This window comes from Dicentrarchus labrax, unplaced genomic scaffold (genome assembly GCF_905237075.1).
Source record: "Dicentrarchus labrax unplaced genomic scaffold, dlabrax2021, whole genome shotgun sequence".
Taxonomy (NCBI): Eukaryota; Metazoa; Chordata; class Actinopteri; family Moronidae; genus Dicentrarchus; species Dicentrarchus labrax.
In genome coordinates, this window is record NW_026136715.1 from 24822086 (window position 1) to 24954710 (window position 132625).

Below are 132625 nucleotides of genomic sequence, written 5' to 3' on the forward strand. Positions count from 1 at the left end.
TCACCAGAGTGTGTACGATACCATGAATGTCTGTACAAAGTTTTGTTCCAATCCATCCAGCAGATGCTTGTATATTTCACTTAGGTTAAAGGTGCAATGTGTGACATTTCACTGAAAATAGGAATTGTTGTAGTTTTGTTACCTTAGAATGAGTCGTTAATCTACAGAGGGAGCAGGTCCTCTTGTCATGCCATGTTGAACTGCCATGTTTCTACAGTAGCCCAGAATGTACAAACCAAACACTGGATGTAAATAGGACCTTTTGTGTTTTTCACAGCCCAAACAAAGTACAGTTGAAGCTGGGAATTTAATGAAAAATTGATGAAAAAAAAAAGATGATGAAACTTCAGGAAAAGTCAGAGGATCACCAAATGCAAAATTGGCATAATCCAAGATCAATATTTTTGGGGTTATTTTAAAGTGGTGGGCCAACCGATCAACAGAATGTATGGCAGTCGATAGATCCATACTGTTAGCATGGCTAACAGAGAGGCTTTACAAGGTAACAAAGTTTTCTTTTTGCTGACAGTCTGACAATCTGATTCCACTGATGTTGCAACCTACTTGGTACATGTGTTCTCTTTTGTTCTTATAACAATTACACTGCTTTTTTCTATTTAAAACACACACACAAACATTCATTCACACACATACACACACTGGGTCTGAACTTGGCTCAGAGTTGTAAGCAGTTGCATAACAGTTATCATCTGATCCCTCGTGTCAAATCAGCTCATGGGCCGTTGTAGTTTGCTGCAGGGTAACTTGCCTCTGACCTTCAGATTTGTGTACAGTGTATCTGTTTCTCCTGCTCCCGCAAACATATTGACGCACAGTGTGAAAAGTACACACAGCTGGTAGTCAGTCACTCAGCAACTTTACAAAACCCACCTGTTTTATTTTATTTCTATATTCCCTCAATATGGATTTTTTAAATAAATGTTCACAAATGATAACGAAAGAAATACATTTTATATATCCAAAAGTATGTATATTCATATTTATTTGAGTTATCCCTAACATAGATTTTCAAGCAAGCCATCAATAGACAAAAAAGAGGCATGTTAAAGGCATTTTTCACTTCTTGCTCAACTTATCTTTGTTGCCAGAAACAGTGTTCAGGTTCCTAACATCTGTAGTTCCTGCAAGGAGGACATGTGGTAAGTTTGCCACATTCAAATATTTAGAACAATGTAACTTAAAAGGAATAGTTCATTCTTAATACTATTTATCTAGATCCGTGTTTTTCAAACCACCTTTGAAATATTTTTTCATCCAAGTACCAACTGACCAGAGCACAACATTGATAGAAAAAAAAGCCACAATTAACAATTACATTGAATACTGTTGATCTGGCTTACATATATATTGTTATTGAATTATTTTAGGAATTATGCATGTCTGATATTTTTTTCAACTTTTGTTTTAATGTCATGTAGCCCCTGCATTACTTCAGGTACGCCTATTGCAAATCCCAATAACACCAGTAACACAGCAACACACACCAAACGATAAGTCATAATTCCATTGCCCCAGTGCATGTGGGTAAGCCTTCAGATGATGATGAGGTTCTCTGACACACTTGTGTAGGGCGGCTCAGCTGAACCAGCTGAAGTTTTACTTTAGCTGGACCTGTTCTCAACAGCAGCTAAGTCGGCACTAATGACAATAACAGCCAATGTTTGCAGTTGTTTCTCCAGCTCAGGGAACGTGTCAAGAGAATAACTTCTAACAAATATAATTCATTAAAACTGACACATAGATGAGCTGGCGAGCCTCCACTGTCAGCCAATTGTCTGCTGAAGTTTGCCAGGGCTCTGTTAAGAAATCACAACACTTATAACAGTTGATTCAGTTCTTGCCTGATCAAAAACATAGTTTTTTTTCAATATTCGTGCTAAGTCACCTTGTACATCCATGGTTACAGCACAAACAAGAACTCCTTGTGGATAGTTCGGCATGCAATTGACATAAGCCTGTAATTGGAGGGAGTGAAAACCAAGCAAAAGCAGCCTAGAGTTCAAATAGTTAATCAGAGCTTGTTTGCTGCAAATGCCTAAAGGGGTAGTTGAAAGTGGCTGAGACTCAACCACAAGCTCTCGTTCACCTCTCTAATGTATCTCCAGTGACTGCTTCCTTTCTAATCTCAATCTCATTTGTGGGAATGTGGCCGTTTCTGCTATTGTATAAATGAATGATGAATTGAACATGTCTAATGTGAATACTCTGGAGAATTTGCCTGTCACTTATTAAAATCTAAATAAATCATGGAAACATTACAGTTACAGGAAAGCAGATCAAATTACTTGATAGCCAGTAGAAGCAAAAAAATTGTCATCTTACTAAAACTGTGTTTTTTGGGTCTTACATTTTAACATATTGCTTTATTAGTACACTAGGTCAATATGCATACTGTATGTTAAATTAGGAACATGGTACCAGACTGTGATTTGATTCTGCCGTTGCATGTTCATACATGCTCAGTGTGGCATTGTTAAGCGATCAATGTTTGATTAGTCATTCCTGATTTTTATTTGAACAAATGCAACCCTCTCTTTAGTGCTCCTTCAGAAGCTCAAGGCAAGAAACATGTCCTAGTCTCCTACTCCTCTGCTGGGTTTGGATGGCTGTGTAAAAAGTAGGGCTTTTTATTGCCAAGAAGTTGATGATACGATACAGGGGTTACGATTCAATGTATTGTGATATATTGGGATACTGTGATTAAGGTGATGTTGCGACTACAAAGAAATATTATAGAAAACTTTCATAGTGTAAAGAACACACCACCATCAGAGTAAAAAAAGAACAATGAGATCTACATTTGTATTTATGCATGTATGTATTTGTTTACATCCAACATCATCGCCCTCAGTTTACGTTTTCAACATCGCTATTTAGCATTTGGAGGCAGAGTCAGGCAGAGACCAGGTAACCCGCGAAAACCGGCCAAAAACTATATTTATATCAATTCAAGGGTACAGGCATGGGTAAAAATGAATTAAATGCTGTAAATGGTATTTTCTTACACCCAAAGTAAAAAGTTGACAGTGACAACAAGGCCTTCTACCCAAAGCGGAAAAGTTTTCAACTCTCAGCGCCAGCTAGAGGTAGTTAGTTTTACATTGTTACAGTGACCGACCAGAGAACATTTGATGCTAAACTAACAAGGAAGGTAACGTCACCAAGCAGTTGCTGCTGCAATGCTGACATGCAGAGAGGACTGATCTGCAAAACTTACATGAACCTGTTAAGCAGCTTTCAATTCTTGGAGGTCTGTCCACAGTTGGAAAGCCTCACTGATGTTAACAAACTTTATCGACCATTTTTCTGAGATAACATTGTGGCGTTCAGCATGTTAGCATGTGCCAGATTTACCGTCCCTCTCACTTGGATTAGAATGGCTGAGCTCACCTTTACGTACGTCTTGGTATTTGGTTTCCAGTAATATAAGCAGTAAGCTCAGAAAACCTTAGGCCCGCGGACATCAACAGAAGGACTCTCCAAGCTAAACCTGAGATGAGCAGCCAATAGAGTGTAGTTCAGATCCAGATGTGTTGAATTAAATCCCCCTGTTGCATCCCAGAATGCCTCTGAGACTGCTCTGGCTCATAAATCAATGTGATCTGTATCCAGAACAGACACTGCACGGACAGACGCAACCTGCTTTTGTTAGCTGCTACCTCTTTCTTAGCCACTACCTCTCTGCTTTTTTTACACAATGACTCAGCAAACACACTCGGAACCAGAAAACATCCAAAGCCATTAAATGTTGTGAAGAAGGGGGAGAAAGTGGTTGGGAGAAAAAAAAGTCGGACGAAGAGCAGAGAATGGGGGTATAATTTCCATGCAAATTTGCCATGTGGTACAAATCTTACTCTGACATTTCTCATGTTTCCCAGCTGTATGTTCCTTATCCAGCTTTACGGGAAACACTGTTTTTGTCTCTCCCCCATGAGATACATGTGGAGAAAAAGGATTTGAATGAGTCACTTACCCTCACTTTTCTATATGGGAGTCCAAAAATAAATAAACATCTCTATTTTTACCTGACTCGTGTTCTAAAATGTTCTTTTCTGACTTGAGTTAGTCAACGTTGATAATATATTAAAATCCAAGAGCAGACAATATCTTTAGTTTAAAGTGGGAACCTATTGTGACGTCACCCGTTGGTTTGTCGAGTTTGGCATTATAGTCGTCACCATGGCGGTTTATCGGAGCCAGCAGAGGTGATGTACTGTGAGTTGAGCTGCTCTCATTGGCTGCGCAATTTTAACTCGTCCATTGCAGAAAACAATGATCACGTACAATCTCATATTACAGCTGAACAGTTGACAAAAATATGTTTCTGAAATGATTTTAAGTGACAAATAGACAACGCAGTAACATAATCTAGCTCCATATTCGATCAGCACTGCCTAGTTTGACAGTTTGATCTGAGTTTGGTGGGTTGAGCTGGACGGACTCACTGAGAATGACCTGTCAATCACAAGGTAGCCACCACCAAAAGCTTTATCATCTATTTTACTCTAAATTGGACCATAATTTACCAAATGAACATCGTGCTGTACTTGAAACTAGCGATTGAGACCATAAACTCATTAGGAAATTGTTTACAGAGCTAACAAATCAAGTGGGAGTGTAGGGTAATGTCTCCATAAGGCTTCACTTCACAGGCCCGGAAGTTCTGACAATTATATATACTGTCAATGGTTTAAGCCTCAAACCTTTTGCGTCATTACTGACAGCTGTAGAGTTGCATAACAGTAATGTTTGCATCTATAAAATACAACACATTGCATTGTGGGATTGTTAGCTAATGTTTCTGCTGTCATATCAGTGCTGTAAAAGTGCATTCCTAACATGGTAATTAAAATATTTTGTGTTTCATTGTTTCAAAGGAGGTTTTGGAGACTCACTTTACAGTTACTTTATAATTACCACTGATATAAAAGTCAAAATAAATCCGCCTTCTTGTACATTATATCCAACTGCAAATGTAGCCTCATATTTTCTCACAGTGGTGCTGTGGCTTAGTTGTATAACTGTCTGTCTGGTAAACAAAAGATCACGGGTTTGAATCCTTGTGGTTTCTGTTGATCTGTTAATTAGTTTACTGTCTCAATTGTGAAATCTTGACATTAATCTTTGTAGCAGTTAGTGTAGGTCACTGTGTGTGCTGCAAGAGATCTGACAGTATTATTCAGTTCCAGTGGGAGTTATTCATGGTTATGTTTTTATTAGTGTAGAATTGTAAGAAAAAAAGTTGTGTTTTTGTTACCTTAGAATGAGCCGTTTTATCTACAGAGTCTTCCATATTGAACAGCCATGTTTCTATAGTAGTCACAAGGGAGTTGTAATCTGCAACCACACTGATAGACGTCACCAGGACAGGCAACAGAGATGACTGGTCCCCTGAAAAGGTCCACTGACAAGGCTGTCCCCAGATCTGCTTTACTCATATCAACACATGCGTATTGTGGGCCTCTATGGGCCCTCCTAGTGGCTGGGGTACAGAAAGCTTTCCCCTTTCCCCCCTTATGGGCGGCCCTGGATGGCACTAAATCCTATAAAGTGGAGCCATATTTCACTGGGTGCCCCTTTATGACAGGTACAATATATTCCATATAATACAGGGAGTTTATGTAACATTTGAAAGAAGACATGGAACATTCATTCTCTTACAAATGAAAAGTTTAACTCATAAGCTACAAGACTCTCCCTTACTCAATTCAATATACTTAGGGTTTTTGCTGCTACAGCTTTACTTGGTCTGGTATGTGCGGTAGCTTATGGTGGCTAATGTTAGCAAACTTCAGCTATTACGGTGAAACTCACATTATTGAATCCGTTTGCTGACTTTATGACTACTCTTTACTTGTGTTATTGTTATGTTACATTTTAGCATTTACCATTATCCCTGAATTACTTGAGGCAATGGTGGCCACTGTTCAGCTAAAGTTAGTCTTGTTTTAATAAATGTATTTTGGACGGTTTGGTAGGGCTGCACAATTAATCAAAATGTTAGTTATTTATTTTTTTGGCCTTTATTTGATAGAAAGACAGCTGGAGATAGACAGGAAAGGGGGATGGACAGAGAGGGGATGACATGCAGCAAAGGGCTGCAGGTCAGATTCAACCCCGGGCCACTGCGTATATGGGTCGCCAGCTCTACCAACTGAGCTAAAATGTTATTGAAATTAATATAATCAAATGTAATATCCAAATCACATAAGCTGCAGTGTTTTGAAAAAGGTAAACTGTGTGACAAACAGCATTATAATGAAATACTGTAGTGCAGCAAAATGCCCTGGCCTACAAATCCTGCTCTCCAGATGTAAGAAAAACATGATCAGTACAGACCCCAACAAATGTCACATCATCATGAAAAGAGTAGACTTTTAGAGGCTGTATCCAGGACATATTATCCATACAAATTCCTCGAGACCCTAAGCTTTTCATGCTAGGTCTATACAAAGTGAATCATAATACTGGAAGGTCACAACACATTTTTTTAGAGTTTGTTTGTGGCCAAGAGTTATTGCTCCATCGTGGAAAAAGGTCAGCAGGCCAAATGTGGTTGAATGGATTTCTGAATGATCTACAACTCTACCCTTACAATACATATGCTATCAGTGGTAAGCAAACACTATTTGACAACATTTGGTGTCCCTTCATATCTTATTTAGAGAAGATAGATAGATATGATGGAAGCACATTAGGATATATAAGTAGCCCAGTGCAGTGGCCAAATCCTACAAAGCTTTTTGTTTTCAGCATATGTATATTAATATTAGACATGCTTAGGATTCAGTGGCATCTTGCTGACTGTGAAGAGTGAAGGGGAAAACTACCGTGGCGAAACCCGCAAAAAACATGATGGGCTACTGTAGAAACATAGCGGTTCAACATGGTGGATGGGAAGGCGTTCAATTATTACTGTGAATAATAAATTCCATTTCTGCCAGTACATCATTCTAAATGTTACACACCTTGGACCTTCACAATGCTGAAGACTGTGCATGATTGTGTGATAAAAGCTGACCATTAACAGAAAAACAGAAAACATATCTTTGGTTTTGGGATTTTTATTGTAAATGTGTTTTACGTAAGAACAAAAGCAAAAATATAAGATTTTAAGCAACTCTTTCTTTGTAACGTGTTTACAGAGCACATAACATACTCATCACGTTTCATAATACATTTATGCTATATTGCAATTTGCACCTGACAAAGTGGGTGTGCAAGTCAAGAAAATGCATGGGGGGAAATGTATTATAAATTCCGATCCATGGATGTAGTATGAAACTTTTGATGAGCCTCTGAATAATGTGTTGTGTAAAAACCTGACAAAAAAAGTAAGTCACCACATTTTTCACTACATATTTGAATTATCATGTTATGTACACATTTTTAGAAAAATCTTTCACAATCACAGAAATCACTAGAAGAATATTAAAGTTCTCCTCTCAGATGCATATACAGTATTTACATACATTCGTGGGCTCGCATATGACACCCATTCAGAAAAGCATTTCTTCTGATTGTATGGAAGGAATGCCTGACGCAGATTACACACTTCCTCTGTACAGCATATCGTTCAGGCGCTGTGTGCCGAACACTCAAAAGGTTAGTCGATCGTTGCAGGTTTCAGCAAATCAAACACTTCCAAAAAAACAACTCAGTTCCAGTTCAAACTTTAACATTCTGTAATTCAAACTATTTCAATAGCTGATCCTCGACTTTATGGCACAGGTAACCATCTCTGGACTCTGTGCAGTTTGCATTTTGTGTCCCTCCCATGACTCATTTGGTTTAACTCAGATGCAGAATGACACACACTAAAGCAATGTATACAGATACATGTAATATGACAAAATAGCAAAACAGTCACTGTTCCCTTACAGTACAAGACAAAGGCATCTCACTTTATGGCAAGAGATTTGATATGTTCAAGACCAGGGACAGATAGTAGTGTTCCATAAATGCTCTTTGATTTTCTATTAGCCTTAAATGGAGCATAAAGATTCCCTAGAAGTTTTGTATGTGCTGTGATGGAACACATTTCCAGTCTCAACAAATGGGCACCAAGTGTATTTTGATTTTGAATTTGATATGCAAATCATTTCATTTTTATTTTAATGAAATACATTTTTGGAAGCAAGACGACAAACAAACTTGATTTGGGAAGAGAAGAGGCTTCAAGAGGAGCTAACAGAGCCATAGTTTACTTGATGACTCTTTAAGATATAGGAACAAAATATTCCTTATATTAAAGCGAGTCTATGTAACTTTTGAAAGAGGCTATAGCACATCCATCCCTTAACAAATGAAAAGTTGAATTCCTAAGCAATAAAATACTAAATGCAATACACTCGGTCTGGGGCGAATTCTTTATTTGATTTTGCAACGGCGCACAATTCCAGTCTCAATAAATTGTACCAAAAAATCACTGAAATTTGATATGTATTTTTTTTTCATTTCATTTGATATGTAGAACTTAATTTGTATTCAACTGAATCAGTGGAAAGAAAAGGGGGAAAAAAACTTGATCTGGCAGGAGAGGAGGCAAGAGATTTGATATGTTCAAGACCAGCCTTTCCTTGCAACTCTTAGTGATGTGAATTTACCATCTTGTATTATACTACTTATTTTTTCACAGCAGTGACATGAAGTAAATAAAGTGGCATAAATAAATTAAAGATGTGGCATCACATAAGATCAGGATGCCAAAAAAAAAAATGCTGTGTTATATCAAGAGCTGAAGAACAGACATGCTTCTCTAAATACTTGCTTTCATCCTTGACTTGAAGTATTTTGTGGGTAATCCTTGCATCTAGCTATACCCTCAGTTGGTTTTGATCCAAAAAGGCCATATGGCAAATATTGTATATGACAAATATTCTGATAAACTGTCTATCGTACAGATGAGACAAAAGGGTGTTAGAGAACAGTGAAACAAGTAAGACCAACTACACAAAATACTCCAAATACTTTGAATTGGGAGACGACCAGAAATTATTGTGTGCCAGTGCAAATTACATAGTGACATGATCTTTGTTTGAGGGCAGTAATTCAACATGAACTTGAGCTTTGTTATTGTGTTTTTTCAAAGACACTTATTCAGAGCTAAAGGAATGTTTGCCGATAATTAAACCAAGGCCCCGACAGTTCCCAAGTAGGCTCTTGCTGTTCAAAATTCTATTAAATTTAAGCCATTAAGCAGTGTGTTTTTGTTAATATTACTTTTAACATTTGGCTCTATGAAGGTAAAAAAACTGGGGTTTTTAAATAATAGCAGACCCCTTAGTGATGCAGCTTTTACTGATGTAAGGCTTTTGACTCCAGCAATAATAATAACATACACCTCAAAGTGTAAAAATACTCTGAATAGCAAATATTTCTTCAAATTAGATTAGCTAAAAGATGTGAGTGAGACAAAAAAAAAAGTAATATACAAGAAGCTTATTCCACCTGTGAGGGTGTTGTGTCAAGTAACAGTTTTCTGTTTTAGTTTAGTTTTTACAGTCTTTTCCTCGCCACCCAATAAATTATCACAGTACCATGAACGTACGTCACGCGTACATATTTGAACATAAACACACACACAAGCTCAAAAGTCCTGCACAGACTCCTTTAGAAGGTGTTTGGACTTTCGCCCCCCTCCTATGTCTTCCATCACACACAAATACACGCACACAGCCCCCTCCCCTCTGCTTTTTAACGTCAGTCCATCAGAGTGGGGTCAGAGGGGTCAGTTTGCAGAGCGTCCTGTCCTGCTGCTTCGTGGAAAGCGGTGGACTTTGAGGTGTTTCGACAGGTGATCGCTGCGGGCAAACTTCTTCTCGCAGACGATGCACTGGTATGGTTTTACTCCAGAGTGGGAGCGGCGGTGTCGGGACAGCTCGTCAGACCGGGAGAACCTGCCAGGAAAGAAACCCAGGACGTCATTCATCAAACTGATCAAATACTTAGGACATTAAGCATCTCTTTATTAACGCTTCCCCACTCATTACTTCAAATGTTTCTGTTTTATCCTTAATCATAAATGTCAGTTGACAGTCAGTAATGTCAACCTCACAAAGTCTCCCTATTCTTTTCCTTTTGTGTATAAACCAACCAATCAGTTTCTTTACAGCACTTCCTATACAAAAATAATGGCTGCAGTCATGCTTCAAGCTGCCAAATAACAGAAAAGCCATGTCAAGCTGTTTTATATGAGGGTAATCTGAGAGGTGTGACACTATACATGTGTATTGCCCTGCGTCTTCTCTGTGAAGTTAAAGAGCCGTTCCATATTTAGCTCAACACATGAGCACCGCAAATCCAAGCTCAGTCTATTCCTGACCTGCTCTGCCCTGGGTATACTGCCTCCGGCCAGCTTGGATATCACGCTAGTGAAGGGTTAAGTGGATGATAGAGTGGCACCTGTTGTATTTGTGTGTGTGTGTGTGTGTGTGTGTGTGTGTGTGTGTGTGAGTGCGTTTATCTGTGTGTGTATCTGTATATATTAGTAAAGCTGTTAAAATCAGATTAATCTGTAACACAGATTGATTTCCAGTAGCAGCAGAGGCAGGCTGAACGCATGAAGGCGATAATTCAGAGATGTATAAATGTCACTCACAGTTATTTCAAACCATTTCCACTTTAGACATTACACTACTGGCCTATTCATCATTTTAATGGCCCAGTAATAAAAAGAAGATAACTGTCAGAGCTTATAAAGCTAAGCTGCGGCATCTGAAAAGCTAAGAAACTCAAAACAAGCAATTCAGACTTGATGACTCATTTAGTTGATTATTCAGTATTGAGATCTTTTTAATCTGCATCTCTGCAGTGAATTTTGGTCTATAGCAGTCAGATAGCAGTGACTGTTACACATTTAAGCCATATCTGAACTCTTACATTATAGTTGGTGACCCTGCATCTATTTGCCTTATCCCAGCAGCATAGAATACTCAAATTAGTACAGATAATCAGTCATCAGTCTACAGCCATAGTCCTTTGAGCTAAATGCTAATATCAGCATGTTATCATGCTCACAATGACAATGCTAACATGCTGATGCTAAGCAGGTATCATATTTACCATGTTCACCATCTTAGTTTAGTGCATAAGCATGCTAACATACTACATACAGGATGAGGCTGTATTTGGATAAACTAAAGCAGTGGTTCCCAACCTTTTTTCCTTGAAGCCCCCCTTGCCTGTGTCCAAGACAAGTCAGGTACCCCCAACCTCAACCCCTACCCGCATACACGCACTAAATAGGTAATAAATAGCTTAATGAATTTAAATGTTGACCAAGATATGTGTCAATTTGGATTATACAGAGTTTTGATTATCCAATTGGGTGTGTTATTGGGATTTTATAAATTAAATTTTTGTAAATAATTATTTTGGTAACCTCACAACCTCAGCAGACAAAGTTGTGCGCACCCCCCAGGTTGGGAACCACTGAACTAAAGCACTGGAATAATTACAATCTGATGAAAGCGCTAGGTAAAAAAAGTTAAGGTATCTCCAAAGTTATTACAATTCATCCTGATGGGGAAATGAATATTTCATGGCAAGCACTAATGCAATTCTTTTTTTCCTGACAACAGCAATGTCTGTTGCAGAATAATGTCAAGTCTGTTCTTCATTTTACAGCAGGTGACAAAAGCCTTGAGGTAAATATGACTCCACACATCAGTCTCTTTATGCTCTGTACTTAATATGACTGTACATTTGTTCCTTATGGTGATCTGTGCGTGCACATCCACACATTACACCCTAAAGCTAAACTACCTCAGCTTCAAGCTGGGGCATGATACAAACCATGTACAGCTATTCTTCTTACTCAAACTAGGCCTGAGCCCAAATAACATACTGCACCAGGGAGGATCTTTCAACAGAACATGCATTAGGACTTGCAAATACTGATTGTTCTTCAAATCCACTTTTTTGGGGAGGAAGATTGATCATGTGCCAGTTCTCTTTCACAGCCTCACCATCTGTCTCTCTCAAACTCATGCCCTCTCTTGCTGTAGCTCTACCTCTATTTCTCTACTCCTCTCCTTCCTACCCTCGGCTCCATACGTCCCAGTGATGGTGGGCGAGGTGAATGGGTTTATAGGGTGGAGGGCACTTATGTGGATCACTTGATGACTGTGGTTTTTGCCCCTTAAGTCCTCAGGGCGGCTTTGGCGTGGCTGCAGCACTACACATAGTATACATATTAGTGTAGGCGCTGTGGGAAACACATATGCAGGCTTTGTTCTAGCTTGTCCTTAAACTCTGCTCTGCAGCCAACAGAGCATAGTGGAAACAGCTGAGAAAGGTGGGGCTGTTAGGTTGGTTACACACCTGGAAAATTACAATAACAGAGATATTGGCGAGCACATGTACTGTACAGAGTTTTATCTGTCATCTTTATTTTCCTCGTCTTCTTCTTGCTTAGTTTATCCTGCCAGCTCAAAGACTTAGTGTCTCTCGTCACTGTGTTTATGAGTGGCTCAGTTTCAGCTCTGAGTAAGTTGAAAGGGAAATCACATTAATGCATGGCAGCACTAATCAGTGACAGAAGTTTGCCTCCTACATTAAAAAGCTATATACAAGAAACCATAAAACTACTTTTGACTGATTTATAAAAAATGATTAAGCAGTACACTGAATCCTTTCTAGCTCCATGGAGGCTGCTTTCTACAAGACCCCAACCTTACGCACCTCCCTGCAGAAAACGTACATTAGTTTCCTAAGGTAAGGAAAGCACTCTCTCCTTGGCCGTCAATTGAGCTTAGATGCTGAATCAATCTGTGCTAGCTCCGTCACCACCCAAAAACATTGTTCTGTTGTGACGGTGAATGCATTAGCTGACAAGGACAACAAGCCACTGCCCTGATGACAGACACCGAGCACACACACGTCACACTGTTATCACAGCAAACTGTTTGGGTTTGAGCCATCCAACGCTGAGAGTCTCCATGCAGGTCTGAGCTGAAAATACTCGCTCGTGTGTGCGTGTTGCCTGCATGTGTACCTTTAAGTGTTTACATGTGACTTTGTCTGTGCAGATCTTTGCATGAGTATAACGATAAACTACAGCCAGAGAGAGAGCGAGGGATACAAATCCAGAAAGCTTTAAACAAGAAAACAGTTTGGCAAAGGATGAAATATAGCTTTCACTGGGTTATATGTAGGAGTCGAGCCAATGAAATACCACTCCTCTCTACTTCAGAGGAGCCAACACATGGCTCTATTCTAAGGTTATGGAGGGCAAGAGGGGGCCTGACTCCCCAGCTCACCTCCATTTCCTGGCCCAGAGGGAGAGGAGCAGGGAAAGGGCAACTTTATAATACAGTATACTGCTGCTGTCATGACTGCAGCAGTGTAGTTCTGGGAGGACTGGGGGTATTATGTTTTTAGTTTAGCTAAAGAAATGCATGGTACTCAATGCCTGCAGCACAGAAAACATACTATATGTATTCATGTGTCAGCTGAAACAACAAAGTGATGCTGCATTAAAAAGCACTACACCATTCACACCGACTGCAGCATGTTTGAAAAATGCTGCTCTGGTGTTGGATATGCTCACTCCTTTCCACATTACAAGATTTCTGTGTATAAAAGTATAAAAGTTATTATATTTTGTATAAAATGTTTTCTTACATGTACTTCTAGCTGCAATTTGGGACTGCTAATTAAGTAGATTTTTATGCCAAATTAAAGGAATAGTTTTACATTTTGGATCTACGTTTTTGTCGAATTTTTCCTACCAGGACTTCTAAGTTTTTATTAATTAACAAGCCATATCTTTTCGTTTGTTTATTCCATGCACAGATTCATACACATGTTTATAAAGAAGTTGTGGTTTAACATGGAGTTATGTGCTGCAGTAACTTCCTGGAGTCTCTGCTGTCTGCCTGGCAACCTCACTGTGGAGCAAGAAAGCCAATAAATACATTTTCCAAAATGTCTAACTATACCGTAAATCATCATCATCAGCTTGGTGCCAGTACACAGGCTTCCACAGTAAATGAGAGAACAATGTTTGCCTCAAGCCAGCTTTTAAAATGCATAATCATGCAACTTGTTTTGTCCAGATTAACTTCATATTACATAATATGCTTAGAAATACTTGGAGGTATGCCCAGACATAATCCATATTGCAAAAAGTGTCAGATATGGAGAATTCTAAGGTGCATTTAAAGCCTCCTCCCAGAGTGTGGTGTTGCAGGGAGACTGATAAAGTGTGGACCAGAACTGTCTGCTAAGCTGGGCCAAACTTATCTTATTGGCTCTTTCTCATACACACAGGCACATGTGTAGTACATTTTCTTACCTAAACCTCATACAAAGTCTAACCTCACCCTTAAAGGACCAGTGTGTAGGATTTACTGGTGTCTAGCGGTTACGTTGCAGATTACAACCAATTACCACTCGCCTTCCAAGTGTGCAGGATAAACTAAGACGGCTGTGAAACTTATGTAAAATCAGTGTGAAACATGGCGGTTCAACATGGTGGACTCTGTAGAAGAGGACCCACTCCCTCTGTAGATAAAAACAGCTCATTCTAAGGTAACGAAAACACAACAGTTCTTATTTTTAGGCAATTATACACTAATGAAAACATACCTATGTCTGCCAATAGATCCTCCTAAATGTTACACACTGCGTCTTTAAACGCAAATCATTACCATAGTTTAACTTTAACCATAATGCTTGCCCTAACTTAACCCTGCCTCTGTCCATGTGTGTACACACATGCACACACAACCCACACAAGACTCTATATGCACCCTTGAGCAATAACTGTATGTACAGAGGTGGAATCCATTGGTCCACAGGTCCAAAGCTGGCATTTGTACTTGTACTGGATAGAGTTTACAGTATTTTTTTATTTTTTTTTACTTTGATGAAAGAAATGACTAAAGAACACAAAATCTAATTACGCCAGCTTGCAACCAATGAGAACATGAAACATAGAAATTCATTCTGGGCACCATCAGAACTTGTCTGAAGAGAACACTTTGAACTTGATTCTAGAATAATCCAGTGTTTCTCTACTGCATTAATGTGTGTGTGTGTGTGTGTGTGTGTGTGTGCGTGTGTGAAGTGGTTGCAGACAGTGAGCAAACAAGTGGAATAACTAGCAGGGGGCAAAGTCTGCATGCAGACAACTTCAAAAGGTGCTCTATCTAATCTACAATTTTACCATGGTACAAAAATACACTGATAGTGGGAAAACACTGTAGAACATAACAAATTATAACCTTCTTGAATGTTGTTTCCTTGAGGATGAGCCATTTCCCCTTCCATCCATAAACTATGTAAACTGAGCCTTTTGAAACCTCTCACCGTATATTTAACACATATTTATGTCCCCATAAAAACTTTCTCTATCCTGTAAAACAATATCTTGGTGACTCTCTGGACAATGTAAATGACTTCCAACATGTTGTAGTCCTCAGAAAGAAGTTAAACAGACAATAAAACAGTTTCATCCTACTGATGAAGTAAGATCAGTGTCACAGTTTCTTCTTATCTGTAATAACCCCACAATAAAAAGCACCTTCATCACTACTTTGAACTGCACTTTACATGACAAACAACTGTGCAGCACTCTGTATACCTCTGTCTTCACAGGTTCATTTTATTACATTTAAAAGTTTTAAAATTATCAACAGCTATCTTCAAGTGTCTGTGTATGAGACCACAGCGGAAGTTGATAACCCTGGTAAATGTAATCTCTTTACTGTAGATAAACATATAGAACGCTTCAAAAGCAACATTTAGCTGCAACATCAATCCATTCATTCATCTCCATTCACTCAGCCTAACCTTTGATCAGATCTAGGTTGCAATGTGTGTAAATCTGGAGGCAGCAAGAATGTATAAATATAACTCCAATTTATCTTCAAATGTCCAGTCAATATCTGCTTTCTCTTTTGGCTTATTAATTATTCTAATCATTTGATCTTATACAATAACACTTGTTCTGCTCACCTCCATCCACAGCCGGGCCATGTGCAAGCGAAGGGCTTCTCCCCCGTGTGCCTCCTCAGATGGGCTTTTAGGTGGCTGCTCTTGGTGTACATCTTATTGCAGCCAGGAAAAGAGCACTTGTGCATTTTAATAAGGTCTGCTACTGCACTCTTCTGATACCTCTGACCTCCAGCAAGGACCCCTGCAGCTGAACCTCCACCTAACCCACCTTCCCCGAGCCCAATGGGTTTTGCCGCAATGGGCACTGGTGCGATCCGGACAAATTTGGATGAAGCAATGCTTCCGGTTTTATTGGTGCCAGTAATGTTTGCTGGGGAAAGCAGCTGAGGCACCAAGGCAAAGGTCTGCCCCTGGATGTTGACCAGGAGTTGGGCGATTTTTATATCCGATGGGGCCTGGGTTGGCTGGGATTCGGTTTGCTGGGGTTGGGTTTGCTGGGTGACAGCTTCTGATATGGCACTAGGGTTGGGTTCTTGTTTGATCTGTATGGGCTGGATTTGTAAGATGACAGGCACACTGGAGGCAGCACTGGTACCTTCTGACGAGGCTGGTGGTGAACCACAGTCCTCCTGTTTGATCCCATCAACTCCACTACTGGTAGATCTAGAACCAGTTGTACAACTAAAATCCACTGCTGATGGTGAGCTGTCCATGTCAGATGCACATGGTGTATGTTTGGTCTCTGTGTAGGAGGAGGGTGGAGAATTAGCCACAGGCACAGTCTGATCTCTGTTCTGTGACACTGATACGAGTTCTGCTGCTAATGTCCTTGAACCTTCCGCCTCTGCATCCTCTGACGTTGTTGACATTGCCTCATCGCTCCCCTCCTCTTCTTTCTCCATTGCCACCACCATGTTCTCCTCCAGGAACTCCTCAATCTCCTCCAGTGTGGGCTGAAAGAGGATTGCTGCAGGATCCTGCATTTCATCCAGAAAGACAGGGAACTCGTAACAGTCCTCTTTGGCCTGCTGCTGAAGGAGACTAAGCCGGTGCTCCCTCTTGGACTCCCAGGCCAGGCCCATGGGTACAACAGGGGCAGATGAAGAGGAAGAAGAGGGTGGGGAGGATAGAGATAGAGTCGAAGATAAAGGAGAAGAATGTGAGCTGCTGCTAGCATTAGAGCTTAATGAGGTGGTGAGGGAGGCCTGTGAGAGGAGGAGGTCCAGCAGACTGTCTTGACTCTCTCCTCCTGAGGAGCTACAGCTCCCACTGCTCCTGCTGCTCCTGCTTTCGTAGCTGGAGTCGAGAACGTGCCGCAACGTTGGCGACGAGGACTCCGGGCTGGAGCAAAGGGAGGAACGAGGGCTGGAGGAGTCACTGAGGTCATCCTCAGAGAGGAGAGGGGAGGAGGACAGTGTCACCCCTTGATAGGGGTGGTGGTGGTGATCATAGAAGCAAGCATCAGTTACCATGATGCCCGGCGACACACCACCATTGGCGTGGCGACAGGGGCCGTTGTAGTCAGACCCCGGGGAGCCGGTATAGTACAGGAAGGTCTCTTCACCAAGCGGCAAGTGATCCACCATTCCTGTGCGGATGAATGGCAGCTGGACTCTGAAGATCAAGCTGTTCTGCTGGAGATCGGCTGAATGTTAATGAAGAACTTCTTTCTTCTTCCTGCAAAAGACAAATGACTGTGTTTATCACATATGACAATGGAAGAAATGAGTCTTTGAATTGTGCTGCATACCAGACAAACCTACATTGCTTTTCATCTAGTGGCACCAACTCTGACTACGCCAGGTTTTAATTAAATTTGAATTAAATCTAACTTTATAATTAACACATTTGTGCAAAACAAAAACAGCATGACAACACAGTTACACTCTCTGCGGTCAGTCTAACATGAGGTTAATGTTTTACAAGAGAATGCCTCAAGTTTACACTGTTTAAAAATAAGTCAACCAGCAGACAGACTACAAATTATGATTATGACTCAGTCACTACCTGCAGCTTGGTCAAGAGGTCTGCAGCTGATGGCACTTCAAAAGGAAAGTCAACCGTGTGAAGGAAGTGGAATTTGAAGTAAGAGAGAGAGAGAGAGAGAGAGAGAGAGTGTGTGTGTGTGTTGTGTGTGTGTGTGTGTGTGTGTGTGTGTGTGTGTGTGTGTGTGTGTGTAGACACTGCAGCTGCTGGTTCAGACTTCACGCTGACCGTGTGGAATAATTTCTCACGTCTAACATTAAAGCCACATGGTTTTCTGTCATTCGATGATGTGTTTCTTTTTATTTCCCACTAGTGGTCCTTATTACAGCTGAGTCTGACAAAATGATTGCAATGCTACTGAACTTGTGGAGACATAGTGATATACACTCATATATAAAACATATAAAAACTTCCTGCAGACTATCAAGGAGCACAGAAAGGTAATGGCAGGGTTGTATTTCATCAGTCTAAAACCAGCAGATTTCAATGGGATGATGAGTGAAGGATTTAGTGTCTATTTTTATCCACCAAACAGCCCACAAACAATGCACCACGTCTACATTTACATGGATTAAAAAACGCTAGGCATTATCAAATGGCCTCAAAATGCAATGAGTGGCTTATAGTGATTAAACATGACGATAAAACCTCCTTTAAAGCCTTAAAAGCACATGTGTACAGCATGAGGCTGAAAACAAAATGATTGTGCGCCCTCTTCTGTAAAGCTGAAAAGCAGCCGTTTCCAAAGTGAGCCCCTAACAGAGGTTTCTGCTGATTTCCAGAAAATGACTTTTAATACTGAGTTAGACTATCACTGCATTGACTTTAAGTTAGGCTATCACAACCACGGGACGTTAAAGGCGATGGTTCTTAAGATGTCTCACTGCTGTTGTTTCCATACAGTTGGTTATGTAATTAGTGATCTAACGCCAGAATTCGACTCAGATATGGTAGCTCATGCGATAACATCATATGACATCGAGGGGCTGCTGCTGTGCCGAGGCGATACCTCATGGAAAAAAGTTTGGGAAGAGAGTTTGGGAACATCTTGGCTCGGCCAAGTGTTAAGTCATTTGCCCTACAGTAACCCTGCCGCTGTGAAACATCAAAAAGACTTTGACAGCACGATGCCCTCCTGGTCTTCACCACGCTGCATGCAGAATCAGTTAACTCGGGGTTTATGGCACGTTCAACACCGCAGGCTGTGACAGCAAGTCATATCACAGGAAATATTAGTTTGATATGATATAGATATTAACTCGTCCCCAGTAAGGATATTAAACATATTTCTTACTTTGAGTGCAGCCTAAGTGTCGCTCTGAGCTCGCAGTACAGAGACCAAATGTTTCTCCATTCACTCAGTAGAGCCACGCTCCACACTGCACTCCACAAGGAGACACAGAAAACACACAGGCACAAATAAACAAACACTTTTCGATCTATTCAATCACACCAGCGTGCCTGCTCCTCATGCACTCACCTGTTTACGCGAGGAATCCAAAACTCCGCTGCTCTGCGCCGAGCGCTCTTTTCTTAAAAGTAGCTGTCAGTGAAAAAAAAAAAAAAAAAAAAAAAACTAAAAAAAAAAAAAAAAAAAAAAAAAAAAAAAAACGTAATAGTGCGTAATGGCAATGTTACTCCACGACACGGTCTTTGCATAGCTCTACGCCTCCACCACTCTCTCTCTCTCTCTCTCCCTCACACACACGCGCGCGCACACACACACATACACATACACACACACACACACACACACTCTTCAGAGGGCTGGTAGCTCGCTTAACAGTCACATGATCGGAGCTGGGTATGCTATAGCAGTCAAATTAGGGGGTCGGCTCTTGAAGGCTCGCCTGCTCGGCGCGCCGCAATTGGCTCCCGGTAGAGAGGGAGGCCGGCCTCAGGGTCTGGCGTCAGTGGAGAGAAGGAGAGTGAGTGAGTGAGTGAGTGAGGCCAGATCATAAAATCACTTTCATACTCCTACTATAACTAAAGAGGACTTAGATAGGTCATGTAGGGTTTTTTTTTTTTTTACATTGTATTCTTTACTCTTTATTTACATTTTGCTTCTTGCATAACATCCCCATCAGAGCTTTCAGTGAGTGTGTTATATGGGTGACTCACTGTAATGCCCCTGTGATATAATGTTTCTATAATTTATTAATAGGGATATCGGGGTTTACACTGGTTCTTTCATGTATCATCCAATCGTGTAATGTTGGTCTGTGGGAATAAATCATTTTTCATATGATAGAGACTAACTGTATTTGAGACTTTTGGTAATTTGTATGAACTTGTATACACTATGGTTTTCAAGATGCTAAGATACAAAAACCTGGAGAAAAAAACCAGGGGCATAAATAACAGCATTTTACTTAACAAGAGTCCTGTCTGCTGCCTAGACAGCAGTTACAGATGACCGTGGCTGAATAGATGGCTGAGTGAGTGACTGAGGTAGCCATTGAGTAGGTACGTGAGTGTGTTTACATGCTTCCTAATAACATCAGTAATAGAAGTTTTGCTTTCACTCCAGCTGAGCAGACCTTGTATAAACACCTCCGCTGGGCTGCAGTCACTTCACTGGCTCCAACCTAATTTGATTTGCCTGCCTAGGTTAGATTACCTTTCAGTGTGTTTGGATAAATGATCCACTTTCAGCCTGCTTGTAAACACTAGGAGTGTTTCACTGTGTACTTGTATACAGTTGAGAGTCAGTGGTTATTATGCTAAAAGGATACACAATGACACACTGAGGAGGTCTGTTTGGCATATAGCACTCACATTAAATACTACTGCTGCTACTGATACTGCTGTTGTTACTGATAGTGTTACTACTGCTACTCCTACCAGTACTACTGCTATTGCTGCTACTACTACTACTAATGATATTGTTATTGTTACTGATAGTGCTATTACGGCTACTCCTCCTCCTCCTCCTCCTCCTCCTCCTCCTACTACTACTATCACAACCCTGACATTAGGCAAAAATTACTACTTATACTGGTACTACTACAAATACTACTATTACAGCTACTACGATGCAGTTACTACTAGTAATGAACTACCAGTACGACTACTACTGCTTCTGCTACTAAGGCTACTAATATTACTACTAATAATGCTACAACAACTATTAGGCTACAAAAATGTATTGGTCCTACTACAAGTCTTACTATCAGGATGCTACTGCAACTGCAGTTCCTTCTACAGGTGCTAATGTTACCACTAATACTTTTACTGCTACTGTACTACTACAAGTACTATACGATACAATATAACTTAAGCTACAGAGACTGTATGTGTGAACTACTACTTCTCTGAATAGGCTTTTTTCACAGAAGACATTTTGTCCTTAGGAAAAGCTGCTTCGTTTTCAGCATTCTGGTATCCATCATGTTAACTCATGGTCAGCCACTTCTGTCCTGGAAGGCATTTCTAAGGCGGGTTTCTGCAGGGACTTTCCCGAGTAACTTTTGGAGGAACTTAATGTTTCCACAACAGGGACCAGGGTCTAAATTAGGTTACGGTGACCTAGTCCAGTTTCCATTGTTGTATAGTTGTGTACAAAAGTGACATGTTAAAACAGCCACTGGTCTTTCATATGTCAGCGGTTTTAAGTAACTAATCTTTGCAGGTCTTTAAACCACAATGGAAATGTAGACAGGCTGAAGGAACCTTTTAGCTCCTTCTTCTTCTGCGTACTTTGGGTGTTGCACACGGACGTAAACCTGAAAAGGGTTGCAAGTAGTTGTGTAACAAATGAAAAGAGAGAGCTTGAGAAAGAAGTTAAAACCCAGCTTTCGTTTTTACCTCCGCAAAAGGAAAGTGTCAGAAATTGTTAGACAAAGCCACTCCTAATCTGATATCGGGGGAGTGGGTTTGCTTGATTCCTACCACTGCAGCTACACGCAGCAAATAACTAATGTGATTTTGTCAGTGATAACTTTCCCCGCAAACGTAATGGACCGTGGCTCATTTACCAAAGTCTAAGCCTCTCTCAGTTGATGCTGACCTGAAGTCAGACAGGGGTCCTGTAAGGTTGTTGGTGACTAAAGAGAAGCAGGGTAGCTGCTGTTCAAACACTTCTGTTTCCCCACACAGATTAAATCTTTGCTCATATCAATAGACAGCTTGTTGAATATATTAGGAAGTCCTGGTATCTTGTTAGGCTAAGCTCTACAGGGGTTGTCTCCTTGGCCAAATTTGAGTTCCCAAGATATATATTTTAAGTCTAATTTGATGTTACATTTGAGGAAACACAGGGCTCAAAGTGATTACTCACTAACAGAGTCTTATGAAGCCCACAGAGGTTCTTTTCTCTGCCCCGCAAACTAATTGGTTTCGGCTGCTCTATTCAAACTCACAAACACCTACACATATGCATATTATGTAAGCCCCAGATGGACCTAATGAATCAAATTGATTTATTTCCTCTGGTAATGCCTGCAATGTGCCAAAAGTGAAATGAAGAAAATGTGTGCCTTCTGGGATGCACTTTTCAAGGTTGTAACAATTACAGACGATACACTTAACAAAGCTGGCCCTCTCACCAAGAAGGGAGGTATGGGTACTTTCCGGACAGAATACGTTTGGTTATCAACAACACAGAAGCCAGTATAGAATAATAACATACACATTTTGTGAAATGTTTGTGATTTTGGTGATAATGACATGGTTGAGTCTTTGCTGTGATCTCAGTTTTGAGATTGTAGATTGCACACAGTTTTGTTTACCTCTTCGTCACAGTTTGTAACCTTGGGTAGTTCAAGCTGTAACTGGCTTCAGCCTCACCACCTGACCTAGACTCCTGCAGCTTTAAACCCTGCCATGTAAACAGGAAGCTGAAGCAGTTCACTGGGTGATTAGAGCAAGCCTGTGGCTGAATTTACACTGCCGTGACACTAAACAATGACTAAATAAATCTGATTCATTTTTCACATATTGATGGTTGTGAAATGATCAGATCCGTGCCATAGCAGTCAGCAGAGAAAACACTGATCCAACTGTGACCTGTTATGTTTTGTTTTTTTACCTCTGAGATGTTCAAAATGGGTTTCCAAGAAATGTGTTTTTTCGGAAGATTACATTTATTACTGGACACTTCACCCTTTGCCTAAAGTTCTATTTTCAGACACTCTCCTGAGATTCTCACAGTACCAACAGCAAAGTGAAATATTTGTTAAAAAAAACCCTCAAAAAAACAGCTTGTTGTTCGGAACAAAGATTCCCTCCGAGAATTATGCAACAAGTTTTTAATAAAGCCTCAGCCCCCAACCAATCACGACCACTGCCACCGACACAAACACACATGCTCGTACAAACACCCCTCCTGTGTCTAATGCACTTCCTAGACAGCTTAGTTGGCTTTTAGTTACACTGGCAAGTCTCATCCTATTTGATGGATTAAGTGTCTTTGCCTTTTGCCTACATACTGACTCACACAGGGTATAGAATAATTCATACAGAACCACAGTGCAGCAATAACCTTCTTACTTTTGCATTTTGGCAACTGGTCTTGAATTGTGTATGATAAAGCGGGTACGTGGGTTTAAACTTTGTAGAACATCAATCTGCTCACTGTAAACTATAGCTTGACTACCAGGCTGATTTTAGCACAGCTATATCATTATACTACTATTATACAAACTGGCAATAAGTATCAAGAAATTGCGGTGCAGAAATGCCAAAGATATCCCTCCATACATCTCTTGCTGCATTTTTTCCTGAGTTGCAGTAGCATCCGGCTAAGCATGGTAACCCAGACATCCTTCTCCACAACCATGTCCTCCAGCTCCCCCAGGGGGATCCTGGGTTATTCCCAGAGTGTTTTGCCCTGTGGTCTCCGTCTGTACCTGCACAGGGTGGCATCCAGGAGTAATGCCAATTAGATGCCCGAACCACAAAGGGTTCCTGCTTTCAGACAGGCAGACGTACAGCTAGCGAGCATTGATCTTGCAGGTTAAAATGACAGCTGTCACTGGCAGATTCGATCAGTTCCTTCCAGCTATGAACCCTGTGAGTTGTTTTAAAATGATTTCTCCAGCGGATCAAATGAGACAGTTCAAATAAGAATATGAAAATGATTTTTTTCTGCTGAGACAAAGAAAACACTTTTGTAAAAGTACACTGATGAAAATGAAAAGAAACTCATTTGGAAACTGTTTACTGAGCCTAAGTCATTAAGAGTCCTTTCTCCATAAGACTCAATACTACCGGCTTCTTGGTGCAGCCTGTGGAGCTCCCCCTGCTGGCCATTACATAGAATGCAGGTTTTAGACATGTCTTTGGCTTCACTTCACAGACCTGGAAGCTCTATCCGCTATATATACTGCCAATGCTGAAATACACAGATCAAATGATGATGTAATACACTGAAAGTAGCAAAAATGCATGTTATTATGAGTGAGTGCTACAGTAATATGTGGTGCAATGGATGTAGAGTGAAGCAACACAGGCCACTTTGGTCAGAAGTGAGTCCAGGTATGTTTCAAGGTTAAAGAGTGAGAAAGAAACCGAGAGAGACAGGTTAATGAACCATGGCTTCAGACACAATGACGCACATGATATGTAACAGAGTCCACAGTTTCACACCACATTCACTTACTGTAGATGTAACTGCTCTGTTACTCTAAAAGACAGAAGAGAGACTGACCCGAATGACCCACAGTCCATACATTCTGCACAGTTTGTTTGCTCTTCTTTCTGTTTCATTTGTTGAACCCATAAAAACACGACCAGGCCAGAGTTCATCACCCGCCTTTCAAGGTTATGAACCACTTCTGTCGTCAACACACTTCAGTAGTCAAGCTTTATTGGAGAATACCTGCCAGAACTACGCTTATATACACTTGTTTGTGGGAGGCAACTTTCTAAAAGGTCTCTAGTACTGTCATTTTTTATACTTCTTAAATTATCTCATCATCTGCAGCCAAATTCTCCACATTTTAAGTGGATATTTGACAACATGAGGCCATTAGTGTAATCCGGTTGGTCACTGTTCAACCTGATATCTGAAATCAGATATTCAATTTAAAGGAACTCATCTCTCTCTCTCTCTGTGTGAGTGGGTGTTTGATAAGTATGTGATGCTAAGTAAGAAAGCAGTTTACTCAGACCCAAACACCACGGATGGCACCAAAATATGCACAAATCCCCAAAATGCCTGCTGTGGGATTAACGTTCCTGCTTTGTTGTGTCTGCAAATGCTTTCTACTGGCTGGGGGCCACATGGATCAGGTGCACAAAAGATGGTCTTGTTTGCCTTTCATTTGACTACATTTCTCAGTCCAAGGTTAATATGAAAGGTTACAGTTATTTTAGGCAACTTGAGAAGTAAAATGTTCCATTCAATAAAAAAGTCTACATTTAAATGTATTTATTTATTTCTTTTTAAATTTTTTTAGATCAACATTGGATCAAATAGCTATGTGTTTATTGAAGGTGTTGCTCATAGTGATAGACTCACATTATGCCCTGACAAACAACAACAAATTGATGTGTTAATTAGTAAGTAACTTTAAGGAGGTGCCGGTAGGCGGATTTTATTACCCCTGATGAGAGAGCCATGCTCGCCAAACTAACTGGCTGCTGGCTGTGGCTTCAAATTTAGCAGACGGATATGGGAGTGGTATCAACAATTTAAATTTCAAGTAAGCAGTCACTTGTTTTACAGCTCTAAAAACCCACTGTAGGGAACGTGCCGAGCACATAGCAGGTAGATAAAGTTAGCAACTAGCTGTTGAACAAAGAGGAGCATTTAGCAGCTAAAGAGTCAGATATTTCCCTGAGGAGTTGGTAAAGACCAAAATAGAGGTAAACGGAGAGTGAGCGTCAGCTGGTCAGAAACACAACTCCAAATGAATGCTAATGCTGCTCCGTAACTGCTGCCAATGTTGTGTTTACAACTTGTTTTTGCTGCCTTTAAGTGGCCACAAAATCAGTTAATGCAGGCTTTAGTTTACCTGTCATCACTGGCATACTTAAAAGTCCAAGCTTCTCACAGAACTGTTACAATTCCACTGGAGTTAATTTGGTGACACCTGTATTACTGGTGGTAATTGCAGATGTGTTTTAATAACAGAGGTCCCAGAGTTTCATTCAATATGACATGCATTGACCCCCGGGTAGGGCTGGGTATCAGTACTTTTAAGGTATCGACCGACGTGAGATTGGCCCACTACTGCAGCTACATAGTCTGTAGAAGTTGCACGTACAGAGATTCCACCAAAACATTAAAAAGTATGGCTATACTATAACCGTGTGGTGTTTGGTGAAGATAAATTTCAGATAAATAAAACTTCAGAGTGCACAGCTGAACTGTGTTTGAGCTTCTCTGACATCAGGTATCGAATGAAGCTATTGGTAGCATTATCACTTTAAGGGTACCTGTATTGGAACTTGTATTGTAATTTTTTAAACAATCCCTTCCAGTGGGGGCAGTGTTACCAGCCCTCCCTGAGAAACCATGGGCTGAAAGAATTGATTTTGTCACTTTGTCTTAAAATGTAAAGGACCAGGGTGTAGGATTTATTATCTTACAGGCATCTAGCAGTAAAGTTGCTGATTGCAACCAACTGAATATCACTTGCTTTCCAAGCGTGTAGGAGTCACTTTGAGCAACACAAATAGGACCTGTTCCCTCTTTAGATAAAAACAGCTCATTCTAAGGTAACGAAAACAAAACAATTCTTATTTTCAGGTGATTATATGCCAATGAAAACATTCCTACGAATATTATATTTTATTTCTGCCAATAGACCCTCCTAAATGTTAGACACTCGACCTTTAAGGATTGGACCTTTAAAGCCATGACATTTTGCTGCTGGGATCTACCTTGCTGTAAAAATTAATAATAAATTCAGTCATCACTACCATTGTTTTCCAAAACTCCTCAGGTCCCACATCCTGCTGTTTTTCCAGGACAGAGGCTGCAGTGTTTAGCATTGCTGTCATGGCTACTGCCATGCTCCACAGAGAATATTATGCCTCCCAGTCCTGGATCTGTAGTCCTAATCCAAACCGTTTACAGACACAGAGAACAAAGCTTCGCCTTTATTCAAACTCCAAAACACGGGTATTATATATCCAGTTCCTCCTCTGTCTGTTCTGATCTAAAAAATCTAATTCTGGAGTATGTATATGATGGTAGCCAGCTCGTTATTTAATGACTTTAAGTTATGCCTCTCTTCCCGTTGCTGGAATCCATGAATAGGCAGAGGGATTATGTGATGAGAAAGGGAAGTATTGTCAAATACTGTTTGGACTAGACTGCCTGCTCACATTAAGATAATCAGTTGTGAGTGGATGTAAGGGAACTGACTGAAATGAGTACAGTACAGTATTTAAGATGACATGTCATCCAAGTATGCTGTTAACATAATTGTAGCTGCACTGGTGGCAGAACATACCCGCTAGTGATGCGCGGGCCGACCTGTAACCTGCAGGTCTTGCGGGTTACCCGCGGGTCGGGTTGGGTCGGGTCAAGAAATGATAACTTTATTGGCGGGGCGGGTGTTCAATCGTGATGCACTTTCTAAATAACTTAAAAGGTGAGGTTGGTCGTTTTGCCTGTTGTGATGTGTGGGTCAAGAAATGTTAACTTTATTGGTGAGGCGGGTCATTAAGGATTAAATATTTCCAATACAGCCTACTTCTTAACAACACTGTTGGGTAAATCCACCTGCGACCTGACGTCACTAAAGCGCCTATATATATTTATTTTTATTAAGATTTGAATTTGTTGTTGCCAGTTTCCAGTGCCACTTGAAAGGCTGTTTTCAAGCACATTTGTGAGCCCAAATAAAAGCCTTATTTAATGGCATATTTAACGTGTATTTAATAGCTGCGGGGCGGGGCGGGTTGTGAAAATAGATGTGGTTGTGCGGGGCAGGATGGAGCGGGTCAAATAATTAAATAAATGTGGGACCTGCGGGTTGGAAAAAACCCTGACCCGCGCATCACTAATACCCGCCATTTAGTGGAGGATTGTTTCCAAACTAAATGGAATGGTAAATGGACTGTACTTGTAGCGCCTTTTTAGTCTTCTGACCACTCAAAGTGGTTTACACTACATGCAACATTCACTCATTCATACAGTGATGGCAAAGTAATACCACAAACCATTATCCAGTGCATCCTTTACAATGTAAAACATTGTTTGCCATTAAAATGTAAAACAATAAAAGAATACTTCCACATTTCAGGATATGCACAGATAAGTAGATTGATAACACTCTCATACCTCAACACTGGAGTCAGCAGCCAATTAGCTTAGCTTCGCATAAAGATTGGAAGCAGCAACGGTCTCTGTCCAAAGGTGACGGTAAAGCTCACTAATTAACAGTTTAAACTGTGCTAAAAGCGTAGAAACAACAAGCTGACGTTTTGCTAGAGGATGTGCTGGACTATTTCTTGGTGCAGGGACTTTTTATTTTCTCAGTTTTTGTATTAATGAAACTAAATTACTAAGTTATTTACGAAAATTCAGAGGTGCTGAGAGGTGGATCTTTTTAATACAGAGACCACCAGTATATACGTATACTAGCTGTTTTCCCCTGCTTCCAGTGTCTATGCTAAGCCAGGCAAATTGGCACATTTAACATGTAGGCATGAGAGTGGTATCAATCTCAACGTCTATCGGTAAGATAGGTGTATTTAAGATAAGATAGACTGATGCAGAGGGAAACTGTTGTGCAGCAGCTGCAGTACACCTACAAAGTGGGAAAAAGTGTGAATACAAAGAGCACAAGTGGGACCAAGTCACTGTTTTGCAAGACAAGTCTAAAGTCTTTACACTTAAGTCCCAAGTCAAGTTCCAAGTCCTAAACTTTGAGTTTCAAGTCAAAAATAGGTCCTAAAATGTCCACCCCATAGTTTTTAAACTCAAATGAAATGAAAAGGCTCAAGTCCAAGTGAAGTCACGAGTCATTGGTTTTAAAGTCCATGTCGAGTTTCAAGTTGTTTTGATTTGGTGAAGCTGTCCAAAATCATCAAATCTGAGACCTGACTTGGGTCCAAGTCATGTGACTTGAGTCCACACCTCTGATAAAGAGTACAAATATAAAATAACAATAAACAGATTTCCAAAATATGAACAATGCCAAAAATAACAAACAAGGTTAACCTTAAGGATCATTTCTCTGTTAGCTTTTTGGTGAGTTGTATATAGATGTCTATGAGAAATATAGCCATCTACCATATGTATGATAGCAAATCAAAAGTACAGGTAAGTGTATAAAGTTGATTAAATAATAACATTTTAAACTATTCCTTTGAAAAGGTTTTACTCAGTCCCTCAGGAGAGACATTACACGGGTACACACAGCGTATGATTGTGCCGACTTTGGCCCGGATTCTCTTTGGTTTATAACTCCGTCCACAGCACCTCTCAGCTGTGACAGCATAACAACAACAAAAAGCTGTTTTATAAAGCAGCTCAGTGGTGAGGTAAGTGGAAAAACAGAAAGGCTACATTGTTGTTATTGGTAATACTACTGGTGCTTTTATTGAGTCTTTTAAAATTCGACACGATTACGTCTCCTTGATTATTTACTCAACATTAATTTGCCGCGTGCAGAGTGGAATCTGTCACGTTAAATCAAGCACATCTACTCTATACTCTCGTAACTGATCATATAGCCTCGCTGAGCTACTCTAAAACTTGGTTCCAGTTCTTGTTTGAGGAAACCACTTTGGAGGATGCACAAAACCCGCAATGAGACCACTAGTTACAGCAATTTTCTTGAAAAGTGTTACACACAATCTTACAGTAGCCTTTCCAACTCTAGTAGTCCTCGAGCAGTTCGCTGCAAACTTCAAGTGTGCCTCCTTTTTTCTTCCTTGTTTTTTTTTTTCAAGCTTGAAGGGCTCATTTATATTTGCCCAAAGTTTCCCTGAGCTAAGCCTCTCTGACCTATTACCCAAAGTCCCACAAAACCAGGTTTGTTCAAGTCCCTTTAAAAAACACACGTTTTTGCCAGATGTTGTTCCTTGTTTCTTTCCACATACTCGTAAAAAATTATGTTTAGAAAGAGAGAGAGAAAAAAAGAACGTTGTAATGACATCAGGATCTGCTTGTTGTTGTCCAGAGCTGCAGGAGAGTGATGTGCTTGTGGGTATATGAAAATGAAATACACATGAAAGACAGATCCATCTTTCTGCTGTCTCATTCCACCATGTTTAAAGTTTCTACAGTGCGGCCCTTCACTTTCTGAGCTGCTCCTCAGTCTCTCTGAATGAAGCCTCCTCCTGTCTCTCCCTGGCTCCTGCCTGCTTCAAAACACCGCCTTTAGTAGCATGTTTACATCCTACTCCTCTGCCTCTTTAAGTCGTTATGTTTAATAAGCCATCACAGCGTGTCCGGCTCCGGCTGTTCCTTTTTCCAATGGCAGTGATCTGTTCAGTCACTTTTTTCCCCTTTGCAAGTGTCTACATAACCGTGTATTTAAATAATAATAAACAGTCTCTTAGATAACTCCCTGTGCATAGACGTCTGCATGTTTTTTAACTACACCCACATATAAATTATATATAATATTACTAACCATTTTTCAAAGTAACCAAACATTACAACTTCTTCCTTCCTTTTTACATAATTCAGTATGACTTGAAAATCAACTTTCAATGTCAATTTCAGTTGGTAATTCATCACTGTCAATATTGTCAATTGGATTATGGTTATTAAATTATGCCATTATCACAGTAATGTGAGTAGGCACTGTTTGGAAAACTGTCCTTGTTGGTGCATTTAAGGACAGGCAGGCCTCATTGTTACCAAAAGAAAACTGTTCATAATGAAGTCTGTGGAAGTATTGTTCTCTAAAGCAGGCAAGTGTTTTTTCTAGCGAGAAACCTCTGATGAACCCACTGTACACTACCTGCCCAGCAACAAAGCATTTAGCAGCTAAAGATGCAGATATATTGTCTGATGGAGACCAAAACGGAGCAAAAGTGTGAGAGAATATTGGACTTAAATTCATCAGGTGGCTAAAAACATGACTCTGGATGAATGGTAATAATTATTTGTGTTTGCTGGATGTTTAAATACAGTAAGTAACTCTATGCCGACATGTTCACTAAAGGTGATATATAAATCTTGTGTTTTGTTTCCACATTTTCTACTTGCCAAAATGATTTACAAAATGGTTATAATGCAGGTTTAAGAACAGGATCTGCATATAAAGACAAACAGCTTGTAATTGTTCGTAATATGAGGCTGGTACACTTTACAGCTTCAAACTGCAGTGATATAAAATTGTTACTGTTCATGCTAAACACTAACCATGTGCATCACTTATTGTTTTGTCTTTTTCAGTGCCAGTAGTTGCTTTAGTTGCTATCTACTTGGCCAAGATTAGCCAAAAAGGTCTTGTAGCAGAACATTTATTACTTGGGGAGGGAGGACCCAGGTCAGCATGTGCTCAGGGCAAAAGCAGATTTTAGCACAGAGACAAGTTAGTAAATTACTTAACAATTTGGGAAGATCTCTTTCCTGTTTCAACACATCAGTGCCCCTGTGCAACATAAAGACATGTTTTCTTTCCCAGTCTAGTGTGGAAGAACTTTATTGGTCTGCACAGAGCCCTGACCTCAACCCCATCCAACACCTCTGGGATGAACTGAGATGCAAATACAGGGCCTACCGCCCTACATCAGTTAGGCACCTCGGCCTCCCCTGAACAGTGGAGGATGCTATCACATCAAATGGTTTTGGAATTAAATGTTGTATACTCTTTGCTATGTGTATATTTGGTTTACTCACCCGTGGCGTCAGCAAATGAATAATGCTGGTAAATCAGCTGCTCTTGACATGAATAACCCCAAATGAGAACATAGGAACCCATCCAGGAACTTGAGAATGTTTACAGCTAATGATATAGCAGATTATATATCTATCTCATTTGAACTCTTACTGTTTTTTTACAAGGAACTTTCATTTTGTGTTGATCATGGCGTCTCCTGTGGACAAAAGCAATAGTGTTTCTACCCCCTTGTTTCAATGATTTCAAGGGGAATCTGATCGAATATGACCCGGTGGTAGGCATCAAGAATAATTATATGGAAATAGCTAATCTTCTTGCTGATCATGATCAAAGGCATCACGTAGTACGTTTAGTATACAAAAAGTAATATGAAGGTGTTGGAAGTTTCAACTCCATTACTGCTGATATTGCTCCTGCTGGTACAGACAGATAAAGTCCCCATGTTCTCAGGAAAACATAATATATGGAAGCTATTCATGTTATTACATACAGTATATATTTGTATCACAACTCTCTGTCAGGTACTGTATTTATTTTCAACACAAGATGGAGGCAGATACAGGTGTGATGAATCCACGAGTGCTGTAAATCAGTTATGAAGCAAACATTATGTATAGCTCTGTGTATTAAAGTGCTTTAATCTGTTTACTGAATCAACCATTTAAAGCCAGAGCTCATTTTTCGTGGGCGGAGGCTCAACGCTCTGATGATACCAGTAACAGAATCAACTTACCACTTTAAATCGTCAGTCTGCGGACAAACAACAACATACAATAATCAGATTGTGTCGCTTTATGTTTGGTATCACTGTGATGCAGTTGGACAACTTCAGGAGATATGAGTAAACACAAACGGTAGTCAAAGCTCATATCAAAACACAACAACATATTTGTCAAAACAGTTAAGGGTTTCTAGTTCAAACTTCTACATTCTTCTTATTTGGACATTCATAAAAACGTCAACGTACAATATAGATTTATTATTAGAGACACAAATGTAAAAGGCTTTTGTAGTTCTACTGTAAGCAAACAAGTGGGAAACGTATTTCATCATGTACTGTACAATGAAACCTTCTCCATCTTAATTGTTGGAATATGCACATTAATACGGCCATAAGACAGATATAAGAGACAGACAAAAATGCTGTTGTTGTACAAAAGTCACACTACAGGCTTTAAGTGCCCTCAGAATACCTTTTTATACCACTGGTGTCTTGTAGAAGCCTTACGTGTCTATTTTCAAGACCCTGGAAACAGGCCACATCACTGCAAAATATCAAAAATACATGTGTCTCTCGATGGGGGAATTTCACTTTAAAGGAGTACACCAGGTTTCTGCAAGACACTGCACACAGCGAGTTAGTTCTGAAATCTACAAATGAAAATGTACAGTGGCACAAGAATAATGCATATTACTGTGAGATATATGTCCATCTCTTGTTTTTTTTTTCAACCAGTTGCAGCGACAATGATCACGTGAACACTTATTTATTCCTCAACATGCACAAACTGGACAATGGACCTTTTTCACAGCAAACATTATGGCATGCAACAGGATACTGTTGCTGCTGCTATTGTAAATGTTGGCTCACTGGAAAGGCTCTGCTGCACTACATGGAACGGAACCTTAATTACTGTTATTGGTGTGTTCACCATGCAACTTCATGACAAAACAGCTGCTGTGAAAAAGGTCTATTAGATTAATAATTGCACAAGTTTAGAAAAAAAATGAATACACTTGCACAACACATTAACAGCATAAACACCCCTCTAAGCCACCATCATCACACTGACATGAACAAAACGTCTTCCAAAAGTCACATTTTCACATAAGAACTCAGATGCGTGAGTTCTCTATGATCAACGTGTTATTTGAACTTTTGGGGCGCCTGAATTCACCTTGCTTACAGTCAGCTATGGTAGTAAGGGCAGTTGCATCAGGTCATGCGTCTGTACTGTGTGACATATAGGAATGTACAGTAGTCATGCATAATAAAGATACCCTGCTATATAAACAATGAACACTAGGTGGCAGATTTTGCCCACTTTGTACACAGCTCCAGTCTACCTGGGAATAAAATGTCAAGTCATGGCAGGGGAGAGGGAGGGACATGCATAGGGCAAACATTACACTGGGGAATATTGCTTTTCGGAGAATGTGCATTTAACCTATATTCAGATTTCTTTGCCAAAAATATTCATACAAAGCCTGGTTAGACCGACTCTAACTAAAGGCTGTCTTTCTCTCTGTTGCCTTCTCCATCCAGCCTCTCATCTCTTCTCCTCTTCCCCATCCCTTCTGGCATCAAACAAACAAATCTCTGGATCCTCTCCTCCTCCCTCTGTCATTGTCCATCTCATCTCTTTGCTGCACTCTCTCATGGCTTTGATTTTCTTTCTTTCCAACCCCCCCGAAGCCATACTGTCTCTTACACCTTCATCTCTGTCCTTTTTACTCCCTTCTTCCCTCCTCCCCTGTCTCTTCTTCCCTTCCTTCCTTCCTTCTCCTCCTCCTCTCTACAGGGTAGCCGGAGAGACTGGCATTTCTCTAACAGCAGGAGGGGAATCTGCACCCAGCTTCAGCCCACGCTGGGCAAAGAGAGGGTGGGTGTGTCAGGGCAGAGAGAGGTGTGTGTGTGTCTGTGTCTGTGCGAACATCTGTGATTGGTTATAATGAACATGTGACCGGAACCCCACCACTAGACCTTCCAACACTTGTATGCTACCCTCAGTATGACGTCCACCTCAGAAACTCAAAGAGTGTCCCTGAATACTTCCGTCATCGCTAATGTTGGTTGGATTACCCCTGGGAGTCTGACCCCCCCCTCCAGACAGAATTGAGACAACTACAAAATTTCTAAACAGCTTTATGGTTATGTATTCACAATTTCCATCCTTGGAAAGTGTAAATCACACTAAATACATGCATCACGTTTGTGTTTAGATCTGACTGAGTTATGACTCAGAAGAAAGAGTGCACTTTTTGACACAAACTGCGGTAATCAGGCGCTAAGGGTTTTAAAGTACCTTAATTGCCTCCATGAGCTGTGTTTCACAGGTGCTCCTGCAGTTTCAACTGCTAACTGTGTCGAGAAGTGGGCCAAATCAAACTGCCAAAGCACAATAACTATCTTTCGTTGCTTTTAGAACATCAGCATGCACCTGTGCCTTTCACCTCGGGCAGTCTTTGCCATCAACTCCCCTGTATCCTCTGGGGAAGCGTGCCTCACAGCAAACCCCTGGAGTGAACTAATTGTTTGGCAGCAGCCTGACAATAATGACGATAGTAAAGTATAAATCACAAACACCTGTCCTTATGGTGACCAATTACTCCAGTGAATTACAGTCAAAACTTGGTCCAAAATTCCCCCCAAAGCACCTGACTGGCACATGCTGGCGTATATTGCTCATCAAGTGCTCTGCTTTCATTCGGCTCACTTTGATTTAATTTAGTGTCTTACACTTCCTGGGACTCCTGCCAGATGTGACTACCGTCAACACTTGCTGAGGACAAGGACAAATGTCAAAACTTTATGTGCAAAAAACATGCCTGGTGAGAGGAATTCAAAACCCCAGAGCTGTGAAATGATAGTCAGGAGGGGAGGAGTGGGCCGGTCATGGTTCTGTCTCACTGATCTTCCATACAGTAAATGAAAAGTAACACTATATAACAGGGTGAGTTAGAGAGGAAAAAGATGAGGTACAGCAGCAGGTGAGTCAGGGATGAGCGCCCACTGCGTCGGTGTGATGTGCCTGTTTAGCTTCAGCGGTGATAAGAGAGGAAGAGGGCAAGTCATGGGTCGATCCATCCGCTCCTTCAAAGTGACAAATAACTGTACGGGAAGTGAGCGTAGATAAGCGCATGGGGGGGGGGGGAGAGAGAGAGAGAGAGAGAGAGAGAGAGAGAGAGAGAGAGAGAGAGAGAGAGAGAGAGGGTGGAGAGGCAAAGTCGAGCAGCTGTGTCAGGGTCAGATATGCCGGTGTAGCTCCGGCAGTGGCGAGGAGGAGAGGGCTGGTCGCGGTTCAACTCCTCCACTCTTCATAAAAGACAGCAGCTGGTCGGGGATCTCGGCGAGGACATCCTTAGCCAGCCGGGCCATGCTCAGGACCTGGTTGCCAGATCTGTCGATGTAGTCTCTGAATGGAACAAACTGGAAGCGGGGGGGGTATTTAATATACATTATAGCTATGAGACTGATAACATCTCTAAAGGCATTGTAAAGGACAAATCTAGACTTCTCTTAACGTTAATGCTCACCAAGCCCTCTTCAGAAATACATAACACTGCTGGCTTCATCTGTCTGTTAAAGACACTTCTGTTATGTAAATTTTTGAGACATGAGCCACAATGCTTGTGTAATATATGGCACCTGGTGTGCAAGGGAGGGGAGCGGAAAGTAATGATAACTCTCCTCTGGCTGCATCAGTAAATGGATTTTTAAACTTATCCCACTGTCAGAGCTTTAATTAATGACCATCATGAGGTGCATGGTCATTAATACGGATGGGCGCTCGCCCCCACTTCTCAAAGTGAGTCCCCGCATACATTTTAGCATCAATTTCTTCTTTTATTTATGCTGCCATAGAGTGACGATACATTGTGTGGTAACTCTTGTGTAATTCCTATTTGCTCACAGGCTGTATGCAAAACGTTACTCTGTATTAAACTAGATGGTATTCTTTAATGGCGCATAAGATGTCATAAATTGTCATAAATTGTAGGGCTGTAAGTATCTATTAATTGTTTGGGTCTTTGTTTTTTGTTTTTGTTTCTTTAGAAAAATGCCCATCCAAATTAACAACTTGAGAATGATTTAGCATTGCACTCTATTCAACGTATTATTCTTCCCTGTCAAAACCTGGCACCCACATTACCCACAATGCAACCCGACCAGAGATTCACGTGTGTTATGACAGTAGCAGCTAATGTAGCTTACTGCTATCTAACTCCACGCCCCCAGACTGTTTTAATTTTTAAACTTGTAGCCCTCAGCCCCAACCCACGCTGACTCAAGTAACATCACTCAGGGCAATTTATCACACAGCTCCCCTGCGAAGTCACAGAAGTCTTTAAACAACTTTTCTCACACATGCAGTAGTACTCCACAACAGTTTTATATGCTTTGTGCAAAAGAGATGATTAATGAAGTGATACATTTATTGCAGTGCTCTTCAGAAGGCGGAATAAGGACTGCATTTAATGTGTGTTTGATCTTGTGCTGCCTTAACCCTTTTTAAATAATCTGATTACAACATTCAATTTAGATTTGTCATTGGAAGTTTTGTGAGAATCTCGCCATGTCTGACCTGCAATTGCAGTCAAGACACATTTACTGGTAATAACATTTACTATATGTATTTTGGCCCACGTGTAATTAAAGTGTATATTGATAAAAACCAGCCAAAACTTTCTACCAGGGACTAGGCAGGTGGCCAAGCGAAGATAATATTTGAAGTTAAATGTCCACCAGTTTACAGTGCACAAGTGGAGGTCTAATGGGTGCAATATGACGTTAATTAAAAATAATCAACGTTGTTGCACTGAAGGCATTCATCATATTGAATCATTAACAACAAGAATGCATGGAAATGTAAAGAGTAAACATCCTGATTGAATTACTGTCATAATAAGGTTAAAGGCAATCAAAGGATTACCGAGAGCATGCAAATGTGATTACCGCTGTTAGTGAAACAAAGTGCAGGGTTGGGACTGTGAAAACATGATATCAATATCAGTAAGTTAATAAATGATCCAGTTATTAACCCTGTGTGGGGTCATGCGTCTTACAATGATGTTTTGCAAAACAGGTGATTTCTCTGTGTTCACTGTAGCAAGACAAAGCAATTAACTCAAAGCATGTAGGAACATATAATTATATTACTTCAGCCCATTAACATGTTGTTAATATTGTAACCTGTTTACCAATAAATAGCTACTGCCACTTTGTTAGAATTAAATTTTTTAAATCTTATAAACTCGCATGCCTTCTCTCAACATCTAGACACTATACATATATCATTGTAAGCGCTCATTTATCATTGCTGGAACCTATGCTCGACCAGCTGACTGGCCAGTCTTCTCCACACTGCAGAAAAATTCTATAGTACATTGTTATCACAGGCAATTGTATATGCTTCCTATTTGTGTTCTCATATCTCTAAAAGGCTTTTTCAACTCTTTTCTTTTTTACCGTTCACTGTTGCCAGATGGGGTTACTGCTCGCTCTTTATAAAACTTGCTGCTAAACAACTCAAAGGAAAAGCTGCTCTCTCTCTCGACCTATTTTGTAGTTCATCTCCAGGTACGCAGTCAGAGTTAATAAACAATTATTTTTTCAAGACAAAGTACTTTGTTAAACCTAAACACTGTCACCCACAGACGGAGCGGAAAAATCAAACCTCCTAACCCTTGCTGACCTGCTGGACGGTCAGTCATTACAAACTCATGCTGCACAGCAAAACTTACCAACCAACAGAACCTAAACTCTTAAATTCAACTGGAAATCCCAAAATTTAAAGATACCAGTTATGAAAAGCTGAAGTTTAGGGAAACATGTATAAAATGATTTACAAAAAGACGAACAAAATATCTGAAAGTATTGTATTTCATGTATTTTGAATAACACTATACAGTATACTACAAGCTTATATGAGGAGATGGAGCACAATGATACAGAATGTATATGATACTGTCAGACAGTGTTATATACCAGAATATGTCTAACCATAGAGCTACTTAAGGGGAAAATAAAAGGGGAACTGGATGTTTAGGGGTTAACAAACAAGCCGTCCAACTGACACGCACTGCAACACTTCCAGTAAACGGACTCCAGTCTGTTTCACTTCATAAGAGCGGTGGCAGTGCACAGTTGTGGATAAAAGGTGGGTGTCCTCAGTACTAGTCTAGTACTCTTAATGTTTCCGTTCATCAGACAGTGAATTTCAACAACTAATGCCAGTTATGTTTCATATTGCAATTTGGTGGAATAAAGGCTAAATAGTCTAAATGGCCTAAACCTAATCAAACATATTGGTTTATTTTTAAAAGACGTGAAAAATGATCAATTTCGTTCCTACGTTGGTGGACAAACTTCTGCAGGATCTACTCCTACAATCCTCAGTGTATAAAGCTCACTTTAACACATTAACACAATGTGGTAACATGTATGACACTACATGCACTATACTTCTACAATAACTTCACATTTGTAATGATTTTCCATTAAATTATTACTGAATGTCCTTTTTTAATATAAAATACTTTTTGAAACAGAACTTTTACATTGAATAAATAACCCAAACATATTCCTGTGTGAGACTGCCTATCTTAAGCAACTTAAATTAAGCAGGTTCATATCTGAAAAAAACTTGACCCTTTGACCTTGCTGATTTTATATTGTAAAATCAGAATCAGAGAACAAGACAATGAGCCTGTTCAGTGGCTCACTATAGATGGGTAATGTATATTGTATGAGGCAGTTCCCCTTGTGTGTTTGAGTCTGTGTTATAAATGTAAGCTGCCCTCCTCCGGGGATAACTCCCCCATGCTGCTGCTGTTGACAGAAACATGCTCAAATCTAACCTGCAAAGTTAAATAGAATTATGATGAATACCTGTACAATGTCTCGCTCAGCAAAGCGTCCTCTGGAGGACACTCTCACCTCATCTCCATCCAGCTCCTCCATGGCTAAAAGGATAGAAAGCGACAGAGAGAGTATGACTCAATACTGGAACCACCGAGGGAGAATACAAAGAAGGTACAGGATGTTCTTCTGTATTTCCATAACGATTGCTGATGTGGAACAAAGGATGGGGAGTAAGAACAGGTATTCAGTGGAGAATGGTTAGAATGGTAGGAAAAAATGTCATTGCTTAATCAAAAATTATGCACAATTACACCACAGGTCAGAAAATCTAAATAAATCCACTCATGGGGAAATCTTACAGGAACACTTTCAGCTAGCCATGTCAACCATGGCCAAATTGTTCTATGATGGAGATCCAGAGTCATTCTGAGAGGTCTTCTAAAACAGAACCTGCACAAGAGTGTGTATCCTGCATCTGGAGTCGGCTCTGCAGCTGGGATGTGTGGCGCTGCTACGGAAAGGTGGCAGAACACAACGTGAGGTCAAATCAGCAGACAGAGTCACAAGGAAATATTAGAGGACAAACACCAGAACTGACGGGATAACACTAAAAGTGCCATGCTACAATCTTAAACACATGTTCAAAAATGGGGTGCCAAGACTCAAGATGGAGCAAATAACAAAAAGAGGCAATTAGCCCTGGCAATAAAGTGTACACACAGACAATCTGGGCTGCTATGGAACCAGTATGACCTTGTGACCCCCCCCGACATGCCTGACTGCCCTCGCTACCAATCCCACCGTTGGATTGCTTAAACAAGTAGAAAATGATAAGCCTTCCAACACAATGGTGATGGATATGTCGTCACACCCTGCTGAGCAGTAACAGACTGCACACACACACACACACACACACACACACACACAGAGTCCCCACTGCAAATTCATTGATCTGTGGGCTGTAAGATGCCTGCATGCTTAACTCCATTGACTTTCTGCAGCACCTCTCCCAGGAAGGGGAAAAGTGTACTGGTGTATAAAAAACAATTATGATACAGCTGCTATAGTGTTTCCTGTTTGCTCACAAGAGTCCCATCAAGTCAGGGAAAAGTCAAGGCCAAAGTCAAAAGCACCCTTTTGTATAAAACATCACATATTTGTGTCTTAGCACTGTCAAGGTTGTTGAATTTAATTACAGTGGTTTACATTTCAAATATATTCAGTGCACGTTGCTTCCCATGGCTGCTGTGTGTGGTCTCCTATCACATTCTGCTCAGCTATATGCCCAACCTTTTTGTAGGGATACATGTGATGTGTTTTGCTGAGAAACATCAAATGCAACGTAGGGAACACTGGGATTTCACAATTTCAGAACTTTCAAAGGTGAAGTGTTGATGGAGCGCACTGGATCGAAACCTTGCCACGTTCTTTCTCCAACTGAGGAAATAGAATACTCAGTTTGTATAAACCAGTTGAAATTCTTATACATTGTTCAAGTGCTTGAAGATCCAAGGGAGAGCAAGGGAGTCAATAAAAACAAATATAATGGTTAGTGGTGTAGAGATTTAGTGATAAGAGTCGGAAATCATTTTTTAACATTATAGATGCAACTACATCGATCGTAAATGCCCCATGAGCCGGTCCAATTCTAAAGTTATGAATCAGTTGACTGAAGCTTTGCTGCTAACAGCATCTCCACTCATGAAAGGTTAAAGGTCAACGCTAGAGTCTTGTGACAAGAGCGACGAGAGTAAGGTTAGCACAGCATGGCTAGTGTGGTCAGTACATAAACAAACATGTCTGACAACGCTGACGTGATTTACAGTGCAACATAAAATTGAATATCTAAAGTTTGGAAGCTACTTGGACTCTTTAAGAAGAAAGGAACGTTTGACAGAAGTCTAGCCATTTGTAAGATCTTCGAATGCACAAATCTCTCGCATACACCATGACTGCGGCCTAAATGCAACCACAGACGGCGGAGAGGAGCTTCAATGATCCCGCTTCACATCATGCTTTCTTTGTCTCCAAGACGTGTGTCCATGTGGGTGTATGCTGAACATACAGTTAGATCAAAAGATACAGACACTCTTTCTTTTCGGAGCTCACCCAGACATGCGTACCCACACACATACACACCTTTTACTACATGTAGTTAGGATATGTTGTGTGTTTTGTCTACCAGCCGCAGCACTCTCACTCAATACTGCACCAATTTCAAAACTTGCTATCCCCATTAGTCACTTAGACAATATGGTCTGGGTTGACAAATACCAAAGTTTCCATTAAATGCAGGTTTAAAATAGTTCAATGGAAAGATAATACTGATATTGTCATTGTCCCTGACTGCAGCTGCATGCTTCTGGCAAGAATCATGTAATCATTTTCTTCCCTCATACCCGCATACAGATGATCTGATTATGAAGATGTATAGTCATTTAAGTTGCCATCAAAAAATAGTGTGTTTGTTTACTCCTGGTGTGTTATTCTCATTAGGATGACTAATGATGACAGAGGAGAGGAAAGTTGCACTCAATGACAAAAAGTCCCTTTATATACAGAAGATAAAAACGTTTTTGGTAAATGGACATTTAAAATGAGAAATCCAAAAATGATTGAAAAAAACAAGCTGTACTTTCAGGTCATATTTTCCTTTTCTGTTTTCATTTTCAAAACAAAAAAGGTGTCATTCCCAATTTTTGTTTTCTCATTTCAAATGAAAATCCGTTGGCTGCAAAGTACACTGACCATCCAGCCTTCATCAGTGTCACAGTCATGCAGCAGAGATAGCTCTTAAATAACAAACAGCTGATCCACTTCAAGGTGATTGGCACTGCACCTGCTAAGGCAATCAGCCACATTAACAATCAGTGAGCATCCAGCATTGGAACAAGGAAGAAGGTGGAAACTAGGTCATCACAAAAGCTGTGAGCACTAACTCAGATGTCTGCACATATCAGATGTTAATACATTCTTATCATAAATGTAGTCAACAAGAAAGGCTCAAATTTAATGGATTCTTTTCGTGATTATCACACTGAAAAAGAATAGAAAATCCTGTTATTGTTAACATGCAATACAAATAGTAAAATACAACATCAGGGATATTTAATAGAGGCAGACTTAACTTTTGAAACAGTTTCCACATATACACTTTTTGAAGGTTTTTAAATGTACCCCCTATGTATTGTATATATGTATTGTATTTTCAGGTGAGCCCGGGAACCGCAGATTTTAACTTACCGCACAAAACCTCTCTGTTACATGTAAGTTGACATAATATGTTGTAGAATCTTTCTGTCATTCACTCGTGTGGTTATGTATCAACATTTATATGCACTGTCGTTAGCAGCAGCACAACATGTAAAAAGCAAAGAAGACTGTAAAGTTTTCCTAAGTATTCAAGTTTTGTACCCTTGGTAAGTGAGGCAAGGTACTTTATGTCATTTGTTTTACTCCAAAAAAAACCTTCAAAGTACTTGTAATAACTAATACTTGACCTCAATTTCAGTATTCTACACTGCCTGTCATTAGAGAAATCACTCAGAACCGACCTAATTGGTCAGGCACATCTCAAACATTCTTTCTTCATTCATTAGAAATTCAAAGGCTTAAAATGTGTCCATGTAGTGTTATATAAGGTTACTGTGTCATATTCTCTAGTGTCAGAAAAAAGTGTGAAAAAAAGTGTTTTATTATTTTAAGTAATTTATTGTGTAGTGTATACATGTGTACATGCAAATGATGCACTGTAACATTTAGAGTATTTGTTTACAGCTGTGTGTTTGGTGAAAGGCTTAATAAGCTGCAATTTTGTTGTTCGTTTTTACTTTTCACGACCCTGCTGTCTGACCTATGGTGTACCTGTGACCTCTCCTCAGTGATGTTTACTCATGTTGGCATAAAAAATTACAAACCTATTGTTAAAATGAAACACTCACCATCAAATTCAGCTGGTCCAACACCCACGATAATTATGGAAAGGGGGAGTGATGCTGCCTGTACAAGAAAGACAATGAACAATCAGCTCAGTTGATTTATTAGATCTTAAGGATGCATTAAAACAGAAAAGCATTGGGAGAGCGACAGGGATTTTAAGAGAGTTAAATTATTTCGGCGTAGTGAGCAGTGATTGGCATTTATATTTTATTTTCATCTGAAAGGTGAGAGTATTAACTTGACCCAATATTCTACAGGTACAGACAATGGAGTCTGTGAGACATCAACATTATGTTAAAAAAGCTTAAGATCAAAAGTTGTGCGTCCCAAGAAAACTGAGCAAAGAAGACCGGTATCATTTGGAGGATTTTTAATAATTTTTGGGGGCTTTTATTGCCTTTAATCAATGAAGATAAATAGGAGGGAGAAAATGACCTCAATTTCAGTATTCTACACTGCCTGTCATTAGAGAAATCACTCAGAACCGACCTAATTGGATCAGACACATCTCAAACATTCATTTGACAGGTTATTCAAACACCTATTGACCTCTGCACAAAAGAGACATCAGTCTCAATGAGAACCAAAATGCCTTTTCTTCTCCACTGCTTGAACCTATAAGACAAAATCTGTATTATATTTTGGCATTTCGACTTTTTCCCGAGGTTCTGTTTATCACAGAATGCTGAATGATGGGACACACCAAGCTGTTTCTTTATCCAGACTTTGGGGAGCTTTTGCCCCCCACGCAAACAGACAAGATGATGGAGTAACAGAGGGAAAAGCACTGCTATCCATCAGTCTCTGTGTGTGTTTGTGTAAACATGCGTGCGTGTGTGTGTTTGTTTACTCACATTGACCACAGCCTCTTTGGTCTGGACCATGTCAGATATCACTCCATCTGTGATCATCAGCAGGACAAAGTACTGAGAGCCATCTGTAATCTCTGCTGCACAGCTGGGGAACATGCGCGCACGCACACACACACACACACACACACACACACACACACACACACACACACACACACACACACACACACACACACACACACACACAGATATACCCTGGTCAGAGCTAACATTCTGCTAGTGCACCTGAGTAATAGACTACTAAGGAAAAGACAAAGCACACCTGCCTGGTCTCATGCATTATTCTGTAGTCTACGGTGGCTCAGGACTTCTATACAAGGTTGAATCAAGCTCTGTGAGTGTAACACACAGTAACTTATTTGTCTGACCCTTTGACCTTCACTTGCATGGCCTTTTCTTTTTTCCTTTCCGCTTTCTAGATGCTGAAATGTAAAAAAGAAATACTGCTTCACTTAAAGCTGCAGTAGGTCATTTTCATTTTTAAAAAGATTAGCTGAAACATTCACTATATTCTGACGGTAGTACACAAAACAGATAATATGTAGTGCGTCATTTGTGAGAAGTCACCGGCCCTGAACAAAAATAACCAATCAGAGCCAAGGAAGATAATTGATTGTTGAGTCTCATTCCTAGGTCGTCAAATATCGACGCTTTGGCACCCTGGGAAAGAGACTCAACAATCAGCTATGTTCAAGCCTCCAACTCAAAGCATCTTTCTTTATTTTTCAGCTCTGATTGGTTGTTTTTGCTCAGGCCCGGATTCTTGCAAATGCCATTAGAAGCGCTAGAACGAGCCAGAGGAACCTAATTTTTTCACAGATTATCTGTCTCATGTTCTACTGTCAGGATGTAGTGAAAGTTTCAGCAAATATGTCCAAAAGTTATTTTTATAAAAATTACCTACTGCAGCTTTAAATGCTGTCTTCATTGGTGTAAATTGACCAAACCCTTTGGCTGTATCTATGTTTAATGTATTTCTCATAAGTCTTTTTACTTAACTTCAAAAGTAATATTACTTTACTTATTACTCCCTGCCAACAGTAATTACACTGAATAAAATTATAAACGCAACACTTTTGTTTTTGCCCCCATTCATCATGAGCTGAACTCAAAGATCTAAGACTTTGCTCGTCGTCCTCATCGGGGTCTCGACCTGACTGCAGTTCGTCATTCGATGGGGTCTGGCACTTTGGAGAGGTGTTCTCTTCACGGATGAATCCCAGTTTTCACTGTACAGGGCAGATGGCAGACAGCGTGTATGGCGTCGTGTGGGTCGGTTTGCTGATGTCAATGTTGTGGATCGAGTGGCCCATGGTGGCGGTGGGGTTATTTTATTGATGGCATTTTGAATGCACAGAGATACCGTGACGAGATCCTGAGGCCCATTGTTGTGCCATTCATCCACGACCATCACCTCATGTTGCAGCATGATAATGCACAGCCCATGTTGCAAGGATCTGGACACAATTCCTGGAAGCTGAAAACATCCCAGTTCTTGCATGGCCAGCATATTCACCGGACATGTCACCCATTGAGCATGTTTGGGATGCTCTGAATCGGCGTATAAGACAGCGTGTTCCAGGTCCTGCCAATATCCAGCAACTTCACACAACCATTGAAGAGGAGTGGACTAACATTCCACAGGCGACAATCAACAACCTGATCAACTCTATGCGAAGGAGATGTGTTGCACTACCTGAGGCAAATGGTGGTCACACCAGATACTGACTGGTTTCCCGCCCCCCCAATACAGTGAAACTGCTCATTTTCGAGTGGCCTTTTATTGTGGCCATTCTGTGTGATCAGCATCTTGATATGCCACACCTGTAAGGTGGATGGATTATCTTGGCAAAGGAGAAGTGCTCACTAACACAGATTTTGTCAGATTTGTGAACAATATTTGAGAGAAATAGGCCTTTTGTGTACATAGAGAAAGTCTTAGATCTGTGAGTTCAGCTCATGATGAATGGGGGAAAAAACTAAAGTGCTGCGTTTATAATTTTGTTCAGTGTAGTTACACTTCTATTTATATTACTTTTCTGCTACACTCCACAAAATTCAGACTTACAATGATTAAAATCAGTTTTGTGTTTTAAAATCAAAGTAATGGAATATTTCCAGGTATTACTAGTGATACGTCTTTGCCCAACACTGCTGTTGACAATACCAAAAGCCACAGATCAAACACTCTTTAGCTACCTCACCTTACCCATTAGTGACAAATAGGGACTATCTCTTAGCATTAGCATTTACTTCCATTAACTTATAAATGTCATTTGTGGCCACTAATCAGCAAATGTTACATAGTCTTACAGGAAACAGTTAGCCTACACTTAACAGATATTTAATGGATTTGATTCTCTTCCACATACCATGGATAGCTCTTTGTTCTATGATGCTGTATCCAAACCAGACCACTGAGTTGTTTACTACCTAAAGCTACAACATTGAGCAACAGACCGTTCAAAAATAACAAGCATCAAAAACAAAGCATGAAGAAAATCATGAGACCTTGCTTTTTGTTTTTCCTTTCCAACAGGGGGTTTGATGAGAAAACCAAATTAATATATCCACATTGCAAAATATCAGCTCTGGCTTGATATGAAGCCAGATGAGTTTGGAGGAGTGTTTGTGTCCTTCACCTGCTGCTTGTGTATTTATTGCAAGGAGACAGAATCTAAAACCAGTGACTTAGCTGTTCCACCTGGCTGAACACGACATTGATCTGTGAGACTATGTTTCTGTGTGTGTGTGTGTGTGTGTGTGTGTGTGTGTGTGTATACGGTAAATGTGTATGTGCATGTGTATGGGATTTTAGCCTCATGTTTGTGTGTGCCTGTGTGTATGTGTGCCCTTCTGTGTGTTTTTTCAGTGGGTGATCTCTATGCCACCTCTATGTCTCTTGCCGCTTGACACAGTGGTGGGATAAAAAAACTGAGACCTGATAAGTCAGTGCAGTGACACGTAGGTTAAAATGTACAACACTATTCTGGTCTAGCCACCAGGTAAATCCATGTTTTATACAACCAACATGGATTTACCTGTGGCAGAAAAATCCCTGTTTTTTTATTGCCCTTTTATTAAACTTTAAACCGTCATATATTGTAGGGCTTAGCTTTAAGGTGCAAAGATAGACAGAGATCAATCAGCTCATTCAGCTCAAGCCAGTGGCTCCTATGGACTAACTGAGGAGGATGAGAAGTAGTAGTGGCTGGTTATAATTTCCGATTTGTTTACTCTAATCCTCTCCTTTTGACCATAACTCAGAAGGTATCCCTTGTTTCAAAAGCAAAAAGGAATCCTGAAATTTATGGATGAGTTCAATTACAGCAGCAGACAGAACACAAAGTGTCAGTGCTAATAATTATGAATTCAAAGTCCTAAAGCTTACACACGCTGTACCACAAGGCTCTGTATTAGTAGCTGTTGTTTTCCACTCTTATAAACAATAAAGGAGATAATCATCAGCCAGTGCCAAATAATTTCAATGCAGACGATACAGTTATCGATACAGCTGTCTAAGCTGTCTAAGTCGCTGACCTCCAGACTGCCTTTCACAAACTACAGTCATTTATAACTTATAAAGTACAAAAAAACTAATTTATAACTATCTCTAGAAATCATGCTCATACAAAAGGCAATTAATATTACTCTTTAAACAGTGGCTGCAAATTCACTAGAAATATTCTCTTCCTACAGATATCTTCAAATATGGTTAAATGACCAATTAACTTTCCATACACACATTGATAACACTGTAGAAACGTATGCCCTCATTACTGATTAGAGAGAGAGTTACTTGCTCCTTTGCAGCTAAAGAAACTCTTGTTTAGTCCACATTTATCTATGGTGGATTATGGTGACACCCCATATACTGTATGTATGGATCAGGCTTACTCCTGCTTGGGCTTGATTCATCATATTAGATCATGAACTCAGCACTGTAATTTATATGTATGTGTTAATTTAACGGACCTCAGTGAAAAAACAGAGGAAGATTTCATATGTGCCTTTTAAAACCTACCTTTGCTGAATGTTTTCTCTTTTGTCAAACTGCCATCAGACCCGATCCTCAAGATGGATTATCATCCCCAGAGTCTGCTCTGAATTTAGCAAAACTTTATTTTTGTACGAGGCACCCAGGGCCAGGAATAATTTACAAGGCAAACCTAATTTGGAAACACTGCCTTCATATCAGGCATTAAAGGCCATATTCAAAACACTTTTTATGAAGAATGTGACTGTTTGCAGTCATCTTTCTTCTATGCCTCTCAGATCCTATGCTATTGTAATATATGTGAAACTACTACTGAGACAATGTATCTCATTATCTATGAGTTCCAGGTTCATTTTGGTTCATTTTTTCTGACTTTCTATGCATGGGTTTTTGCCTTTGTTTAGCACTTTCAAAACTGTCCTCACCCTGTATGCATGGTGTCCTTTTTGTCATGAAAAACTAAACTATAAATCTGAAAAATATCCTTTTGTCAATTTAACAACGTATAAAGTTGCCAGGATCCTAAAATACATTTTTTTTAAAGTCATAAGCGCATATAAATATGTACAAATCTGTAGTGATAATTACAGAAAATATCATTATATAATAGGGTATAAAAAATAAGATTGTTTCATTATTTACACACATAAATGGAGAAGTAAAATTAGGCAAAACCTATTTAACTACAATGCAAGTGATTTTAGCAGTTTTGTGCATTCTCTATAATCTATAAAGTCTATGTGTGCAATTTACATTTACAGTCACTTTAAACACTTAGTCAAAGTTAAAAATATGGTCTACAGACATTAGAGACAATTCTGTGTGAAAGCCCCACATCAGCACTTTCAACTGGTTTTCTCAACTTGTCTCTACATTATATATAAATAATGTCACATTTCGATAAAGAAAACATGATCAGAGGATTCACTGAGATAAAATAAAAATCTGAAATTTCCTTTCAAAACCAAGTGGCTGGAGAATTTATAAACCATACAAGGAAAATGTCAGCAGCAAGCAGTCACTGATCACCAGATGTGGTTTGACTGACAGTTTCCATTGGGACTGTTTCTACAACACAAGTGTCTGGATTCTGAATTTTAAATGAAAGTAAACAGACAAAACAAATCCAAAAATCAACAACTTTTCTCTAAAATAACTTTTTTAGTGTTCCCGCACAAATCTTCATTATTGCTGAGACACTTTGAGGCATAAAATAAAATGATTATCAGCTTGACGGGATGCTGCAACCTTCGTAATCCTGCACATGTTGACTTGCTCCCCGCTGTCAATGTTTCTCATAAATAAAACAAAATCTCTAATCTGGTGAAAAAGCCTCTTGTGAGTCATGTCACTAATAAGCTTTGATCAAGCCTGTAAATACAAAACTAATAATAACAAATCCCTGGGGTTTGGTTTAAAGAAAACACAATGGTATAACTGTACCCTAACTCTAACACACACACACACACACACACACACACACACACACACACACACACACACACTTTCAAACTTACTTTGCCACTTTGTTAATGACAGGTGCAAAGTTGGTGGGTCCATATAACTGCACCGTCCTCAGGCTCTGGAAATAAGCCTCCAGAACGCCCTCTATGCCCACACAGTTTGGATTCTCGTTGTCACCACTCTGCAACAGACAGAATACAGACCACTAATGAAGCACACAGTGTACACAAACATCCAGAGTAGCCTACAAACGCTATATTTAACAGAGCAGTGCAATAAACGAGGAACATCAATCCATCTAGAGTACAACTGTTGTCATATTTTACATGGTTCTTTCAAAGATAATCAGACATATTTTAAATACGCTGCAAATACCTGCAGTTATATGTATACTATCTGCATTTAATTTGCCATTGTCTGATACACTGTGCACAAGGAAGTAGTGTCAACAGCGTGAAAGAGAATATAAACAGAAAGCTCAAGAGATTACTCCCAAATAAATGTCTCTCTCCTCACACCTACAGCAGGATCAGTACCTAATGACACTGTCTGGTTATATGTCTATAGAGGGCAATACTGGTCACTTTCTCACACAACTGGAAAGTTCAGGTAAGTACAGTAAGTTAATAAGTTCATGGAAGCTCAAAGTTGTCGGTGTAAAAATCAGTGTGAACTCTGGGGGGCACTGACAGGGATTTAAGATCAATCTATAATATTACAGTAATAAAGTATTTTAAAGTTTTTAAGAGATACTCCAGTGATTAAGTATTGCACTTCCATAAAGAACAGGGACTCACAAGAGTGGCATTAAAAAAAGAATAGTCAAAATCAAAGCAGCAGACAGTAGAGGCTCCAGTAGAGGCCTGGAGAATTACTCTTTTAAATTCTGCCTTCAGTTTGTAATGAAGGTTTTCTGTTAAAGGTCCAGTGTGTAACATTTAGGTTATCTATTGTCAGAAATGGAATATAATATTCATAGGTATGTTTTCATTAGTGTACAATTGCCTGACAATAGGATTTGTTGTATTTTCGTTACCTTAGTGAGCAAATAATGAGCTGTTTTTATCTACAGAGGGAGCTAAGAAGGTCCAACTGTAGTACTTCAGATCTCCCTCCTCAGGCCTCTCTAATGCAGGGGTTATCGCCGCCCTGCTGGTCAGAGAATGTATTGTGTTGTTGTGATGTATATAAAATAAATGATGACTGGCAACTTAAGGTCAAATGATTGCTTTAAATGAGGCCTCTACAGTAGATCTAATATGAGTGAAGATTCAGCAACTGGATTGCTTATTTCTCATTTCAATTTGTTTCAGGATTTGTTGGACTGATAAGGTAAAATAAGTAAAAGTTTAGGTAGCCTACTTTATATAACAGAACCCTACTACTCATACTCTGAATTGACTGAATTGAAACAAAATGGTAGAATATTTTAAGAACACACCACTAGACATCTTTCCTTTAATTCGTCACATTACCCCTATCTTTTCAATAATTCTTTTAATTAAGCTTTCAGCATTGTACATTCACCCAAATAGATTCTAATTTTGGTAACAGAAGGAGAGAGTCGGCTTCACTTCAGCTTAGCATCCAGCCGTTTCTGACTGGTTGCCCTGATCCCTCAGGAGGATGCAAGGAGGAAGTGGAGGGGATGCTGGGAGATCCCCGCTGGCAAGCAGATGAGCCAACTTCTCAACTTGTGTGACCAGCTGCTGTCTCAGCGACAACTGCTGGTCCAAACCACACCCTGCTACGGGTGAACTGTGTGTACGTGTGTCTTGTATGTGTGAATTCATATGTTTGTGTGTGTGTTCACATGTGTGTGTCTTACCAGTGGAAAGGCGTGGGAGATTTTGCCGTCAGGGGGCAGCTTAGCACCAAAACCGTAGGCAGGAAAGAGCTTGTCACTGTCATAGTCCTGGATAATCTCACCTACTGCTTTCAGGGCCATGGCATATGCATTCATTTGGTAGGGACTCATATAGTGGAGGGAGGTGGGCTGGGAGGGGTTACCTTGGAGGAAGACACACAGGAATTAGAATAAAATAAATGATGATATATCTCTCTCCTACGTTGTGTGTGGTTTTCACCAGCAAATTACAATGTGTCCACACAGGAGATGATTCATGCTAACAAAACACCGTATATACATTTCATCTCCTTCTTTCAAACAGGTTTACTAAAAAGAGTGTCTAGCATTTGCATTTTTATGTGCAATAGAGACAGACTATGGCTGTGATGAACTACATTCAAAATCGTAGCTTTAAGAGTCAAATTTTACACTTGCAGGAAAGGAAACAAAATATGAAATATTTTTCATGTCATGTAAACAGGATTATTATGGGGATTTATCAGTTTATGCAATCATGTGAATGCCTTATGCAATTGCTATATTTTAAGCATTAGAATTATTGCACACATGTAAACAGTCAAATCGAACTTCTCCCCTTGGGAAAAGCAGGTCTGGACTCTCCATTATGAAACGAGTGCCCAGCTCTAACGGGAATAAAGGGAGGGGAATGATTTGATTAGCCACGATAAATGCCTGCTTCTAACACAGCTACTGATAATATATTCTTCCTAATCCCATCTATCTTCCAACTGCGCCACAGGTGTACGGCGCGCCTCTGGCCATGAAAATACCAAACACATTCACCACGCCCTGTGCACCTTGCACGGTCGACTGCACTTTCCACCGTGTGGAAATAAGACCCTAAATGTAACAATCTATTCAAGACAGCAGTGTGCCCACCATCACAAGCGCAAGTGTGACTGCTATGAAAAATGAATAAAGGTCATGGTACATTACAGAGGGGAAAAAGGACAAGTATCCTTCACACTGCAGTGTTATATTTTAAAAGTAGTTTTTTAAAGCTGATTTCAGTTTGTAGTATTTTGCATCAGTAAGAGATCTGCATAAAAATATAATCTAATTAAAACTATTACTTAACCATTCCTATGCGTAGGATTTCTAAGTACCAGAATTATGACAGATGTTAAAATACAGTAGCGTAGGCTGACCATATTCAGCAAGGGACAGCTCAAGCAGCAGGATTTTTGACTGTTGTTGAATCCTGAATAGAACCGGTTCAAGAACCAAATCTAATTTGGTGGAAAAGAAGTACTCCTGGATCCCACTTCTCTTCTTAATTGCTCCTGTTTGGAGCCACTGTCAGAGAAGAATTTTGTTAAATACAACTGATTTGAACATCAAAAACAGCTCAACAAGTGTAATACTTGAATGATTTCAAGCTGATTTCAGCTGTTTTCAGCTTCTAGTATTTTGCATCAGTAACAGAACTGCATACAAACTAATCTAATTAAAACTAATTATTACTTAACTTTTTTAAGATATTCAGCTGACTGCATAACGTACTGTCATCTGCATACAGTAACTGCTAGTTTGAGTCAAAATTCGTTAGGTCTTTGGAAAAATACAAAACATGAGTTGCACCTGTCAGTTACCTTGTGGTACACCATGCCGTAGTCGTCTCACACTGGAACTGACGGTATGAAAAACACTTTGATGTCTAGTTGACAAATAGCAATGGATTGGTTGCACAGCAGACATTTTGACTTGTCTAAGCTGGAAAAACAAAGGTGGACTTATTAACAGTAATGACGGCGCAGTTCCATTAAGTGTCTTATAACAGTGATTGTGAACAATCACCCACAATAGCAGGACTTTCCCTAAGTGGTATGCAGCTACCATTAATACACCTGTGAGTTGTCTACTGTGCAACCAGTCTATTGAGCAAGGTTAGGAGAGTGGGCTTGCTACACTGGGCTGTACAACTGAACTGACCAAATAGTGGTTGTCAGGTATGTTTTCTTTTCTTTTATTATGTGTTCATGGTTGTTGAATACAGTATTTGTGTATAAATATGAGAGGGATGATGTAAAAAAAACAGTTAATACGCGATTAATCCCCTCCTGTCATTCATGGACAATCCACTGCATCCTCTGCACAGCACCATCTACAGGCAGAGGAGCAGCTTCAGCGACAGGCTGCTGTCACTGTCCTGCTCCACTGAAAGACTGAGGAGATCGTTCCTCCCCCACGTCATGAGGCTCTTCAACTCCACCCAGGGGAGGAAAACCGAAAAACTCTAAACTCCAATATGTCTGCCCTGTATCCAAACTATACCACCCGACGCAGTGCACCCTGCATTTTGTGACCACCTACGTATGCACTTTAGGCCTTTCAAGCACTGTATTTGACCATGCACCTTAGGACACTCACCCAATGCTTGTTATTTTGCTATTTATTTTATTTGATCTAAATTTAGCTACTAGCTACTTTATTTAGTGCTTGGGAGATAAACACTACAAAATAAAATAAAAAATTATTTGGTAAAAAAGAAATAGTTAAACATTTTTGAGAAAAATGCTTATTTGCTGTCTTTCCAAGAGTTAGATGAATAGATTGATACCGCTCTCATGTCTCACAAATATGAAGCTGAGCCGCGGAAAGGGAAAGACTAAAGCAGAGGGAAACAGCTAATCTGGTGCTGCCTAAAGCTCAAAAACACACCTAATACAAACACCTCTAAAACTTCCACGTCTTTGAAAGTCCACAACCAGAAATGTAAAAACAACAACTGAGACACTGACTTTTAATAATGAGTAATAATTCTTACTGTTGGTTATGGAAGACAACTGACCCATGACTTGCAGTTCATATGGGCATTCTGCAAGCTGCGATAGTCTTGTTTTATGTTTGATGTAAATTTGAAATAGTTGATACAATGGCAGGGAGCCAATGAAGTGTTGTGTACACATGCACACCAACGTAAATTAAAATACATCCAAGACAAAGGCATGCATCCAAAATACACCAGAAGGTGACTTACCATTGGATGCTGTGAAGTCTATAGCCACTGTGAAGTTCAGTTGTGTTCTGTTGTAAAGAAAATGGGAATCAAAGGGGAAAAGAGGAAAACAACAAAGAGCATCACACACACCAACACAATGAACTGCAATATAATGAGTTTACTGGTTCATTGGCTAATTGGTATGGCGGGACAATATTCCCTCCACCATCTTGAAGGTTTATTTAGGTAAAACAAATGGAACCAGTAATTAAAAGTGAATGAACTGAATAAATTAGTCATTTGCAAATGAGATTTACCAAAGTAAACTTCTCCGAAAACAAGATGAATTCAATGTGATGCTCACAAAAAAAGCTTTTGGGAAATTCAATGTACTATCTTCAGATAACTACACACAGACAGACACACACACACACACACACACACACACACACACACACACACACACACACACACACAACCAAAGACACACACAACTAAAATGGTGGCTATTGACACTCACTGTGAGAGCAGGCTAATTATTATTCCACTCACCCTCCTCGGATGAAATCCACAAAGGTATACTCGGACTCCACTTTGAAGGACAGCAGAGTTACCTGGTGAACACACACACACACACACACACATACCGACACACATACAGAGTGAAAAACAGAGCAGAAGGAGGAACGGGCCCAGGTAGATGGGAAGGAAAAAGACAAACAGGTGGCCAGACAGCAAAGGAGTTGGTGAGAGAGAAGCAGATGTAAGAGGTGATGATACCAATATAAATATATTAGATAACATAAAATACCAAAACAGAGAAAATGACATGGTGGCTGTACTCACAGTTCCAGAATTGATGTATTTCTTCTTCTTCCCTTTCTTCTTGGGATTTAAAACCTGCCGGGGGGGGTAAGTTAGTGTATGAGTGGGTACTTGTAAAACCACTTCATACCCTGGAATGATGTTTAATAATGAACATGAATAATTCAACAGATTCTTGATAATACTGGCAGCCCATGAATTGAAACTGATATTTTGTTTAACTGCGTGTATATAGAGTAGGGAAGATAAAAAGGGACTCTGAGAGGTGAAGAAATTAAACCATTCATCCATCCATCGTCATTACGGATCCGACAGGTACATTTTCTCATTCTCTTGTAGAAGAGATGATTATTAGAGACTTCTTTATGTCTTTATTTATTATGTTGCAGTAGTATTATTAACTGGTTTGCATAGAACACAGTTTCTCAAATATTTTACACCATGTACCACCTCAGAAAATATTTTCAAATACCAGAATTATGACAAATATTAAAATACAGTAGTGTAGGCCAACCATATTCAGCGACGGATATTTACGCAGGAGGCAGACATTTCAATTAAAAGACTATTTATTATTGACTGTTGTTGAATCCTGAACAGAACCGGCTCAAGAACCAGATCTTATCTGGTGGAAAAGGGGTACTACTGGCTTACATTTTAGTTCATAACTAATCAAGGACATATGCAAGAGCAGCATGCATGAACATGACTACAAAGCCAGCTGATATTGAAACAAAATACTACTAGAAATGCAAAACTTAGTTTAATCAATCTCATAGTTTTTTTTAATTTATTTTTTAAATATTTCAGAGATTCCTCTGCGTACCACTAAAGGCAGCTTGCGTACAGCCAGTGATAGACGTACCATAGTTTGAGAACCAGTGGCTTTGAAAAAAGTATTCCTTTGTTGAGTGGGTGAGAATCAAGCGTATATTACATTGCAAATGGTACATTACATTTACCACTTACACCTGACCTTGGTTTTTTAACATTCTCTAAACTCCATGATGCAACGGTGGGCTCAGTTTTATTCTATGCTGCTGTAGTATGGGGTTTTAAGGATAGCCCTCACATAGACGCTATCCAGAGTTGAGATGCTTTCTAGGGGTACACAAATATACTGCTAAGACAGCTATTGAAGGAGACATGGGATATTTAGGAACAATTCGCAGTGTAATATAAATATCATTCAACAAAAACTGTATCCATAAGGAATAGTGGAAAGAGGAAATTTGGCATAAACCAAACCATTTTAAAATCAAGGAAGAGTCATATATAATATTTAATTTAGGGAGAGGGCAGAGGTTCCTGTGTGCTCAGGTAAGAACTGGTACCTTACCACTGGCAACAGAATTAGGCACATATAAGGTGTCTTGGTGTTATTAAGGATGAATTTCATTTTCATTTTCACTGCCCTGTGTACAATGACTTGAGGAACAATCTGTTTGAAAAAATCCAATTGAAGAACCCTGATTTGTTTTGGTTGTCTGAAGGTGAAATGGCTCTTTATAGAAAAGGCATGGCAATTAAGACACAGAGCACTGTATCCAACATTAATAGAGATTTTGGTCTGTAAGTCTTGTGAAATGTTTTGTTTACTGATTGATGTTCTTGTATTCTTTTCATATTATATTGTACAGTGTCTTTGAGTGTTCAGAAAAGCGCTTTTTAAATAAAATGTATTATTATTTTTATTATTATTTTGTAATTTGTGGAACGGTGCATTATGATTTGTCATGTGGCCATCTTGGCAAATGTTACATTAGTGTTTTGTAAGCCCATGGGCTGGGCACCGTAGAATGGTGTAGGACACTAAGGATTAAAAAAAAGAACACATTTTAGGATTTTATGTCTTCTTCTGCTGAGACAGCACCCCCCTGTGTGAGTATTTGTTTCCAATTGACAGTCCATCTGTGATTATAGAACTCTCTTTATGACTCGTCATTATGTTAACTGAAAAAATTAAAGTTAACCCCCTCCTCTCTGTAATGCAGCACAAACACAACACAAACGTGTGGGAGCTACCTGAATACTAAGTAAATCAGTGCTAACGTCGGCAAGCAAAGCTAACTAGCCTAGCGCTCAGTGTGGAATGCAAATTCAATAGAATGATGTGTCCTTCAGGGTCTGCTGCTCCCCCTACTGAAAAAAAATTGTGGGTGACAGGCACCTGAAGAGGTGGAGTGTATGACAGATGTGTCCAAAAAACAGTTTTATTCTCTTTCTTAAAATGGCATCAAAATAGTAACAAAAACATAAAAAACTGAACAATGCAGGAACAGCCATCCGTGTGTTTATTTATCAATCCGTTTGTGAAACCATCCATTACTTTAGAGGTTGCATTATATTGATGTCAGGGGAAAGGAATAACATCACCAAATGTTTTCAGCCTTTTCACTTTGAGGGCATCATTTTTTATTACCTGTATGTTATTATTTCACTTTCAACAAGCTTGTACAAGCTCTTGCAAAGGTTGTACAAATTCATCAGCCGTTGGAGAGCCAGCCAGCTGAAGTTCAAATATCAAAATCACCTAAATTGGAGTTGCAAGGTCTTCATGAGACAAAAGCTGTGAGAAACAACAAACCGCCCCCGTGTCATGTCTCACCTCATAGACATTGAACTGGTTCTGCCCCCGAGACAGCTCTCTGTAGCTGGTGGTGAACTCGCCAATGAAGTCATGGCTGCAGACAAACAACACCCACACAGAGAGGCAAGCATGAACACCAAATTGTAGAATATGAGATAAGTGGTCAAGTCTTTGTCTGTGTTAAAATCTTTCTCCATCTTTGTTTCTGTCAATCGCCCAGTTTCTGAACGATGTCTCTCCGTGCTGCATAATTAGTTGCTTTGTCACACACCTTCAAATATTCACTCACAGAATGTACACAAGATGTTTAATTTTCTTCTGACATTTGAGAGACTACAGTCTATAGTGAGTGGTTTTCCACGGATGATTTTACCTTCCATCTCGATCCCAGTCATAGACATCTACCTTCACAGTCCTGAAACAGACAGAGAATATTTTATTTCTGAGATCTGCTCTTTGCCGGATCGTCTCCTGTCAATAAGATGAAAGCCCGAAGTTCTATTTAATTAAACAAAAAAAATTCACTCCATCACACAGGGAAGAGAGCAATTACACATTTACTGATTCAATAGTGTCGGGGAGAAGAGGATTATTGTCACAGCAGGTACAGGTCGTTCTGTGAGCTAAAGGCCCATCTATGCTCACACTAGTTTCAAGCCAGTGAGCTTCATTAACTATTCATCAAGAAGAGAAAATTTAATAAAAGATTTTAAATATGCATGAAATACCACAAATATACAATTCCAGCCACAGGTGAAGAAGCAGATATACTGTATATGTAAATTTTACTTGAATGAAACTTAATTTGTTTAAAAGGTCACAGGTCTTTAAAAGTCCTTAGCATAGCTAGTGTGGGATTTGCATTAGTGCTTTACAGTGAAGACTGTAGGTGAAGGTGATGTGGGAAAGACTAGGTTCCAGGTTCTGGTCTTAATGCCCCATGGCTCCAATAGTACAGTTACAAAGATAATCAAAGTACTATTTGGCACAAAGTCACATAAATTGTTGGAGAAAGTCGTAAGTTGCCAATTTACGTAACGTTTGCTGATGAGCCATGGCCAAAAGCATACCCTGCTTTATCATCTATTTTACTCTAAATGGGACCATCATTTTACTAAATGAACATCATGCTGTATGGAAGAAGACTTGAAGATTGAGATCATAAACTGATTTGAGGAAACTGTTTACTGAGCTCATAAATCAAGTGAGAAGTCAGTTCATTTCTCCGTAAGGCTGCGTGGTATCGGTTTTTATTGCAGCGAATGGAGCTGCCCCCTGCTGGCCAGGTTTAAGACACTCCCGCGTTGGCTTCACTTTACAGACCCGGAATCTCTGTCCATTATATATACTGTCAATGGATTGTGGATTGACAGCAAGAACTCCAGTTCTTTTCTCCAGTCAATCAAGTGATTGACAAACATCTCCAACTTGCAGTCAATTGACGTCACACCACACAAATGTTTATTCATTAAAACCTGCTGGTGATGGGGATAAAAAGGTTCCTCATGTTCTGTCTGATCTTTTTTCTTTTTTTTTTATAAATTATATATGTGAATGAAATGCCATGGGGCTGAATGCCACAACTAGACAAGTTGAGTACTGAGTGGAATGGATTTTATGACAGTCCCTACCCTTTAAGAAATGCAACTCTTTGGGGTATAATTATTACTTTTAGTAATCTTATGAGGAAACAAGCAAAAAATATGTTTTTCTAAAGGTTTAATATTTAGATTAAGTCAGAAAAACATATAAAACATATACCACAATGATAAGTAGAGGATGACAGGTCCTATTTTTGCAGAAGTGGCACTGCATGCACTTCTGTATGCATACTGTGTGCGGTGTGTACCTGGCAGCAAGTGGCTATCACAGCCGCCCAGCACATCCCAATCTGACTTTGAATGTATAACAGAGTGCTGTGTGAAAGCTGAGTCAGTCTCAATAACACCAGTGCTGGTCCCTGGTACACCATGACCGACTGCTGGCATTATTCTGACCGCCCCAGCAACAGGTGATGTCATTCACATAAGACTCTGCCTGTGCCTTAAGTTTCCCTACTTCATTTAATCATAGAAAGGTATGTGTGCAATCCAGGGTAGAGGAATTCATGTAGCTCATGAAATACTGCTGGCCTGTTGAGATTTATGGTGTTTGTTTCATGCAAGTTACTTCAGTGTCTAAACAGTAATTAAATACCTTACAATGACATTTTTTTCACTCTCCATTTGGATGTATAATGGAGTTGTGCAAACATTTTTCTGACCTGTCATAGTCGCCATTGCAGAGAGCTCTAACAGGGATGGTGAAGGGCTGCCATACCGGATTCAGTGTGTTCTTGATCACCTCTGTCTTATGGCAGATGGTGAACCTGCCAGCGAAACATGAGGCCATTAAAGGGAAAGCACATTTATACTGCTCACATTGTACCTGTGGAGATAGCCCCACATCTATTATCCACAGATAGCACTGCAATGCTACAAAAAGATTTACAGGTTTTTCATATCTGCTTAAGTATATCTGGGGGACATGACAGAATTGCAGATTGAGTTTTATTGCTACAAACATCTCTCTGAGGCACAGCAGTTGAATGAGGTAATTATCTTAAAGGTTGAGATGAACCTCAGAGGGTGGTGTCATGTGATTCAGAATCAATTCATACGAAAAAGCAGATGATTATTTGCATGGACATATGTAGTCTTCACTGTCAAAATGCTCATGAAACACTTTCATTTCTTTGTCCAGTACAAGCGCAGCTGCTGGAGCTGAAATACCAATGACTGTGTTCAGCAGTACCTAAATGGAACATTTTGCCCACTTGGGGATAAGTGGCTGCAATCCCTGTACCTAAACATACTCCTGTGAGTTACATTTCATCATAAAATCATGCACAAGCCGTTCTTCAGGCATTTGGACATGAAGGTTGAAGTAGTATATGAAGTATGAATTACATTGCTGGACTGCCAAACCGCTTTGAAGGTGAGGAAACAACACAATTTTTATTTTTTATTTGAACCCTATCTTTAAAAGAGTCAATACAAAAGCTAAGTGACTGTAAATGAATAGCGGAAAGAGAACAATAAGAAATTATAAGTCAGGATCACATTTAGCCATATTGCATGAATCTTGTTTTCTTACAACTTGAGGTTTGTGTACAATGGAAGGAGGCCTGCATGAAAGTAAATCTGGTGTAAAGTGCCTTTGAAAAAGTATTGAAACACTCTCTTGGCCATTTTGCATACACGGTCCCTGACTTCAGTGTCAGATAATGAGGTAAAATAACACCTGCGGAACATGGAATCTGTTCATATTTGAATAATTTATTCAAATTCCTTTACATCCCTTTCTAGCAGTCCATGAAAGTTCAACATATTGCTCTCGTCACCTGAGCATAACAATGGGTGGCAAAAGGTTACAGACAGAGGTGAACAGAGTCCACCCTGAATGCGCCAACTCACGTTCCGTCCTCATTACTCCGATAGAAAACCAAGAAGGGGTCCGACTTGCCAAAAAAGTCTTTCTTGTCCAGCTTGTTGGCACATAACTGCATGGTAGCAATATCCTGAGAGGGAAGACAAGACAGTTTCTTAGTTGGATGTCAATATAATCATTCTGACGCAATTTCATTTCTAGGTCAGTAACATGTTGTCTCTGAGAACTCATTTCATTTTTGTGTGACCCAGGCGTGACAATCTTGCAACAGAGCAGTCCCTCAGTGTAAAAACTCATGCATAATGGCAATGCAAATCAGAATCCCCAACACAAGCAGACTGAACGGCTTAATAACCGATGCAAACACAGATTACAGTGATTGCAATCCAGTGTTTCATTTAAATTACAAACATTATAAGTGGGAGAAAACTGATTTTATTATGGGCTGTCTGTAATATAGTCAGAGAGGCAGAGGGATTGGCTTCATACATATGAATGAATGGATACAGCAGTTAATGAGAGACAATGTTATTCCTGCTACAAGAGTGGATGGATGAATGGATGGATGGATGAATGGATGGAATGATGGATGGATAGCTATAGATAGATAGACAGATAGATAGATAGATAGATAGATAGATAGATAGATAGATAGACTTTAATGAGGCCTTTTAGTCATTGCCTCCAGTAGGAAGGCATCATGGGATACCTAAGCTTGTTACTTACAAATAGGCGTCGTCAGCCTACACACACACACACACACACACACACACACACATGCAACACGCTTATCAAAATTTTCCAAAGAGCATTTGGTACTTGTCAAGAGCAGAACCTCCCAGAGTAACGATGGTAAACACAACCAAGATAGGCCTGTTCACATAATGGTCTCTGGAGCCAACACACACACACACACACACACACACACACACATGGAAATTCTGTGTATCTGACTGCCTGGTTGGTATTAATAAATTATTATGGCAGGGGGATGGCAGATTTGGAAGAGAACAATCACTTAGTTCATAGCAGGAAACCATCTTGAGAGCTGATTTTAAAGACATTTAGAGAACTGTATGGATGTCTGGGGAAACACACCATCAAGTGTTTATTAGCGCTGAACACTGGAAGAATGAACTTGAGAGTAGGCGCTCTAGTGAAGTCCTTTACAGATTTAAACTTGTGGACATTTGTTAGATGATCTGTTATTTTTTGAAAGATTGTCCCATCATTAAATGTTTTCTTTGCATGGCTGTGTGGGAGTGATTGTGTGCGCGGGTTGAGAGGATTGCAAGTTATTACAACAACAGCATCAGGGCAAATAAAAAATGCAGACAATATGAAAATATTCCAGCAAAACACAGGTTGTGTGCGTGTGTGTGTGTGTGTGTGTGTGTGTGTGTGTGTGTGTACTGACCCTGCAGTTACTGAGCTCCTCTGCAGTAAAGATAATGGCTCCACACTTCTTCCCCGGAATCCCACTGAGAGCGAAAGGAGAGTGAGACGGAGAGAACGATTGAGAAGGAGGGTAATTGTAGCACAACATTAATAATAGAATTGCCAAGCAGATGTCATTCATAGCAATGAGCTGTTATTGTGATAGGTGACAGCCCAGCATGTAGATTGTCCAATTTGCAAAAAAAGCTTATATTTGCTGTCCTGTACTTACTTTCTAATATCATTTCTGAAATGGGCGCCTTTTTGACACCGTGATGTCTGTTTTATTCGAATCATTCATTACCTTTCCTTTTTAACATTCACATTTGACTCAAAAAAACAAAATCCACCCAGTCCAAATCAGGCACCTAAATCCTGTGGATCCTGTGTCACACCATTAATACCACATATGGGCTGTTATCTACAATCAATCAATCAGTGAGACTTTATCTGTATAGCACTTTTCATACAAGCAAAATGTAACACATAGTGCTTCACACATTGAACAAAAAATTAGAAATCCTGCATTGTTTTAAATTCATACGAGCTTACTGCTAACTGTAGGTTTTGCTTCTTCCCTCGTCTTTCCTGGCACATTCCTAGGTTTCTTGGCGCAATACTGCTAACTACTGTCAATCAGCAGAATAGATCTTTTTTACAGTGACATTTTGACATGTGACATCAGAAACAGACAACACAAAATAATGGCTGAATGCCATTTAGCTGCTTCAGTTTCAAGGTCCTGGTATCATGCATGTGTGCAATCTCATTTTTTTTAAAAATCTACAAAAAACCTGTAAAAAAAAAAGTGAATTAATGCCACTGTAATGCCATGGTACTTGTTTTTACTAAGCACTTAGTACTGTAGATACCAAGGATGCAATTCTCCTGGACCTGTCGGCGCAGCATATATGCCTACAAATACTGTAGTCGGCCATTAAATGTGACAGAAAGAAGAACATGTTGAGGACGGCGACAAGTGCAGCTTTCCATGCACAGTGCTCTGTCTTCAACTGTGGACTGTGTTGCTGTGCTTGTGTGTGTGTGTGTGTGTGTGTGTGTGTGTGTGTGTGTGTGTGTGTGTGTGTGTGTGTGTGCGCAGGAGCTCAGACCCACCCGCAAAGGTGTTCCACAGCGGGTGGGTCAGAGGCGAGACAGAGAGTGGCAGAGGGCACTCTCACAACGCCACTTTAAGTGCAACAGAAAAATAGCAAATACGAGTAATATATTAATGTAATCCACACAAAAGATGTACAGACAAGGAAAATAAACACTCAGCAGAATCCAGTTCATTCAGGTGACTTGGTGGCCATTGCTGCACTGAAGCAACAATCACTGCAGGACACTTGGAGAAAGAGAGAAATTCCCTCTAGACAGCGACAAGACCGACAAGATCAAAACAGATTAGAGAGAGTTTGTTAGGGTATTTTATAGCCTACTTTGTTTAATAGTTACTTAATATAAAATATATATATATCAAATCAGGAAAATGAATGTATTGGATCAGGACTCAGTATCAGCAGATAATAAATGGGGATGGGGCAAAAAAACACTTGACTGGGACATTTTTACCGTGGTATCGAGAATCGTGGAATTTCCCTGGTATTGGTATCTACTACTACATTTCTGGTATCGTGACATCCTCAATTAGGAGTTTAGTGCATCAAGATACAAAGTTGGTGATGCCTATTCTCCATTACAGAAGAAGGGGTCTTAACGTGAGGACAAAATAAAAAGAGCTCCACTCAAGCCTCAAACGAACAAAAATCATGTGGAAACTACGATGGAAATATGACGTGTGTGTTTGCTTCATGTATTCATTTGAGGTATGTTTAAGTCACATGCCTAATGTGCATCATGATTAATAAATAAACCTGCGTTGCACTTTGCTGCATTTTGTTTTCATTGATGCAGCAACTTCTTCACCTTAGCCAAGTGTAAACTTGCGATGAATCAACTTTTTATTTTTATTTATTTATTTTTTACAATTTCTTGTGTTTACGCAGGTTTTTAAAGTGCAAATAGAAAATGCACATAAAAACAGGTGGATAGAAACACACTTACTGTCACGGCTTACTGGGACACACACACAAAAGAACAAGGCTATTGTTATTGTATAACACCTGTGAACCAGTTCCGTGTGGCTATTGTACCGGTCTCTGTGATGAACAGAGGGTCCTGGGGGGAAGCTCCGCTGGCTAACCAGGAGTTGGTGTATTCTAGTATTGGTTGAAAAGGACTTAAATAAGAGTCTAGGCGGAAGAAGTAGATTGGTTGAGGTAGACTGGACTGGTTGGTCTTGCTGCGTTTAAGATGGTAAATAAGGGTGTGGTTGGAATAAAAGGTAATGTCGGACATGGAAGCATGGCGAGAAGGATCATATTTGAGAGTAGAAGCTGTGAATTCGGAGCAGCGCAGAAAACCAAAGAAAGGCAGTAGGAACATGGATTCCAGGACCTTATCAATGTACAGGGATGAATAGCCTTCACGGAGGGTTCTGATGCAGCGGGTGAGTAGGTCTGAAGTTAAGGGCAAGCATTTTGGTGAAGGATGTGCTTCTGTCTTGCGGAGACCTTTGATTAACATGCTGATATGAGAATGAGAAGTGGCTTGGAATGGTGCTCCGGAGGATAGTTTTATGAAAAAGTTAATGCTGCTTATGTAGGCTTGAATGGTGGAAGATTTAGTGTTAGTGTTAGTGTGTTATTATGGCCGGGGATGTGAGAGGCTCGGATAATGAATTGTTGTTGGGCCGAAACTAAGGTGAGCTTCCTTATGAACTGCATTATGTCTAGGCAGTGTGAACGTCCCTTGTTGATGATGTCTACGACGGCGCTGTTGTTGGAGTGGATAGTGATGATTTTCTTGGACCATTTGTAGCCCCAAAGAATAGCTGCGATGATGACTGGGTACATTTCGTAGATAGCGGAGGAAGAGGAGAGAGATGAAAATTCGGACGGCCATTTGGCTGAAAACCACCTGCCACTGAAGTAGCCGCCGAAGCCGACAGAAGGAGCTGCGTCTGTGAATAGCTGGATGTCTTCTAGCAAAGTGATGTGTGCGTTGTAAAAGAATGAGATGCCATTCCATGATGAGAGGAACTGGTGCCATAATTTTAGCTCCATTTTACATGCTTTGTCCAGTGTGACATTGTCGTGGAGAGATGGGATGGAGGAGGCTATGGAAAGCAGGTGTGACAAGAAGGATCGGCCTTGGGGGATGATGCGGATGGCGTAGTTAAGGTGGCCGAGCAGCGAGAGAGAGGAGGAAGTTTGAAATGAGTAAGGAAATTCTGTGTACTTTTTCGGTGGGCAAGGATGCTTGGAGTGAAACGGAATCAAGAGTAATGCCAGGAAATTCCAGGGATGGGCTCGGGCCCTCCGTTTTCTCCGTGGAGAGAGGGACTCCAAGCTCATTGAAAGTGGAGATCAGGGTATGTAGACTGTGTGATGGGGGAGACGAGGATGGCGTGACTGTGAGGAAGTCATCTAGAAGATGGATGATGTATGGGAGTTTGTGCTTGTTTAGCAAGATCCAGCAGAGTGCTTCAGATAATGAGTCGAATATTTTCAGGCTGCTTCTGCACCCAAAGGTCAGGCGCATGGCAAAGTAGTATGCGCCCTTCCACTGAATGCCGAAGAGATGCCAGTAGTCTGGGTGGATGGGAAGGACTTTGAATGCACTGGTGATGTCTGCTTTGGCAAACCAGGCTCCTTGGCCAGCTATACTGATGAGGGAGATGGCGTGGTCGATTGTTGCGTAATGCATTGAAAGATCTGAGCTAGGGATTAGGCTATTGATGCTTGGGACTGGGGCACCATGGGGGGATGAGACAAGAGGCAATCAGAGTAGGAATGGGAGGGGCGAAGGTAGCCAAAGAAGGTTGGACAGGGAAGTTAGGAATGAGGGAAGGAGAAAGGATGCTGGGACAGAGACAGAAGGAATGTATGGGTTTTGGCTGATGGTGTTGCCGTGTGCCGTTGTTGTGGGCACGCTCTGTGCGGCTGAGGCAATCGGAGTTGGAATGGGAGGGGCAGGTAGCCAAAGAAGATTGGACAGGGAAATTAGGAATGATAGAAGAGGAAAGGATGCTGGAATGGAGGGATGCATGTGCTGGGGTTGTTTGAGAAGTGTGGGGTAAGGGAGAAGATGTATGAGAAGTGGGAAAGGCAGGTGCTGGGTTTAATACGACCTGGCGAGGCTGGGCTGTGGGGTGCTGGGGGCGTGACACTGGGAACTCGGAAGTGTCCATGGAGTTCTGCGAGGTGGGATGCTGCTCTGCTGAGAGTCCATGAAGAGTTGGAAAAGTTTCGCCTTATTGTCTGTGCGATGTTTCTCTGGGTAAGGGCGCGCTTCAGGCAAACGACCATCCACTCAGATATGTTTGGAGCCGAGGGACGATCGGCGAGATGGCGAGGTGGGGCCAGGTCGCAGAGGCTTTGCCCAGAGCGGCTGGAGGAAGGAGTGTTGGTCGGACGCCAGACACGAGATCTTCCCCTGGAGCGGTGGGGGGCCGAAGGCCCGATGTGTTGCAGCCATCTGTGGACGGAGGCTGGGAGCGCCTGACAGCGTGGATGTTTGAGCAGGGGTGGGATGGCTGACGAGTAGGGATGGTAGGTGAAGGAGATGTGGATCTGGGATTTCATCGAATATTTCGCTGTCTGACAGATTTAGGATGAGTTCGTTATCCATAAATTCACGTTTTTGAATTGTTTCTGAGGCAAGTCATATAGAAAATGGGACAAGGAGGGAGTGAACGGATGAGGTGTGCTTAAGTATGTTTTTAGCAGAAATGAGGTGAGTTTGGGGCGTGGTCTTTGTTCCTGAACCTAGATATAAAACTCCATGTAAACACAGGTGTTACCAATGATACTAATTAAGGTTCTGTTCCATTCAGGTCAAACTGCTCCCTGCTAAAAGGCTCTGCTACACTAAATGGCAACGTCTGTGTTTACCCTACTGTTCTGAGTCAAAATAGCTGCTGTGAAAAAGAGGAATGAGAGCGGAAATGTGTTTGTGTCGAGTGCATGCTCTTGTGTGCACTTTGGTAAATGGACCTGTACTTGTTTAGCGCCTTTCTAGTCTTCCGACCACTCAAAGCGCTTTTACACTACGTGAGACATTCACCCTTTCACACACATTCACTCAGTGATGGCAAAGTCTATCGAACAGAAACTAACGCATTCATTCACATTCACACACCGATGCATGGCATCGGGAGCAATTTGGGGTTCAGTATCTTGCTCAAGGATACTTCGACATGTTGCACCAGGAGCCAGGGATCGAACCCACAACCTTCCGATTAAGGAACGACCCGCTCTGCCTCTGAGCCACAGCCGCCATGTACAAACAGACAAAACCAGACAAATCTGAATTCAGCTTTTAAAATTATTAGAATTTATTTATATGTTTTTTTAGAATGGATTGTTCCAAATCAGAGGAATAATGTGCACATCTGTAGGCATCCCCCCATGACGTCTTTTCTTTTCTACTTTGTATTTAAGGTTGAAGCTTGTATTGGTAATTTTTTTTATTCTCTCTCATTTAAACATTAAATTTGAAGTCTTGAGAGTTGAATGCAGTAAAGAACAATTCACTGAACCAACAACAAAACAGGGATAAATTGAACAAAAAGAGTGTAAAGAGTGGATCTCTATAGAGTAGACTCAGAACAGATTGGGAGTGAGAGAAAAAAATGAGGGGCAAATCTGTGACAGTCAGGGGACAAAAGGGCCAGGCTAGGCTGCTGCTTCATTATACTTTCCAGAATCACAAGATGGGTTTAAAGGACATGGAGGGAAGAGGAGTAGGATGGGGAGGAGGAGGAGGAGGAGGAGGAGGGGTGAGAGAGAAGAAGAAGAAATAACATATGAGGATGAAATAAGAGGGTTGAAAGAAAGATGAGAGAAGGGGAGGAAAGACAGCCTTTGACAGAAGTGATGTTGGAATGTGGCCAACACATTTTAATTAAACTTTTTATATGTCACAGTAATATCCATATATTGGATGGGTTTTCACAAGATAAAAATTATCCTGAAATTAACCTTCAACAGTCTTCTTATATTTGAAACCATATATCATATGCAGGGCTGGACTGGACATAAAAATTGGCCTGGGACTTTAGACCAACCTAAACATACCTTGAGATCCTACAGCAGACAAAGAAACAATGTCAGAGAATTAAGTAGAAAACTGATTTCTTAAAGGTTATATATGCGGAATTCACTGGATTGGACTGCACTGGAGCACAGCATTTCCCACCAACACAATGGAACAAATACAAAATGTGAAAATATTTGTGAAACTGACTGCAAATGGCCACGACAGGTAAGCTAATGTTAATCTTTCCAAATTCCCCCGTTAAAGTATGTCCACTTCAGTTGTTATAGTAAGTGTCTGAAAACATTCAGGAAAGGGTCCCTACAGAGACAGACATTTTGCTGAACCAGAAACAGATGTAATATTGCACACCACCAAAGTCACGTATCAATGTAACATCATAACTTCATTCAAAGTTAAAGGACACAAAATAAAACTCACCAAAACTGTCTTTGTTAGTCTTTCCACTGTTCCAACAATCACAAACTCTGACTTGGTCAAAATATAACCCTAATTCATAGATGTAGATGAGGAAAAACAGCAGTCGCAGTCGCTCACGGAGCAGACAGGCTACGTGAACAAACCACAGAGAGGCTGCGATAGCAACACAGTGTAATGCCATTCGCTGCTCAGGACACCATTATTCCACTGTATCTTTACATAGCAAATAGTTGTTCCTGCTATATTAATGTTTTCATTTTCATATATGTAACCTTTAAATGAACTAATTAATAGACCAATAAATACATTTATAGATCATTTTTTCATATTTATTCAAGCAAATTGCGTGTCCTTCGAAATTCGTTTGAAGTTGATTTTTTGAAAAAGTGACAGCCGTAATTACTACACTTTCAAGGCACTGCATTGTCTTACACCTGGTTTAACAACTGAACGTTTTATCTCATCCCAGCTCACTAAATGACGACTGTGAGATGTGGTTGAAGGCTAAGGAAAGCTAGTAGGGGGACCTTTGAGCTTAAATTAATTTTAAGTAGTTCAAGTCAAACGTACTTGATCTTAGCAAACATAGCTTTAGGCATTTGAACAAACAACCAATGCTGTTGTTTTCCTCAAGAGGACAGTCACTAGGATAGGATTCTGGATTATTTAAAAAAAATTGCAAGTAGTCCAGCTCTCATTAAAAGATAATGTCTTAATTTCTTTCAGTAAAGAACTTTCATGTCACCAGCCCACAGTTTGTCATTGAACTCTTTTGCTTTCAAAATAAAATCTCTCTCTCCTCTTTCAAAAAAGAATTGGTTTTGTTCTGTGGGTACAACGTCTGTCAGCCTAAATCTCAAACAGAGAAAAACTAGAACCTGTGCTGTAGAAAAGTATATTGAGAGATATCCATTGTTTCCACTGTTGACAGCTCCAGTGACAGCTAAGTCCATTTGTATGGCACGGCCACAATGTGTTTGGGCCTTGATATCCACACATCCTTTTCAAATCCTCTTCCTTCTTAAACACACATACACAAGCACACATCATAAATAAATGCATATGCTCACATTTCTATAAAGTAGAATATGCCATCCTACTGATGATTTGTAATTCAGTTCAGCAAGATGTGAATAATTTCATCAGTAAGAAGGCAAGAACAAATGAAAGCTTTTGCAATTTTCATTAGAAGTAATTATTCTTTTTTATAGCTTATATAGTTTTTATAGCTTTTTGAGTAATTTCCTCACATTCTCATCAGCTGCCTGTGTCACAGCAGTGTCCAAATCAACTTTTTGGAAACAGGGGGCCCGAGGCAAAGCCAGGAGGCAGAGCTGCTGTTCATTGACCCTGAATATTTCAGCTGTGTCCCAGTTCAGTGTCACGATAAAGCAGACTGCACAATAACAGCCCCATCAAAGGACCACGGACACATACTTATTTAGCTTTGATGCTAAAGAAGGAGAAGAAGGAGCAAGGCAACTGGCAGAGGGTTCGATGAAGATGAAAAAGAAGTGACCGTGTATGGAAAATTGATTTAAGGACAAAGAGGGAAGAAAGAATGATGAAAATGAAGTAACATCCAATGACAGTGTCTGTTAGCATAAATCCACAGCCCTCCATGACGTAGTTTTAAAGCCAATGGATTCCCTCGCTTCTACTGCCTGCCAGCTGTAGCAGGCAGCTACAGCGAGAGAATTATTTATGAATTTATCTACAGTGTGTCCAACTGCACACCCGCCAGCTAGCTCACTGGATACAAGAACGGCCTGGACTCTGGAGTATCTGTCCAAGCCTTGACTGCTCACTGACTACAGAATAATAATGACATGCTGTTCCTCTGCTAGATCTTACAAGTATTTAGGCAGGTCTGCTTCTCATCATGAGATGCATTTGAGGCAACTGAGACTTGTTAGAGCTCTGCTTTCAATATGTGTTTATAACGCTGTGAGCTTGAATTATATTGTGCAAAAAACAACACCAAGTTTATGAGTATTGATTTGGATTTTTTTTTGCAAATACCTCCACAAAATACCATCAAAGTAAAGCAGCTGTGAGATATTTCATAAGCCACAAAAGCTCAAGGGAAACACAACAGGCTAAGCTGCCATCTGCTATTAATGAAGTGACAAGTACAGTCTCTTGACAGAACTCTGGTTAACCTTGGGGTCATAGCTGTCATTTGAAAAGTTCACAGAGTGCCATGCATGGGTGTATTGGCCTCTTTTTTTTTCCTGGGAATCTACCCAATGGTTTCTTTGGCTCAGGCAAGACTCTCCGTCTCAGGGAATATCGAAGGTTCAGTGTGCAAATGTTTCATTCTAACCAAACAATGCAGAATGTGTGCTGTCGTAAGAGAGAGCACTAAAAATCTCCTGACCAAGTTTAAAGAAAAAGCTTCTCCCTTTATGCAGTAAGTCCACTGAAAAACATTGGCTTTATTATGCAGCCCATCTCATTATAATTGCACTTTTAAGTTGAAAGATGTAAGAATTGTTAAATTCATACTCCAAACTAACAGGGGGCAGCATCTCTCTCTCTCTCTCTCTCTCACACACACACACACAGACACACACACACACACACTATTGAATAGGCATCCACGTGTCCTAAATCAGAAATATTGACCATTAGTTTTTTATTTTAATTTGCTGATAGCTGTTCCTTACCGTAAAGTAAAAAATAATTAAATGAATAATGTGTTATGTCATATCTTGTTAGGTTATATCTTTATACATCTCCACCATAGGTTATATGGTGCCAGTTGGGATTCAGGAGTCCAGGCAGGAATAAGATAAAAGTTTTTGTTGGGTAATTTTAAAAAAATGAAGATTATGACTCTCCTACTCTTCCCTTCCACTCTATTTTCCCAGTATTTTTTATTTATATTTTCATGATCACCTTGTTATTATATGACATGAACTGTCTTGCATCAGTCTTTAATATGTGATTACTGGTATGTTGTTCCTGTTATGTTCTGTTGCGTTGTATGCATTGGCGCCGACTTTACTACTGTTACCATTGGTGGGGTAAAAGATGGAAGTAAAGTTTGATGACCTCATGCTGTGAGGAGACTTTTAAATGGTTCCCTCCTCCTGCTCCTCCGCTAATGTAGCCAATAGAACAGTCAGCTCTCTCCTGGCTGCAGCCAAATGTCCGTAAAGGAGGAATGTGAGAAAGAAAATCCAATTTGCACAGACTGTGTGTGTATTAGTGATGTGTGGGCGGGTTCGGGTCAACTTAATAGAAAATATTACAGGTTCGGGTGGGTGTGTCAAGTGACAAAGCTGTGTCCTGAATAGGATATTAATAATTTAAAGAAACATTGTGTGCAATAGTCCACCTTCTACCTTCTCTTTTCCTTTCTCTCAAACATACACATATGCAGAACAATTCATCTGCTTTTTTAAGCCTATATCTTCCTACTAAGAGAGCAGGCTGGCTCTAGCTCTTCCCAGCAGCATGATCAGCTCCTTGCAGGGCGCTCAGTGCTGACAATTGGGGTAATATAATGCATAAAGTTGGCGGTTGGGTCGTGTTTGAGTCAATGATTAATGCATACTGGGTGTGAAGATTTGTTACTAAAAAAAATTTATTAAAAAGTTGACTGGTAAAGTTTTGAGTTTTTCAAATGCCAATTAAATGTATTAGGCTTTGACAATTTCACCAGACTGCTTTTTTGCATCAGGATTTGGGGGTATCTTTAAAATGCCTAAAACCTAAGGCCTAGCGCCAGTGGTCGTATGTTTGACGAATCTTGACTCAGTCACTGAAGCGCACTGATAGATAGAATAGTCTATCCTAAACTTCTACTGCTGCCCCTATTATAATGACCAGTATTAGTATCTCTAAAAGTGCTCTTACCAGTATCACTACTGGATTCATTTTCATTTACAATATTTTCAAAATGACTGGCCCAGACTATTTGTAAATATTGATGTATGGGTTCTTGCTGCTACTGCCAGCAATAATGAAGCTACAACAAACTATCAATTGGAAGGTTGGCTCAGTGTGGCACTCGTATTTCTCCTTTAATCAGTTTACTCCACATTCTCCCTGTGTTTATCCCCTAACCACTAAACTAATTTCTTATACATTTTATTCAGTCTGTGTAATTCCCTCTATCTCTCTAATTACTCCCAAAGCAGTTAACCTCTCTGTTTGTTCCCCTTTCGTTTCAAGGGCACTCTTAACCCAATCATGAACTCCTTGTCAGAACGTATAAACACTATAACCTCATCATCATATTGTTTGTCTTTTAATGTACTGCAATGCTCGCCTTCCAGCACACCACCAAGAGAGAGACAAGAGTCCAAAACCTTAAAGGTTCCCTATGGAGCTTTCTTGTAAACAAATGAATGTTTTCATCCAGTGTTATTCACTAATAAACCTTCCAATACAAGCTTCCTCATAAAAGATTTGCAAAAATGATAAGTTAACAATGAAGCTGGGGATTCACTAAATTATCTGGTATCATAAACAGGTGTGGAGCTAGAGAAATATTCATGGGGTTTAGAAATATATAATGATTTAAAGGTCCAGTGTGTAACATTTAGGAGGATCTACTGACACAAATGGAATACGATATTCATAGGTATGTTTTCATTAGTGTATAATCACCTGAGACCAAGAATCCTTTTGGTACCTTAGAATGAGCTGTTTTTATCTACAGACACAGCGGTTCGCCCTCCATGGAGTCCACCATGTCGAACCAACATGTTCCTACAGTAACAGACAAACCATACACTGGCTGTACATAGGGGCGTTAGTGTTTTTTGCGACCAGCATAGTTTCTCCTTCACAATATGTAACTACACCGCTAGGTACCACTTAATCCTACACACTGGTCCTTTAATCGCAAACAATCATTATATATTTTGCTGGAAAAAAGCCCCCAAATCACAATATTTAAACTCAAAAACAACTAAATGTAAAGGTGGCATTTGAAATCGATACCTTTTTCAAAAAACATGGATTTTTCATTGAATTCAGGCCGATCACTCAGTCTAAAATGTGGCCATAACAGACCATTAAATGAATTTCTATTTTTAACACGTTATTTTTTTAATTAATCTAAATCAATGTGTTAAATTTGACAGCATTTGACACCAAATTGGGGTTGCAGCTGGGTGGCCAAGCATGTTGGCCCCATGCCACCCCTCTAGATCCACCCTGATAATAAATAAACATGTCATCTGGATAAACTACTCAGACTACAACTCAGGGCTACAACCTAAAATATTCAGTGGTCAGGAGAATCAATGGGAAAGGGGGAGGTTGGGGTTATTGTGCATACTATTTTGTTCAGACATGCACTTGAAAAAATGGCTTTAAGTTGCATATGTTATATTATACTATATTAGGCTTAAATTTAATTTAAATGGTAATGAAAGAACAAATACAGTACTGTACCTCTCTGCCCTCAGTTACAGCCCAAGTATTATCCTACAACTACCACTACTTCTGATATTACCTAATATCCAAACCAGCACATGTGGCCAGACGTGAGCCACCCAGTGTGTATCTAAATAAACTTCACACCAGTCACCACACATGGAGTTGAAGCAATCATGTTACATGCCAAGGGATGACCAAACATGTGACCTGGAACAAGCTGTGACAGAGAAGCCATGGGAGTGGGGGCTACATCACCGGTACACAGAAAGCATGTTACTGTCTGCCTGTCACACTGGATATCTGCTGAGAAAAGCATCATCACTTCATCCATAGAAGACATGGTTTTTACATCCTGAGAGAGGCTTTTTCTTAGTCCTTTGATCTCCACACAGGACTGAGGGACACTTAGGGACTGTGATGGACTGTGTGGTGTCCCTGGCTCTCGCTCTCCTTTTCTGTATGTAAAGCTGGCATAAACAGACACACACAAACATACAGCTGTCCAGCAGCTGCTACAGCACTTTTCACACAAGCCTCCAAATGCATGAAAACCCCAAATGCAGGCTAACAGGTTGGCTGATTTTGCTCCTATTCTAACAGCTCAAAAAAAAAAAAAAGAAGCAGAAAGAAATGTACACAGTAAATAGAGAAATGTGTGCATATCATATTTAACATGTAGTATTTGCCACATGTGTGCCATGCATTGCACAATGTACAGGAGTCTCTCATAGCTAGCGTAACGTTCTTGTTGAGTGAAAAGGAGTAGAAAGCATCTCCTGACATTCATCTGTCAAGCTGCCAAGAATCACCGCTGTCACAGATGATGATGACCTCATGAAGACAGCCTGAAAAATGCTAACTGCCAGAGAGAATTATTCTTCCCGCTTCCAGGGGTGACATGAGATTGAGAGTATGAGAGTGATAGACAAGCTGCATAAATTTGGAATTCCTGTTCAGCTGAAATATTGTATGTATTATTTTACAAAGGAAAAGGATGAGGATGATTCGTTGGACTTCTTAATGTCTGGGAATCTTGCCCAACAGGACTAGTTTAAGGAGGATTGTACAATGTATCTGGCACTACCACGTTCTATCCTTCGTGAGTGTCCATGAGTCTATGTCTTGAGGATCTCACACGTGGCTCTTTTGCTTGTTACACTATCTTTATGCAACAGGACTAAGAGCAGCTTGCATTTCTGCAGCATGACACTCATTTGTGAACGTATATAAAAACTGAAATACTATAATTCTATTCCCTTTTCTATTATATTTAAGTTGCTGACCTGCTGGTCATTATTTAACGATCAATTTTCGTTGCTACACAGAAGACACTCCACATGCCCATTAAAGCCTGCTACCACCAATGTGTCCTGTATTATGCCCTGCCTGGCTGGATGTCCAAAAATGTCAGTTGAATGCAGTTGAATGACTCCAAATCAGAAATAATGTATCCCTTCTGGACCCAGCACTGGCAGCAACAACGATCTCTCCTCTAGCCTAAGTGCCTTATGTAATGATGTTAAAAAAGAGGCCAGTAACCTAGGTGTTATTTTCTGACTCTTTTGATGCTCAAGTGACTAAAGTGGTGCAGTCCTGTTTTGCCCAACTGAGACATTTAACCAAGATCAGGTCATTCCGTCCCTCTGCAGATTAAAAAAAGACCAACCAAGCTTTTATCTCCACCAGACTTGACTATTGCAACACACTTCTAGTTCAGTTCAATTTCAATTCAGTTCAATTCTAGTCAGCAGGCGTAACATCCAAAAAATGCAACTTTTAACATACATGTTCTAAAGGAAGCAACCACATCAAACCAATCCTTACTGATTGCTGATTCACTGAAAGTGAAGCACTTTGTAACTAAATAACGTGCTAAATAAAGTTATTAGGCTATAATTACTATTATTATTATTATTATTATTATTATTATTATTATTATTATTATCATTATACTCAGCATCCATTACCACATCTAAAAGCTTTAAACATTTATTTACACAAAATATATGCCAAAGAACAGATGCTCTGCTTCTGAAACATTTCAATTGTTACTGTTATTTTTAGTCTGCCAGCAGATGTTACAGTAATGATGATCATTTTTGGCCACAATTACTGATAACTTTTAGCGTAGAATACTGCTTCCACCATTATATTTCATTTGATGATTAAAATGCAGAAAGAAAAAAACATCCAGTAAATACCGTAATTTTATAATAGAAAATGACTTAACCACAACCATATGTACTTGAGCAAAAAATTACAATAACAATTCATTATTAACATAATTGTGAATAAAATGTATCACATCCTCAGCATGTTTCTGTATTCTTTTGCAAAAGCTGTCATCACTCACTCCAAACAATCTTATCCAAAAACTGTATCTTCCTGCTCCAAATCCTTTGTTGTTTCAACAAGTGGTGTTGCTAACAGATTAGAGGTGTTGTCTGTGTCTGTAACAGAAACACATTGTCACATTATTTGCCAAGATACTCAAAGCTGGCAAGCATGAAACTAGCTCTAAGCTAATTTCCACTTGCTCAAACAGAGCCAATTGCAAATATATCTTTGGTTTACAAGATAAAGTAACAACTCATTCTTGCCAGTTGGAAGACAAACAGTTGTAAATCTCCATGCTGATTTATCTGCTGTGCAGTGGAGGCGGACTTTTCAGCAGGAAATTAGAACTGATGAAACAAAGAATAGTTTCCTTTTGTATATGTTTCCTTTACACATTTACACACACAGCAAGAATCACTGGTTCAGGGTAGTATTTGCTGAGACTGACACAAAAAGATGCTGGGGAAGTTCAGCAATTTGACAAGGATTACTATACTTTTTTTAAAGACATTTTTAGTGAGGGCAAAATGAAATGTCACACATTTGATTTCCAGTCTGATAAGATAAGATAAGAAGAGCAGCAGCAGCCGCAGAAGTGTTTTGTCATTTGCCTGTCATAGCGGAGCAGGCCAGATGAGACCTGAACCGCCACACCAGATGGCAGGTGACTGATCTGTAGGACACAGACCACAGGGGACAGAGTCACTGATGTGTGTGTGAGGGAGAGAGATAGATAAATAATAAAGAGAGAGAGGTTGAGCGGGTTTTTTTGTTATATTCTAATTTTAGTTTGAAAAGTAAACTTTACGCTAAGTCAAATTTTAGTCTTTTACTGGGTATCTGGAAATGCTAATGGCAACTGACGACAACTAAATCCTCTAAATCAAACATACAGTAAATGTTAAGTGACTGTGGCATTCATGACCTTTAAAGGTCAGTAGGCTTGCTAACTAGTTTTAATAATAGCAAGCTGTCAGCAAGCTTGAAATCCAGCTCAGCTGACTAAATAACCTTGATCCCACATACTCAATAAGCGGACTCTGGTTCGGGTCCAGACTAAAATACAATTTAATCTGGACCCAGAGTAAAAATTCAACACAATTACCCTGTCACAGATGATCAAGGGGTCAAGGGAATTTGCTACTTCACATGTATTTGGTAGATTTAGAAAGTTTCTGCTACCCTGTTCCCTGAGGTATTGTGTAGGAACTGCTGCAAGTGTGGAGTGCAGAGGTTGCTGTCGAGAAAAATCTGCTCACTGAACTCGCAGAAGAGTTTTCACATTCTCTGCATTCATTCAAGCACATTCACTGTGGGTCTAACAGAGGGAGTACCTTGTCACCACTCGAGTATGTGACATTCACAGACTCCACCGAGATACGAAGGTGAAGCCAAGGTCTGTGTTTGGTATCACTGGTGATTTATTTCTGTTATTTGGGTATGATGCTGTAATTTGGGATTCATTTGACCATGACCTCTGATGTTTGTGGTTGAAGGCTCGAAATGCAACTGTACGTACAAAGTCTTGTCCGTCTAAAGGTTCGTGTTTATAGTTGTTCCAAAGAGCCAAACTCAAATGCGGGGCAAGCTGTCCAGAGGGCTGAGATATAACAGTTCCAGTGAGGCTAACAATTAGATAATCTCTTCTCATAGACAGATGGGGATTTTGGCCACCTATAAGGATGCCTCCTGACTTAAAGAAGGGTATTCAAGGCCAGTTGACTGAAAAGACCTCAGGGTATCTTTGAAATGGCCAGGGAACACTTAGGGATGAGATGAAGGAAGTTGACATTTTGGGCTGCACCACCCTAACCAGGACTCAAAATTTGGATTGATCCAATACTCCTTGCTTTGTCCATCAAGGTTTAGTCCATTAGCATTGTTTCAAGGGTTTATTATAGGAGAAGACCAGGAAGAAGGTCTTTGCTTCTGGACAGAGTGGTAAACACCCTTCAGATGTACTGTTGCTTTGACATACTGTCAGTAAAGTAACTTGATTAATGCAACAATCATATAACAAGACTAAGAATCTACAGCCGTACTAGTGTCTCTGTGAAGAGGTACTTATGCACAGCAGTGCTTGAAAATGTGGATCTGATGATGATTCAAGAGGAAAGGTTAAGGGATCAGCAAAGTTTTTACAATTTATCCCGAGGAGAACATGACCGTGTATACCAAATTCCACGACAATCCATCCAATAGCTGTCAAGACATTTCACTCGAAACCACAAATATCAACTTCATGGTGGCGCTACAGGAAGGAGGATGATTAAGGGTTTTAGGATTCATCATCTGGGGACTCTGAATGTCTGTACCAAATATTGGGCCGATCCATCTTGTAGCTTTTGAGATATTTCACAAGTGAAAATTTTGAGCTGCAGGTGGCACTAGAGGAAAAGTTAGGGTTCCTTAGGGTTTTTCCTCTCTTCACTATGAATATATGTTCCATATTTCAACATTTCCATCCAAAGCCAACCCAGAAAATTCAGTTCTGTCACTGATTTGCAACATTGCCCACACTAGTCTTATACCAGAGATATTAAAGGGATATGGCAACATTTCTGACAGCTGACATAGTATACATCATCAAATCGCCCAACCCTAGACACAGTAGCGCTATAATATATTGAAATGGACATCTCCCCCCAATATAGTCATTTTGGTAACCTCAGGAAAATCTGGACCTTGGTCATGTCTAAATACAGCAGGAGTCACTTTCTAACAATGTGTTTCTACCTGTCTGTCTTTATTATGGTGTGTTGCCATAGCATAAAACAACATCTGCAGATGCCTCCTGCACCACCGGCAGCTCAGTAACATAACACTGTCTGCAATCTGCCACTATTCGCTACCTCTCACGGAGCACAAAATGTTATTTTGTGTGGCTGACAATTTTTATATTTTTTGCCAAAAGTTTTGGGGCACTATATGTGTAATTTTTTTCTTTGTCTACATGACATCAGCCACAGAGCAGAAGGCATCCCACCAACTAGCCCCAATTACACACGTTTTCCTCTCCAACACACTACACCGACAGACTGACCAATGCTTTGCAGCAAAATCCAGACAGGTATAATTTCATGACACGGGTTGTTTTGTCGTCATACACCCAGCAACATAACCATCCCTGCAGACAGCTTGTTTAGTCCACTATCCAACTCATCAATCTGCATCTGGGCACCTGGCAGCGTGTGGGATTGTTAATAGAGCAGCCTCGTTTTTTCAGATTGCATTTACAAATGGATGATTTGTCTGGTTTTTGCTTGCTTGTCAACTGCAAGTGGTGATGATGTGGTTGAGTTATAAAGTTTTACCACACGCTCAGTACTGCTCTGCATCCTATGTAGATTAATTCATAGATTATATATGTGTGTATGTGTGTGTCACAGGTTATGTTTTTTCAAGAAACATAAATTCCAGTTAAAAATACCTATGTGGTCGTGGTGTATGGGTGTCCATGTAATATATCCCGCCAAGCTCCCCATTTATATTTTCAAAAGGGTGCATTTTGGATCATTGTTATACATTTACCGCCTCGGCTAATAGCCCCCCTCGGTTACCATAGAAACACACAGGTAAGTGGAAAGGAGTGCTTAGTTCGCCATGCAGCATGAAGCCCGTTTCTAAAACTGTTGACCTATAAAAACATACACCCACCAACATGTGGAGGCTACTGGAACCATATATGTTTTGGACTCTTTGTGTGTGTTTGATGACAGCAAATGCAGGAAAAAAATCAATAACCCAAGTTTTTTTATATAAAGGGTCTGTGTTGTCTTTGTCCAAGCTTTTATTTGTGTGCTTTCTTACAGCTTGCAAAACAAGTGCAGAGATTCTTCTAAATGACACAGCACATATAGAGAGGACTCTGCAGTTTGGAAAGTAAACAGATCTGTCTCTTTCTGCCTTTCTCACTAAACTTGTCCTTTCCTGCATCTATCTTCCCTTGTCTATCGCACCAACTCCCCTACCCCAACTTCATCATCCTCTCCTCTCTTCGATCTTTTGCACCTTTACAATCTCCTTCACCATATTTTCTTTCTTTCTTTTTACTGAATTACTTTCCCTTTCCTCGTCTCCATCCTGTCTGTCACCCCTCACGTACCTCCCTTTCACTTTCTATCTCTCCTTTACCTTCCTTTCTCCCGTCATCCTCCTTTGTTTCTCCCCCCGGGCTTTGCTGTGTCTGATCTATCAGAAGCTCCAGACAGCTGTCTATTCCCTGCAGGCAGCCATCAGAGACACTGACCATATGGGAGGAATAGTGATTGTGCTCCGTTGGTCTCTTATTGTTTCCTTTGCCTTTGTCTTTTTAGCCTTTTCCCGAATACTTCTTATATAGACATCCCCCTTCAATTCCTTTCATTTTGCTTTTCGCTAAACCTCTCAGGCCATCAAGAGCCTAACTGCTCAGCTTGAGGTGAGGGGAGGGGGGGCGGAGGGGAACTAGGTATTTTTGTGACAAAGCCACGGACACAAGGTGTACAGAGGGATCATTAGGGAATTATGTGACAGTTACGTATCTCTGCTGTGTTGTTTCGCTTGTTTGGGCTGTTTTTTAAATTCAAAACATTTGTCTTTTAAGGGAATTGAGGCCACCAGGTATTTTTGTCTGAGGTATTTTAGGAGGTTTTTATGCATGGCGGAGAACAATTAAGATAAAAAGGGAAAAAAACATTTTGTCTGGATTATGGGAAATAAAATGTCAGCTTCAGTTTGATATTTGTCATTGTACATTTCAGCACTGTACAGCATTGGTACAGAATGTGCCACAGTGAATTAACTTTCCTTTTTGTTAGAGTATTCAGCTATAACTTTAACTCTTACATACTGTCCGGGTCAAAATTGACCCGTTTTGACATTTGACAGCAGTAAAAATACCCTACATGTCATTCTTTTAACCTGAAATTTTCCTAAAGTGTAAATGTAAAATACATGTTCTAGGGAATCTTGAAACTGTGAAACTGTATATTCTATGTCTGTGTGTATTTTTATGGGACAGTGGTGACAGAGTTCGGGGGGACCTTGACACTGTCACAATAACTGTTCGCCCAGGTTCCCGAGGGCCATGGGGGAACCTCGAAACAGTGAAATAGTAAAACAGCATAGGAGTGGTCAGACTTGCACCTGTATCTGCAGCTGCATCTGCACCTGTACCTGAACCTGCAATGTAACAATATAATCTAAAAATAGACAAAATTAGAATCAAATCAATGTGTTTGTGTGTGTGTGTGTGTGTGTGTGTGTGTGTGTGTGTGTGTGTGTGTGTGTGTGTGTATGCACAAAGGGACAAAAGAGAAGGAGATGCAACCTCTGCTCTCCAAAAAAGGACTGCAAAACAGGCAACCTGCAAGTCCCACTCATACAGTTTCCTACTACTTCATTGAATTCACTGACTAGTTTGCAACAAACATGTTTTATGTGTTGTGTTTTGAATACCGATGTTAAATTAATTATTATATTATATAATTAATTGTTGTTAATATAATGATATTGCAGTAAGGACAGTGTCCAATGGTTGCAATAGTTATGTGGTTTTGGTATTATAACAGTTCCAGAATGTTCTTGCCATTTTCACTATTAATAAAATATTTAAATCATTATGGCTGTTATGTTTTCATGTCTTAGGTAAAACAGGACATGATATAGTGTATTTTTTTCTCAAAAACAAGTAGGCTAGTCTAGGACCTTAAAAAATACACTCTCATGCTATCTAAAATCATAAATTAAGGATTAATAATGAATGTATTAATGTAAGATAGGCTATTTACATATTCTGAATAGATATGTAGTTCAAAATATGGTATAGACACTTTTTATGAGGACTTTCTTGGACAAGGTCAAATTTGACCCGGACCATACTGTGAAGGCATTGGATATGAACAGTTTGTAAGGGTAAAGGTGCACTTACACATATTTTCATATTATTAAAAGATCTAATGACTACATATAATGTTAAAGGGGTCACCCCACTACAGTTGCCATCAGCTCTACAGAGCGTATTGCTGTATTTCAACTCACTGTTTTGGTTTTACGGCCCAAAACTTTGGGTTTGATTCACTCTCGCTGCTCCTCAGTTTCTGTTTCCAGCCACAGTAGGCATCTGTTTGTATAACCCCACTGTACGCTACCTGCTTAGCACCAAATGGCACCTAGTTAGTGACTAGCTGGTAGAGCATTTAACAGCTAATAAGGCATATTTTTAACACAGGAGCTGGTGTGTATCGTTTGCTTTGAGAGACCTTTTCTCCAAGAAAATGTCAACTTCTAGCTTTCCAAATCCCCCTTTAATATCTGACGGCAAATACTTGGAGGTAATAAAAAATTCTGTTTTAAAAAGGCAACATAAAGAATACTGCGTAGTTTGTGAAGCTGACATTTAGCTTAATGGCTCCTTAATTGGTCACGCAATAGGCATAGCAAAGTCACAACACTTTGTTCTCTCCTTGAGGTGTCTCTAAATAATGAAAACAAAAATATAAATCTGCCAATTATTTATGCAACCACAAACCATGACAGCAGTAGACTTCTTTAGTGTAGTACAAGACTGACAGGGTGAAACAGTTGATTTTAGAATTGCATATTTGTTGATTTAAAAGAATACATTCGAGAAATAAAAAGAACAAATATGATTTTAAAAAGTTTCCTGAAGTAGCGCATCCTGCCACACATTTTACAATTCTGACTGGCACAGTTGCTTGTTTAAATAACAGCATGCTTTTTTCAGTCATATCTCCATTTGATGGATAGATTAGGCTGTTATCTGCACAATCTCCCTCGTCAGGGTCTTTAAGCTCCACTGTCCCCCATTAATCACAGAATAAGTCATAACAATCCTTAAGACAGAGGTCTTATTGTATGTAACCTTTCACTTATTAGTCTACTTGCCAGCCAATAGAGCCCCATTGTGAACCTGGAAATGTTGAGTACCCCAAAGTTTTATGTTAGAAATGTTAAGTATAAATCCCCTTGTGTCATAAAACACCCATAGTGTCTAAATCTTCTGGATGTTCAAAGAACCCAATGATACTAGTGGGCTGGGGTAGTACGGGAAAGGAATCCACTGGTAGTAGTAGTGAAAGTGGATATCCTAAGGAAAGCGAGGGGCCAGGACAAAGTAGAGGCAGACTGACGCATCACATGGACAGATCTCTGGCAAAGTCTGAAAGTCTGTCTCTGGGGGCCCATCTTAGACACATACCCAAGTTTGATTGCCACATTATGGGACAATAAAATATATTTTTTTTTATTTAGTAGGCTGAATTTCGTGTCCCTGTTGGTCAGGATAATTCACAGACCTTGTTGATCATGTGCAAAAAAAAAAAAAAAAGTCCCTACTTGAGGGACATAATGTCTTAAGAGAGACTAGGCCTACATTTTACAACAGGTTCTTCAAACATTTGACTGTAGAAATACTAAATACAACTATATTTGCAGGAATTATTTTTGTATTATGTTGTTGGATGAGTGGGAAACCGGAGCATTCCCTGAGGAAACCACCACGCTTGTCTTAGATTGCAAAATTGTCTTTTAGTCAGTAGGTGCCTCTGTTGGAGAATTATGTTTTGTGGAGCTAGGCACAGAAGGATGTCACTAAATGTTGATGTTGATGATGTTGAAGTTTCTTGTCACATCACTTGATGTGACATTCTTTTTTATGTCTTTTTTTTTTTATTATGTTTTTGGATTGGTGGGAAACCGGAGCATCCCCGGAGGAAACCACCACGCACGTCCAGACTGAAAATTGTCTTTTGTCTTTTAGTCAGTAGGTGCCTCTGTGAATATGATGTTTAGTGGAGCTAGGCACAGAGAGACTGACCACTAAATGTTGATGATGTTGAAGTGTATTGTCACATCAATTGATGCAACCTTGATGTGACAATAAACTTGATTTGAATGCTCCTACTTCTTCCAACTCTGAGGTTTCCTCAACCCCAGAAAGTGACGGGTTCTTTTCCAGATGGAGGGCGTCTTTGGTTTCTCTGGTTGCTTCTCCTCAGTGCCTTCAGCCTGTTCTGTGGGTTCAGAGGTAGGTGCATTAGGGATGGACTCCTGTTTCTTGCACGGCTTCTCCTCAGAGACTTCAGCTTCTTCCATGGCTTCGATGGCAGGTGCGTTAGGGATGGAGAGCTGCAGGTTGAGTGAGATTTGAGCATTGAGCTGAGTTTTCAGCTCCTCCAGCTCTCTCTCATAATACATCTCCGTCTTGATGGTATTTTGTCTCAGGATACTGATCTCATCCTCCCACTCATCCCTCAAGTCATCGATAATACACCAGCCCTCTGACGCCATGTCTGCATGAGACTTCATGTGCTGGTCAAGCTCACGTTGAAGGGTTTCAATCTGCTGTCTGGCAGTGACGATATCAGTTTCATACCGGAGGCTGATGTCACGGTATGAAGCACTGATCCTCTGCAGTTCTTCTTCAAGGATCTTGTTATTGTCCTGCTCGGCCTGCATCTCAGCTCCAAACTTCCCTTTCAGGTCCTCATAATTATTTTGAAGGAGGGTCTTCTGCTCGATCTCTTGGTCAAGCTGGTGCTGAAGGGTCTCAGCTTGCTGTGTGACTTTGGTCAACTCAGACTGATACCTGAGGATGATGCCATGGTGTGAGACACTGATTCTCTGCATTTCTTCTTCGAGATTCTTGTTCTTGACCTGGTGCTCCTGCAGCTCAGCCGCGGACTTAACTTGCAAGTCCTTATACTGTTGCTGAAGGAGAGTCTTTTGTTTGATCTCCTGTGCAAGCTCTTGCGGAAGGGTTTCAGCCTGCTGTTTGACAGTGGTGACTTCAGACTTCATACTGGATGCTGAGCTCCCGATATGAAACAGTGGTCTTCTCCAGTTCTTCTCTGAGAAAGCTGTTTTGATCCTTCTCCACTTGAAGCTCAGCTTTAAACTTCTGCTCAATGATTATGTGTGCCACTTGTAGCTCTTCATAGTCTTTTTGAAGATCTTTCTTTTTTTCTTTTGGTGTTGCCTCAAACCATAGTGGCAACCTGTGTGGTGCTGAGAGTATCTGCATCACTGTACTTCTGCAGCCTCTCTAGATCTCTCCTGGTTTCTTTTCCCCTGTTGATGTTCATTTCTTTCAGGGTTTTCTGTTGTTGCAGCTGAGCTCTTGTGTCTTCCAGTTCTTGACCATATTGTTGTCTTCTGGCCCTCTCTTCAAACAACTGGGCTTCAAGCTGGTAAACTTTTTGACAAAGTGCGTCGTCTTGCCAAGCCCTGCCTCTGGCCTGCTGTCCAGAGGTCCTCTGGAAACCTCTTTGATCTCTCTGCATGTTCTTTGGCTAGTAGAAATAGTTGCAAAGAAATGCTGTTGTCTACAGTTGCAGTTCTTCTCTGATGAACAGATATCGTCTGTATCAGTGGTCTGCCTACTGGAAATTGTGACAATTTGAAATGATCTGCCTAAGAAGAGCGATCTCTTATATATAGACTTTTGATTTGATTCTTAAAGTTCCATTTATTCCTCTATTTTTTTTTCTATGTTTACATTCAAATACACATTGCTTTTGTTTTTGAAACACGTATTACCTAGCTTGAGGGGATTTGATGATGCTCGATACTCAAACTTTTTGTGTGAAAAGGAAATCATATAATCATCCCTTTCTTGTTGCTGCTGTTTAAATTCTCCATGATGCAAATTCAAAAGACGCACTGCAGAATTATTTCCTGGCTGTATATCTATATACGTATATATGTATGTATGTAATTATATAGATAACTATTGGTTTATTTTATTTATTTTCTGTTATGACATATAACAGAAAAAAAAAAAAATAATTTCTCTCCTCAAGGTGAATTCTATTAAAGGACACACTGAAAAGATGATTAATCACATGGAACTTTTGGCAGGTTTGTGATGAGTGTGAGTGATTGTCCCTGTCTTTAAAGTCCATTTAATTAAAAAAGGGATACATAAATCTGTAAATCTTTTCCATGCCAACACTTGTGTCTGTGTCTGACAGAGTTTGTGGGGTTAAATGCAGATTTACTTAATGCTTTTAAATGTACTGAGTTGTGCAGAAATAAAAGCCTGAATGTTTCTTGTTTTTCATTGTGATGGCAGGCTTAATGGATATTTTTATATTTGTTCTGTTTTATCTACAGGCACTGGCATCCCATTTCCTTTACATTCCAACAATGCCAAAATGTAAAGTACTTTATTGCTCTCCCTCTCTCTCTCCAACCCTGTTGGTTTTTCTCTTCGTCCCTCACTCCTCCAGCACTGTGCCATTTGGGCTGACAGAGGACCATAACCAGCTGATTGTTTGGTCTGCCTGTGCATGATAAGCTTTCTAAAACATGTCAATAGTGCTGCTGGCAGGGGACAGCTGGAGGGGCCTTAAACTGGCCCCTAGCCGACTGGACTCATCGTCCAAGTCCCGCAGAAGTCAGTGGCAGTGATTCATATACTGTAGGTCACTACCATTCCAGACAAAAAACTCCACAAACCCAGGCGAACTTGCTAGTGACAGATTGGAGTTTTAGTTATATAGCAGAGCTGGCACTGTTGGTTGAGCTAAATCTCCATGAGTAACGCCAAAGAAGCTTTTAGGAGTGAAAATGATATAACTTGGACGGAAACTACAAACTCTGAAAATATTAATAGATTTTCAAATCCATATTAATTCTTAATTTAATAAGTCTTAATTCGAGTTAAAGTTAACTCCTGAATTTGCAGTTTTTAGTTTGTATTTCAACTGTAACAGGGTCCACAAGGTCCACTTACTAGTTTTTTTACAGAGCTTTCAACTGCTTCTCACAGCGTTCCTCAGTGGATGTAGTTTGGTTAGTTGTCATGGATATAGCACAGTTGTCAATTGAAATATACAATTATGGTGCGTGAACAGAGATTGAAAAGTGAGCATACTCCCTCTGCTGAGAAAGACTGTGAGATGGGGTTTGAAAGCTCTAGAAAAACTAGTAAGTAGACCTTGAGTTAAGGGATTCATATTTTTACCAATACTAGTGGTATGGCTTTAGGGGTGACAACGTCATTAGCTGTTGGTCCTCAGTGGGGTCACCACTTTGGTCCAACCTGAAATATATAAATATAACTTTTGGATGGCTTGCCATGCAGTTTTTTTAACACATCATCAGGGTCTCCATGCAGATTATGAATCCTCCTGACCTTCAGCGGCCCCCGTGATTTGACCTCTAACACCACCAGCAAGTCAAATGTTTCACTAAACCTGTAAAATAGGGACAGATTTATGAATTTAAAGGAAAAACTTGAATGAAGCAGTGGCGAAATAAATGCAGATGCTTTCATACTGGTCAAGAGGGGCCACTGAATGGTTTGATGAGAATGAAAATAACGTTAATCTACAACACTTACGAGAGAATGGAGAAGCTTCCAGAAACCAGGAGGTTTGTGATGGTTTTTGATGGCTCCAAAATGTGTACAGGTATTCCTGGTTCCCAGATGATGTACCCAAATGACATTGATGACCCCCTGTGTTTTCCTTTCGGGCCACCATGAGGTTGACACTGGTGGTTTTGACTAAAATGTCTGATCAACTTGTGAATGAATTGTCATAAAATTTGATACACTCATTGTCATTGTCCCACACAAGATGGATTTGTTGGTTTATTTCTCTCTTTGGTTTATGATGGTTTATGACTAAATAACTGCAAAAGTGTCATTAATCGCAGCAGAACTTCAAGTTTAGTGCTGATTAGCAAATGTTAGCATGCTAACATGCTAAACTATATAAAAAATAGAAAAACTGAAGTTGCTTAAAGGGACACTTCACCCATTTGCTTTAAGCTTTGTATCATTAGAACCCCAGTCATATTTTTGAATGGTCGTTTTTTTTTTCACTCACGCTACAGACCTATTACAGATCAGTGGGTGGGACTTCACTTGCAGAAACTAAAAAATATAACCGCCATCTTGTTTGGAAGCTAAGCGGAGGTGCTGTCGAGCCAGACGTTACGACTATGTTAATCAATCTAATATGGAAGAAATTTCGTAAGTATGATGGTTGAATCAGATGTTCGTGGCTACCTTTATGAGCCGCAATATAGCGAGCAGCAGCTGAGGCTGAACAGGAGGCGGCTGAGGCTTCTGCAGCCGAGGCAGAGGACCTGCCTGTCGCAGACGAGGGGCCCGGACTGGCTCGAGCTGGGGCGGACTGCTGGTGCCTGTGCTCGCTGTGCGCCTACGGACACACGGACGCCTGACTGTAAAGTGAGTGTGGCACGCTCAACACAAAGACCATGCATCTCTAACTGTGTGCTCAATGTCTTGTAGACAATATCGCCTTTCTGGAATGGGTCCTGCAAGGCGAGAGATTGGGTCGAGGCCATCGTGTCGTTTTACCCGCTTTTGTGGTGCAGGCTATCCGACAGAAATATCCAGCTCCAGATGGCCAGTACTGCGGGCACCGAGGAGTTGAGGACGCTCAGGAGGAACTATAACTGTCATTGTTAACATATTTCTTTTTGTTGTTGTTGATTTATTTCTGTAAATAAATGGTTTACATTCACGTTGTTGTAGTCCTTGATAGTGTTAGTGGGAGCGGCTTGCGGAGCTGTGCATTGTGGGAGTTGTTGTCTTCCATACAAATGCGCCCTAAAGTCACTTTCTGTCTTTTCTCGGTCAAATAGGCACCAAATTCAAAATGTATGTTACATTTCGACTACATATATAACCCACTTTCAATAAATATTAATGTTTCCACGGGTGAAATGCTCCTTTAACATCAGCATGTTGGCATTCTCATTATAAGCGTGTTAGCATGCTTATGTTAACATTTAGCTTGCTAGCTGAACTCTCCTAGCTTTGCTTTGTAAAGTTTTTGTTTGTGACCAGGATATTCAGGATTCAGAACTTTTCTCTGGGTATAAGGTAGCATGGCTAGTAAGCTGGTGGGTCAAGCTAAAATGCTAAGAAATCATTTTAACAGCTTTTACTGCAGTTTTAAGAGGGTAGAGCTGTAACACTTTTGACTGAGGGTGTTTTCACCCCTGCCTTGTTTAGTTCGGTTGAATCGAACCCTGGAGCGTTTACCCCCTTGGTGCAGTTTGTTTGGGAAGGTGTGAACACATCAATCGCACTCAGGTGCGGACCAAAACAACCGGACCGAGACCTTATTGAAGAGGTGGTGGTCTCCGGTTCCAAACTAACTCTGGTTCTCTGGTTTGTGGTGAGAACATGATCCAACCTCGAACTGACCCAACTACAGGAAGCATTGCGCCTGTTTTTGACTAAACCACCTCCCGTAGCCAGCTCTGCTGGCCATGCTGTGTTGAAGACCACAGGCGTAACGTTACCTGATGGATCTTCGGAAATATTTTTGGCTGATGAGCATGTCACAGTTCAGGAGGATTAATGCGCGCCTCCGCCTGAACTGTCTTGATATGCGTCGTTGGCGACTCCAGTGCATCATGATATTATTTTCCAGCTTCAGCCTCGCCTCATTTTCAAACTGTACCGTTTGCCTACAGTGATAAGTGCAAGCTATGTAATACACAATGACCAGGGCCAAGAGCAACCCGCGTAGTTGTCCCTCCATTGTAAAATTTAAAAGTGGCGCTCTGGAGTCTGCTCTTCTTTGTTTACTTCCGGGAGTTTTCCCGCATGGAAATTCTGACCAATTAGAGAGCAGTTTCCTTGCGCATCACACATTTTGGTCTGCTTGTAAATGCTGCTTTGTGAACACAAACCAAACTCGAGGCCATATGCAACAGTGTAACAAGTTGGTCCCTGATTCGGACCAGAGCAAACGAACTATAGGTGTGAAAACGCCCTAAGGAATGGGGACTCAATACAAAATTAATTGGTACCCATGTGTGATTGAATGATTAAATGTTTTTAGTCAAGCAAGAATGCAAAATATTTGCTGGTGCCAGCTTCCAAAATGTGTGTACTTTCTGCTTTCCTCTGTTCTATATCATTGTAAACTGCATATTTTTGGTTTTTGACTGTTCGATAAAACAAAACACTGAATCAATACCTTGAATTCTAGGAAACGCTCGTTTTTTTTCTTAATTTTCAGAAATTTCTTAGGTTTCAGGCAAAACTATCAAGCAAAAAAATGAAAGAAAAATAAATCTAGCCAGTCTGTCTTAGATACTTTGTAGCTCACTTGTTTGATTACCGTGAGAGATTCAGCTTTAGCTCTCTTTGTGTCACAGGTGGTGGTGACCACCTGGTGGCGCATATCTCAACACCACCTGGAACACTTCAGAGGAAGGTAGAGCTGCAGCTGAAACTGTCAAGGTAAACAGACAAGCACACTAGCCAGTCAGTGAGGAGCAACTCACAAACAAAGCCTCACAAAATGTCATCTACTCATCTACTCTACTCATGTCTCTCTCGCTAAAAAATATTACTTAGCCAATTAGATTATTTTCGCCTCAGTGTTCAGAGAATTTAATTTTCAGTGTCTTGCTCATGCACTCTTCAATTTAAAATATGAGCAAATAGATAACTGTTTGTCATTAAGGTCATAAAGTCGTAACACATATACAAAATAAATGTTCACCTTATTTTTATAATTGAAATTCCTCTCCACGTGCTAACGGAGCCACAAACTTCAAATCAAATCATGTTTTTTCTCACTCATGCAGTAAAATGTGCTGTTGTGCCGCAGTTATGCTTGTATAGCTGATATTATAAAGCTTCTGATGCATATGCTGCTCTACAATGTAAAGACCTGTTTCCCTACATGCTGTATGATGAGCTCCCCAGTCTTTATGCAGAGATGGGGGGATACCCTGTCTTTGCAATACAATGGGTTCAAATCTGGCCCGTGACTTCTCTGACCTCATATCTCTCTCTGTCTCCCGGCATTCCTTTCACACCACAGAATACAGTGTTATCTAACACTGCAGAGATGCAAGGAAAGTAGGGTTTCGTGTTTGCATTGAATGCTCTTTTACGATGGGAATAAAACCCCATTGATTTCTACCAACCACATATAACCAAGCATAATTTATGAGGGGATTCTGTATCTGTCTGTCAATATCCAGAGTTATACTGACTTCCTTTGCAACAAAATACTCTTGCGGGCTTCAGTGGCTTTTATGCAACATATAAAAAAAACCCTCAATAGTACTTCAACAACAGCAGCTCAGTGTGCAATAATCCAACAGGTTTATGTGTCCTCTCACACTCTAAGCTAACAATATAATAGACTAGGCTATTTAAACTTGCTGAGTCTGTACAGATTGCATTAGAGAAATGGCTCATATAGTGTTGTTTTCCTGTTTCACTCCAGCCATCAATTAATATGGAACAAGCATGTTTTGTTATGCAAAAAAATTTTGTGCATAATTGCTATCATGAACACCTGAGCAAAAAAAGCAATTTCTCATTGATACAATAGACAGGACTCACGAGAGGGTCTTCTCCAGCCGCCCGCCTGTGGAGCCGATGATTTCTCCAAGGGTACAAAAGGTCTGGCCCAGAAAGTCCTTTGGGGGAAAAACGATAGAAAAGAAAGAATTAATTGCATGACAGGGCCAAGAGACGGGTCCAGACTCTAAACAACAGAAAAGTACCGTAAATATGACCTGCAGAGAACTTCAAGGATAGTCACAATTTTTACAGTGTCATAAAACAATACTCACATGCCCATATGTACATTGAAACTGTTTAGGCTCTGTTATCTGTCCTCTTCTTCATAATGGCCCTTATCCTTCCTAATGTTTTTCTAATGTAAGTGATGAGTGACAGCCCACCATCCTTCCATACAAAACTCCATTCTGATGTTTATCTGAAGCTAATATGATGTTTCAGCAGTCTGTGTTAGAAAAATAATAAGGATCAGTCTTTTTAGTACCAAATTACCTCTTTTCAGGTCCCTGGACAGAGTCAGAATTATGGCAGAGGGACAGTAACACAAAGAGGGAAAATTGTACAAATAATAACATAACGTATGAAGATCCCGTCTGAAACAACATATTAGCTTTAGCTTAACTTTTAAAGAATGTCCTTCCGTTGATTAAGTAACAGTTCTCAGCTCAAGTCTCAGCTCTCCAGCCAGTTTATGTGATTCCAGTGCTGTTTATTTATAAGAAACTGCATGGGATTAGCATAAAGTGGGCATGTCTGTAAAGGAGGGACTCATGGGTACCCATAGAACCCATTTTCACATATCTTGAGGTCAGAGGTCAAAGGACCCCTTTGGAGGTTTTGCATCGCCAAGATTTTGCCTAACTTTGGGGCGTTATTTAGCCCTCTTCCCGACAAGCTACCATGACGTGGTAGGTACCAATGGGTGCCAAAAGTCTTGTTGTCCCCACTATTCCAGTGCCAGTGAAGTTTGCTATAATTTTGTTATTACTGTATTTTCTTGTGTGCTGCATACCATGTGATCTCAGTTGTGAGTGGCAAAATGAACGAGTGAATGAATAGAAGTAGAAGTCCCTGCTTGTTGCAGCCATGGTGCAATATTCATTTTGCACACCTCTAGGACACTGCAGTGTGCTCAGTGGTGACAGATTCCAATTTATTTGGAGGGCTCTTAAACTTTTTGAACATATGAGTTTATGAGTTAGCATCAAGGGAGCCAGCTCATTAAAATATATGAATACTAAACTAATTACTCTACACATTTCTGGACAATAAACACTTAATAGGCTCAATAGGAATTCTGAAAGACTATAAAATCATCAGGGATAGTAATAGAGATACTGAAGTTATTAAAGTCCCATTAAAGTGTAATTTCATGTTATTGAAGTGTCATTTTAAATGAAATTGAACTAAATTTAGGGTTTAATTCCACCTTTTATATGAGCATGGACCCAGCTAGGTCAAGCCCAGGAAGTCCTAGTGGAGTGCTTGTTGACCGATTGATTATTCTTAAAAGGACCACACTGTGCATAAGGCAAATGTCCTCATTGTAGAGAAGAGTGTTCCCCTTCAATCAGCATTTTCACTGAAGAACAGATTTTGAAGTTTACAACCAGCCCACAAACTACAGGGAGAAACATATGGCAACATTAAAAAGCAGAGAGATGACACAACACAATAAAACTGCACAGCAACAAGGGCAGAGCGCTATGTGTTGATGTTTGTCATGTGTGGGCGGGAGCAGGTGTAGGTGTGAGTCCCACAAACTGAATGTGTGTAGCTCCTGTAAATGTCCTGACATCCACAATCTGCTGTAGTACACTGTCTCAAACAACAACAGCTGCTATCACTTTGAAGTTGAGTTCTGAAAGTTGCTTTACCTGAGCGAATGATAAAATGCAGACAGAAAAAATGATGGACAACACTACGGGGGAAGCTTTCCTGATGGGAGCTGCTGGTGTCTCTCCTTGATGAGAGGAGATGAAAGAGTGGGAGAAAAATACAATAAAAATAAAGTGAATGAAATGCAAAAAAAAGAGAAAAGAAATCACATAGGTCTCCTCTGGGGACACTGAAATATATTGGAAAATAAAAGGTGAAATGAATATTATAGCAAGGCTCATGTGGATTATACAGTCTGCATATACAGCACTCACCTTCTGCTCTCCCACATGAGTTGGTTTGTTAAGAAGAAAAGAAGAGTTTTGTCACAAGCTGGATTTACAGTACCCTTAATACTAGAGTAGACTAAATAATAGACTTTATTCTTGCTGAATCATCATTATTCCTCACTCATTCACTGTAAATTAGCTTTAACAGTATGAGTAATGCTGAATACAATGTGATACATTTGAGGGCTGATGGAAGTTGTCAGCGCTGAGTCAAAACTGTCATTTGAGTTCGACATACTGTACTTACGTGTTTGGAAATGTTACAGCTTCTGGAGTCCACATTGTACCTGTGAGAAACAAATGGGTGATAAGACTGGAAGAAGTTGTGTTTGAAGAGATTCAGTGCCACTACATGTTCCACTGGTATTAGTCTTGAAGAAATTGAGCTGTTTACTTCCAAAAGCGCTGACCTGCTTCATTTTTTTATTTGCTATTAATCATTGGAGTTGGGCAGTAATATATTAGGCTACTGAGTAACACATTAAAATACTAAAGTTTTTCCAGTAACAGGTAATGTAAGAGTAACAGTTTGAATATTCTGTAGTTATACTGCCTTTACTAATCCCAGTAATGTTCTATTACTTCAGAGCACTACTGGGATCCGGGTGTCCGAGGGCTGCATTACGGAAGAACTGGAAGCAGCGTTGGATGCATGGCCATGTTCATTCCTATGGAAGCCGCTCATTGCCACATGAGGTCAAAAGAGTTTGACAAAGTACCCAGATTTTCTGAGGAGACCACCTCCTGTAGCCGTCCACGAACTTGAATACGGATAAAATGATTTAATCATGTTATAAGTTCAGTCTAGACCGGCTCCATCTGAAAAGTGTCCTGAGATAACTTCTGTTATGAATTGGCGCTATACAAATAAAATTGAATTGAATTGAATTAATCGTGTGGCTATTTCCAAATGATTGTGGACTGAATGGATCAAATTCTGATCTTACACTTAAAGACATCTGCCTCTTTTACAAGCTTATGGGAAAAAGTATTTTGGGGTCAGTGTTCATCAAGTGACGTCATCATTGCTGTCATTGCACGGTTTGGCCACTGTGTCATAGGCTTCAAAGCCCGGCGCTCATCCTGGGAGCTAGGTGTGTCCAGGATGTATTAGCTTGACTTTGGGGCGGGGGAAGGCAACTAACCCTTGTCAAACAAGAAGAGATCCTCTTTCTGGTTATTCAAAATGAATCTGGTTTACGTGTTCTTGCTTTGCTAGCTAGCCACTGGCAAGGCTATATTCAGCTCAGGACTTCTGGAGTGCTCTGTGGCATCAGGGCTAAGCTAGCTGTTGAGGGTCAGTAAAATAGCCTACCTAAGTTACAAAACATTTATTATTTCTACATATACAGAAGAGACATGTGGGTTTGGAGTTTGTTGAAAAGTAAAGCTCAAGTGACAAGTAGGCTAATTAGCCTACTTTTGCCGTTGAATAAAATAAGGGAAATATGATTCTTTGTTTATTATGGGCACGGAGAGAAACCACCAGCACTTAACTCCCCATAAAACAACTAGTTTTTACATTACCGTTTGTGTACTTTGTAATGTGTAATTAAATAAACTAGATATAACTCCTCATTACTGGACTAGCTTTAGAGGTGCTGCTACACATATTTTTAAACTTTGGCAAGAAACACGCTAGCTAGTTCCCCCTGCCTCCTCTGTATGCTAAGCTAAGCTAAGCTTACTCCATGCTCTAACTTCATTATCAACACAGAGAAGACAAAGTGTTATCCATCCTCTCATCTTTCCCTGAAAGAAAGTATATGAGAACATTTTCTTAAATGTCTTTTAAAGATTTTGAATGGATAATAAACAACTAGTAAATAATACGTAATGTGTGTCAAGTAATTTGCCCAGCACTGTAAATCATTAGCACCTTTTCCATTTAATTAAGTTTCTTTTGGACGAACTGACCAAGAGCCAAGAATAAAAAGGGGTAAAGTGCTGTTCTAAGGCCTACAACCTCTCACTTTTGTAGTATCTGCATTGTTTCACAAAAAGCTGATTATTTGGGTACCGAACATAAAAAATGACATAGCAGGAGGGATGCTCTGAGGTTGGAAATACGCACCAGCATCATCACAAATAATGCACCTGTTCCATTTTCATGTTCACACTGTATACGAGCTGCTGCTCTATACCCAACTGAGCAGTGAAAGCAGATGTCTGATGCCTTGATTAAAGCTACAGAGGCAAGTAAGTGATCCTTCCCTGCTATTGATCATGGATAACAGGTAGGTGAACTGAACAGAATAACCAAGTGGGTAAACACACACTAATTTAATCAGCATGGCTAAAAAGAAGTGGCCTTTTTTTTAAGTCTCCTTCTTCGATTGGACATCATAGCATCTAATTTTAGCTGTGATTGGCCTGTTCATTTATCCGAATCGAGCAAAATTATCTTTTTTGTCAAACTGAGGACCTGCACAGAGAGAAATTATTCTAATGCAATCAAAGGCATTGCTACCTTCTGGTTACTCTGAATCCACATTGAGGTATTTACACAGCAGAATGTATCCAAGTTTAAATGAATTCAGATTTATTCAGGAAAAAGAAAATGACTACTTACACATCAAACCTTAGATTTTGTTTCTCTTCAAAGAAGAAATCCAGGACAAACTTCCTGACGAAATCTGGATTCCGAGTGTTATCGATTACCTCTGTCCTGCCAAACTACAAAAATAGAAAAAAAGTGATTATTGGCATTTATTACATGTTATTATAATAATAATGAAGAAGAAATACACCAGAGAAAGAATAAAATTCATGAGATTCAGCAGCAACCCATATTACCATTGTAACATTCCACACAGGATTGGAATCCATAAATACAAATCTCCTTTGCAAAAATATGACAACACTCTATCACACTGAGCTCGTCTGTGCTGTGTGCTAAATCTGGTGTCCCAAGAGAAATCAGACTGCTACATTAAATCTACATTAGAGTCAGCTCTCCACCCTGCGAGCCCACAGAGTCTCGGTCCCAGCCTCCCTCCTGGGCCAGGCCGTTTTCTCCATCTCCCTGACAATCACACCAGTAATCCCCCTGGTGGACTGCCAGCCTCGCCTCCGCGGCCTGGCCCGACAGCACCGTGTAATGAGCTATTGATCTTGGCACTGCCTCGCTGTTGCCTCAATACCTCTACTCATGTCTTTAGTGTCCAGTGCACATAATCCGTGCTATCAACTGCGTCCCTAGCCTATCCATTACCAAAGCCTCGAAGGGGAGTGTATTGGACCTCAGAACGTACCTGCCGCATCGACCCAAAAGGGAAAATCCCATGATATTTTACTTGTAGTGTTTCTATTCTTAGGGCTGGAGGCCTTTGGTTTATAATCTCACTCAGGTGTGATTGGTTAATAGGTGTTGGGGCGTTGTGGGTGAATGTAAGGGAATTGCTTTGTTACTGGGGGAGATGTGAGAGTAAGCAGAGCAGTTGGCAAGACAACTATTGGTGGTGCACAAAAGAAGGATTTGTGCTCAAAGGTCCAGTGTGTAACATTTAGGAGGCTCAACTGACAGAATTGTAATATAATATTCATAGGTATGTTTTCATTAGTGTATAATCACCTAAATATAGGACTCATTGTGGTTTTGTTACCTGAGAATGAGCAGTTTATATCTACATACACTGTGCGTCGCCTTCCATGGAGTCCACCATATTGAACCGCCATGTTTCTACAGTAGCCCAGAAGGGACAAACCAAACATTGGCTGTACATAGGGGTGTATGTGTTTTGTCCACATTATGTGACCACCGTAGTTTCTCCTTCGTGCTTGGAAGGGGAGGGTGAAGCGACAGAGTTATCTGCAACTACATCACTAGATCCGACACACTGGACCTTTAGACATGTGTGAACATATGCACAGCTGTTGTCTTAAAAGAAAATATTTATGAACCAGTTGATTGTAGAGATTTTGCCAAGGAAATCTGCAGGTCTGAAACTTACTACTGGGTGTGTCCTATGGCTTACTTAACGGGTATTACAGTAAAAGTACAGCAGCCCTACAATATTTATTGTGTATGGGATAGTTAGTATTTTTTGTGTCAAAAGTCAACAGAGATTGTGCACATTTCAAAACGTGGGTCAGCTGTGTTTATCCTAGAGCTGCAGAATGGAGTGAACTGGCCCTGAACTTTGTTTGTTCTACAGCATGACCTTGGTAGAGCTCATGTGGACTCAGCACCTGGAAAGAACCCAGATACAGATGTATTCAAGCTCATAATAATTCAAAAGGCTAATGGGTGATAAGAGCCAATTATTTATTGGTATTAGTTATCCCTACTCTGACTATAATTCTAAAGCCTGTGAAAACTAAATTAAATGTAATTAAAATCCTAAATATTTTTTAGCAAAGTGACTGTTAAACAGTCCAATTTAAATAGGGAAAAAAACATTCCTAAGTTATTACATTTCACACTCAAAACTCAGCTAATCGTTTTCATCAGAACTGTGTGTGAGCCTGCATTATGTTCTGGGGATTGTAAATTGTTTAATTCAAAGAGTTTTATTGCAGAGGGGAAAGCCTTGTGACAACAAATGCGCTTTAAGGAAAACATAATGCCAACCAAATTACATTTTTATATTAACATAACGAGGAAATGTTATTAATTAAGTAGAGGGCAAAAAAATATGTATACTTATCAGTATCAGTAAAATGTTCACTGACAACGTATTGTTTCACACCAAAACAGCCAATCTTGCAATACACTATCCACACATAGTGACAATTGCATTATTTATCTTTTTTATAGTTATGTTTAGGCACTGGCAACAAAAACTCAAAGAAAGTTAGTTGTTGCCTTTTTTTTTGCCTTGCAGTTTATTCAAAAGATGTATTTGGTGGAGTAGTTTATACTCCAACAAAGCAGGTTAAATAAAAATTGATGGTGCGACAGTTTGGGCTCTCCAGCACTCTGTTCTCTCAATGTGAGTTTCAAAGTTCACCAAAGTTGAATTATGCAAGCCAATGCACTAATCACGCTGAATACATTACAATGCATTGATTTCACCACAAAATTCAGCTCATGTTGGTGTGACCAGGACTTAAATTTTTCCAGTTTTCCAGTGTGTGGTCACACATGATTGTTTGTAGTCCTCCATGGGCAGCAACTGATTTGTGGGAGCATGTAAGTGGAGGATCATATCCATAGGCTGGGAAAATGGAAGCACTTGAACAGAAAACAGTTTAATGTACTGCACAGCCTGGTGCCACAGGAGCTGTAAACAAGCATAAAAAATGGACAAAATAATAATAACCTTACTCAAATCACACACAAAAAAAACCAACAATGGAAGGCAGAATATGGAGTAGTTGGAGACATGTTAGACATGGACAATATAGTGATAGGATAAAATATATGCTGCTTGCACAGATTGTTTTGTGCTTGCTAATAAAGAATGCTAAGGCACTATGTGACAGAATGTTCTGTTTTTCAAATTATATATCAAGTATTGACATAATGCAAAACATGATGTCAAAAGAAAACAAAGGATCTGTCAGGTTTCCATTAAAGCACAATTATCTGCTCGGTGTCAATATGTGTACGGCCGACAGCGAGGTGTTTACTCTGCTGATTGCGGTGCAATTCATGCCGTGTTTTTGATTAAGCCCTGTCACGTGGAAGAAAAAGGTGTGAGGAGTCTTGAGGTGAGGGGATCAGCAGTGGCAAAGCCCTCACTGACACATCGGTGTTGACTTTGAATTTCCAAATGAAATACACCACCTAAAAACAGAATGCTATAGGCAAATTATATGAAAATTTCTGAGAAATGATGTGTGCCAGGAAATAAAAATCAAAAGGGGAGGAATTCAAAAAAGCAGCAATGAATGGAAGGTCACATGACCCCGACTTAAAAAAGAGTGACAGAGGGCGAGACAGCAAGAGGTCAAAGAGAGCAGACGGTGCATATCTGATGAAACCTTAAAGGAATTTCCCTTCTTTTTCTCCCAGCCCTGAGCCATGAAGTGAATTGATTTTTTATCTTACATCAGATACCTGACATAATCAGATCAATTGTATTAATGTATTCTTTAAGCTGTAATATTAATTCATCAGTTTGGGTCAGGTATATGAAGTCCATTTCAGACTGTGGTTACGCTTGTGTGGGCAAGTGAAGAGGTTGACACTTTCAATTTCCTACAACAGTGTTCTCAGGGGTTTGCAGTGAGCTGCCTCTGGACTTCATCTTAATAACCCCCTCTCTTAGCCCCGACTGAAAGGTTTGAAGTTAATACACATTATGGCATTCCTATACAAGCAAACACATCTGGCAGACAGGCAGACACAAATATTGGATGTTGATATTGGAGAACAAAAGTTTGCTTAACGTACCTCCCTCCATTCTTTGGTTCCCACACCCTGCAAGTACAACACGACCACTGGAATGGAAAGAGGAGGACAAGAAGCCGAAGGGGAAGCAGGAGGAAGGAAAAAATAAGCAATTTTAGTGATTAGCCTGATGTTTCTTACATGTTGGCACCTGCAGCACCTGACGATATCAAAACACTCAGCTAAGAAAATCAATGTGACCCACTTTCATTTTCATTAGATCGGGTGAAGCTAAAAGCAAAGTCAATAATCCCTTAATAAAAACTATTACAACACCGTTAAACTAAAAAATACGGGGCAATTAATGGATTTTAGGTATTTAATCTTTAATGAATACATAACCATAAATAATAATGCAAAATAGGAGTACAGTTACACTTAAGGATAATGAAAACATATGATAACATAATGAATTTTTTCTTGGGTTCATTCACACTTTTCCACTAGTTCTATGGAACAGTGTAGGAGTAATCAATCTCTGGTTTATGCCTTGCAGATATGCTGTCACCACCTTCAGCCAGGCCTCTCCCCCTATTAATATCTGTAATTACAAAAAGAACTGCGTATGTGTATGAGGCATTACTTTAAGGACCAAATGAAACATAAACATCCTCCAAAGGAAAAAAGAAGAAAAAGAATGAGTTGTTTCCCCAAAACAACACATGTTTACACTCAAATGAAAAAGCCCGATAGCAGCCATAGTAACAGTGCAGCAGTTATGATGTATTTTTGTAGTCCAACCTGGCAAGTTAGCATCGCACTCACAAAAAGCCAGTGGGATTTGGCAGAAAATAAGCTCTGTGGCGAACAAAGGTTTATGATGATTATGATTTTTGAACATGTTTTGTTCAGCCAAAAAATCTTCACAAGTAAACACTACTTTTATGATTTTTGAAGGGTAAATGTGATCGCCAGAAGTAACATGCTAACGTTGGGCTATAAAAGAACGTCACCACCACTAAACTTCCAACTTGTAATTAAAATCTACAAGTTAGAAAGTTTGAGTTGGAATAGTTTGCAAGAGTGCTAGAGTAAATATAACATGGCTGTAAAGGCAGTGACTAGATAAGGCTCCAAGTTCAGACATTTAATTATGTCTTATTTAGCCACTTATTAGTCTTTTTTTAGACAAGTAAAAGCTTTAAAATTCACATCTGTGGTATTTACTGCCATATTTTATGTTGTAGATCAAAACGAGAAAATCTCTTAAGCTTGTGTTAACCACAGACCTTATTTCAGGCATTTAACCATAAAACTATTCAAAAAATCATTGACTTCAAGGCGAGGCAACCGGAGGTGCAAAGATGCTAACTCTGTTTATGGTTTTAGGACTCATTCCTGACGCTCTCTATTATGACTTCTGTCATTATTCTCAACAATGGTTGGATGTCTTGTCATGAAATTCATCATAGTCCCCGGAGCATAAATCCTATTGACTCTGGTGATCCCCTGAGGTTTTCTCCAGCACCACAAGGAGGTTGACAGTTTTGGTTCAGAGTGAAATATCTCAACAACTGTTAGATTGTCATTAAATGTGTTACAACCAGTCATGGTGTTCAGAAGATTAATCCCAATGTTGGTCATCCACTGACTTTTCATCTAGTGTCTCAAACTCAATTATATAAATTAATGACATACCTAACAACCTCAACTTTGTGTTTAATGTTAACTTGGTTGCATGTTAACATGCTAACACACTAAACTGTAATATTACATTAAATGATGAATAAATACAAAAATAATTGATAGATAAATCAAACCTATGAAATGTTCACATAAAAACTAAAAGAATGATTGGTTAATAAAACTTAGGACTGTGGGTAAGACGGGTATATCTTTGAAGACTAGAAGCATATACCTGAACAATTTGTAGTGCAAACAAAGCCTTTGCCATTATTTGGACATCTTTTTTTATTTGGTTTTAAATTAACATTACAGCCCTATAAAGTTGTTAGTCTCTAAGTATTGTTAAAATAAGTGAGTGAATATAAGCCTAAGTTAAAGTATGGGTCCCCTGCCAATATTTGTGCTGTACTGTTTACAAAACCCTACTGTTCAGCAAACATTACATTTGTCTTCTGAGGAGAAATCTGGCTTCGAGTACAGCTGCATAAATATGCAGTAAGGCAGAAGAAGCCCAATTATAACCCACACATTCATCATGCTGTCACGTTAGGATCAAACATATATATGTTCATGCATATGCAAACAAACAACATTCACTAAAGGCTCTTATGGGATGTGTTAATAATTGACCAAGTGTTGCTGTTTGTGTCTAGACGGGCACCATCAGCCACTGTGTGCCTCTGTGAAGTTTGGACATTAGCTCTAATGAACTTGAAACTGTCTGCACGATTAAAACCACATTTTCCCTCCTAATGAGCAATTAACAGAGGGGAGATAACAGAGAAAGGGCAGCGGGCAGTGAACCTTGTGGGCGCTGCGTCTTTAGAGGAAAACAATCTTTGTCAGACTGTTAACAATACTGGAAGAATACAGTGCTGCCTGAAAGGGTTTTGTAAATCTGAGAATTACAAGTTAATCAGTTTGTGAATAGCATGCAGCCTTCAATTTAATTACAGAAAAGACGACGTAAAAGACTCCAGGGATTAAATCTGTTTGCATCAAAGACCTTCCCTTAATGCCCTAATGATGTTCAAGAGACAGAGAGTATGTCTCTTTATCGAAGTCACAAGACCTTTGTGTTTCCCCAAGGTTGCAGAGTAACAGCGCCACAGCCTGACAGTGGGCTCAGACAAATCCACGTCGTCGAGGCTACATCAGTGCCGGCCACGTCCGAAGAAGCTGGCTGATTGCCTGCTTTATGGAAAGTGACTGAGAGAGGAAAGAGCCCATCTGGCCAGCCACAGAGCAGTCAGATCACTAGGCAATTCATTGTCACTGCTCCTGCACCCTGCTCCAACTACAACTCCTGACAGCAGTCTGGATGCTGGACGGGTACGCAGGTGTCTCTGAACATAAATGAATCAGAACTGAGCACAAATCAGATAAGTTTTCACTCTGAAATAAAGTACAGGAGAATCATGGATCTCCAGCAAATGGGAACAGACATTTTTTAAAAAGGACACCCCTGGATGTAATGTCTGTATACCATTGTATGCTTAAGCACAAAAATAGGCACACACATACACGTTTGAGTGTGTGAGGATGAAACACCGATTTAACATATACACACAGAATTACAATGCCCAGATTCATGGCTGTATATAACTTCAACTTTAACAAACGATATAGAGACAAACACTTTATTGGAGACAAAGTTTATAAGAACTACTTCCCTTTGCTGGCTCCCTCAGCTCTTTTTCCCTCTGCCTCTGTCACCTCTTTAAAGGGCGCATTGTCACTGTAATGTACAACATTATATAATTTGCAAAGCCGCCAACTTGCTCCCAGGTAAATGTCAAATGACATACTGTAGCTAACCCACACTAGAAAGACCATGGAAAGATGTAGAAAATAATTATTGCACCTAAAGCTAGCGTTACCAAGGATTTCCAAGATAAATATTACTATGAGGCTATGGCGTTTTTACTTGTTACCTAAGACAACAAGGCAATAATGATACTTTTACAAAAGAACTGGCCTAACTTGGGCACTGAAGAAGAAATTTGTGAGGTGTATTAATCTACTCTGGACACTTTGGCCTGTATGTCAAACAAACACTGACATACCTGCTCCATTAATGTAGCTTTGGGATGCCCAGTCACCCAATGTTAACTTACTAACTGTCATGATCCACTCCTGGCTTTCCATCCTACCGCCAGTTCTGCCGGTATTTTTCCTGATCACCTGCCTTCCACTCTCACCTCATCAGTGCAACCACCTTTACCTGTGTTCCCTCACCTGATTTAAACCCACTCTTTCCACTCAGTCTCTGCCAGATTGTCTTTAGCAGCATGCAAAGCTCTCTCGTGTTGTTTTCCGGATTGCTTCCTTGGTTTCGACACTACTTGTCCCTGACCTGTCCTCGTCGTCCCTGCCCAGGTAACCTGAACAGCCTTCTGTCCCTGACCCCTCTGCCTGCTCGCCCCTTGTCTGTCTCCAGTTTGCTCCCCAGAGGTCTACGCTAGAAAGTCGGACTGTTTTGGCTAGCTCAGGTTGTGGACTATTCCTGTGTACCTGCTGTGGATTTTACGACCCTGTTTGGTCAATAAACTGTTAAACTTTTCCAACGCTGGTCTCAGTCTGTGCTCTTCTTGGGTCCAACCTCACGCCCATTACAGTACAATCTGGCCAGAAATGGACCTAGCTCAGATTGACGACCGGATATCTCGGATGGAGGACATGTTAAATCAGCTGGTTGCTGCCTCTGCAGCTGCCTCAGCAGAGAATCAGCAGGGCCTGGCACAAGTGCGGCATGAAATGGCGAGCATCCACGCCCGCACCCAGTCTCTGGAGCTCTCACCTGCTTCGCTGGGGGCCAGATCTTCATCACCGGCTTCGGCAAGCGCTGCTGCTCCAAGAGTTGTTGGATCTGGTCCAGGGGAGCCGCTCAGTCACAGACTCTGTCATTGACTTCCGCACCATGGCCCCCATGTGTGACTGGAACCCGGCTGCTCTCTGTGATGTCTTTACGCGGGGGCTGGCTGGGCACATTAAAGATGAACTCGTAGCTTATGAACTGCCGTCTACAGTGGACGGTCTAATTGAGCTTGCCACCCGTCTCGACCTGCGCATCCAGGCTCGCAGGAGGGAGAGACGCTCAGAGTTCCAGTCACGTTCTGCCCGGCCACACAGTTCCCCTCACTCCAGTAACTCCTGCCTCCTCCTCGTTAGCCTCAACAGCTCCTGTAAGTGTGGAAGATCCTGAGCCTATGCAGCTGGGTCGCACCCGCCTCTCACTTGAAGAGAGGGAGAGAAGGCAGAGACTGAACCTTTGTATGTACTGCAGCCAGCCAGGACACTTTGTCAGCCGGTGCCTGGTAAAAGCCAGAGCTCACCACTGAACGGAGGCATACTGGTGAGCTCCATCGTTGGTCCTGCCTCCCCTAAAAGACCCAGCCACACTGGTGAGTTCCTGCTGCCTTCTGGCTCCCACTCCATCGCTGTCCGTGTCGATTCAGGGGCCGACGAGAGTATTATGGACCAGGCCCTTGCTCTCCGGCTTGGACTCCGCCCAGAGATTGTCATTGCCCATCTCAGCCAGCGCCCTGGATGGACATGTGCTGGGGAGGGTTACATCACAAACCAACCCTGTGCGCATGCTCCTGCCGGGGGGCCACAGTGAGACCATCCAGTTCCTGCTCCTGTCTACACCAAGCCAGCCTGTAGTCCTGGGGTACCCCTGGCTTCACAGGCACAACCCCAACAGTGATTGGACTACCTGTTCCGTCCAGGAGTGGGGAGAGACCTGCCAGCGGACCTGCCTCAGGACACCATCCTTGTCACCTGCTCCTCCCGGCTCACCTGCCACCCTGGCATTCAGCGCACCTGAGACTTCCTGCAGCAGCGCTTCTGGTGGTCATCACTGGAGGAGGATGTCCGAGGCTATGTCAACGCCTGTCCTGTGTGCAACCAGAACAAGACCTCTCGTCATCCACCAGCCGGCTTCCTGCACCCATTGTCTGTTCCTCATCGCCCATGGTCACACATCTCCCTCGACTTTGTAACTGGCCTACCTACATCCAAAGACCACACTGCCATCCTCACAGTTGTCGACCGTTTTAGCAAGATGGTCCACTTCATTCCCCTTTCCAAGCTTCCCTCTGCCAAAGAGACAGCTGAACTGGTTCTCCAGAACATCTTTCGTCTCCATGGACTGCCCACCGACATTGTCTCTGAATGGGGGCCCCAGTTCACATCCATGTTTTGGAAGGAGTTTTGCAGTCTAGTTGGGGCCTCTGTCAGTCTGTCTTCTGGCTTTCACCCCCAGTCCAAGGGGCAGACTGAGAGAATGAACCAGGACCTGGAAACCACTCTTTGCTGCTTGATCAACCACAACCCTGCTTCCCGGTCTGAACAACTGGTCTGGGTAGAATATGCCCACAACACCCTCACCTGCTCTTCTACTGGACTTTCATCCTTTCAGTGCGCCTATGGGTATCTGCCTCCACTATTTGCCAACCAAGAGAGGAAGGCTGCCTGCCCATCGGCACAAGCCTTCGTTCACCGTTGTCGGCGCACCTGGGACCAGGCACGTACTGCTCTCCTCAAGTCTGCTGACCGCTACGCTGCCGCTGCCAACAAGCACCGCACGCCTGCTCCCGCCTACCAGGTTGGCCAGAGGGTCTGACTCTCCACCCGTGACCTGCCCCTAAAGGTGGAGAACCGCAAGCTGGCTCCCGGGTTTGTTGGGCCCTTTCCCATCGCTCGCATCATCAACCCAGAGGCGGTACGTCTTCGGCTTCCCCGGTCCATGAAGATTCACCCGACGTTCCATGTCTCCAGGATCAAGCCAGTCCGAGAGAGTCCTCTGGTTCCTCCCATGCCGCCTCCTCCGCCTCCTCAGCTCCGCCTCCTCAGCTGCGGGCCCATCTGCTGATGGACTTTCTGATCCTCTGGTGGGGGGGGGGCACCGGTGTGGCTGCCTCTTCCTGCTCACCTTCCTCTTCTGCTGCGGAGGACGTGGACTCTGCTGCCTCTGAGGAATTTTTAGGTTGTGGACTATTCCTGTGTACCTGCTGTGGATTTTACGACCCTGTTTGGTCAATAAACTGTTGAACTTTTCCAACGCTGGTCTGGTGCTGTTCTTGGGTCCAACCTCACGCCCATTACAATAACAGCATTTAATTTGGTGTAAAAGCAATAATTGATTGTAATATTAATCAGAAATGGGCTGCAGTAGAGGCAACAACAGTTGTATTAGTATTAATTACAGGAATGTGATAATTGTTTTATTTTTGTCTAGAGGGCCACTTCATCCAAAGAGGACAAAGGGGCAGTGGCTTGATTCCATTTAACCACTATGTGTTTTAACAGATTGTTATGGGCAAAAAAGAACATGTAATCTCCTGCATGTTAATATATGCAAGCAAGAGACATTTCAATACCTTAAGTATCAAAATTTCTTTCCCATCCGGGTATTGAGCGTAATTGAAAATGCCGTACTTTCGGACTAATCCTGCTAATGCCGAGCAAGCTGACAGCAAGAATCACCTGTGTGAAGGTTTTTTTTTTTCGACTGTGGATTTCTTGTTACCTGCCTCTTGGATTTGCACTGCAGGAAAATATAATCAGAGTAGGCAGACATAGACAGGATGCCACAGGCTTACTTACAGGCTGAGGGCACAAGCTGCTCGCTGTGAGGTAAAACAGAGAGGTGGTCGACAGTGGAGGTAGCGTGGAGGGAGGTGGGGGGTGGAAAGGAAGGACTGAAGGAGGACAAAACAGAATATAAAATGGAAGGGCAGGGGGGAAGAGGAAAGAAGAATAGGCAGGGACAAAGAATAAGGAAATAGATGAAGAAAGAGGGGCATAATGAAGGTAAGGACATGGGATGGATGGGGATCATTTGGCAAACAGAAGTGGAGTGGAAATCCGAGCCTAACACAGTCAGGTGGTGGCAGATTTCAGCTGGAGAAGATGGGGTAGGTTTTAAGGGTTTGGCTGTCAGAAATCCCTCACAGATACACCTCTCACACAGCAATTTAGCCCAGCTAATCTATTGATCTGCTGCCAGGAGAGGGATAAGGTAAGAAAGCCCTGAACCATGTGGAGGCCAGTTCTTGAACCTCAGTGGAGCAGCTATAACAAAGCAGCATGGTTGAAGCCATTATAGGGAGAAACCCTGCACTAGGCAGGATTTCTTCTGTAAAAATCCAGCCTTCTTATGACCCTAAATCACAAAGTGATGCTGCAATAGCAAATACAAGCCTGTCACCTTTATCTAAGATGACAGAAATCAAGTTTGGATGTTTGGTGTGGACATTTCTTTGCCCCAAAAAATAATAAATTCAATCGGAAATTATTCCTAGTCTACTAGTCATTATGTTTATATTATTTTAAGTATTCATATATATATTTTAACAGCCTCTGTTAAATGACAACGGAAATGATTCTGAATGCGTCGGAACAACCAGCATTTATTACAACACAGTGTAACATCACATTAATTAATTCTTGTTTTTAAAACACGGATTAAAAAACTACCAGTTTCACAAAAACAAATACTGGTGGACTTGTATAATGTAAACAGTTACATACAAATGAACACTACAAACTCACTCCTCTTCCTCCATTTCATTCCTCTCCTGTTCCTGCCTGAACTTGCTGTGTCTTCATCACCAGAGTCATAGCCCTGGTCGGAGCTAATGTAAATCAGCTGGCTTCCGTTGGTTTGCCAAACAGTATTTGACATTCTTTTTGACTATTTGACTAATGCAAAGTAGGTCGACTAAGAATCTTCACATCAACTAACGGTTTAATCCACTATGAGGGGGCAGTACTACCCACAACATAGCTTACATATTTACATTACTGGCTGTGCCGCTGTTTGCACAATGTCATGGAATTTGCCATGGTATCGTATTTCTCCAAAATGAATTACCCAACCTTTAAGTTGCTCTTTAAAATCTACATATCCATCCCCATAATGGATGCTAAAAGCTAATTTAACAGAATGTTTATTTGTTATAATATTGCCATGTGCATATCAACACATTCCTGACCTAGAAGGGATAATTTAAAAAAAATAGCTTTTTAAAATGAATATGGCCATTAAATGCCGTGGGTGTGGGATAGACGACCATGAACGTCTGAATCAACAGGGGTCCCTCACTCTTTCCTCAGATCTCATTAGGAGACCTTGAGGGTAATTAGAGACCAGTGACCTTTATTCAGATGGTATGACTCAGGCCTTGCCTTTATTCACCTCCACCACTGAGCCTTTATTGAATTATAATTGACCTGCATATATGCAATGTATAAGGGAAAAAAAAATCCTTGCCATCATTTCCTATGTCTTTAATGTTTCATGGCATAACATAAATTCTGCTTTACATCTTCCTACAGGTAAAATCTATTTTTGCAAAGTTTTCACAGCAGCAAGCAACCCCCCACGGAGATATGTGCAGTAGTCTACTAGAAAAGCAAAAGGCCTGAAATACCTTAATTCTAAATCACATAAAAACAGCTGCAATCATATAGTTTATAGCAGAATATAATCTTCCATTTGAGTCATTTTAAAACCACAGCAGGCACTAAAACAGATTTTTAGAACAGGACAAGGAACAAGCTCTCAAAACTACAACCACACCTGCTGTGTTATAACAAAACATTCACTCCTACCTGCCAGTGACTCAGAATCCTCAAGCAGATACAACACAATGAATGTACAGGAAGTATCACATAATGTATAAAATTTAACAAACATGCATCAAGAGATTATAAAGAATGATGTGTATCTAATGATTTATTCTGTTTAATTTCATCATTGGTTGTATTTCATTTTAGATACTCCTGGACTGGTAGGAGCGGGGAGGCCGTCTCTCCTACAGATTTTAATGGAGTGAAACACCCATGCATGTGGATGTCAGTACTCTACCAGCAAATGATGTTACATAAGAGAAGTGGGATGTTTCATATGGGAGCCTGATAGCGGTTTAGATGGTGGTGGATAGAAATAAAAGAGCCAGATAAATCGTGTAAGTGGTGTGTAGCTTCAGGAGCTGCACAGTGAGAGCATGAAGCAGCTAAAAGATTTCCTCAATTTCCTCAAGTGTTCGCTCTTAAACTTTAAAGGTTTTAATGAGCCAGTGTCATCAGCGATTTGCTTATTACTTTAGAACTGAAATTATATCAATTTAATATCAGTTTTGAATGGGAACAGGAGCCGGAAATTACACTTTCTGAAGTGCAAATGGGTCACATGAGAGACAAAAAAGCTGTGCCAAACACAAAGAAATACATTCATAGCTATTGGAAAGGAGAGGAAAACTATCTCATGAATTCCATTATATTCATCTGGGTCCAAAAGAATATACAATACAGATGTATTTGTCTCTGACCAAATGACAGAACAGCCCATAATCTCTTCAGAGATTTCAATTTCTCTTTTTACTGCAGTTCAAATTGAGAGGAATTCCACTCACTTGGGGATATGCATTAGAGCCGTTTGCATCGCTCCAAGGGCAACGTCAATGTGGTTGAGGTCACGCATGCTTAGAATATGTTAAATATTGAGGATAAGACTGTTCAAAGGGTCAGCATGAGTATCCAGCATCATGTATGAACAGAGCTTTCAAAATGAACCGTCCATCATTTAAAAAAGTGGCACCTACTCTAAAACACTGACTGACAGCGTAAATTGCTACACAGCATGCATGAATACTTTCCAAAAGGGCTTACATAACTTCAGTCCCCGGTGAACAAAATATCAGTGTAAAATCAACCAGTGATTGATTGACTCGTTTATTATACTACATGTTGATGTCAAGATCACTTTAGTCCGGTCAGTCAGTAGAGTCAAAACATGCTCAAGGTGACATAAAAAACCAAAACAATTCCCAGTACATTTTATTCAGTTGTCTTATTGTGGTTCAGTACTCAGTACAATCATTTAGATTTAAATATGACAAAACATTCTCACTCCCAACTTGTCAAATACTGCAGCTTAGTCAGAACCCCTACGCTTCAAAATATGATGCTGTTGGTACCCTTCTTGCATCATTTCTGGATGTGCAGAGCTCCGTGGTCAACAATAAATATACCATCCGTAACTTCTGGTCGGTTAGCAATAATAAACATGCAACATCTGGTTACACTTTCAAAATAAAGCGACATAAAGTAATGTTATGGGTCGTAAGTTACATAATGTACCTGAAGTATGTTAATTACATAAATAAAAAGGAAATAGACCTGGCGGAACTCAGTTCAAAGAATGTTTACTTTGGTTTCACATCAAATACCAACAGCAGTCTGCTGGGTTTGTCTAAGCTACCCCACCACCTGCATACGCTGACTTTCTAGCTGTTTATACTACGTCACCTGATTTTGACTGGGGGGGGTGCATAAATCTACACGTCTAAAATGAGCACACTATAAAATTATATATCATAGTATGCAAATAAGCATTACTTATACTTGTGAATTAAATGAAAGCAGCGGTCATCTGTTTTTGGCCACTTTGAAAGTATTGAAAGAAAGAAATACACACTTGATATATATTACTACCGTATATCCACCTATTATGGTCATATAAAATTAAGCTGTATACCATGTTAGCAAACAGCTTCACCCATTGACACATTTAGCAGTGACAGAACAACATTATAATTCATTTGGCGTCATGTTTCTGGCCACCCTGCAAATACAAGTCCTTTTAGCTCTGTTTAGTCTCATTTGGTCTCAACAACTGAAGGAAATATGGATTGAGAAGTAAGGGGGTAAATGTCAGCTAAAACTGGAAAATGAGGCTGATAAAAGCAGTGAGACTGAACCAAAACCATGAAGTTGTGGGCCAGAAAAACCAAAACAATGTGCTAAAAGAGGTTAAATCTCTCATAGGAGGTGAGGAGAACTGCAACGATAGTGATAAATCTCTGTCGGTTTGATAAAAATGCCCTTTTCAATTATTTTAAGCCACTGCTGATATAAAAACGGATTATTGCAGCTTTAAAAAGATCTGTGCTTCTACGAAAAACTGACAACTTATTAGACAGAAACATTGAATAGGAAAGGCAAAAAAGAAAAGGGTAGAAAAAACTGGACTAATTATAATGTAATAGGTGAGATCAAGAATGAATTTGAGCACTGCAAACCTGAATATTACATGGCTGGAGTTCATGGTCTTAAATATATAATATAAAGCATATTAGATTAAAAATAAAAAGACAAATGTCAATGTCAACAGCAAGAGAAAAATACTTGCAATTTAACCCAGCATAAAAGTAAAAACATAAAGTCAAAATAACGGGAAGCTTTCTTGCTTGCAAAAGAACTCTGAACAGGAAATACAGTATGTTGTCTCGTATATCTGCCTACGGCTCTCTATGCTTCTGTTTATTCATGTCCATCTAAAAGTATCAATAACAAATCACTCTTGGCAAGCCAGCTTCCTAGTTCTTCACTCAAAAACACACATTGATTGCTAAAGTTATATATCCTCCACATGTGGGCGTATACAGAGGAGCATCAGGTAATTTGATGGTGGAGTAAAATAAACTAAATTTAATTTACACAATGGCCAGGCAACGTGATACACCATCCCCAAGGACAAACTCTGAGTCATCAATAAATTAGATAAGGAGAAGTGCTTCACAGTCTTGCTTGGGTATCTTGGTGCATTTTTGTACAAAGCTGCAGCACACAAACACACTGATACACACAGCCTTTTGGCTTAAACCTGTTAGCAAGGGCTGATCCATTAAACTAAAAAAGGGGGGGAAGATAGGAGATACTTGATATCATTTTTTTCCTCACATATTTTAGGACTACCTCAGGTGTAAGAAACATTGGATACTGCACTGACATAAGAGTGAAGTTCACAAACTGAATCTCTGGGTGTTAAAGTATCATCAAATTGTATAAGTCTTTGGGTTCTGCCTCTAATTTATGTTCTCTCTTTCTATTTTTGTACATGTCCCAAATGTGCAATCATGTGTTTCTTCGTTCCATGTCCGTGTTGTCACTAACTTTGATTCCTGAAAACCTCACATGATAATATGCACTCTCATCATTATAGTCTCAGAGGATCTCACAGGCTTTTTGACTTAGTCTCTTTTTACTTGCAGTACATGTCTCAGAAGCTCAGTTTCTCCCTCCTAAGTTTGGACTGGAGTGAGAAAGCTCATTCTTGAGCTTGGGAAGAGACCATGCTCCTGAAGACTGGGAGATGTGATTGAAAACTCAAAAAAACTCAAATTCTTTTATTATCAATAAATACGTATTTTTTAAACAGGGATGTCCATCACTGAGGTCAGTGTAATAAGCATCTTAATGCATTGCCAACAATCAAATACACACAATCTGATGTAAAAGAATATGATGGTATGCAATTCAATATGGTACAGATATTATTAGTAATTTGTAGTTTTATTTTATTTCTTTGTTTCTTCTTAAACAGCTTGAGAAACAGTTTAGAGCTATCAATCTAAATATCAAATTATTCTTCACAAATGATTGTTCACATTTCTAAATATGAAATGCTACTTTCCCCAACGCTACCTACCCTAGCTCTAATAGCAGCATTAAAACCTGTTCTGAATGTTGTTAGTGGGGCAGCCCTTGTGTTACATTTCACACAATGTGTTAAATGTAAACATGCATGGAAAAAAAGACACAAAAATGAACTTTACAGATCAAAGAAATAGAATGTCATTCTGTGTGTGGTGACATAAGCAAGTCTATATATAAGAGAACCAATCTTCTTAAACAGTCAGATCATTTAATATTGTTCAGCAGGTGATACCACTGTGAAAGAAATTGAAAGAAAAGACAATCTTCAACAGGCAGACCACTGATACAGATGATATATGTTCATCAGAGAAGAACTGCATTTCTTTGCAACTATTTCTACTAGCCAAAGAAAATGCAGAGAGATCAAAGAGGCAGGGCTCGGCAGGACAATGAAGTTCATCAAAAAGTTGAGCTTCAAGTGGAGAAGGATCAAAACAACCTTCTCATAGAGGAACTGGAGATGACCACTGTTTCCTACCGTGAGCTCAGTCTCCAGTATGAAACTGAAGTCACCGCTGTCAAACAGCAGGTTGAAACCCTTCAGCAAGAGCTTGCCCAGGAGATCAACCAAAAGACTCTCCTTCAGCAACAGTATGAGGACTTGCAAATTAAGTTTGCAGCTGAGCTGCAGGGGCAGCAGGACAGGAACAAGATTCTCGAGGAAGAAATGCAGAGAATCAGTGTCTCACACCATGGCATCATCCTCAGGTATGATTCTGAGTTGACCAATGTCACACATCAGGCTGACACCCTTCAGCATCAGCTTGACCAGGAGATCGAGCAGAAGACCCTCCTCCAAAACAATAATGAGGACCTGAAAGGGAAGTTTGAAGCTGAGCTGCAGACTGAGCAGGACAAGAACAAGATCCTTGAAGAGGAACTGCAAAGGATCAATGCTTCATTGCGTGACATCTGCCTTTACTATGAAACTGATGTCAACACTGCCAGAAACGACACCCTTCAATCTGAGCTCTTCACTGAGCTCAAGGCTGAGAGTGAGGAATACAGCAGTTTTGATCATTAAACTGCAATATTGGCACCACTTTTATGAATTCAGGTGGGTTCTGCCCAAGTGGGTTATTAGCTAAACTTGGCCCTGTCTTGTTGAGGAAGTCAGAATTCAGTTTAAAGCCCTTTATTATTTTGGTTTTGTAGATTGTGCTCACACTATGTATTCTGGAATAAAACTGTGTCGAATCAAATGATCACAAACGAACTGACAGAAAATATTGAGCCAAGTATAGCCAGGTTATTCCAGCAGAGGAGTACTGGTTGCTCTCTGGCCCACCATGAAGCTGCCATGTATAATCTGCTGTGTTTTCTGTACCTCAAGGAAACTTGGAAGTGTACATACAGTACACCATGCACAAAGTATAGTAGGTTGATGTTGGGAGCCAACCCCAAAAGCCTAATTTTTGTCCAGTCTGGTCATGACATTTGTCATCTTTGGCACTGATTTATGAATTGCGTTTTGTCTTTTCATCAACTCCTGTTAAATGCCTCAGCATTTGTCCATCTTTGATATTATTGATTTGTTTTTTAGTTTTAGGGGCAAGCAACATGTAGGATGAAACGAAATTAGATAAACCAAAATTTAGGTTTATGAAGTAAATAAATGGGGGAAAAAAACTGTGTAATCAATTACCTTTTGAAGCAAAGAACGAAAGCCGACACAACGCTACACAGATCATAGTAACATTCAACATTCAAAAACTTCCGTCTTCACAGAGAGTTTTGTTTATTGTATTGGTTTTGTCATAGTGAAATGGTCATTGTCAAAAGATAGGGGTTCATGGTCTAAAGTACAATCAAGTATAATTTATGCTAAAACTAAACTAAAAGCTAAAACTAGGTGTGAAAAACACTTTAATTAACTGACATAAAAATAAAAACTAGACCTTAGAAAATATTAAAACTAACTGAAACAATATGTTGTACTTACAACTAACAACTAACTACAGTAAAATAAATCTAAATATATGCTGTCTTTGGTCAAAAGCATGAGGAGGCATTGCTGCATATGTTTATTGAATGGATGTCTACACCACTGTGAGTCAATGTGTTTGTATTGTAATACCTATTCTGAACTTGCCCCTGACAAATACCCCCCATGATATAATAAAAAAAACTAAAAGTAACACTGAAACGAATAAAAACTAATGTAAAATGAACATTTTTAAACGATAAACTGAAATAAGCAAACCCAATCTGGAAACCAACTGAAACTAAACTGAATTGAAAACAAATATTAAAAACTAAATAGAAATAAAACCTAATAAAAAATATAAAACTATAATAACTGCTGTTGGATAATCAAAACATGGGCAAAGACGTGGAGCATGCATCGAGCTGCGGTCTGAATAAAGCCTGGTTACTGAAAGCAGCAGCCTGTGACAGAACCCACCCTTAATTATGCATAACTTTAAGCCTTAATATAATTTAAATGGGTGAGTTATATACAAATGTACCCCCTGTACAGCTGTAAAGTTGGGCATTTTAATATGGAGAACTGCAGTTCTTGGCACTTCCGTGTTGGATTTATTTGCCAGCCATGGAGAATGCCACATGGTGCTTCTACACAACTATTAATACAGCTACTCTCATAATTAGTGTTGCTATGAGTAAAAAAGACCACAGCTATTTGTGATTCTGGCACTTGATTTTTTTATTTTTTTTTATCTTTGTTGCTGTAGTTTTTGATGAAAATGTATATTAGTTGAAATCAGATTGTAGTCATTAAATCTGGTTTTACTCAGTGAAAGTTTAGTCTTATATTTGTCATAGATTTTTAAATGTTATACTCTGTGTTAACCTGAGACCTTACAGGCATCTAATCAAAAACCTATTCAATAAACCCATTGACTTTGAGGTGGGGGAACTGGAAACACTCCAGTTTCAGGTTTAAGGACTCATTACTGCAGTACTCTGTATACACAAAAAGGCGTACCTTTCCTCTTGGCCTGTGCTGTCCATGCTACTTACTTTACAATTAGTAATAGTGTCTCTACTAATTACATCTTCCGGCTGTGGTGCACATAGCAACAGGCAGCTCTGAGCACTGTTCACCAAATCTGCTTATGTTGCTTGGACTGAAGGAAAGGCTCATGCACCACTTCTCCCTGTCTGTACTGGTTGGAGCCCAGTAGCTCCTCAGGCTGCCCTCACATCTGTGGCCAGTCACAGACATTATCACTGGAGCCTCAAGAAACAGCCTGGGTGATGTGGTAGACAGCTGTGCTCTCCAGCTGTGATTTGTGTAACTCATTTAAAGCCCGACTGTCTGGCTGATTTGGGGTAGCGTTTTGTCTGAGAAAGTGGTGCCCTATGGGCTCTCAAAGGTACCACAGTGCTTTTCTGTTCAGGGGCTGCTGGACTCGTTTTATTGGTAAAGGCAGAAAGCTTTAGTGTCAGGAGAGTGAAAGGAATGAACACCTAAAACTGGTAACAGAGCAGTTGGATTGCCAGGTGCAGAGAAGCACTCCCTGCAATTTTCTTTACACGGCTCTTTGGCTTTTTGTAGTCTTTTTGGAGGGACAAATGCACGCTCACCCATTCTGGTTGTCATAACGTTTCCAACTGAAACACTTCTGTAGCATTTTTCTGCTGCCCTGTTTGCCACACTTTTTGCTCTGATGTTTTGATCAGAGGCAGCACTTATAAACAGCTAGTGTTATTTGTGTAACCAACAAAATAAAATACATGCACAAGTATCTGGAAATTTAATTTCAAATGTGTTTCCCATTTGCATGAATCTGAATGTACAAATCAACTGATGTTAGGAGGGGGAAAGAGAGTCTTTTAAAATGAGGTATGTCAGCTATTCTGTGGGCCTGAGAGAGATCTACACTACAGGGGAGGAGAGGAAAATATGACCAGAACACACAGAAAATAGATGAGACGTCACATGTAACTGTGTGTGAGGGAAAGAGAAACGCTATTGTTGTTTGTAACTTTGTTATGAAAAGTGCTGTATAAATAATAATAAATTATTATTATTATTATTATTAGAAATTATACTTGCCTAAATACCATAAAGTGCAACCAACGTTGTGTATACGAGGAGTGAATGGCCACAGGTTGTTGTGGAATTCATTCCAGCGCTACAATGGGTACATGCCGTTTCAGAGGCAGGCTTTTTAACCCACGCAATGTTTTCCTCAGCTCTGACATACTCCTTAGCTTAATTCCTTCTCCTGTCATTTTTCTACTGCCAAACACACTGATGCTCAGCCAACCTCCTAACGTGACCTTTCTTCAACCTTGACTTTTCAGTCCCTCCTCAGTCTTGTCCTTGTTCTTTCGTCTCCCTTCTCCTTGTATTTTATCAGCAGTGTTGTCACCCATTGATAGCTCTGACCTTCTGTGTTATTTAACAGAATTTAAAAGAAAGAGCCAGAGGAGAGTAAAAGTCATTGTATCATACTGCTTTTGCTGCTGTAATAAGGAATATTCATGTTCAACAAACCTGTAGAAAAAAATAAAAATGCAACAAATGCATCTCCTTTTTTATGTAAACTGCAAATGCATACATATAGAGTTGACTTTCAGTTCAAAATTGGCAGACAAAACAAACAGTGTTCCAGCATTAGCAACATTCCACACAGTAAAGAGTTCATACATACCAGGATCTGACTTGGAGAATGTATCCACATCCAGTAGACTCCTGTGGAAACAGCAAAAGGGCCGGTAAGAATGGATCCTATCCAAATGGGTCCAAATTTGGTTTCAATAGCAGAGATCATTTATATTGAGGTCTATAGCTGTATGCCAAGGTTTGGGCACCCCTTGACAAACAACATATTTTGGTAATGTTTTAAAAGATATAAACTCAGCCATTCTAGGATATGAAACACAACCTAATAATTTCAGCAAACATTCATGCATAGCCCCCCCAAAAAGTCACCATGGCTGAAGGCTCAGCTTGCCCATTGTATTTCCCACAGAAAAAGTTAAACCGCATGTGTGGGAAGAGTATTGAGTCCAAAATAAAGAACAGGGAGATGGGGTACCTATCTGTGATTCAGTAAATATATGTGTTTATTACAGTAGGTTTTAGTGTTATTTTAAAGGTATATGTTTATGATTATCATGATAATACTGTGTATCACAATTATTTTGGCCACGGTAATCATAATATAAAATTCTCATATCGTCCCATGTCTAGATAGCAGTGTTGTAAACATAAACTGCGGGATAAGGTGTTTGATCATACAGGGACTGTGATATATAGAAATACTTATCCCAAGGCTCTGGTTGTATAAAAACACTACTACTAACTTTTTAAATCAGATTTTGGGGGGTTTTTGAGTTTTTAAGAATCGGTAAATTATCACAATCTTTATACTATGACAGTTTCGATTTTTTATTGCAATAAATCACCTTGCTTACAGTATTTAAGTACACCAATCAGCCATAACATTGTGAGCACTGACAGGTGAAGTGAATAACACTGATTATCTGGTTATCATGGCACCTGTCAGTGGGTGGGATATATTAGGCTGCAAGTGAACATTTCATCTTTTCACGTCATCAAGTTGATGTGTGAGAAGAAGGAAAAATGGGCAGTGTGAGGATCTGAGCGACTTTGACAATGGCTAGACGACTGGGTCAGAGCATCTCCAAACTTGCAGCTCTTGTGGGATGTTCCCGGTCTGCAGTGGTCAGTACCTATCAAAAGTGCTCCAAGGAAGGAAAAGCAGTGAACCAGAGACAGGGTCATGGGTGGCCAAGGCTCACTGATGTACGTGGGGAGTGAAGGCTGGCCCGTGTGGTCCGAGCTACTGCAGCTCAAACTGCTGAAACAATTAATACTGGTTCTGATAGAAAGGTGTCAGAACACACAGTGCATCATAGTCCGTTGGTATTGGGCTGCAGAACATGATGAGCACCAGGGTGCCCAGGTGGTCAGAATGTTATAGCTGATCGGTGTATATTGCAGTATATTGAATAGTAACTCCTGCATTGTGATATTTCTTATATCTCCAGATTCTTGCCAATACACAGCCCTAAAGATGCTGGTAGGCATATTTTATTTCCTTGGGACAGACCCAGGCTAGCTGTTTCTTCCTGCTTCCAGCGTTTATTTTAAGCTAAGATAATCAGCTGCTGGCTGTGGTATTTGTCGTTATGTAACCAAAGGTCTTAGAAAAACCCAATCATTTAAGCAAAAAGGGTGAAAAAATACCATAAATGTGTTAAATAAAAAACCAAGGTTAAACTCGATACATTTACTCAAGATGTCTGAAATGTAACTTTAGCTGTTTTGAATCTTTGGAGGGAAATGAAAACAGAAAGAACACCATCATCTATATCTCCCCATCTGGGCTCACTCCCCCTCCCAGGGCTAGGCTGTCTCACTCAGGTGTCTGGCCACTTCAAGTCTGGCTGATCTCCGGAGGGACGATACAGGAGCACCAGCCATTCATTATTCAGGAGTGGACTGGAAAGACAGTCAGCACACCGCCAGGCAGGTAGGCAGACTGACAGTCCGCAAAACCCTGACTGAGTTTTACTGCACCGTCAGTCAGTCAGTCAGCCAGCCAGTCGGTAAGCAGAGCAACCAACCATTCAGCTAAGGCAGCCTGCCAGCAAACAGTCAATTCAGGCACACATTAAAGCCGTTTTGCATCAGGTCTATGAAATCAATATTAATATTGTATAATAATATGTATTTACTGACAGCAGTTCTACGGTTTGTGTAAAACGGTAAGGAAACTGTAGACCACCTATAACTTGATGTTTCACAGTGTCACACAGGCAGCTCAGCATCAACATCAATAATCAGCCATGCACACCTGGGAATATCAATGCTAATGTGCTGGGCCATTGCACAAATCCACAGTCTGAGGGATTTAAAATGCTTTGCTGCACATTTGAGGCAGCTGATTTACCTGAGAGCAAAGGGCATCAGAAAGTAAAAGGTCATGCATGAGAGAGGATAGATACATAGATAGATAGATAGATAGATAGATAGATAGATAGATAGATAGATAGATAGATAGATAGATAGATAGATGATGCTTTGGATTTTACACAGATGGATTGGACTGTTACCTAAAAGAAATCTTAAAAATTGAGGTGGTGGAGGCACATTAGGGAATAACCTCAGCAGAAGGCATCAGTGTCACATCAGTGGAAGCAAAAATAAGTATTAACCAGACAACATTCACGTCTAATTATCTTGTGCCACTTTGATGCTGCTTGCTTGTAAATCTGAATCAGATTGTCCAGGTGCTATTGGAGACTTTTAATCCGGATTAAAACTGGATTATATCTGCGTTTGTATGAGAGTTATTTGACCTTACCGGCACGACACGGTAACTTCTATTTTAGTTGCAGGGACTCTGGTGTTGAGAGGATCGAATTCCCCTATTGATGCCATCATCTCGACTCACGATGCTTCCGAACCTCCGCAAAGAAAGAAAGAAAGAAAGATGTGATCATTCACAGCAGGATGATGGTGATCGCAGTAAATCCATTGTCAAGATCTTCTTCTGATATTTTTTTTCTTCACTCGCTCCTGGAGCGGCGAGAAGCGGAGGAGGGAGGGAGGGAGGGAGAGAAAAGGGGGGTGGGGGGATAGAGAGAGAGAGAGAGAGAGAGAGAGAGAGAGAGAGAGGCAGTGAAAGTTGGGAGCCGCAGATTTAAAGTTCATTCATCCTTCATGCGTTCACGGTGCGCTCCATGTGTCTGTCCGGTGCTGAGGAGGAGGAGGAGGAGGAGGAGAGCGCAGCCAACCGGAGGCACCGGCAACAACACTGTGCTCTCTCTCTCTCTCTCTCTCTCTCTCTCTCTCTCTCTCTCCCCCCCCTTCCTGTGCGTGTCATTTATTTCCATACATTTAGTCACCTGTTACTTAACGCCGGTATTCACTGGATATTTATAGACTTCAGTTGTGAGTGATTCTTAACCTGGAAAAAAGCTTGTAAACCTTTCTCAGACCTGTGTTCTGTAACCCTCTCTCTCACTCTCCTTCTGTGTCAAAATGTAATTATAATTAATATATCGTTTCACTTAAGTATTCAACTTACTTAAGCTGTCAGATAAACAATGCTGTGGAACAAGCAGTGTTGGACAGTAGCTCATAAAAAAAAAAAAGTTCCAACATTACTTTTGCTGTCACCCCCTACTGATTTGAAAGCCAACAATCCAGTTACATCCCTGGATTCATTTTATAATCACAGTTATACTTTATACATTAATTCATTTATGCCACCACCTGAAAACAGAGCAGGACTTGTTTTCATGGCACATTTTTTGTTCTTTTCTTGTCTTTCTGCCTTTTTTAAAAGGTCCAGTGTGTAACATTTAGGAGGATTTATTGGCATTGAATATAATATTCATAGTTATGTTTTCATTAGTGTATAATCACCTGAATAAAAGATAAAAAAAATGTTGTTACCTTAGAAAGAGTCATTTTTATCTACAGACGCACTTCCATGGAAGCAGCCTTGTTGAACCACCATGTTTCTACAGTAGCCCAGAACGGACAAACCAAACACTGGCTGAGGATAGGGTCTTTTATGTTTTTCACAAGTTTCACAGCCACCGTAGTTCCTCCTACACACTTCACAGCCCATTCTCATTCCCAGGTCATTAACTACAGATGCGAGCAGTGTTCAGTTTGTCACCGCTAGATGCCACTAAATCCTACAAACTGGTCCTCTATATCAAAGCATAAGATCTACTTTAATACTCGCCAATGGGGAAATTATTTTTTTTTATAAATGTGACATTAAGATCATTGGGAGATGCAGCACTGCGTAGATGTTTGAATCTAACGACCTGTTTTTGAAAAACAAATGCTTTACATTCCTATGAGAAAAGGTCTTGTTCTGTTTTAAGAGACTGATCAAATGCCTGTGGGATGAAAGTGGGATCCAGCTAATTTGATGGCATGTCAGTTAATGTAGGCCTATAAAGTAACTGAATTAACTTTAATGAGTGAGCTAATGAAAAAGTCACTGTCACTTGATAATTTGTTAATGGTGAGCAGCCTGTGATTTAATTTATGCATGAAATCATCATGAGTCATGTAAAGTCATGTCATTAGTAAAGCATTAATTAAGTATGTTTTGTATGTTTATTTACAGTTAGAGTTACAGGAACTGGTGGGTTTAATGTGGAGAAAAGGCTTTGTTTGTTATGTGATTTAAGTAAGATTAATTGATTATTTAAGAGGTCATTTTAGTTCCAAACGTCAACATGCATCATAAATATTACACAGCAATCTGAAAAAATAAAATAAAACAAAATAAATCCTATAAAATAAACATTTCACCTCATTAATACAGGGATGTCCATGGAACTATCTGCTGGTGATTCCTATTGGATGCATTTGAAAGCTATAGCAAAAGCTAATGAGTCCTAACCTTGCGAGTTATGGACTGGTTATAGATCACACTAGAATTCATCTTGCCACACTTCAGTCTATGTGATTGTGGCTGGTACAGTAGAACCAGATCAGTCATCGTCCCTTGAGGAAGTACTGGCAGCTAGAGGGTGGGCACATAGAGGTCAGCGTAGCAGCAGTTATATCAGAATTGGAGAGTATGTCTTCTTTGAAGAAGAGCAAAGAACAGCACTGAAAGTTGCTCTTTTCCCAACTGACTCTGGTAAGAGTTTGACTATGTTATATGGTTCATTGATCTGATTGGTTGAAGTTTGCTTGTGATAACTGGTGATAGACAGGTGGTTTATCCAATCACCTGCTGAGTGTTTTTTAAAAGTGCCTGTGAAGTGATTCTAAATCCGATTTTTTTTCTATCCTGCTAGACACAGGGTAGTGGATCATACAGTACATAACACACATGCTGATGAACCAAAGCAGCCTGTTTCAGGAAAACTGAGAAGCCGCTCACTGCAGTGTGCAATTAAGGGCGGGCCTCAATGTGCGGGGTGCTTGGGAAAACTTAGTGTGCAGCTCTGAAAATCAAATGACCTTTGAGCAACCTTTGGTGAAAGAAAATGTCATCAAAGTGCGTCATGGACGCAGAGTAGCCATACCAATATGTCACAAAAATGGGAAAATACTGCCATGATAGCACAGTTTCCAGGGATTTTATTTCCAGGGAATTCAAAATAATTAAAATAAATATGAACTTTCATTTGACTCCAGCTTTCTGATCCTCATCATGTCATGTTAAAAAAAAATCAAATGTTTTTTAATCAAACAAAAAAATACAATACATACAAACATCAGCAAATATTTACATTACCCATCATTCATGTCAATTATAACCGATACAGCCAGCCAGGAGAGATAAATAATGGCTATGATGGCTACGAGCAAGGCCAGATGACCAACCAGCAAAGCAGGCAACTGCACAAGAGCCCCATATTCCAAGTTTTACTGCAAGTCAATTAGCTCTGGAAATCTGATTTATTGTAGATTTGTTTGGGAATTTCTAACTAAGGCAAGTCCAGCATCATTATATATATTACATTTCTTTACTTCTAATTCGTTTTGCCAAATATGGTGTTGTTGAGGTAAACATAGCTGCTGCATGGATTATGTTCAGTGGCAATGTTCTTTTGAGTGAAGGCGGTACTATATGATCCTGTATCACACAAATGTCACAGGGCGTACAAAGCAGAGAGCTGAATTCTGTTTTTCAGTGAATGTTTTGTAAATACTGTATTCTGTATGAACATATATAGAAATATGTAATATAGGTAGCATCACCTTTCTATCAGTATATAAACGTAATTTCTAGGAGTCATTGTTAGGCCCCGTCTCATAGAGTGGCCCTGTGTCAGGATCTAGTTCCTTAATTATTTTCATTTATATTGTGCTCATGTACCTAATTTAAGTTGTGTTTGATGCAGCTCACTGTTCCCAAGAAGTGCATACGTATTTTCGGCACCTCACAATTTACATCTAGTGCCAACGTTAAATGCAAAAATACGAAGTAGTGTGCCCTGTCTGAAAGTAAAGGTGCGGAGGTTGGCGTGGTATAGGGTTGTTTAGCGTGACTTTTACATCAAAGACCAGAGTGCCAGTCCTGTCACAGACCTGCAGTTAACTTTTTTAATTTTAATTAAATTTAACTTCTTCTTTCCCTAATCTTAACCAAGTGTTTTAGCTGGCTAACTGTAACCATACCTTAATATTTGCCACCCCGATTTTTCCCGGATTCCCAATATCAGTGCTCTTGTCTGGCGATATGATCAGTTTAATTAAATGATCACATCCTGGCAAAAGGAAAACCCAGGTAGTGTTATTCCATTTTAGGTGTACTGGTTAGCCTCTGCACATACAGTGAAGCTGTCATGTAATGTTTAATCTGATGCATGCATTGTGCCTTAAAAGAGGAATTTCACAGTTGTAAAGATGGCCTTTTCATAAAACTGGGCTGTCAATGCAGTAGAAAGACGCAAATAGTTCTGAAATTGGTACGACATGAAAAAGCACTGTGGTATACCCCTTTCCTTGCAATGTATAAATCCTACAACAACCACAGTGCACTGGGCAGCAATGGACCAGTAAATGCTATGGCTGGTGTGTGACTGACGTAGTGCCAGTTGGGCGGTGCTTGGTTTTGGCTTGTCTGTTTTCAAGAAAAAAGGAATCAAAATAATGGCCTGGTTACACATTTTCTCCTATTACAGATAAACAGTACTCTAAAATATGTTTCTGAACACCATCCAATCCTAATTTTTGCTCCCCCAACTCACTTCAGTCAAGCCACAAGTGTCCTTATCGCTCACCTTGTAATAGCAAAAAGGATGGTTACATCATACACAGCATATATTCACTGGAGCAGGTAATCAAACAGTCGGGTTCGCACACCCATGGTCAATTAGCCTAACAGAAGAAACAAGCTGTCATCTTCTAATGAGATGTCTGTGCTTCTAAATCTGGAAGGGCTACTCTGTAATTTTCCATTAATCAGCTCTCCTGAAAGCATCATGACACACTCTTTAAAGCCTCCCACTGCGACCTCATCACCCTGATTACATTTCCAAACTGGCAAAAATAGCTGCGTTTTGAAATATTGTATTTTTGGAAAACAAAGGAAGAGAATCAGACAAAAGGAAGGAGGAGTGTGTTGCAAGAACAACAGGAAAGGAGGTACAAACAAGAGCCATGTTAACGTTTAGTATAAGACCAAAGGTGATGGAAGGGGTCCAACAAAAAGGGTTTCAGACAAACACACTAAGTAGACTCTTGCAGCTCGATCTCCAGTAAAACATAGAGGTTGAGTCATTATGTGTCCAAAATAGACTCATCTATGGATTGGTTCAGAGGTAATGGACAGTGAGCGTGACTGTGTCAGTTTTCCCTCTGCCCTTTCAACCACCTATAATGACAAATAGTTATTATTCACATCTATGTGTGTCTGTGTGTGTGCATATCCACTCAATTTTGCAGCTGATCAGGCAGAAATTGAAATATTTCATGGGCCGAAGAAAACAGCAGCAATGGAAATGGGGGAGTGAGGCAGAAATAGAGGGAGGACGGACGGAGAATGGTGGCCAGATGAAGGAAATACTACAGGGGGGAAAAGGAGAGAATGAAATAGTCTGGAGAGACAGGACAAGAGAAAAAGTCTAGCTATTTAGCAATTTTCCACTCTCCTGTCTCTGGATGATCTAAAAATAAAGCGAATGGGACGATAGAGTGAACAGTGTGTGTGTGTGTGTGTGTGTGTGTGTGTGTGTGTGTGTGTGTGGAGTGGCAGCTAATTATCCAAGGAGGAGAAATTCCTGTTTAGTTTCTATATCACTGCACACTACAGCAGGTGTCTGACAAATAGTGAAAGCCTCCAGCAATAAAGTAAATGGGGAAAAAATATCTATCTCCCTCATTTGTTGATTTTCTTCAGGTATTTTTGCCTCCATTCCTTCTTACATCTGCTGTCCCATCTGAGGTCCCTGTGCTCTGAAACCTTCTCAGACAGAAGTGCTGATTGAAGGTAATAAAAAAAGTGCTTGCCCTGTTTATTGGTCTAAAATGAGTTAGATTAGTCCTGGAAGATAAATAATATAGTAACTGGATTTTTTTACATTAAGAAAAAATATAAAAATGAATGACTAAACAAAGTTTAAACTTGTTTTAATGGGCTATTCATAATAATAATAATAATACAAACTGAGGACAGTGCTTACACAGTCACAAAATACTGAATCAATGTCAAAAAGAGACTCCTGAAAAGGGTGTAGGCTGAAGCCATAGCTATGTGTAATCACCTACCCTTCTCGCAATACAAAAATTTAACTATTTATGAACAAATACATGCAGGTGCATATATTGTACACAAATGTATACGCACATGCATTCATACCTACATATAAAATAACAAACATTAGTCAGTCCCCCAGGAAGCTGCGTAACAATCTAAGCGACCTTGCAATTTTGTCCAATCACCGCAACATTTCCACAAATTTGACCAATCATAGCAGCCCCTACTTAAGTTAAGTAGAGGGGGACTTTAAATCTCAACCATCTCAAAATTCGAGGCAGACAAGCACCCACCTAGAGCCGAAGGGTCTGTCCGTTTTTCCTTGCCCCCGTCGCCAAATGCTTGCTCATGGTGGGAACTGTTGGGTCTCTGTAAATGTTATAAGGAGTTCGGTCTAGACCTGCTCTATTTGAAAAGTGTCCTGAGATAACTTCTGTTATGAATTGGCGCTATACAAATAAAATTGAATTGAATTGAAAAATTAATAATTTCACAAACAAGATATTTTTGAGTTTATTTATGTATGATCTGATTTGGTGATAGTTCTTATGGCTCTCTGTAGTATGAATACATGGTTTTGAATTTCCCCATGTCTCTGCGCAACAATAATTGTATGGAATAATAACAGAGCAGTACAGAATAAACAGCCCATTTTGATTTACATCTTTGTACCATAATGCAGTTTATTGATGTGTTCAGCGACGGTTCTGTTCCTTTAAAATAAGCAATTTCCATGAATGTTTTCAAACTGATTTTACTACTTTGTTGCAGACTGTACAAACCTGAATATAGGACTCCCGTAAACAGTCTGTCTTCTGCCACATTCACAATTCTGTCTGATTAGGATAGGATATGATAAGCCACTTTGAGTGTGCTAAATGAGACGCTTCATGGTTCAAACGTACAAATCTACCCACAAATACACACAAGCACATGCTGATTATAGCAAAGTAAGCAGTAACGCATAATGTATGACTGTGTGGAAGTGATGCAGGTGGAAAATATGAGAAGTAATGAAGAAAAAGTAAAAGTAAAAAGAAGTGCATATTCAGGAGTTGTGGCAGAAACGGCCAAATTAATCATGCAGAGCTCCTTATTTCCAAAGAGCGGATGAATGACTGGCCTCTGCTTTAGCTGTGTGTTTCTTAGTGTGTTTCTGAGTGTGTCTAGCCTTGCAAAGTGTTTCCATTTCCAATTTCCAGCTCAAATCACAGTTTGAACCGCCTTTGATGATATGACAGCATACTTGATTTGCAAGGCTTCTGTCCGAATGGCCCTAACTCCACAAAAGTGCTGCCAACATGCAGCCTGTAATCAGCTGGACCAGAATTCTGCAGAGGAGACAACTGGAACAACAGCTCAGCACTCTCTCAGTTCAATAAACCACCTGGAACAGAGAAAGAACGAAAGATTGAAGCTGTGAGAGCTCCGATATTCTCAGAGACAATATGGTTGATTGTCAGTTATTGGTGCAGGGTCCAGGGTCAGAGCCTGATGTGAATTTTGATGATCTCGCCACACGGGTTTGTCCACATGTCACTGTTCTTCACTGAAAACAAGAAGCAGGAGTCAAAACACTCACATTTAATGCTTGCTGGAAAATATTCTTCGAGTTGAATTTAAATGTCAGGTTTTTCCTTTAATAATAAAAGGCTGAGATCTGGGAACAGCATAATTATGTAGAGCGGAAAGCCCACACAATAAAGTATTTGTAACTGTTTAAAGGGGAAACAGTGATGAAGAGTAGTCTGTGCTGTAACTACACCAGATGTGATGAAATGCTCCCTTCTAGTGTTCAGTGCACAACACTGCAACTCAACTATACTTTGTACACCAATCAGTTAGACCTCAAATAATGGCATTTCAAATATTTTGTCACCACATTCATGTGCACCTTCTAATACAGGAGGATATCCGTTTGATTTTTATATCAAAAACATATTCTCTTTTTCCATTTCATTTCAAGACAGAGAGGAAATTGAACTTATAGATTTATAATTTATAATTACCCCCAAATGCTCGAGCAGTGTTGACAGCAATGTTGAAAAATACAAATACAGATTTCACTGCTCTGCTTACTAAAAAAAGTTTTATATAAGGTGTGTTCTTTGTACTATGACAGTTTTCCTGTTTTCATGTGTTTTGTTTTGAGTGAAATTAACATGAGCACTTTTTAGAGTTAAGTCAGGTTGATAGATAACCTTTAAAGCGAAACCAAAGTTAAACTGTTGGCTACACGAATGCCAATACTTTGATTTGATCTCTATTAATTTAACATCTAAAATATATTCATGTGTACCTTGTCAAACACTGTGCTACACATACACATTAAAAATGTTTGTTTCCAACTTTACAACAAAGTTAGATTAAAACAGACTTTCAATTGTGGTCCTCCTCTTTCGAAAAAAAAAAAAAGGGGGAAACAATATGTTTATGTAGTTTTGCGTGATAAGGTAAAAGTTACTAATTACTTTCCAAATTATTATTTTTTATTATTATTTAGAAAATCTCTCCTTAAAATGAAATGTATTCTTTAAACTGTTGTTTGTGCAGGGCTACTGGTGATTCCTATATTCTCTAAAAGTAGAACAGGAGCCAGAGCCTTCAGTTACCAAGCTCCTCTCCTGTGGAACCAGCTTCCAGTTGTGGTTCTGGAGGCAGACACCCTCTCCACATTCAAGAGTAGGCTTAAGACATTCCTCTTTGATAAAGCTTATAGTTAGGGCTGGATCAGGTGAGTCCTGAATCATCCCTTAGTTATGCTGCTATAGGCCTAGACTATCGGGGAATTTCCCATGGTGCACTGAGCTCCTCTCTTCCTCTCCCACTCTTTCTGCACTCATTCATGTCCCATTAATGCATGTTACTAACTTCACTTCTTCCCCGGAGTTCTTGTGCTTTCTCGTCTCGCAGGTTCTTGTCGATCCTGGTGGAGCCTCCTGCCATGGTCCTGCTAGATTGCCATTGCTAATATCACTGATATTATTATTATTATTATTATTATTATTATTATTATTAATATTATTATTACTACAGTTACTATTAATACTATAGTCACTGCTCATTGTCTCTCTCTCTCTCTCTCTCTCTCTCTCTCTCTCTCTCTCTCTCTCTCTCTCTGTCTCACCCCAACTGGTTGAGGCAGACGACCACCCACCTAGAGCCGAAGGGTCTGTCCGAGGTTTCTGCCTCTTAAAAGGAAGTTTTTCCTTACCCCCTTTGCCAAGTGCTTGCTCATGGTGGGAACTGATGGGTCTCTGTAAATAATGTTATAAGGAGTTCAGTCTAGACATGCTCTATTTGAAAAGTGTCCTGGAATAACTTTTGTTACGAATTAGAGCTATACAAAAAAATGTAATTGAATTGAATAAAGGCCTGAACAAAAACAACCAATCAGAGCCAAGGAAGACAGGTGATTATTAAGTGTCATTCCTAGGTCGTCAGATACCCAAATCTTTGGGTATGGGGCTTGACAACAGTAGATTGTTAAGCCTCATTTGCAAAGCGTAAATCTTATGCGACCTGGGATCTTCTTTCTCAATTGTGATTGGTTGTTTTCAGGCCCAGTGGATTCTTACAGTTGCCATTAGGAGCACTAGGAGGAGCCAGAGGAACCAGATTTTTTCACAGATTATCTGTCTCAAGTACTACTGTCAGGATATAGTGAAAGCAAATATTATTTATTATTATTATATCATATTATTTTATTTTTATAAATTTATTTTTATAAAAGTTACCTACTGCAGCTTGAATTTGGAGGACTTGTTAAAAGTGAGCCATGTAGCCTATCACCATCCCCTTCCCTCTCTGTTAAATATTAAGATTAAGAAAGTTCATTTGATGACTGAATTGCATCATGCACAACTTTGGATCATGCACACATTTAGCAAGCTAATGAAAGCCACCCACATTTGATTTAAGGATAACTTTTTCTGGCAGCATCTACTCCGAGCAGTAGCTCTAAAGAAAGGGTGTGGGAGTGATAAAGGGTTGAGAGACTTTAGGTTTAGGTGTTTTCATGGGATTTATACACAGTAACAAAAAGCATAGACTGCCATGAGCGTCATCCTTTAACAGACATGTGCACACACTGGCTCTTACAGGCTGTTTTTAGAAGTGTGTAAACCTGTAACTGCTTCACGTCTAAGATGGATCATTATATTGGGAAATTTACTTTTCCCATTACATATTTGCAGTTCACTGTTATTCCAACAGATGGCAACCTAAGACAAGATCATGCCATGAAAGAACAGCATGCTGAGATGGAAACATGCATGGTATACTGTGTATTAAACACACATACTGACAGGTCTACAAATGCGTCATTTATAATTAATTTAATATGATAACAGGACAAAAAAAATCATCAAAGAAAATCACACATGTAAAGAAACACACACACACACACACACACACACACACACACACACACACACACACACACTGTAATCACCTCTTACTCTCATGAGGTGTTTAACAGCTGCATGAGGCTTTTAAAAGGAGTGCAGTCATGCAGATATTCATACACAATATTCACAAACCCTCACTCCTTTCTCTCTCTCTCTCCCTCCCTCTCTCTCTCTCTCCCCTTGTCTCTCTGAAAACACCTCATTTCTCAAGAGGCGTCCCCTCGCTGTGTACAAGTCTATTTTCTTCCACTGATATGTCCTCACTTCAGCAGCCACACTGCACCTTTTGCTCTCACTCTGCCGATTTTAGCACACACACACACACTGGCACACATAAATCCCCACACACTCGCACACATGAAAATACACACACACACACACCCACAGCTTGTCAACTCCCCTGCTGCTGCAAACAGATGACAGCAGGCCTCGGAATGAAGAAAGATAGTCTGAGTGCTGGAGAAGTGAGGGCAAAAATGTTTGTTTAGACAGCATCCAGATGTGCTACGTGTGTTCTAAGCCTACACGGTGGCCAGAAGATATGACAGAAAGTATGAACCCAGTGCATCAATAATCAGATTTGATGAACTGTCAAGCATGTTGAAACATAATGGAACATGCTTTTGTCCTCTGCTATAAATCTTTTTTGTCAAACTCAAAAACAACTTGCCTTCTGTGGCTATAGTGACCATCATACACAACAGTCTTTGTATGTTCCACCTCTAAAACATACACTCTGTCAGAGGCCACTGTCCTGGCCTAGTTTTCCATGAATATGCTCGCTTGAGGGCAGATGCGTTTCTCCCCAGAGTGAGTAATGGAGCTTTTAATGGACAGAGAATGAAGGCTTCAATAGTTAAGGCAACATCTGGCCTCGAAGGAAAAAGGACGTCTGAATAAAGAACGCACAAGTGGCTCCTGTAATGCACTCTGCAGTACAGCCGTCATTTGATCCTTTTCATGTGGAGATATCCTGTAGTGTATGTAGGACCGAAACTCAGTGTTGATAAAAAGTCGATCTATGCACTCTGAAGTCGATAAAACAATAGGCGAAAAGTTGACCCATTGACACACTTTGAATGACAGCTGCCTGATTTGCATAATGAAGCAGAAATGTATGAAGACATGTAAAAAGAAATAAATACGTTTGCAGAAATGAATAGGGGGAAATACAAAGGGAAACTAAT

General features: G+C 40.2%; 2 protein-coding genes across 3 annotated transcripts; both read right to left on the reverse strand.

Annotated features, from left to right (window-relative positions):
- Positions 1 to 7069: 7069 nt before the first annotated feature.
- On the reverse strand, positions 7070 to 19462 carry LOC127377738 (Krueppel-like factor 15). 2 transcript variants are annotated; one of them, XM_051425885.1, is made up of 3 exons: positions 19391 to 19462; positions 15985 to 17601; positions 7070 to 9920 (listed from the first exon to the last, which is right to left on the reverse strand). In XM_051425885.1, the coding sequence occupies exons 2-3, from the start codon at positions 17508 to 17510 to the stop codon at positions 9752 to 9754; spliced, it is 1695 nt and encodes a 564-aa protein (XP_051281845.1). In that variant the 5' UTR covers positions 17511 to 17601; positions 19391 to 19462; the 3' UTR covers positions 7070 to 9751. The 2 variants fall into 2 exon arrangements, with proteins under 2 accessions (XP_051281845.1, XP_051281846.1); XM_051425886.1 differs by lacking the exon at positions 19391 to 19462 and adding an exon at positions 17932 to 17961.
- Positions 19463 to 32182: 12720 nt separating this feature from the next.
- Positions 32183 to 121512, reverse strand: LOC127377739 (copine-9-like). Its single transcript, XM_051425887.1, has 20 exons — positions 121150 to 121512; positions 118468 to 118508; positions 100715 to 100761; positions 96947 to 97050; positions 94622 to 94661; positions 92246 to 92325; positions 62597 to 62660; positions 61206 to 61309; positions 60014 to 60118; positions 58124 to 58165; positions 57769 to 57844; positions 55182 to 55235; positions 54888 to 54949; positions 54375 to 54421; positions 51353 to 51534; positions 49578 to 49705; positions 44046 to 44148; positions 43194 to 43251; positions 39280 to 39353; positions 32183 to 35817 (listed from the first exon to the last, which is right to left on the reverse strand). The coding sequence occupies exons 1-20, from the start codon at positions 121227 to 121229 to the stop codon at positions 35635 to 35637; spliced, it is 1674 nt and encodes a 557-aa protein (XP_051281847.1). The 5' UTR covers positions 121230 to 121512; the 3' UTR covers positions 32183 to 35634.
- Positions 121513 to 132625: the final 11113 nt, after the last annotated feature.

What these genes read in the sequence shown, in the direction of transcription:
- LOC127377738 (XM_051425885.1), bottom strand. Translation starts at nt 17,510, where the DNA reads ATGGTGGATCACTTGCCGCTTGGTGAAGAGACCTTCCTGTACTATACC. An exon ending in TGGCCCGGCTGTGGATGGAG is followed by an intron (nt 9,921 to 15,984) that starts GTGAGCAGAACA and finishes CTTTCCTGGCAG; the next exon opens with GTTCTCCCGGTCTGACGAGC.
- LOC127377739 (XM_051425887.1), bottom strand. Translation starts at nt 121,229, where the DNA reads ATGATGGCATCAATAGGGGAATTCGATCCTCTCAACACCAGAGTCCCT. An exon ending in CGGAGTAATGAGGACGGAAC is followed by an intron (nt 60,119 to 61,205) that starts GTGAGTTGGCGC and finishes TTTCGCTGGCAG; the next exon opens with GTTCACCATCTGCCATAAGA. An exon ending in AATACATCAATTCTGGAACT is followed by an intron (nt 54,950 to 55,181) that starts GTGAGTACAGCC and finishes TGTGTTCACCAG; the next exon opens with GTAACTCTGCTGTCCTTCAA.